The 143,379-nt window shown below is 38.0% G+C and overlaps 7 protein-coding genes, 3 long non-coding RNA genes and 1 pseudogene across 22 annotated transcripts in view; 6 read left to right on the forward strand and 5 right to left on the reverse strand.

Moving 5' to 3' along the window:
- The window catches only part of LOC111329034 (protein RRP5 homolog), a 41,438-nt gene extending 24,146 nt beyond the window's left edge, over nt 1-17,292 (forward strand). For both annotated transcript variants that reach the window (XM_088747604.1, XM_088747560.1), the window contains exons 31-49: nt 264-326; nt 958-1,081; nt 1,577-1,660; nt 1,768-1,870; nt 2,185-2,362; nt 3,268-3,327; nt 3,783-3,814; nt 4,013-4,124; nt 7,778-7,891; nt 8,656-8,870; nt 9,183-9,259; nt 9,808-9,855; nt 9,976-10,104; nt 10,905-10,973; nt 11,712-11,896; nt 12,960-13,128; nt 13,317-13,470; nt 14,260-14,425; nt 16,981-17,292. In XM_088747604.1, coding sequence (XP_088603730.1) covers nt 264-326; nt 958-1,081; nt 1,577-1,660; nt 1,768-1,870; nt 2,185-2,362; nt 3,268-3,327; nt 3,783-3,814; nt 4,013-4,124; nt 7,778-7,891; nt 8,656-8,870; nt 9,183-9,259; nt 9,808-9,855; nt 9,976-10,104; nt 10,905-10,973; nt 11,712-11,896; nt 12,960-13,128; nt 13,317-13,470; nt 14,260-14,425; nt 16,981-17,146 — 2,248 coding nt within the window. In that variant the 3' untranslated portion in view covers nt 17,147-17,292. The remainder of the gene's footprint in view (nt 1-263; nt 327-957; nt 1,082-1,576; nt 1,661-1,767; nt 1,871-2,184; nt 2,363-3,267; nt 3,328-3,782; nt 3,815-4,012; nt 4,125-7,777; nt 7,892-8,655; nt 8,871-9,182; nt 9,260-9,807; nt 9,856-9,975; nt 10,105-10,904; nt 10,974-11,711; nt 11,897-12,959; nt 13,129-13,316; nt 13,471-14,259; nt 14,426-16,980) is intronic.
- Nucleotides 17,293-21,127: 3,835 nt separating this feature from the next.
- LOC111329022 (uncharacterized) lies at nt 21,128-41,796 on the forward strand. Of its 6 annotated transcripts, XM_088747790.1 has the most exons (6): nt 32,107-32,266; nt 32,410-33,473; nt 37,157-37,230; nt 38,335-38,457; nt 39,189-39,339; nt 39,556-41,796. In XM_088747790.1, exons 1-5 carry the CDS (start codon nt 32,240-32,242, stop codon nt 39,299-39,301), a joined length of 1,401 nt encoding a protein of 466 aa, XP_088603916.1. In that variant the 5' UTR covers nt 32,107-32,239; the 3' UTR covers nt 39,302-39,339; nt 39,556-41,796. The 6 variants fall into 6 exon arrangements, with proteins under 6 accessions (XP_088604068.1, XP_088603981.1, XP_088604030.1 ...); XM_088747942.1 differs by lacking the exon at nt 32,107-32,266 and adding an exon at nt 21,128-21,306 and having other exon boundaries at nt 39,189-41,796; XM_088747855.1 differs by lacking the exon at nt 32,107-32,266 and adding an exon at nt 23,499-23,638 and having other exon boundaries at nt 39,189-41,796.
- Nucleotides 41,797-48,786: 6,990 nt separating this feature from the next.
- On the reverse strand, nt 48,787-66,723 carry LOC148741984 (uncharacterized). Of its 6 annotated transcripts, none has more exons than XR_015996486.1 (5): nt 66,651-66,723; nt 52,666-52,762; nt 51,747-51,862; nt 49,800-49,870; nt 48,787-49,305 (listed from the first exon to the last, which is right to left on the reverse strand). It is a non-coding gene; the product is annotated as an uncharacterized LOC148741984 (long non-coding RNA). The 6 variants fall into 6 exon arrangements; XR_015996466.1 differs by having other exon boundaries at nt 66,605-66,723; XR_015996510.1 differs by lacking the exon at nt 66,651-66,723 and adding an exon at nt 59,626-59,902.
- Nucleotides 60,039-66,609, forward strand: LOC111329045 (neurexin-4). The gene is made up of 4 exons (XM_088748621.1): nt 60,039-60,820; nt 61,180-61,430; nt 61,798-61,909; nt 63,932-66,609. The coding sequence occupies exons 1-4, from the start codon at nt 60,721-60,723 to the stop codon at nt 64,543-64,545; spliced, it is 1,077 nt and encodes a 358-aa protein (XP_088604747.1). The 5' UTR covers nt 60,039-60,720; the 3' UTR covers nt 64,546-66,609.
- Nucleotides 66,724-68,162: 1,439 nt separating the features above from the next.
- LOC148741985 (uncharacterized) lies at nt 68,163-69,415 on the reverse strand (annotated as a pseudogene).
- Nucleotides 69,056-70,582, reverse strand: LOC111329046 (neuromedin-U receptor 2-like). The gene has a single exon (XM_022933649.2). The coding sequence runs from the start codon at nt 70,525-70,527 to the stop codon at nt 69,583-69,585; it is 945 nt and encodes a 314-aa protein (XP_022789384.1). The 5' UTR covers nt 70,528-70,582; the 3' UTR covers nt 69,056-69,582.
- A 1,091-nt stretch (nt 70,583-71,673) lies between these two features.
- On the reverse strand, nt 71,674-95,494 carry LOC111329029 (attractin-like protein 1). Its single transcript, XM_022933625.2, has 29 exons — nt 95,254-95,494; nt 92,772-92,858; nt 91,885-91,998; nt 90,377-90,514; nt 89,859-90,040; nt 88,722-88,784; nt 88,498-88,603; nt 87,539-87,638; nt 86,872-87,103; nt 86,186-86,366; nt 85,613-85,770; nt 84,980-85,064; nt 84,141-84,205; nt 83,365-83,490; nt 82,547-82,668; nt 82,389-82,449; nt 81,052-81,222; nt 80,216-80,407; nt 79,826-79,897; nt 78,884-78,949; nt 77,908-78,001; nt 77,713-77,777; nt 76,630-76,709; nt 75,843-75,918; nt 75,103-75,251; nt 74,828-74,886; nt 74,277-74,355; nt 73,810-73,902; nt 71,674-73,216 (listed from the first exon to the last, which is right to left on the reverse strand). Exons 1-29 carry the CDS (start codon nt 95,445-95,447, stop codon nt 72,980-72,982), a joined length of 3,447 nt encoding a protein of 1,148 aa, XP_022789360.1. The 5' UTR covers nt 95,448-95,494; the 3' UTR covers nt 71,674-72,979.
- A 355-nt stretch (nt 95,495-95,849) lies between these two features.
- Nucleotides 95,850-105,352, forward strand: LOC111329039 (carbohydrate sulfotransferase 11). 2 transcript variants are annotated; one of them, XM_088748162.1, is made up of 4 exons: nt 95,850-95,872; nt 101,722-101,904; nt 103,824-103,885; nt 104,533-105,352. In XM_088748162.1, the coding sequence occupies exons 2-4, from the start codon at nt 101,811-101,813 to the stop codon at nt 105,334-105,336; spliced, it is 960 nt and encodes a 319-aa protein (XP_088604288.1). In that variant the 5' UTR covers nt 95,850-95,872; nt 101,722-101,810; the 3' UTR covers nt 105,337-105,352. The 2 variants fall into 2 exon arrangements, with proteins under 2 accessions (XP_088604288.1, XP_022789372.1); XM_022933637.2 differs by lacking the exon at nt 95,850-95,872 and adding an exon at nt 95,879-96,095.
- A 9,382-nt stretch (nt 105,353-114,734) lies between these two features.
- Nucleotides 114,735-125,775, forward strand: LOC111329040 (hephaestin-like protein). Its single transcript, XM_022933639.2, has 13 exons — nt 114,735-115,333; nt 115,575-115,892; nt 116,355-116,673; nt 117,005-117,200; nt 118,585-118,822; nt 119,540-119,710; nt 120,005-120,211; nt 120,913-121,162; nt 121,887-122,126; nt 123,269-123,494; nt 124,025-124,345; nt 124,935-125,100; nt 125,440-125,775. Exons 1-13 carry the CDS (start codon nt 114,847-114,849, stop codon nt 125,544-125,546), a joined length of 3,246 nt encoding a protein of 1,081 aa, XP_022789374.1. The 5' UTR covers nt 114,735-114,846; the 3' UTR covers nt 125,547-125,775.
- Nucleotides 125,776-127,401: 1,626 nt separating this feature from the next.
- On the forward strand, nt 127,402-132,726 carry LOC148741986 (uncharacterized). Its single transcript, XR_015996646.1, has 2 exons — nt 127,402-128,745; nt 129,477-132,726. It is a non-coding gene; the product is annotated as an uncharacterized LOC148741986 (long non-coding RNA).
- Nucleotides 132,727-138,953: 6,227 nt separating this feature from the next.
- LOC148741987 (uncharacterized) lies at nt 138,954-141,250 on the reverse strand. The gene is made up of 2 exons (XR_015996668.1): nt 140,934-141,250; nt 138,954-139,422 (listed from the first exon to the last, which is right to left on the reverse strand). It is a non-coding gene; the product is annotated as an uncharacterized LOC148741987 (long non-coding RNA).
- Nucleotides 141,251-143,379: the final 2,129 nt, after the last annotated feature.

Consider the following 143,379-nt stretch of genomic DNA (forward strand, 5'->3'; position numbering starts at 1 on the left):
ACCGTCGTAAAAACCACTGTAGGGCCGATTTTTTTTCCACCCTCATTGTCCATTGAAAACTGCTCTATACATCAGTGGTTTATGATAAACAGTCAGCCTGTTTCAGAGATTAAACAAACTTGCATTAAGTTGTGCATGGTAAAATTTTGACTGAAAATATAATTATTGTGGCTTTCAAAATCAGTACGTGGTTCTTTGAAAAGTATTCGATGTAGGTGTGGTACTGGTTATTGATTTTTATGTCATATTTTTCATTGTTATAGGTACTTGCCAATAACGCACACCAACTTCACTAAAGCTGTAGCCGAGCTAACATTGAAACCAAGGTAACATAGCACATGGTACTGAAACAGAATATTTCGTTGTCGTTGAACAAGTGAACGTTATTGACGCTGTTTGGTGCTTTACGATTTGTTAAATGTGGCCTCAAGCTTTGTTTTAAAAACTTGAACACCTCGTTTTTGGGGAAAAAAGTAAGTCCATAGAAAGAAAGTGTCTAATACATTAAAACTTTAATTTCGCGCTCATCGACTAAGGTGTCTGTATTACAGTGCATGTATGACAGATTGTAACCACTCTCAGTGAGTCTTTTTTTAGCGTCAGTTAGGAACAATTAAACGAACAATCTAAATTAACATGTCAGGTTACAAATCCAAACTGGCAGGAGGCCGAAGAGTTGGTGTTTACCGAGCGCAGCTATGCAGTTGAACTCGGTAATACCGAGAACAAATCAACTGAAATTCGTTTCTAGTTTTTCTTTTCCTCTCGCCCTCGGAGCAAAAGAGAGAGAGAGAGAGCTTGTTTCCTCTTACTCTTGCCCTGCTTACGGGAAGGAGAGAGATCCTGGCAACGAGAATGCTAGACTATTGTTCAAACCACACGAAACTGCAGTAGTTTTATTTTTTGTTTACGCCTCATCATCAATCTTTGTGTTGTTGTTTCCCCTACTTTTGAAAGTGAGTTATCAGAAGTCAGTAGTGACCGGCAGAGTGCTTCAAGTGAAAATAATGAAGGGGGAGGAGCTGACAAGAAACTTGAGGACTACCAAGTTGGGGAAGACGTAAATTGCTTTGTGAAGTCGGTACGCGACGCATTAGTTGTCTTAGTGTAATTAGCTGTATCTGCTGTATCTCTTTAGTCATTACTTCTTTACCAATCCATGCAACAGAGTTATGCGGGTGAGACCCTCGTATTCTGAGAACTTCGTTTCAGATTAATTCCAATTAGAGAGTCGAATTAATCTTGGATTACTTTGGATTTGCTTTACTTCGCTACACGATTGGTCCGGAAAAATCGCGCCACTTTTTCCACCCATGAGATTCAAAACCAATCGCGATTTGTCCCAAGCATTTTCCGCGCTTTAAGTACTTTGCTTGTTTTTGTTTGTTTGTTTGTTTGTTTTTTAAGGGGGGAGGGGTTCTTATAGACTCCTTGTAACATTTTCCATTTCTCCGATAGACTGTTTGTGATTTGTGGTTTGGGTTTTACGATACGCGTTTTGAGAGTGAATTGATCCCATAATGGCGTATTCATTGGTTACAATAAATGTTCTTAAATACCTACTGTTGATCAATAGGCCACAGATTATTGCGTTTGGATGATGCTGAGTCCATCTGTAAACGGGAGAGTTGGGCTTCTACACGCCTCGTCTGATGTAGAGGTATGGGCTAGTCACTCAGTAATACACTGTCCGAAAGTATGAAGGATTTTCTTGTTTACAGCCGTAGCTTCTGTTAAATGTCATTGTGCAACTTCATTTATTTTCAGGTGTTAAAGTCTCTTAAAACTCATTTCAAACCTGGAGATGGATACAGATGTGTGGTGTTGAGCGTGGACCAAGAAAAAAAATGCCTGGATCTGTCACTCAGTGGTGAGAAGTTTTCACTTGTGAGTCGTCTTGAGAATCTGCCATCGCGACCGGCTTTGGTTGATATGTTGGAATATCCTAATGCCATGAAATAGTTCTGCGATCTTTTGTACTTTGGGAGAAGGGAGAAATGTTTGAACGTGTCTTTATTGTCAAATGGATCAAATTTTACAAAGTTAGACTAAAGAAACGAGACGATGAAAATGTGCTAGCCCCCAAAAATCAGTTCATACGAATGTTTGGTCTTGGAGTCGTCATTAAAATTTAGCAGAGGGGTTAATTTAACGTTTCAAAACTATGTCATTGTACTTTTTCAGCGGAATCTAAAATTGAGGCCACCCAAGTGTTAACAGGCCAGGTTACCAAGATTTTTCCCGATCAAGGACTCCTCGTCCGGCTTCCTATGTCCAAATATGGTGTGGTCGGTCTGACAGACCTCAAAGACAATTATGATGAAAATCCTTTGGAAAGCTTCAAAACCATGCAGCTTGTTAGGTAAGTCATTGCCTTTATCTTTCATGACACACTTGGAATTGGTGGTTTTCAAGCTATGTGCTTGCGATGGAATTATGGTGGCTCAACGTTTACGTTTTTGACACTTTTTCCACTGGTTTTTTTAACTCTTTGTTGGGTGGATGTGTACGCAATCCTTCATTTTTTTCATGAAGAACTACATTCTGTTAAAAAAAAAAAGTCCGCTTTTTGCTCAACAATTTGTGATGATTTTTTTTTTTGGCTTAAAAGGTTTCGTAAGGCATACAACAGCCTGTTAGAAACACCTCTTCAATTAAGCTTTGAGTTCGTCTAAGAAACTTGTTGAGAAGACTAACTTCAGTTGGTGCCAAAATGAATTGCTTCGTCGCCCCTCCCCCCTCCCTCTTCCCCCTCCCCTTCCCCTCCCCCTCCCTCTCCCCTCCCCCTCCCCCTCCCTCTCCCCTCCCTCTCCCCCTCCTTCTCCCTCCCCCTCCTTCTCCCTCTCCCCCTCCCCCTCCCTCTCCCCCTCCCCCTCCCTCTCCCCCTCCCCCTCCCTCTCCCCCTCCCTTCCTCCTCACCGCATACCAGCAACTGCAATGAGGTTTTTAGTTAACAAGTTATATGTAAGTGGACAGGCATTGTTCTCAGTGGGGGGTGGGGAGAGGGAACTAGGATGGAGACGTCCAGGAAGAGACTCCATTTGTAGTGCAGTTAAAAAGGCCATTTCCGAATTACTCTTGGCCTCTTTTTCAAGACGAGGCCTGGTGCTCAACCATTCTTGTGGAAACGAGTTTAATTTGCATGTGAATGAAAACTTATCATATGAAAGGATGAGCACCAGGACTCGTTTGAAAATGAGGCCAAGGGTAATTCGGAAATGGGCTATTAGGTTTTCATCTGTGATCAAGACTTGCCTCAATATATAGGTGTTTTGTCCTGTCAACGAAAGGCAAAGACCAATTTGATCTGTCACTCAGACCTTCAAGGTGAGAACAAAGACGCCTCTTGTCACAAGTAAAGATATTCTACCGATTTGTTTCTCTGATTAGATATAGTCATTATCCAAGGGCTACATTTTGGTGTTGTATAGTGGCGACTGCGGTCTAATGAAATGGTTTGGAATCCAGCAGTACAACTGAAAAAGGTCCTTGAAGGAGGAGAGCTTGATTCACCCTGATAACTGGAAACTGGTCTCGAGAAACAACTCATATATATAACTCCGTACAACTTCAACTCTATGAATCTGGTTTTCAATCAAACGAATTCCCTTGGTGGATATTTTCCCTTTCTTCTCCTAACATTTCTACTCATTAGTGTATTGATATTGTAGGGAAAACTCACTTATTGGTTACCCCGGAAGTAAAAGAGTTAAAACAGTTGGGTCGACTGGACCTCTTAACTAAATATTTGTGTTATTTTTTCTTATCTTATCCGGTGTTAGGACACAAGCAGTGGCAACAAAAAACGAGGGAGGTAACTGCATTCTTTCTGTTTGTTTACTTTTATTTTCGTTATTTGTCGGAGGAATTTCAATGATACATTATCAAAGGTATTTCCAGAGCTTTATTTTTAGTTCTGAATTGCTATGTCCGAAATTATCGTTCGTTGGTAAACAAGACTGTAATATACGGCTTATTTCATCTGATTTGTTTTTTCGGGTTCTCTTAACAGTTACAAGTGTTAACGAGGAGGATCGCGAGATCAAAAGCATAAGTGACCTTAAGGAAGGGGACATCATCCGGGGCTTTGTCAAGAGTTGTTCTGATGTTGGTGTCTTTGTCAGGTAACATATCATCCACTGATTGGCTGAGTGGAAGGGCCGAACGAGGAAATATTGGGCGCAAGGTCGTGACGTGCGGACCGAATGCAAAAGAGAATCTTTGCAGCGTGCGAGATACTAATTCTAAAAGTGTATGAAATTAATAATCGATTAAAAAACGAATTCCACTTTCATAAATGGCAGCCAGATTAATATTCTTTTGTTTAAATTTAAATTAGCCCTACTGGCCTTGTTCTCCAGTACAAATTTCAAAAGAAAATCATTATCTCAAGCGAGGCCAGAAGGGCTAACTTAAATTTAAACAAAAGAATATTTATACGGCAGCCATTTATGAAAGTGGTCTATAGTGTGCGAGATACAAACGAAACAATCGATCAATAGGGAATGAAAACAGTGCGCTCGCTACTAACTGAACAGTCGATCAGAAGAGAATTCTAATAGTGCACGAGATACGTACGAAAGTATCTCTTACTAACCAAACAATCCATCAAAGGAGAATCCTTTCAGTGTGCGAGATACTAGCGAAACAATCGATCAGAAGAGAATTCTAACTACGCAAGATACTAATGTCACTTTCTAAACCGGGATCGATATTATGTATTTATTGACTGAGTGGGAGGGCCGCACGGTCCGTGCGGCATGAGCGAGAGCCAACTAGTTTCCCCGTCTGGCCCGACCTAACTCGGTCAAAACGCAAGAGAGAATTTTAATAGTGCGCGAGATACTAGCGTAAAATCGATCAATAGAGAATTCTAATGGTGCCCAAGATACTAGCGTAACAATCGATCTCGAAAGAATTTTAATAACACGCGAGATACTAGCGTAACAATCCATCAGTAGAGAATTCTAATAGTGCGCGAAATACAAGCGTAACAATCGATCAAGAGAGAATTCTGATAGTGCGCGAGATACTAGCGTAACAATCGATCAAGAGAGAATTCTAATAGTGCGCGAGATACAAGCGTAACAATCGATCAAGACAGAATTCTGATAGTGCGCGAGATACAAGCGTAACAATCGATCAAGAGAGAATTCTGATAGTGCGCGAGATACTAGCGTAACAATCGATCAAAAGAGAATTCTGATAGTGAGCGAGATACTAGCGTAACAATCGATCAAGAGAGAATTCTAATAGTGCGCGAGATACTAGCGTAACAATCGATCAAAAGAGAATTCTGATAGTGAGCGAGATACTAGCGTAACAATCGATCAAGAGAGAATTCTGATAGTGCGCGAGATACTAACGTAACAATCGATCAAGAGAGAATTCTGATAGTGCGCGAGATACTAGCGTAACAATCGATCAAGAGAGAATTCTGATAGTGAGCGAGATACTAGCGTAACAATCGATCAAGAGAGAATTCTAATAGTGCGCGAGATACAAGCGTAACAATCGATCAAGAGAGAATTCTGATAGTGCGCGAGATACTAGCGTAACAATCGATCAAGAGAGAATTCTGATAGTGCGCGAGATACTAGCGTAACAATCGATCAAGAGAGAATTCTGATAGTGAGCGAGATACTAGCATAACAATCGATCAAGAGAGAATTCTAATAGTGCGCGAGATACAAGCGTAACAATCGATCAAGAGAGAATTCTGATAGTGCGCGAGATACTAGCGTAACAATCGATCAAGAGAGAATTCTGATAGTGCGCGAGATACAAGCGTAACAATCGATCAAAAGAGAATTCTGATAGTGAGCGAGATACTAGCGTAACAATCGATCAAGAGAGAATTCTGATAGTGAGCGAGATACTAACGTAACAATCGATCAAGAGATAATTCTGATAGTGCGCGAGATACAAGCGTAACAATCTATCAAAAGAGAATTCTGATAGTGAGCGAGATACTAGCGTAACAATCGATCAAGAGAGAATTCTGATAGTGAGCGAGATACTAACGTAACAATCGATCAAGAGATAATTCTGATAGTGCGCGAGATACTAGCGTAACAATCGATCAAAACAGAATTCTAATAGTGCGCGAGATACTAGCGTAACAATCGATCAAAAGAGAATTCTGATAGTGAGCGAGATACTAACGTAACAATCGATCAAGAGAGAATTCTGATAGTGCGCGAGATACTAGCGTAACAATCGATCAAGAGAGAATTCTGATAGTGCGCGAGATACTAGCGTAACAATCGATCAAGAGAGAAGTCTGATAGTGCGTGAGATACTAGCGTAACAATCGATCAAGAGAGAATTCTAATAGTGCGCGAGATACAAGCGTAACAATCGATCAAGAGAGAATTCTGATAGTGCGTGAGATACTAGCGTAACAATCGATCAAGAGAGAATTCTGATAGTGCGCGAGATACTAGCGTAACAATCGATCAAGAGAGAATTCTGATAGTGCGTGAGATACTAGCGTAACAATCGATCAAAAGAGAATTCTAATAGTGCGTGAGATACTAACGTAACAATTGATCAAGAGAGAATTCTAATAGTACGCGGGATTCTAGCGTAACAATTGATGAAGAGAGAATTCTGATAGTGAGCGAGATACTAACGTAACAATTGATCAAGAGAGTATTTTAATAGTACGCGAGATTCTAGCGTAACAATCTATCAAGAGAGACTTCTGATAGCGCGCGAGATACTAACGTAACAATTGACCAAGAGAGTATTTTAATAGTACGCGAGATTCTAGCGTAACAATCTATCAAGAGAGAATTCTGATAGCGCGCGAGATACTAGCGTAACGATCCATCAATAGAGAATTGTAATAGTGTGCGAGATACTAGCGTAACGATCCATCAATAGAGAATTCTAATAGTGTGCGAGATACTAACGTAACAATTGATCAAGAGAGTATTTTAATAGTACGTGAGATTCTAGCGTAACAATCGATCAAGAGAGAAATCTGATAGTGAGCGAGATACTAGCGTAACAATCGATCAAGAGAGAATTCTGATAGTGAGCGAGATACTAGCGTAACTGTCGGGGAATAAGTTAGTTGCTCATTAAGAATAAGTCAAATATTAATTGTAACAGGAATTAGTTAAATGATTACGTGATAGATTGCATCAATTCTCAGTAAATTGAACTTAGTGCACAGTTTATCAGCGGATGTACTTTGCATGCGCTAATTGAACCAAATAAGGAAGGGATCATGTGAATTAGGCTTGATATATCGTACGATAGTTATATTACTGTAAGCTGTGCATGTGATAGATTATAGTACTGTATTGTGTTAGACAGCAAAAAACCGAAGTACACGTACACTGTAATCAGATCGATAGTAGAACCCTTGAGAGGTAGAAGAATAAACTCCGTGTTAAAATAGAACGTAGAAAGTGTGATAGATACAGTCCTCAGTTAAACCAGCGAGCGGAACAAAATTCCGCGACAGTAACAATCGATCAAAAGAGAATTCTGATAGTGAGCGAGATACTAGCATAACAATCGATCAAAAGAGAATTCTAATAGTGCGCGAGATACTAGCGTACCAATCGATCAAGAGAGAACTCTGATAGTGCGCGAGATACTAGCGTAATAATGGATCGAAAGAGAATCCTAAAAGTACGCGAGATACTAGCGTAGCGATCGATCAAGAGAGAATTCTAATAGTGCGCGAGATACTAGCTTAACAATCAATCAAGAGAGAATTCTGAGAAGGAGAGCGTAACCGGTCATTCAATTTCTCTTGCAGTCTGGCCCATCACATTGTTGGCAGGGTACAAATAAAGAATTTATCCCAATATTATGTGAAGAACTGGAAACCTCTGTTCCCTAAAGGAAAGTTGGTCAAAGGGAAAGTTTTAAGGTAATTGGTTTCAAAGTTAGGGACGTGTGGTGATACAGTTTCACGCTGTAAAACCATTTGAGGGCGGCTATCGCTTAATTTGCCTCAAGAGGTTCGGGTCGCCAAGCAAGGTATGACTTTTGGGGTCCTGAGTTTAACCCTTTACACCATCTCATCAATATCCATTTTCTCCACACTGTTCTCTTTACGTTTCCTTTGGCACTGACGATGAGAATTTGTTTAACAGTCAAGAGCTTCGTAACTGAGATAGCTATCATTTCCTTTATTCTCGTGAACTTAGTTTCTGATTCAGTGATGTTACTAAACCGTAGCATCTAATTTCTCCTTACAACATCACCCTGAGTTAAACATCAAGGTCAGGAAAATAAAGGAAATAATCAATAACCAAAGAGGCTCTTGTTTGCTTAACAAATTCTCCTTGTCAGCACTTTAGGATATGTATAGAGAACAGTATGGAGAATATGCATACTGATGTTAGGGTGTGAAGGGGCTAGAAGGAAAAATTCAATGCAAGTCAAACGTAATGGTTAAACTGTTGAATAAGGGATGCATCTTGAACAGAGTGCGTCTCCGAATCGTAAGCCTCTTACAAAGTGTTTACTTTGCAGTGCATGGTGGGATAGTATCAATTAAGAAACTAACATATGTATTAAAAAAGAAAAGCATTTCCGAAGCTGAATGCAAAACGTTTGTTGAGAAAATAAGGTTTTTGTTTGCGTGAGGATGAAAAACTGATTTTAATATAAACTATGATTTACTCTTAGTGTTGACCCGATTAAAGGACACCTGGAGTTGTCCTTAAAAGGGACAGATGTCGGTGGACCCGATCCAGCTCCAAAACCAAAGCGTTTGGATGAAAAAGAGAAACGAGACAAAGAAAAGAAAGAACGGAAAAGGAAGAGAAAGAAGGAGAAGGAGAGTAAAACAAAGGACGGATCAGATGATGAAGCAGAATTTGTATTAAAGAAACTCAAAGAAGGTAAAAAAAGGCGGGTAATGTCAAATCCGAGTCATTTAGTGAGGGACTGTTATGATACATAGCACAAACACTCTTATGAATCCCAAGATGTTTTTGTAGAGGACGTCTGGCCTCCAGACGAATGGCATACTAGAGAGTTGGGTCTATAAGTAAAGACAAGGGCCATTTTTTAGAGGCAAGGGCTTCTTGTCAGAGAAAAGAACCCCTTATTAGAGAGGAGAGCCTATTATGAGGGGAACATCAACGGTTTTGATGTTACTCCACTCCGGCGATCGAAATGCGCGTTATTACTATATGATTCGCATCTCACAGATTCCGATCACGAGGACAGCCCTGAAAGTGAGAGCGAAGAAGAAGGCGAGACATCTGGAAACACTTCAGATGAAGAGGTTAGACAGTTAACGGGTTATAAGCTTTGACGCAGTTGAAGCAGAGTTTCTCATCTTCTGTTCAGTCACCACAGGCTTTAGGTGGCTTTTTACATGAATTTAGGGGTAACGTCTGTGCATGCATGAAGGTTGGGATAACTAAGTGGAGTGTTTCCACACGAGTTACAAACAACCACACGAGCCAGTAACGCACAGTGTGTTAAAAGCATTTAACACTTAACATTTGGTAAAGCTCAAAACAGAATGCTAAATCGGTAGTTTACCCGTACTTGAATAAGCTTGGAGTTCGAAAAGTCTGGAGTTTTCCTTTTCCCAGCTTTTGTTTACTTTCACAGGTTTCTCCGAACGTTTCAATTTTCTTTCGCTTATTTTGCGAGACAGCGTTTGTCTCCTATGTTTTTATTAAAAAATTTGCGCGGGAAATTGGCACGTGGCCGGCCAGATTTGATGTCTTTGCGCATGCCCAACGTTTGACCTTTGGGTTTACTGTATTCTTTTTGGAACGATATTTCATAATCAAAACGTTTCCCTTTATTTTGATATTTAAGGCTGACGATGCAAGTTCCCACAAACCAAATGGAGCACCTAGATTGGAGGTATTCGTTTTTCTTTATCTCTCCTTAAATTTGTATCTGTGATATTCCTTAACTGCTCTGCAACCCATCCTAGTCGCAGATTGGGTGTTTTTTTTATTGAAATATTTGTTCCTATTGCAGATTTCGAGTGGATTTGACTGGAACGAGGACGGGAATTATGGAGGAAGGACACAAAAGAGACAACATGAGAATAATGACAATGACGATGACGATGAAAGCAGTGAGAGTGAAACTGAAGCCAGTGGACAGGTGTGTGGAGTGAAGGTCATTCATTATAATGCTACAATTATCTTCAAGATATAGAGGTTTTGGTTAGTTATTGACCCAAGTAAGCCAGATTCTTCCACTGTGTTTTTTTCGCATCACGAAGCGTACTTTTATGCGTCAACTTCATGAAAAATTGTGATTTCCACACCCAGTTTATTTGTCTGCTAAGACAGTGATGCTAACGATAGCTAAAATATAGTTTAGTTCTAATGGTTGTTTCATCAGATGCCCTCTTCTCTTTTGCCTTAGCTAGTAATCTCACTTTACCAGTATCGGGATTATGACTCACACACAATCCTCGTTTTACTGTTTGTACAATAACTCTAAGTCCTACATAATTGCGCATAGACGGAACGTGTACACGACAGAGTATCATAAAATGTGGTTGTAAGTGACCTATCTTGACTGTCATACTATGTAGAGGGAAGCTGTGTATGGTTATTGTCGTCCTATGACTGTTCCCTGTATTACCTACTGAAAGGGCATTCAAAGTGCTCCAACCTCGAAACGGTCTGGAGTGCACAACGATTACAATCACTCTAACGTGGGACAAAAATGGCTTTAGTGTAAGAGGGTTTTATTTTCACAATTCAAGTAGGGGTACATCGAGCGTAAGTAAGGTGAAATAAATTCCTCTTCTGGACAGTTCATTCGTTGCATATCTGTATCGTTTGTGACTGGAAAAGCTTATGGTCAAAAGTTCACGAACAGCACATAATTTCGCCTGTGATCAGACTTATCTCATCAGTGAGGTAATGTTTTCGATATTTTCGCGCCTACAGGTTGCTCGTAAGAAGAGTAAAAGACAGAAGAGAGCAGCAAAGAAAGCCGAAGAGGAGTTTTTATACAAGGTAATCCTGTTTCTCTAGCAAATTGCGAATGAGTCCTTTTTGTAATGGAATGTAAGAAGGCTGTGAGTAGAGCAAAGTTTCATTTCCAAGTACTCACCAGTACAGGCTAAACTCTGAAATCGAAGGCCACCTCAGTCTTCACTTAGCTTTATGAAATAGTTCTTATGGATTGTCGAGTCCATCAGGGAGACTTACACTTGATACGGGGTTTGAGAGGTCTCAAGTCAAGCTCAGAACTAAAATGAATTGACCAGGGCATAATGATCTTCAGACTTGTTGGTCTTCGCTAGTATATGCATTTGTAATGTAGATGAGCTGGATTAGTTTTCGAGTGGTCGTGCACATGTGAACCTTTACGTTGACCCCTTATGACGTCGTTGTCGTGTTGAACTTTTCGTTGGGTGCAAGTTGTGATGGTAACTTTGGTTTTAGTATACGGTTACTTTCGCCCTATAGTTTGATCGTCCATTGTTAAATCATTTTTACGAAAGTCAGATTGCTCCATCGAAAAGTTTAGATCGCTCTAAAGAGAAGTTAGTTCGCTCCAAACAAAAGTGACCTCTAAATCCAGCTGTCTGTGTCTTGTTAACATTTTTATAGAGTGATCTGACTTTCGTTTGAACGATCTAAGCGGGAGCAATCTGACTGTGGGGCGGTTATTTTTCACTCAATCTAAATTACACTTTCCTATGCAGTATATCTTATAAAATCTCTCACTCTTTCTCTAATTTTCGGCAGACAGAACAATCGCTTTTAGATCAGGATCGCTTGCCAGAGACTGCCGAGGACTTCGATCGCGCCGTTTTATCATCACCCAATAACTCAGTAGTGTGGCTGCAGTACATGGCGTATCACCTTCATACCACAGACATCGACAAGGCACGAACGGTGGCCGAAAGAGCACTGAAAACTATATCATTCAGGTAATACATCTATACCATACAGCACTGCATAATGTAAGCAAAAAAATGAATGTGTGGCTTTTTAGTCACTAGAAGCTGTAAATCTCTCTCTTTCTTACGTTCGGTACAGACACGTACCCATTTGATTCCCGGAAGAGATTAACATGTAAATTGTTTTCACGATATCGGTAGACTATCCTGCTAAAAGGTGATGAGAATCATCACCACATCATCATCATCATCAATCTTTATTTGCCTTTTTTCCCCTATTTTATTAACAATTTATCTATAGTTCAGTGAGGTCTAGAAACCACCAGGCTTATAGTTGAGGCCACTTCGTACGTAACAATATACTACAAGCGTGCGGCTTTGTCATTTCAGTAGTTATTTTATTAAAAACTCTAGCAGAATAAACTAATACAATGAATATATGAAGTTCATATATTTTGAACTGCGGTATTAGATACGTATGATGCACGATCCTCGCAGTAGAGAGCGCTATTTATGCAATAGCGAAAATCAGACCTGAAGAAAACCAGGCCTGTACGGGATTCGAACCACTGACCTCTGCGATACTAGTGCAGCGCTCTACCAATTGAGCTAACAAGCCTTGTTAGCTCAATTGGCTTGTTAGTATCTGATTTATCATCACGGGTTTATTACGAATCAACTTAACGGCCTGCTCCCAGTTGGCTTGTTAGCTCAATTGGTAGAGCGCTGCACTAGTATCGCAGAGTTCAGTGGTTCGAATCCCGTACAGGCCTGGTTTTTTTTTTCAGGTCTGATTTTCGCTATTGCATAAATAGCGCTCTCTACTGCGAGGATCGTGCATCATAAGTAAGAATAAACTAAGGTATCAGCTGGAGAATGTTATCTTGTCTTTAATCCTGTTTATCTTCTGCATCCTCAGCTATCTCTGTACCCTCCTGGTGTGTTTTGCCTTTTTGTGTTCCACTATCTTACCTGACTAATATTTTTGTAGTCTACAAGGAACTGAGCGTAATTTTGTACGGCGCAAAAATGGCCCAAGGCTAAAGGACTTGTGGGTCAGTCTAAATTTCGCTTTCGTCTGTTTCACTTTTAGGGAAGAGCAAGAGAAGCTTAACGTTTGGGTGGCCCTAATGAACTTAGAAAACCTCTACGGCACGCAGGAGTCCTTAGTAAGGGTGTTTGAGCGAGCCCTACAACAAAATGAGCCTAAGAAAGTGTTCTTTCAACTTACTGGTATCTACTCAAGAACGGATAAAACTGAGGTGAGAGTTGGAAAGAGATGCGAGAACAGTATATGGTCATAATAATGAATGATAAAAACAACAGCAACAAAACAACTGCAGTTTTTAGCAAGCAGTAATCGTTAAAAATACATTTCATAGTAGCACTAAACACGGTTGGATCTCAGTGTCGCATTTTTATTAACAGTCCCAATGACTCCTTCTTTCAGTTGGCCGAGCAGTTATACCATACGATGGCAAAGCGGTTCAGTCAAAGTAAAAAGGTGTGGGTCGGCTTCAGTCTGTTTTACATGAAGCAGGGAAAGCTTGACTTAGGCAGGAAATTGTTGCAAAGAAGTCTTAAAAGTCTGCCGAAGAGAAAACGTAAGTCCGTCAATTTTGATTTTAAGATGTTTTGGTTTAAATATAGTTTGGTTTTGTTAGCGGGAAGGAAGGAAGGATGTTGCATTTTTTCGTCATAGGATGAGTTAGCTTTATACCCAAAGGAGTTATGCAATGTTTTGAGTCATTTTTGGAAGTGCGAAACTACCTTCAAGACGAAGGAGACTGTTAAAAAAATATACGAAGACAGGGAGAAAAAAAAACTCCGAAGAGGAAACAGAGCAGTTTGTTGAAGCATTTACGATGAATTCCTTTTTAAAAGAAAAGAAATTAGCTAACCTTTGAAAAATTCACGTGTCTTGAACCTCCCTCTAACGGCCGGCCCTCTACAATGGAAACTTTTCTCTTTACTTTAGGTGGCCGTTGTAGTGAGGTTTGACTTTGATAAGGTTCTAAATATCTTAGGCTTGTGTGAATCGGAATATCTATGGTACTTTGAATTAAATCTGTCATTTATTGGCAAAATACGGATTATGTTGCAACATCTTGACTTTTGGACCAGAAAGGAACCCCGGTACCTTGTAGATCGGTCACCCAAAGGCGCAAGAACACCCAGAGATTATTAAATAGAAATATTGGAAGCTATTGAAAAGTTTGGTAAAAAGAATTGAAAAGTTGACACTGGCTAAAAATGTATTGTTCTGGACGTTTCGGCGACTACTGTTGCCCCTAAAGCTATTAAAAGTTTTGACGGATTTACCACTCGGCAGATGTTTTTTGTTACCGTAAGGTTTTTTCACTGTTTCTCTTTCCTACCTCTGTTCACTACAGATATAGAAACTATAGTCCAATTCGCCCTGCACGAATTCAAATATGGCGAACCACAGCGAGGGCAGACAATGTTCGAGAGCATTTTGACCAACTATCCAAAAAGGAGCGACTTGTGGTCCGTGTATCTGGACATGATGATCAAACAAGGAGACGTTGAACCTGTTAGGTAAGAAAGAGAACGTCATTTCTTATATGTTATGATTGACGAATTTGTAGTTGTGCTGCAGCGCGTACTCTGGGACAATATTGGAATTGCGGCTTTAGATGAAAAGCACGCCTCGTTCATTTCTTTTACTCTTAAGATTAGCGGTAATTCCCCTTACCGTCTTCTAGACAATTCTTCTGATGTTAGTTCCGAGAATTTATCATTTGATCAACTAATAATCCCCCTAACTGATATTTTTTTCCCTTATTCTCATCACTTGTTTGCTTGATATTGTATCGATGTTGTAAGGAGAAATTATCTTTTGGTCACTCATGGGAGTTAAAAGGGTTAACCACATATGAAATTGTTATTTGTACCCAGATAATTATCACAGTAATATCATAGGTGACAAATTACTCCTTAATTTTGGCGCGAAATTTCAGCGTTAATTTTTAATTTCACACGTGAAATTAAAAAATTGCCATGGTAACATCTCTTGTATCTCGATCAGAGCCAAGATGGCGTCGAGATTTAAGACGGTGACCCTTGAAGAAGTTACGAAATTAAAAGAAGCGGCCGAAAATTATTAACAGGCACGAATTCGAAAGGTATATTTTGTGAAGAAACTCAAAAAACTACGAACTTTAACAATAATGTATGCTTTAATGTATGCTCGGTTTTTGATAGAATAAACCAGTAAAAATAATTACGGTTGTGAACGTAATTTGTCACCCACGATATTAAAAGGCAATCAAATGGTTTTCTCATGAAATTAGGAAGTAATTTCATTTGCGTTTTTTCAAAGTTCTGATAATTTCCCTCGCGCAACAATGAACATTTTCAGTTTGTCCTTTCTCTCCTCATAATTGTTGCGCTGGCGTAAAATTTTCATGTGATATTGTTGGACGCTGTTCGTATGTATAGGAGCGTATTTCGATAGGGTCTCGAGAGGAAAAATACGAAGTAATCTCAACAACTAATCAGAAAGGAGGTATCGCAACGAATCAATGAGAACTAAAAGAAAAAAACGTGGAAACATGCCTGAAGCGCGGGAAAATGAGAGTGATCAAGTCGTGATTGGATTTAGTTTTGAATCTCATTGGTTGAGAAAGTGGCGTGAATTTTCTTGACCAATCATGGAATGAAAGTAAAAGCAAGATTTATTTCGACACTCAAAAATTGATCTGTTGTAGGAGATACGCAAGCCTAGGGCGGCCCGTTTCTTGAAATTTACGGTAACTTCACTAGATTTGAAGCCATATTTTGAAATGATCTAAATCTAAGGATAAGTAGTGTGGCTCGTTACTCTTATCCTTATATTACTTCTTTTTCGTTTTTGATTTCCATATTGTTTGAAATTCAAGACTATTTTACTTAGTAATATCTCCCTCATAGGTGTCGACATAGTTATTTAAAACCCGCTTTATGGGACCGGTAATTACCACGACTTCAGAGAAACGGCGGAGTTTATTCGGGAGAAAGGCATTTACTCTCATAGAGCCCCTCTCCGACCAGGCACCGGTTGTTTGAAGGATAAACCTATATCCGGTGGATAGTGCAGTGCGTTTTTTTGACTGTTCTCCGCTGTATAGCGATTTACCCGTTAGTTAGCGTTATCCGCCCTTAGAACAACCAGGGCCAGGAGAATAAATGGGTATTAGTAGTTGCAGTTAATAATTATTCGCCGAAGGCGAGGTGAATATCGTCGAATAATCCCCGAGATGAAGTCGAGGGGATTATTCGACAATATTCACCGAACCTAAGGCGAATAATTGTTTTAGTATAATTTCAGAGCTGAAAAACAGAGAAATTTCTAAAATCATGGCATTTTAGTAACATTTATTAACATTTTATTTTAACATTTTATATAAACCGCATGGAGCGGTTTATATAGCGTCATATAAGGGACCGCTCGACCAATCAGATTGCTGGAAACTCTTTGCTCTGCTCTGAAATTATACTAATACCCTTTAATGAATTCGCAATAATGAAACCGGGGGGAGCTTCGTCAGCAAGGAGGTGATAAGCTTGGGAGACTCCCTTCTCTCGGGCTGGATCGTTTGTGATATATTCAATTTCTTTCACTATTTTGGGGAAGGTTAGTACACTCTTTTATAACATAACCACAGTAAAGCGTGCGCCCTGATTGGTCAATTCAGCGTCCACCATTTGCCCATTGGTGTACGCTGCTGACGTGAGCAAATGCCAAGACTAGTTTTCCCCACGCGCTTGTCTTTTCTGGTCACGTGAGATTTGTTAAATAAAAGAAAACTCTTTTGCTACAATGTATCAATGTTATGTTATAAAACAAATGGTAAACGGTACAGTGTACACTATTGAGTTATGGATGCACTTAAAGCTAGAGTCGCTCTCGGCTCTCGCTTCCCGCGACTCTTATGCTTCTTTCCTGCTTAGTAACCTCCCGCGTGCATCCATAGCTCAATAGTGTGCGCTGTGGTGTTTACCATTTGTTAAATGTACGCTCTTGAATGACGGTTACACCGATTTTTAAAACTGAGTAACCGCATGTTTTCTTTTATGACGTGGTATTTATTTATTTGTTTTTATTGTTCAAGGCAAATATTCGAAAGAGTTATCCACATCAATATGTCCTCTAAAAAGATGAAGCTCTTCTTCAAACGGTATCTGGACTTTGAGCGGAAGTACGGCGACGCATTCAGCATAGAAAATGTCAAGACTCAAGCAATGGCGTATGTTGAATCGAAGGCGGCCCTGAGTTAAAGATACTGTTTAGTCCGCGAAATTCTAAAGGTTGCTTTGAGGTTCTGGCTTGATGGCACAAACAGCAGTCTGGGCGAATTGAAAGGAGTCTTTGGAGTCGCTAGAGCCCGCGATTGAAATCAGAGATGTTCCCAACTGACATAACATTTTCTGGAGAAATATTTTGTAACGACAATCTCGTCTTTTTTCACTGTTGTCTGACAACACAACAAAAGAACTCTTTTGATAGGGATTTATTCGATTAGAAAGAAAAGCTATGGAGAACAACTCAAACCACGCGGAAAAACTTTTTTTTTTTTATTAATTTTCTCAACGCAGAAGGTTTACTTGTGAGACTAAATTGTATGCACTCGAACCTTGGCCCTTGAACTCTCCATTGTATTGAATTTAATATTTTTAATCTTATGAACGCAAAGAGCGAGGGCGTTGCATAGGAAAATTTTGCTCTTGAAAAAGGAAGGAGTTGAAAGTTCTGTGAGAGGGTTTTTGTTTTGGTAAAACTTCTTGCTTAAGTTTCGCAGCTTTTTATCTTTGATGTTAATTGGTGCAAAGTGATGTCTCTGCCAATTCTCGTTTTTGGTATATCTCTTTGTTTTCTTTTCTCACAACTTAGTTATTCTGGCTTGAAAATTCAAAATGCCTTACTAATGCGGAAGAAATAAACAGTTTAAAAATTTGGTGTGGACTATTTTTCACACGCAAGTTTGTGTTTCATGACAGTTAACAACGAATAAATTCTGCTTTAAGATAATCAAGAAACCTAACCTCTGTTGTTGTTCTTTTTTATTCTCTCGCTTATCCGTTCATTTATTTGTTTGTTTTTTTACTTTTAGAAGAAAAACAACGCATACAATATTTATTCCACATACAGTACACTATGCAGTAAATGGTTTGAACCCGGGGGTAACATGTGAAGGTGTAGTCTGATCGTCCGGGTGAGTGTAGTCCTGAGAAGGACTGTTGTCGGTGGCAGTGACTGACGTTTCGACAACCTGTGCGGAAGTCATCATCAGAGTCAAGTGAGTGATTGTTGTCAGTAGAATGTTCTTATTCCAGTTCGTGTGAAATGATCGGTTGGTTTTGCCGTGATGTTATTGGCTGTAAGACTCAAGTGACGTAAGTCGTTCGTGATTGGTCTGTTTCGGTCTGTCGGTAAAGCTAGGTTGTTCTTTTTCGGTCGTTTGTGATGTTTATGTCGTGAATGAGTCGTTTGTATGGGGCGGGTAGTTGTTGACATCTGTTTAGGGGAGTCTGTTCTAAGTTAGTAAACCAGCTTTCCAGAGTCAGTCGTTGAAAATAGTCAGTGTTGTAGGTTAGGCATTGCGCAGAGTCCCAGTCAATGTTGTGGTTGGTAAGTCGATGGTGTTCAGCAATGTGATTGCTGACATCACCTTTCCTCGTCGCCCGTCTGTGTTCAGTCAGTCTTGTTGTGAGGTTTCTGCCAGTCTCACCGATGTAGGAGGCTTGGCAGTCGGAACAATTGATCTTATAAATCGTTCCCTGTCTGTTCCTCGGTTCGTCTTTGTCTTTAACGTTGGTTAGTAACTGACGTAGTGTGGTGATGGGTTTGTGGGCGACGCGGATATTGAAGGGTAGTAAGATGCGCGAGATGTTTTCAGACATACCTTTTATGTACGGTATGGTTGCTGTAGTCGTAGGGGTTGCGGTGTCGTTTGTTTCGGTAGTGGTAGGGGGTCGGTGAGTGTTTCGTCGGATGAAGTCGTTGTTGTAGTTGTTCTTCGTAAAAACACGGTGAAGGTATTTGTTCTCGTCGGATAAGCTGTCTGTCGAGTCACATACTAGTTGTGCGCGTCGTGTTAGAGTTCTGATAGTTGTGGCTTTGTGTGATGTAGGGTTGTAGGATGACTCGTCTAGTAATCTGTCGGTGTGTGTCGGTTTCCTGTAAACTGTCGTTCGTAATGAGTTGTCGTTGTGGCTTACCAGGCAGTCTAGAAAAGGAAGTTTGCCATTTTCCTCGACTTCTCTGGTAAACTGTATGTCAGTGTTTTGTTCGTTAAGGTGGTTGTGGAATGCGTCAATTTCGTCGTGTCGAACGGCGGTGAATGTGTCGTCAACGTAACGTAACCAAAGCGGTATCGTTTGTCGGCAAGTCGAAAGGGCGCGTTCCTCGATGTTCTGCATCACAATTTCTGCTATAACAACAGAAACTGGAGACCCCATGGCAGTGCCGTGTAACTGTTTGTAGTGTTTACCGTTGTACTGAAAGTAAGTAGACGTTAGGCAAATGTTTAGCAAGTCCATGATGTCGTCTGTCGGTAGCGGTAGTGGTTCGGTAGATTTTCGGATTGCAGTCTCAGTGCATTGTAATGCTAATTGAAGTGGAATACTTGTGAACAGTGATTTCACATCAAATGACACTAGTTTGTAGTCGTCAGGTATCTGAACAACAATCACTCACTTGACTCTGATGATGACTTCCGCACAGGTTGTCGAAACGTCAGTCACTGCCACCGACAACAGTCCTTCTCAGGACTACACTCACCCGGACGATCAGACTACACCTTCACACAGTACACTATATTACCATATTTACAGAACAATGCCTACACTGTTTTCAATTCTGTGGCTTTATTATTATAAGTATCTCGATAAATCTATCAATTAATTGCAAAAATCTACTGCGAAACTGTTGCTGATGCACTTTTATACAATTAACGGGAATGTATTGAAATGAGCCATTGAATTATCGGCCATGACATGACGTCCATAAGCTTTTAGGGTGATATTCTACAAATGTGAGTTGCGTACGATTCTCGTGACTATGTTACTTTGAAAATCTCGCATTTACTTTTATTGTTTCTCGAAAAAGTTCGAATCAACCGAACCCTGTGTCAAAACCACTGTTTCGTCCCCAGACCACCTCTATATATTTACTACTCCTCAGGAAGAAATAAAAAGGGGCGCAGCTCGTATAGGACGATAGAGATGCAATTCTGTTTTCTGATTATTTTTGTCTTTCTAAAGCGGGAAAAAGGATCTAGGTTGCTTCCTAGCATGTAAAAGGTTTAGAATAGGTGTAACTGTGCTTCAATCAGCTCACCTTTGACCTTTGACCCCTGAGAGTGATAAGCATCTAATTTCTCTAACAGTTCTTGTGGTGAAGGCAGTGTAACGAGCGCTATGACAACGGACAACTACATTGGATCAAGCAGAAACCAAAGAACTGAATTTAATGCCAAGATCATCAACCTATATACACAGTTATAATTATTCTATCACAGAGGTGATAGGGGTATTTGATAATGCACAATATAATATGCACGATAATTCGTCACAGCGGGTAGATGTTGGATTTTGCGCGCTCTCGCTTGAACTTCCCTCGTGCTGATAGCAAAACGAAACTCTGGAGTGATCGTCCTCATATGTCACAGGAAAAGGAGATGCGTGAATTAACTAATTTATCCGAAGAGTTTTTTTTTTTTTTTTTTTTTTTTTTTTTTTTTTTTTTAGTTCACCCAAAGCCACTTAGTGCAATTCATGGCGGTTTACCGATATAAAGTTGACGAGTTAAAAAAATAAGAAATACAGACACCTTTTCTTCCTTTTGGATGGGCTAATTCTTTGCTCACTGCTGTGGTCTAAATCTCCGATCTTTATATTTCCACGTTTCCCTTTCCTGCGTTCAATATCTCTTTTTCCCATGATCGCGTCACTTCCTTTTTTTCTCCCATATTCCTCATCCCCGGGTCTAGGTTCAGTATTGAAGTCCAACACTGATTCTCGCACATGTGTGAGTCCAGGCAATGTTTGAATCTTAATTCAGTTTTTAAAAACCAAGCTAAAGGGATCAGAAAAGAGATAATAAACCTAATTATACCGCACCTATTCTCTCGTCTCCAGACTCGAGCTCTACGCTACGATCGTTCGAGGAGTAAAGACAATTGATGTACTCTTAAATGATTTGAATTTAGATTTTTGATTCCGCTGATACTACTTAGTGCTGGCGCCTTTAGGAGTGTCATTCAGAAATCGTCGAAAATCGTTTGACAGCGTCATTGATTAACTTTGAACGGATCGATTGAAATTTTCTTTTCCTTTCCCATTTTGCCGCACGGAGCAAAATCACGCGCCTGATTTTTCACAAAGATTGACTGAGAGAATGGTAACTTTAGCAAGTTAAAGGGAAAGGAAGCAAAGAGGTGAGTAACGTACGTAAAAGACCGCAGTGACGTGTGTTGCGTCGCATGGTTTGATTTTGCCTGATGGCGCCGTTTAATTAAAAGCAACGTATTTTTTTGTCAACTGCTGCTCTAATATCGTCTTTTTTCAAGCGTTTTTTCGCGAAATGTATTTTTATTGAATTTTTCAAAGTATTTTCTTGGGTTAATTAGTGAGGTTCACACCTGTATGGCTGTTGGGTGGTGTGACGTGGGCGATTTTTGTTTTGAGGGAGTGGTGAGTGGGGAAGTTGGCGAATTTTCTCTTTCATAGAAATAAAACACTGCCTGGTTATTACAGTGTAGAAGGGTAGTTTTTATGTCCTTACAAGTCATGATTTGGACCATTTAGGTTCATAATTCACAAACCGAACAGACAGTTTAACAAGTGAAAAACTTTTTTGGTAGCAGTTAAAAGCCTTTTGTAGATATAAACCAAAAAATATGAATAATTCTCTTCACTTCAAGAAAGTTTAACTATTTTTGATGTATTTTTTACCATCTGAGATCAAAACGGTCTTCATACCAAGTGCAAAACTACATTTTAAGTACAATAGGAGTCAGAATTAAAGTACTTTTTAGCTCTTATTAACCGAGCAGGAGGTCTGTATGGGAGAATCTTGACCGAGGTTGCCAGTACAGACCGAATGCAGTGAGGTCTGTACCAGCGACCAAAATCAAAATTCTCCCATACAGACCAACCTAGCTTGGTTAGTAAGATGTTTATTATATGGCTGTGTCTAAAAAGCAACGGAACATAGATTATTCTTTATAACTCTTTTCTCTAGACTTGTCTTAGATGTCGGTCTAGATGGGAAAATCTAGACCGCTTTCAATATTGATTTCAGCCAATCAAATTCGTGAATTTGGTAGTTTTATTTTATTTATTTTTTATTTTATTAGCTTTGCCATGAAGAATACAAAAAAAAAAAGAAAAAAAAACTGAAGATATACAAACCTAGTAATAAGAACGTAACAATACACTAATAGTAACTTTAAAATTTGGGAAGGGACACCGCAACAGCTGAAGCCAATTACTACGGACCCAGAAAATAAAAGTATTTAAAAGTATATAAATAATATATAACTGCAGACAGTACTGTTTCAGCCTTTTGGGCCTCATCAGTGCAGTGCTGATGCTAGGATGGGGGAGAACTTATATGGATCCCCAAATGATCCTACACTTGTGGTATCGTCTAAGCCATGCCAGAGTGCTCAAACTAGAAGAGCCTAGTGAGCTATACACAATGCTAGCAGTAAATAATATATAAAGTATATATAAATATATAAAGTATATAAAAGTAGCTATTTAAATCACACGCAGCAGCTAATTTCTTGGTCTAAAAACCTGGCTGTGTTACATTTCAAACAAATGCTTTTGAAGCTCCTTGGAGAATCCGGGTCATAGTTTATTGCTCGCCCACGAGTAATAACCGTAAAGAACAGAGTTAAAGTTTCCAATGGTAACATTATCTAGGTCAAGGTCTACTAATAAGCAGGTTCCAGATTCTAGTGGTTCTAATGAAAAAAGATTCCTGAAAGGTAGAAGCCCTGCATTTTTTTAGGCACAAAGGATTGAGAGCTCATTATGGATATATGGGTCCTATGCGCGCATTCGCGCACGCAGGGAGCAACGGATGGATCTAAGTGAATCATATACGTAGCCTTGTAAAAGTAAACTAGATCTAGAAACACGTACCAGTAGCACACAGGAAGTAGGTTTACAGACAGTCTTTCTTTGCAAGAGATAATTATTTGTTGAAAAAGGCAAGCAAAGAATGAATTTGGTGGCAAGTCTTTGGATACTTTCCAGTTTAGAAAATTAATTAGTTCAATGCTTTGGGGCGCCCAGGCCTGGGTTGCATAGCCAAGATGAGCACGAACTAGCCCAGGGTATAATGTACGCCTTACAGAGGTACTGTGAATAAACCTAGAGTTCCTCCTAACGAAACCTAACAACTTGTTCGCGCGTGAAGCTTGGTGAGAGACTTGGGTGTGCCAAGTCAAGGCACAATCCAAGGAGACGCCAAGGTCACGCTCTACTTCACAGACTTACGCTTCCTTGTAATGGTCTGAAGCTTGCATTTCTTATCATTGAAGGCAAGGCCAGAGGCAGCGGACCATGAAGACAGATTATCCAGATCTTGTTGGAGAGAGGAACCATCATCCTCAGATATCACTGCCATGTATACTTTAGTGTCATCTGCAAACATTGCAACTTTGCTATTGAGGATAGAATCTGGAAGTTTGTTCACGTATAACAGGAAGAGAGCAGGTCCGAGTATTGAACCCTGTGGGACTCCAGATGTGACAGGTAGGTCACGTGATGTCGTGCCTAGCACGGTGACACATTGGTGCCTGCCACAGAGATACGCACGAAACCACGTGAACACATTCCCTCCGAAACCAGCATCCCACAGTTTTTCCATAAGGAGGTCATGTCCAACCTTATCAAAGGCTTTGGACATGTCCAAATACACACAATCAACTTGACCAGCTCTATCAAGTCCTTGTGAGACACAGCCACAGGTATTTTTTTATGGTATTCTTTGGAGCAGATATTTTTGTGTTTTATCTGGAAAATCATTCATTCACTTGCCTGTAGTCGATATCACAAAGGTTCACTTTTCCTGAGACTCCTTAATTTTCACCTCACACATATCTAAGGCACTTTTCAGTTTTTCTTTCAATGCCAGCTGTGTGAGTCACCCTTGACAAGATCAATCAAAGATAGAAAAATCAAGTAGTAAGGGCTCGGGTTTGAATATCATGTCTTTTTGTCTTAGCCTTGGTTCTTTTAACATCAAAGTGATTTTTAACAGTAGATTTCTAGATCAGGAGGTCTGAAAAACACCTTAAAAAATACTTTTAACACTGCTGAGAAACTCCATAAATTGTGGTGCAAACTATTTATTAATTTATTTATTTATTAAAAAATATTTATAAGAGGGAGCCCAGCTCGCCATAGCGGTTTTCAGTGAGGCCCTCAAAATTAACAATTATGTATAAAATAAGTAATCACTTAATTAATAAATAAAAGTTCACGGTGGAAATTATAAAATATCTAAAATATGACATGAACAGAAAATAATAAAATTGATTTGCAAGGGATGACACACTAAAGGAACTTATTAAGATTCAAAATATTTAAGCAATGAACTTTTAAAAGCATCATAGGGTAGACATCTCCTATCTTCTGGAAGGGAATTCCAGTCCGTCAATGCACTATTAAAGGATCTGAGTAGACCCCAGTTCGTGTTTGTTCTAATAGATCTAATAGTTTCCTTGGAGCGAGTGTTATGGCTGTGATAGTCTGTGCCTCGAGTAATGACATACTGTTTCTTTCTCTGTCATTTATAAGTTTATGCATAAAAAGAGACCGTTGCATTGATCTTTTTGATGATAGATTGATACAGTTCATATCTAGAAGTGCTTGAGTTGAAGAGGAAAATGTCACTCGCTCTCGCTATTGATTTTGTAGACTCAGATGAAGTGATTCCTCAGTATTTCATTCTACATCCTGTACTAGGTATAAAAACCACACAGTGAGGTGAATAAGTATGCATGCACTCTAAGAAAACTGTACTGTTTTTCAATCATTGGATCAAATATGATGGTCTTTTAGCTCTTGAATGAGCTCAGTGACCTATATTTTCAGTGCATAATTTGGGTTTACTAATTATATCCCCTTTAATTGGAGAATGAGATACAATGAAAAATATGAAGTTCATATATTTTGTACTGCGGTATTAAGATACATATGATGCACGATCTTCGCAGTAGATAGCGCTATTTAAGCAAAAGCGAAAATCAGACCTGAAAAAAATCAGGCCTGTACGGGATTCGAACCACTGACCTCTGCAGTACTAGTGCAGCGCTCTACCAATTGAGCTAACAAGCCAACTGGGAGTAGGCCATTAAGTTGATTCGTAATAAACCCATGAAAGTGATAAATGAGATACAATGAATTATATGAAGTTCATATATTTTGTACTGCGGTATTAAGATACATATGATGCACGATCCTCGCAGTAGATAGCGCTATTTAAGCAATAGCGAAAATCAGGCCTGTACGGGATTCGAACCACTGACCTCTGTGATACTAGTGTAGCGCTCTACCAATTGAGCTAACAATTGGAGAAATTAAAAAAAATTATTGAAGGGAAAAAAAAAAAGCTAAAAGTGTGCCTGAAGCCCGTTTCTTGTTGATGCAAACTGTGACCTTGAAAGCAATGACTTGGGGAATTTTTTGGGTTAATGTTGTTTATAATTGCTTAATTTTTCCACAAATTATATACCAAATTGTTCCATGTGCTCAAGACTTTCTACCCAGTCAAGTTTTCTTCAAGTGTTACTTTAAAAACTTTTACATCCAGCCACTGGAAAATGTACCATGAACCACTGAAATGATGCTTGTGATTAATTTTGTGTCAGTACAAACAGGTGTAAATAGGGTAAGAATGGCCCATCATATCTCTTAAACAAGCACAGTCAACCTATCTTTTTTATTGTATTTTTCAAAACAGACATTGGTAGGGAGCATTTATGGAAAGTTTATAAAAAAATTTTCAATGTTTTTTTTCCTGAGGAATCACATTGAAGGAGCACTCGTCTGTTGGATCTGTTTATTTGTGGAGAAAAAAGCAACTAAACAAAGTAGTGCAGTCTTAAGTTTTATGCATTATGTGTTTTATTTTGCAAGTATTGAAGGCATTTTGTCTATCTTTATTATATGTAAAATCAAAAGGTATTATTTTATACTTGATCATGCACAGGTGATCATAACTTAACATTTCTCAGTGAAAAGGGTAAAAGTAAATGGCATGCAATACAGTCATATTGCTTTATCCTAATGTTCTAACGGACAACCAACATATTCAGATGCTTGGGCAATCTGATCCCCGGAAAAGCCGAAGCCATAAAAAGGTTGATGTCAAATGTAAAATATATTGCAAAAGGGTTAAAATGTTAGCCTAACAGCTAGCCTGAAGTATTTCACAGTAGATTGAATTGCTAAGATGAATGGCACAGCAAACAGATTAACTCTAGCAAGAAGAAAGATTTCCATGGCGCAATGAGAATGTGTACACATCACTCTATATAGGCTGTGGTTATCATTTGAGAAATCTGACTGACAATCATAGCAAACACATTTCTCACTTACTTTGCAAAAATTAAATAGTGCTCTGAAGCCAGTGCATGGACCATAGATCAAAAAGTTGACACATACACACATCTTTCTCAGAAAAGCGAGCTATAGTCACTTCAGTCTGCAGTTTTATCTTGAAACAAATTTAAGTCTATTGAGAATCCTTTGAGACATGAAAGAAAACAGGACTGGAAGGAATCTAAATTTGATTTTATCAAAATTCAAGTTGAAGCCATGAAATTTTTATATTTTCTGTGGTAAAGCAAGAACTTATCAGGGAATGTAATGCTTAATTTGCAGCTAGCATCATTATTTTTATAACTTTACTGATTACATTAAAATTCTTATAAGATTTTACTTGTGCTGTAAATAGAAGGTGAAATAAAAATTGTGATTCTTTTAGTCTAATTTGGTGCAAGTTGAGCTTTTCTCATTCTGTGATTTATGCAGATAACAGTTAATGGCTAAGAGTAACTGACAGAGCAATAAATAACCACAATTATATCTGCATTAACATGTACAACCATCTTACAGACTAAAGTAACTTATTGAACAAGAGATGACAATTATTGAATAAAAAATGGAAGCTATAAAAGTGGTTGATAACAAAATTAAGGCAGTTAGAGTAGAATGATCTTTAACTTGCATTAGATCAACAGGCATTCAATAAGGCATACAATTAGGCATGCAGTGAGACATGCAATAAGACAAGAAAAATGGGTGCAAGTGTCCCTTGCTTGTGATAATGCTTAATTTAAAGTCTTTTCATAATTTATTGTTATTATTTTTTACTGAAATAATAAAGTTAATTTTAAAAATGCTCAAGTTTCTCAGCTGTGAGGCAGCTTTTTCATAAGGCAATTATATGTTAATTCAAAGTTCAAAGAACAAAAGAATTGCAGCCACTGTTATGGCTGCTGTCAAATTTTTTTTATTCAATTACCAGCTGTTCTCAGAAGAAAAAAAAAATTGGTTTATCATAATACTGACTAACAACATGCCCAAATCCTGCAGTTCTTTAGTATCTCCCTTCACCTTTACTTTGTTTTTGAAATACATGTAGAGGTTAAACATCTACCTGTGTACACTATGATTAACATTTTCTTATATTGATTTTTATCCATCAATAACACCGTTATAGTTTGGATTTCCTAATAACCTTTCCCATAGACAATGCCAGCAGTCCAGAAAATATTCATAAGTTTTGGTGCTTTTTATGATTACAGCTGAGGATAAAGATAGCAACTTGAAGGTTACTTAAATGGTTAAAGTCATAATAGATATTCAAATGGGACAAGATTTTGAGAGATCTCCAAATCTGAACTGGCAGTGCAGTGTTCATTGATATTCCTGTTGAGTGGCATACTTTTACAGCACTAGATGAAAAGCAGCATTTTTTTGTTCTTTCTTTGGAAAAAAAAAAAATAGCTGCAAAGCTTGCATTGCAACCAACTGAAAAAAGTGAGTAACTTCAGGAGACATGAGACATATTAATTGATAACAGCGATGAAAAGAGTGGCTGATAGTAAAGGTAGTTTAAGTACATATCATGTTGTTCTTTACAACTTACTTTTATGATTAGATAAACCGGCAATAAGTTGTATGAGAGTCCCAACAAAATGCTAACAATATGCACTGTATTCACCATTAGACGTTGCATGCCATTTAAGTCCAACTGCTTGATAAATTTATGGAATGTTTAAGAGTTTTTCTTTAATGGTGTCACTAAGGGTTCTGATGGATGGAGGCAAGCATTTGACAGATAGCCTGTTTCCTTAAGCATTTATGGAGATCTCCAAAGGACAGCTAAATGCTCTCATCAGTTTGACTGAGAAGTGCTTACTTGCCTGCACAGTCTCAAATTTAGAAGATAATCACAAAAAGATACTAAATTTAATCTCTGTCAAGTCTCTACCATGTTTTATTCTATGATAATCATAGTGTTTAACATTTATTTAAATGTTAAACACATATCAACTTTTGAAATTATTAGTTCACCTAGACAGTTCAGGGCCACAGATACCAGTACACAGCTTATCTATCATCACTATGTTACTTGAGAAAATGTAGGAGCACCTATATTTCACTTTACAAGTAAAGATGCAGACATTGTAGTTTAAAATAACAATCACTGGACTGAAGACATCTGAGACACAAATTTTTTATGAAACATGCCTGTAAAGCTAAAGAAAAAGTCAACAAGCTGCCACAGATGTTTGGTTGTTATTGTGCAAAAATACATCAAAGGAAAGGTCAGATGTTATCCCTTTTGAGGCTGCTCCATGAATAAACAATGAAATAAGCTGTGAGGATAGGAGAATTGTACAAACTTGCGAGAGTTGAGCTTACTTTACAAAACTTCCTTTAATTTACTCTGATGCATTTTTTTTGGCCCACGATTGTGGCATCTTGCTTTTGTTAACAATTCCCATCCAAATTCACCCTCTTTTATACTTGGCACAAATTGTAAATGACACCTAGGGCTTAAACGAGGCTTCTGAAACTCAGCTTAAATCCAGGAGAGTTTTTGAGAATTGATAATTGAGGATTGAGGATTGAGGACAAAGGATGAAGTTTCGAGGGACCTAAAACATACATTATGAGCAGTGCTTTACTTGAAAATTGCAACTTGCTGGGATTCTGATTCTCACGTTTGGAAAGGTAGACATTTCTTTTTCCATGCTTTTTACAATATTTCAAATATTTCTATTTGTTACTTTATTTTTATTATTATTTTTTCTTGGGGGGGGGGGGATAATTGCATTAAATCTAGTAACACTACAGTGATTCTTTTCAGCCTTTAGGCTGCTGTTTCCAGAAGGATATCCAGTTTAAACTTCAAAGATCAAAAGAATGGCACTCACTGTTACAGCTGCAATTTTTATTTTATTCTATTTACAGTGTTAGAAAAAAATATTTAGTCTACAACATTGATTGACCACACTTCCAAACACTGCAGTTCTTTATTGTCTGACCTATCAGCTTGACTTTTTTTTCTTGTAAATGAGTTTGGAGATCTACTCATACACAGGGGTTTCATTAGGGGCCAGGCACTGGGGTAATTGACCGGTTTTGAGGGAGATTTTGCCCACCTGGTTCGACGATCTGGAGTAAAGCTTATCAGTTCAAAAAGTTTTGCCTGCCTGTGAAAACCAGTTGCCCTCCTGCTGAAAACGTTAATGAAACCCCTGCATTAACAGCTTATTTTTATGGTTAAATTTCACCTGTTATTGTTTCAATTTCTTTATCACTTCCCATAAACAAAGCCTGGCTGTCCAAAAATATTTTGTGTGTGGGAAATTTTAATTATTTTTGGTATTTTGGAGTCAGACTTTAACATAGGTCAGCAGGATGTGGGCGAAGCCTTAAAGTGTATTCTCCATGAAGGAATGGTATTAATAGCATAAGTCACTCAGAAAGATCATTTTATTTGAAATAGATACAAATAGTACCAGCCTATTTATAATCCCCCTTTCTATCTACATGATTTGTTGGTAATGCTGAGTCTAAGATGGCCTTAAAAGCTTCTAAAATACTCTGGTTTGTGTTATACTCTATCTCCTAAAAAAAAAAAAAAAAAAAACAGACAACCCCTAAATTTCCAACTTTTTAACTCAAGCTAATCACCACCACCACAGTTGATTTTAAAAGAAATCTGAGGATTTTTAAAAGAAATATCAGGGCATATAGGGAGACTTTATAGGCAAACTTATCTATCAAGATGTCTCTGATCCAAAGTTTGATCTTGGAACTTGAGACTAATGCTTTGTGCTGATATTAAGTTGTCAGTAACTTGAAGTAACTCTGATAGGCCAAGTTGTGGGAAGTTTTCAATAGGTAAATTAGTAAAATGTTTTTGCTTATATGCTACAGTAGTTCTTATAGTGTTGTTTCAACACTGAACTTTATTAATATGAATTGAGCAAAATGCCATCTAAGCTTCAATAAGGATTGTAGAAACACTGGTCTGATTGAGACAGTCACAGAGATCATATTTCCATTTTAATGTCTTCATTATAGAAAATATGAGAAAGGCGAGTAGGGGCCTTGATGTACAAATTGTTGTTCTGTAAAGAAGTGTTATGAAGCTGTTCTTTGGTGGCTGGTCATACGTGTAGTTCTCAGTGAGGAAACTCAGCATAAAGATAAACTAAGCTCATTAGGAAAGCTGATAATTTATCAACAAGGATCTTTCTTGAGAAAGTTCAAAATAACTAAACAAAATTATTTTGTGTACAGTAAATGTGGTTTGTACTAGCACAGGACAAAAAAAACGTAGTTAAGGCGAGCAAGTAACTTTGAATTTATCTCATTTTTTTTAAAAATTATGTTCATCTTCTGGTAATTGTTGACATTACGGTAGGATTAGGCTCAGTATGAGAAATTTAATGATTTATTATTTCCTTATTGCTGTCAAGTTTGAAAATCAGATTTTAAGAAAAACAAACACCTACCATGGTATTGACTATTTTTGAAAGGATAAAATGTGTGGATTTATTGAGACCTAACGATCTCAAGGAAAGTATAACTGGAATATAGAATTTGAAATTTATGTTTTTTCAGATTCTGAGATTTCATTAAAATCTCTTTAAGTGTATATTAGCCACTTGAGTTACTTATAATATGCTGTCTCATACTGTCAGTTCATTGATTCAATGTAAGACTCAAATGTCTTTCCCAACTCGTCTAACTTCTGTGAGGCAATATTTATCAAATATCTGGTACCTAATTTTTGAGGCCCCTCTTACAGTTACTTGTTCTGGATTTCAACTTAAAAACGTTTCCAAATTATTCAGGCTTAAGTCCTCATCTGAAACAGGAACTGACATTACCAGTATTGGCTTGAATTCTTTTGGAGAAATTCAACCATCCTTGGATCAATGAGAAATAGAGTTATTACATGAATGATTGGTATGACGATATTTGTGGTTTTCTGTTCTTGAGTAAGTTATTAAAACCTGTTTAAAAAATACATTAATCTATAATCTAATCATTAATCTATATTGAATCATGAAGAGAAAAATTTTGTATTGCCTTCTTTGTATTTTAGCACTTCTGCAACAAGGCCAAAAAATATATGCAACTGTAATGAAAAATATTGAATTAGAATCCTGTGAGATTGTAGCAGTTTCTTGACAAGCGTGCATGTAGTATATCAAGATCTCTAGGAGTGTAAAATTCTTGTCTTTCTTGATAAAAACGGAAGTCGTTGGTTTGTTTACATCCGTGAACGTGACTGAGGTATCGTACTTTTTCGCTGAGTGATGGTGACGTCATGATCGTTGTGTGAAAAGGGCTCTGATTGGTCAAAGAACAGGGCTCGGAGCAATGTCGTCACCTCTTGGAAGCAGCTATATTTGACTCGTGACGTTAATACAAACCAGAATTTTCAGGATTTGTCAGCTGATCTCTCTTATTTCGTTTGTAAGGTGTAAAGTATACACGTGGGCAAAATATTGTAATCTCTGCTATCGCAACTGTAGAAATCGAAAGTAAAAACTCTGACTCTAAATAAACGAGGGGAAATTTTTCGAGTGTTTTGTCCTGTAACCGTGACAATTGCCTCTAGTGGGCGGGGTGTTATGGCCAAGGTGAGCGATTTGATTGGTCGGTGATTTCCTGTTTGACAAGTCAGGTCTCGTGATGTAGATACCCGTGGCCTCAATGAAAACAATAACAAAGAAGAAAATTTGCTGTGCGGGAAAAGCAATCTTGACTGTTTCTACTTGAAATCGTACTGTTTATCTCAGTGAGCCATAGAAGTACATGCAGCAAGGAGTAGATTTTACTCCAGTACGTTCGTTTATGATAAAAAATTATGTTGAAATCATAATCTACACTTAACTTAAGCCATTTTACTAAGTTCTGCTCCTTTCTCGAGCTGGATTTGTTTTATAAGTTACATAACGAATTTTTCCAAAATGGTTGTTTTTTAGCTTCCATTGGACGTGGAGAGTTCGTGCGAGGAAAGTTTTGGCGTGTTTTCTCCATTCGAGGAAGATGAATTCGAAAGCTTAAGGACAAGCTTTTGGGGAGAGTCGAATGGAGGTGGAGGACGAAGCGGCTGGGACAACGTTCATGCATTACCTTCTTCTCCGTTTAGCGGGCTCGGAGGAGATTTTGAGATGGAACTGGAATTTTTTCGAAGTGATGTAAACGAGGAATGTAAAGTTGCTGGGCCTACTTTGGCCGAACTAAACGATCACCGTTCCCTATCTCCTCTGATAAATCCTGAAATGGAGCGCCTCCATCGCTTAGCCACTCGCACTGAGGGCGATTCTTCTCCAACCTGGGATTGCAAAACTCGAAAGCCACAGGGCTACATCGCTTTAGAGCTCACGTCGGATAAGGATGAAAGAAGGGTATCTCAAGCTAAACAGGAACCTGTTCTTTTATTTTGTGAATATAACGACAGATTTGAGAAATCTACTTTAGTTCCTAAAGATGCGGAGAAGAAACGTCCGAGCAAACCAACATGGACTACGACCCAAGATACAGCTTCTCTACACTGCAATAATGAAGCCGAGAAATCAGTGTCTGCAAACAATCAGAATTCATCACAGACAGTCGTATTGCCAGAGAAAAAGTTGGGCACTGAAGGAAATAATCAAATGTCTAAGTTAGTTTCAGCGGAAATGAAAGCTCAATTATATACAGGGGGAACGAATATGCGCGAGGATGTGAAAATTGAAGCCGATCGGGACTCGATCGAAGCCGATCCGGGCAGTCCTGCTTTAGAATACGATTCCGCTGATGAAGACATGGATAGTGACGAAGATTTTGATGTGGAGAGCCATTCCCATGGTACAGGTTTAGCTAGAAATCGGAAAGGTCGTAGGGGAGACCAAGATGACCTTTCTCCGAATCCAAAAAAGTTGCTAGAAATCAGTCGAGAGCTGGATCGCTTAAACAAAGTTATAGGTGACTTGAAGCCGATACATCAGTTGCCACAGAACGCTCGGAACAAGTCAAGAAAGGAGAAAAACAAGTTAGCATCAAGGTAACGTATTTTTCATTTTTGCCTAGAGCCAAAGGAAAATCAGCATAAGCTAACTCGTTGAATTTTGTTCGCTGGTAAATGTACTCTGTACAAGCATTAGTACGTACAATTAATACGTTTCAATGCAAATCGTCTCTGTTAAACTTGCTGCTTCGATGTACACAAGGATCCTTGAGTTTGGATGGACTTAGTTTTGTTGCCTTTTTTTCCTTCCTTGAGTCGGTGTTGCTTTATGTTACAAATTTGCAAGACAACATTTCTCAACAACATTTCTTAATTAAGTGTCTTACAAGGAAATGATCTACTCTGAGGTCAGCTGCGCGGAAGTTGTGGATTATAGAAGAATGTCGAAATCGACTTTTTGGTTTTGGGTTGTTTTTACTCTGGGATGAGAAAAATATTCTGCGGACTATTCATACCCCGTGATTGGACTTCGATCTGTGAATTTCCATACCTTGGAACTTATTTTGTCTCCTATTGTGAGACAGGGGTTAAAATTTTTCACCATTTCAAAGTTTCTTATTTTATAACAGGATTTACATGTCCATCTGTGGGGTGAAATCCTACTGGTATTTATATACTTAGCACAGATTTGTTGGAAGTGTTTTCAAGAGAGAATAGTTCTTGCCAATAACAATCAAACATTTCCATATGTGATTATGTACATGGAATATTTCGTCAGGCTTCGTGAGCAATGTATGAAATCTCCTTGACTTTCTTTAAAAAGCAGCATTTTGCTGTTGGAAGATTGGAATTCGTTTAAGTGCCTGAACCTTATGATCCCTTTCATAGAATTAGTACAATGTAATGAAAAATTCAGATATGTGATTCAAAGTTGAGGATTTACAATATTAAAAAATATAAAACAAGATACTCATTTATTCACTGTTATTTGCTGCAAATTAAATGCAGCAAATAACAACTATGCCCCTTAACTCTGCACAAGTTAAGGTAAAAAAAAATCATTGCTGAAATTTTTCAAAGTGAAACACTTTTGTTAACTTGATATTAGGCTGAATTTTCAAAGTTGTGATATTAAAAATATTATACCTTGATTGTAAACAAAATGTGTTATTGTTGTGGTCATGTCACAAAGTTCCTTAGAAAACTGGCCCATATCATATCAATGTCATGTGAGAATTTCAAGTAATGGAATTTGGTTTATATTTTTACAATATTCAGTTTGGCTGAAAGATATATTTAGACTGGCTGGTGAAAAAGATTGAGGCTGAAATTTAAAACCATCTGATGCTTTGTTTAATGCAGATTATCCCTGCAATGAAGAAAGACGAATTTCATCTATGCTTCACTGGAGTTCAAATTAGGATGCTGTGGCCATCTACTAAAATGATATTATTTTGGTTTGCTTTTACACTTAGACTGACCTTACTGTACTCAATATTTTTTCTTTAGTGCAAACTATGAAAAACATTAAGGTATTTATAGCTCCTTGAACATTCTCACCCAAAAGTCTGGTGGCCACCCACATTTGATAAACAGCCAGCCATGATTATCATCAACACTTGAAATGCTGGGGTAACTATACTTCATGCTGTATTAAGTTTGATAGCCAATCAAATTATTTATCTCTAGTCTTCAGTTTACTTGGTAATGCATGTACATGATGTACAATGTAACAAACCAGGAATACATAACATCAACCATGACTGCTGCTTTAAATTCTTTCTGGGGACTCCCTGCAACAATTCAGAAAACTATATGTAACAATACCAACTTGGATAACATTTATAGTGCTTTTTAAGACTGGAAATGGATTTTATTTTCTTTCTCTTTTGGAATGATTCTTCTAAAACAGTGAAGAGATAGTGCCACATGTCCAAACACCTTTTGCAGGAGCCTGTTCTTTGTGTTATCTCTTTTCTTTATTTAAGGGTAGCCACACTCTGTCCTAAATTAAGTTCACCACATTTTCATTTTACTTTTTTAATTAATTTCCACATATTTCAAAGACCAAGTGTTACCAGGGGGTTGTAAACAGTTGTTTTCAAAACTGTGGTTTCTGGTTGAATTGTTTATGATTTTGACAGGTTATTAGAAAAATTCACTAGACAGATTTTCCAACTGTTTGCCAGCTGAAATCATAGTAAAGGAAACATCGTTGTGAAATAAGTTTTTCCACTTGTCTGCCAGCTGAAATAATAAGAAAGAAACATTTTCATAAATTTTATCATGAACTTTGATCTGGGATGTTTTGATTTTTCTCCTTTGCTTGTTTTTTGAAACACTCCAAATCTTTGCTCTTATAATGTATATCATAGTAATTGTCTGTCACACCTGTAGATCCCAAGAAGTTGATTGTTAGAAGTTAATTTACAACATATTTAGGCAAACGTTATGGACAAAATAGTTACTAAGGAAACTGATAAATTGAGAGATTCTATGTATGGTAAATGTTTCTGGTACGCACAAAAGCTTTGTCCCACACCACTTGACATAATTTGAAAAAACAGCATGTCTTAGTTCAATGAATTCACAATTGGAGTAAATTCCTGTGAACATTGCGTATAATATCTACTGTTAGTAGCATCAACAACTTAGACCACCAAATAAGTGAAAAACTGTTGGGCCACAGTAATACCCTTATTTGTCCATCACACAAGATGCATTCTGATCCAGTGAAACTTTGATAAAAGAGCATAGTAATGAATTGACAAGAATCATTATGAGTATTATTATTATTAGATTAGTAACCTCTATTTCAATTGGGTAACTCCTTCAGTTTTAGTAGAAGATGAAAAACTGCTTTCCTTAGAGACCCTACGTAAATGATAAACTAAATTGAATAGAAACAATACTTATAATTAAGGAAAATTGAAAATAGCTGTAAAATGTTATGTAAAGGGAAAAAAATTAAATTACAAGAAAAATAAAAAAATTCTTAAAAACTAAATCTGATTGAAAATTACACAGCCATGATAAAAAAAGGCCTGTTTCATATGTTCTAACTTTATAGATGGAAGTCTTAGTTTACTAACTGCTCTTTGTTGTTCTGGGCAATACATCCTTGTTATAATTAAAGTAAGTGCATAAAGAACTGTGGACAACAGTTACCCAAGCATTTCTTAACTAGGTTGTGTACATGGCTCTCTCTATCATTATCATTATTATTACTATTATTATTATCTGATTACTTTTGCTATCATTAATTTTGCCATTACATTATTATTTTGACTATTGTCATTACTCAAAGGCTGGGTAGACATTCCCTTAAATGGGCTTAGTTTGTCTGATTAATTTGATTGAGGTACATTATTCTGCATTTGTCGCTTTTCATTTTGTTTTTTGTATACAATGTTGTATCTATAGCTGGCAAAAGATATGAAAGAATCAGTAATAAACATTTAGCTGCTTGATTGTTTATTTTACTGAGTTTATGGGTAATTAAATATGTGTTATTCACTGTGGCATTTAAAGTAATTTCACATGAAAATCTACCACATGTAAGTTAAAAGTGTTGTTTTAATGTTGACAGTCTCAACATGAAACTATATCCTCAACTTTTGAGAATGAAGCTTTACAGGACTGTGTTAACTTATATTTGAGTGGTCCAATTCCATTTACTTTTATAAGGGCCCATTGCTTTCAGTTGTTGTTAGCTTCATAGATATGGGTGCACAACATCAAAAAATAACCACACTGTAATGTACCTTTGCATTTTTTAGGGCTTGCAGATTGAAGAAGAAAGCTCAGCATGAAGCAAATAAAGTCAAGCTTCAGGGTCTGGAAATGGAACAACGTGAGTATAAAGTGGTCTCTTTCCTCAATAGATGACTGATATTAAACAAACTTTGCTATCAAGCATTTGAACTATCCAGTGGTTAAGTAAGAATTACACTTATCTTCAACACCTTTTCTTGATTTGTAACCATGATCAAGAAGTTGATTTGAACATGGTTGTCTGTCTGTTTCAGAAGTGACTTATCTGAAGACATGATTTATTTTTCGCAAAAAAAAATATCTCTTTGCCCAGTTCTTGTGGTCCATTAGCCCTTTGACTGTAAATTTCTCATCAAAACTAGTGGAGAGAATTTGGTGTTACATGGTTATTAAGTTGACATTCCCTGGCAGATTACCTTTTTCTTATCTGATCACCTGCTTTTGGCTAATACATGTACAGGTCTATATTAATTGTTTGATCAGCTGTCACTAGTACTGTAGGAATTCAAGGGTTTGTTGAATTCATCCTAGCTAGTGTGCATGTCTGGGAATGATGACACATAGGTATCGCTAGGTAGCAAACGTTCTTAGGTACATAGCTGCAGATATTAGTTGTAACAAGTTTTGTGAATTGTAATTCACTGCTCTTTGTAATCTGAGCGGATCAGTGAACATTCTGCTTGATCCATAAAAGTTTCACTAGCTTTACAGAATTTTAAGGTAGGTGGGTAAAAGGTATATACATGGTAGATGAGGCAACTCTTGTTAGATTTAGTGGATGTCCAGCAAGGCTGTGGACAGGATTGTCACTCAGGTATCTCTGAAATCTCCTAAGCTATCATTTACATGAAGAGTTTAGGGATTTCAGGAAACTTGAATGTCATTTTTTCAGACGTGGAGAAGGAAAAGCCATATATGTGTGTTAAGAAACCTTCTGTGTCTATGAGTGTAATCACAACACAAGTGATCACAACATAGCATACCCCCGAAGATCTCCTGTTGGATGCATTTTACACTGCCTGTACTGCCTGTCACTGACAAGCAGCAGTGTTTAGTGTTATGAAGTAATCTTGCCACTTATATGGGAAACTCTGCATGTATGCATGTTTTTCCTGTGGTGAAGTATTTGGAACTGAAGGAATTGTTGAATGTTATGTGAAAGGTTGTGTTCTTGTTTCTCTAGAGCGCCTGACAGACATCATTCATAAGGTGAAGAAAGAAATCATAGTCAAAGGCAGTCCTCAGCCTTTGGATCCAAAGCCAAACTTAAGTATACAGATTGAAAGTCTTATCAAGGGTACATTTGGTGAGTTTTAGGTGTCAATGTCACATTTTGAAAGTCTAAGACAAGTTGTGGTATGGGAGCATCAAATTGCATCAACAGCTGCAGAGTAGTTTTATCAGTGTTTACCTTTCTTTCATATTGGGCCAGAAAGAGTTTCCTATTATGTACAAAATAGGGAAACCTTTTTGTCTTTCATTTTTCACAGGTTCCAGGGGAGGGAACCCTAGAACCTCACACAAGAGGGCACAAAGATTTTCAAAGGCACATCCTCCTCTTATTTCATAGCAGAAGTTACTGCATTCCTCATGCATACTAGTGGCTCGGTTACATTTTTAATCTTGTGATCTGTTCTTTGGATCACACTTCACAAAGTAATGCATGGTATAATTTTTTTTTTGGGGGGGGGGGGGAGGCTTTTGTAGGCATCGTCATGAATGGTTCAGACACCCACCACACTGCTAAGATTGCTAAACATTTTGTTGTGTCAGCAAAGTACTTAATGGAAATTTAGGAAAATTTTATGTGGGGATGTAGACTTGGCTTGGTGTGTAAGCTGCATTTTAATGCTCGACCACCTCCCTTTTTAAAAATTATTTCCCTTCTGGATATTTGTTTTACTTGCACACAGTGCATTTAAAAGAAAACCTACCTTAAAGTATGTAATATCTGGAAAAAAAAAGTGTATCAGTTAAAAATTTTTGTTCTATTTTAGTACATCATAACTCATGGCAGGCTCTTTTTTCTAAATCTAGGGAGCCAAGTGGTTGCTGGTCATACTTCAGATTTTGTGTATTCTGTTCTGAAGGCCACAGCAAGGGACAACCCAGCACTTGGAAAACTGGAGGACCTTTCCCTGTGTTTCTGAAGAACTGATCTGGGGGATCAGGGATCCATGATCCAAGGGTGAATGGTGAACTGTCTGTTGTTGATAAGTAGTAACAGATGTGTTTTTTAAAACTTGAAAGATATTTACATTGGTGAATTACTACAGCTCAAAACAAATATCAGGACTCATTATTATTATTATTGTTATTGATTAGCAGCCTTGGATAACACTTACCTTTCCAAGTGGTTTGTGCATCAGTGTAAGAATGTTAATGATGCTTTCATTTTCTTTAGATGATATAAAACCCAGAAAATGCCCTCAGTTGAAGTCTTGAAAACTTAATGGCGAAAAACAAGCTTTAAAAAGAAAGCATTCTCCTGATTCTTTACTTTTTAAAATATTATACAAAGTGATAAAAGTTTCTGTTGTATAATTGAAGTATTTTACTTTAGATTTATTCTAGACATCTGAACCCCTGAGTTATTTATGAATTAGCCTTTGTGGTGAACTAGAGGTACATATACATGTATTGAATCAAACTAAACAATGTGTGGGCATGGGAAACTTTGCATTTGTGGGACTCAGGTTTCAGTTTTCTGGTTTGTTTGCATCGATTCATTGGCACAAAGGATGAGATCATTGTTTTGATTGTTGGAAAATGATTGTTAAGTGCCCTATTGAATATTTGTACATGTAATGTGCTGATTTTTGCATGGTTGGGTTTGAGATTGAAATGGTTCAAATTTTACATGTACAGAATCTGGAGGACTGTGCAACTGTCCAAAAGACCATTTTTCAGAACAATCATGATAAGCAGTAATTGGTAACTTCTAGTAAAGCTGGAATGCATCCTTATTTAGCCTAACTTGAAATGATTTAACAATGTATGTTCCATCCCTGGGTGTGATGGTATTACTAGGTAAATGTGTAACTTACAGATGTTTAGATGTGTTGGAATTGTTTTTCAAGGCCACTTGCTAATTACATATTGATCACAAGTGGTATTGTGAAAGGTAGTTCATGTACAATTAGTTGTGCGCAGATCACTCAAAATGGTCGTAGGTTAATCTAAATGAACAGTTATTAAGAAGTAGTTCAAATTGATAACAGCAATTTCCATAATGTGAGGTATAAGAATTGAAGAAAATTGTTTTAGTCAGTGTTACACGTAAGTTAATAAATGGGTAATAATTAGAACTGCTCCTCTTGACTCTTAATTGCATTTTTGGGTCATGCAACAGTTCATCAACTTAATTGTTAAAGGAGAGTTGGCATTGTATAATGCCAATTTCTCTCAACTTATATGCAACAACATGTCTGGCAACCAGAAATGAGAATTACCAGTGAATTCTTGGGAGTGGAAAGGTTCAGGACTCAAGAAGTGTGTTGCATTAGCTCATCCCAATGCAGGTTTTATCAGCATGGCCTCTGTGTATGAACTACAAAAATTTCGGTGCATGATTTATTGATATTTTATTCATACACTTGCTAAAATAATAACTGAGTACCATTTTATTGCATGAATACAAGTGCTTTGCAGCTTTAGCATGATATTTTATATATGGTATTTGGTATTTAACGTTCTTTTTAAGTAGATTCACTGCTTCTTATAGGAGCTGTTAAGACCAGAAAGTCTTGTGATATAAGGGATAGTAGTTGATTAGGGATATTATTTATAACATTGGGTGACAAAGAGGGGTGATCCTATCTGAGTGAATTTGGGTGCACACCTTTTGTGGTTAGAAGTTTCAAAATGTAATTTAGAAGGCCATTGATGGTTTCTTCCTTGTCTGTCCCACAGTAAACTCCAGTTTACTGTGGGACAGACATTGAAGGACATCTTTTCTTCCATTGTAAATAAAATTGGAGTAGAGGAAAGGATCCAAACTTTGTGTTTCTTAAAAAGTTTGTTAAGGATTGTGGAATTCTATATGCTAAATGGTTGCCCTGTTTGTGTTTACATCTAGGGGTTTTTTCCACGGTAGTTATAATGTCTGTGGGCAGATTAGTGTCATAATTTTAATTCTAAGAGTGCAGTGGTGTGTTCTATTCTAAAATAATACCATTCCAAATTAACACCATGCCTTTGGTATCACTGGAAAACATTTAGTTCTCGAGTATTTGTGTTTTTTGTTGAGGGCCACGGGACACTAATATTTCCTTTTGTATTCGGCATGCACTGTTCTTTTAAAACATCCTGAATTTCATAATCAATTGAAAATGTAAACTCCTTGGAAAGTCCAAAGTATTCTATTTGTAACATAAGAGGAGCAGTTATCTTTATCATATTGTAACATAGATTTATGTATATAGGCTATTTTGTTATCTGTATAGTGTAAATAAACTGAGGGTTATCGGAACAGCATTTTATAACTTGTAACATAGATTTACTGGAATCCTCATGAGGGATTCAGCAGATTGTATTTTCATATTATTACGTTTCTTGGGAATTAATTTATCTGCAGGAGGGTGAACTTGATAAGTTATACATCTAATTATTTGATTTCTCAAAGCAATAAAGTAAACTGGACGAGGTTGTTTCGTTTCCATTTGTTTTTTTGCTTGTCGACGTGTGTGATTTCATTTTTCACTTTGTACGCAATCAACTGTCCCTTGAATAGACAGCTGTAAAGAAAGGACAACTGTCTGCAACTGATCGATCCCTGTATGTCACGCATCGTAACTATCTGCCGCACGACTTTGGTCAATTGCGTAAACAGTAAGTCGATGCTGCGATGATTCTTCCTCAGTTTCCTGGAAAATTTGAGTATAAGCCGTCGATTTCTTAAAGAACTTAAAGACGGAGAGCAGTAACAAATTTAAATTACCTGTATTAGTTCAGTCATGATATTGAGGTGCTACTTTTTCACATAGGTTATCAGTTTGATAATCGGGAAGATTTCCCCACTACACTTCATCTCTCCAAGTTCAGCTTGGTGCCATGGAGTTTAATAAAAAATATTTAAACGAAAAGCCTTTGATTGCGTGTGTATCATAAAAAAGGATAAACTTTCAAGAACAATCTTAACCTACCTAAGCTTTTTGTCTTTCTAAACATTTCCCGTCGATGACGTCGTAGGTACGGTGGCCCAGAAGGGTCAACGCAAACAAAAAATATGCTGCAGAAAATAAAAAATATACTGCATCAAATAAAAAATCTAAACGCAAAGAAAAAAAGTACGTAGCAAATAAAAAAATGCACCTCGAGCAAAAATACTGCAGCAAATAAAATATGCAACGCAAACAAAAAAAAAAAAAGAAAAGGCAAACAAAATAAATTGGAACGCAACGCCAAGGAAGACTGGGTAATAGTTCTTAGTTTCCCGCCAACACTCGTTTCATCCTTTGCTTGTTCGCCTTTCCGAAACCATGTTCTGTAGCGAACTTATGACAGTACTGGTACCATGCTGCTCCTTTAAAAAATCGATGATAACTCTATTTTCATACCCTTGATGAAAGTAATTTTCTTTAATCCTACGCTGAGCGCTTTCGTCCATAACCAAAAGCGAGTTCCAGTTCATGCTGTTTTGGCGGGAAACTAAGAACTATTACCCAGTCTTCCTTGGCGTTGCGTTCCAACTTTTTTTGTTTGCGTTTTCTTTTTTTTGTTTGCGTTGCATATTTTATTTGCTGCAGTAGTTTTTGTTTGCGTTGCATTTTTTTTATTTGCTGCGGTACTTTTTTTCTTTGCGTTATGATTTTTTTTATTTGCTGCAGTATATTTTTATTTGCTCCAGTATATTTTTATTTGCTCCAGTATATTTTTTTTATTCGCTGCAGTATATTTTTTATTTGCTACAGTATATTTTTTATTTGCTGCAGTATATTTTTTATTCGCTGCAGTATATTTTTTGTTTGCGATGAGCCTTCTGGGCCACCGTACGATATATTTTAAAGACTGGTGAGGAGCGGGGATAGTCGATCGGCTGGAATCACAGGATATTTGTTAGGCATGCAGTGATTTCCATGATATGTGATCGATTTAATGCTACGTTGCACGTGAGCGTGGAAATTAACGTTTTATCTCGTTAGCCTTCAAACAGAAACTTAAGAATTGTTGCCCTGGGTTCGATAAATGCTCATGCTTTCCGAATGACACACAAAGAACTAACAAGGAAACGGCAAAATGTCTCATGCAAACTTTCTGTTTCATACACCTCTTATATACAAATATACAAATACGGACGAGATATCGTATCAGTTCTTTTACAAGGCTTAGAAAGAGAACAAAATGCGTTCTACGCAGAATTGCCCAGAAACGATGAAAGTCTGTTTCTTCCCACTTTGCGTGTCATGTGTTTTTAATTATATGTTGCACGAACTGTAAAAGAACCATACTCTATACTGAGTAAACCCAACCTGATCTGCATCATTTTAAAATAATTTAGACTTATAATTAGAAAAAATTCGGATAACACTCAAGTTATTATCAAATAGTGCGACGGTTAAGAAGTTCGCTCGCCAAACGATCGGCCTGAGTTCAAACCCGGGTTTGAATTTATACTCAAAGAGCCTCCCTTTTGAAATAGAACATGAAGACCCCAAAACATGAAGACCCCGAACCACCTGAAAAGATTTTGAACTATTTACATTTATTGTTTCTCTTAGACTTCACATATTTATCGTAGATTATTAGCACTACAAATTAGTTATTCTATATCTCCCAGCGTTAGCCCAGCTGTTTGGGAGTACAAGTTCCAAGTTCCAAGTTTAAATGTGAGGAGAATAATTACATGGTCAGTTGGCATAGTGGATATGAACCTCGTTTGATAACCTGTTGTACCAGGTTCGATCCCACGCAGAAAAGGCTAATTATATTACCCTTTTTTGTTTGATCTCTTTTCTCTTTCTCTCTCTCTGTCTCTGAGAAATACTGCTAAAGATTATTTCAATTATTTTTCTTGGAATTTAAGAGCCTGTTCCAGCCTCAACTGTGTATCTAACTTTTCCATGTGTACCGATCGCTTAACCTATTTATCCCGCGATCATAAGAAAATGAAGTAAAATGCACACTGTTTTCAGCGCCATCAACATGCCAAGAATATTAACATGTAAATGAACTATTCTTGCGGCTTTCTTTCTGGTTTGCCAGCTACTAAAAATGTGCCACAAATGCCGACATTTTTGTTATGTAATCGTCAGTGATTGGATGTTGTTTTCTAATCCATATTCATGTCGAATCGTAAAATTCAATGTATACTAAGTTAGTCGTCGATGTGTAAGGACGTGCGCGATGAGCTCTGCATACGAGCTGGTTTGAACTTGGAAGACGTACGAAGAGATGTTCATGACATGGAAGAAAGTGTATACTCTACTTCGACAAAGGTAAATACAGAACTGCTTTTGCCAAATAGAAGAGTTAAGCTACAGAATTTTACCGTCGCTGGTCAACACTTGCGCGAGTTGTCAGCTTTGGGCGTCGGTCGCCAAAGACAAGAAACAGAACACTTATGCAATGAAGTTAAGGTTTTCTAGCGAGTCCATGACCAGAATATAAAATGTAAAAATGCAGAAACAATTAGACCATCTTGTCTAGAAAACTTCGAACACGTTTTGAGTCTTTTACTTGGCTTCGTGCATTTCAACTTTCCACGTGTGGAGTTTATAAATTGGGGCACTAACCAGCCAAAATAAATATCTGTAACCTGTTTTTAGTTCGCACATGAACTCATACACTGCCAATTTTATCATATCTGTATTTTATATAATTATAGACTAATTAGTTTAGGCAGGTCCACATCAGCTGTAAAGTTGCGCAAATTTTAACCTGCGTTATCAAATAAAGTTATGTATGTATGTATGTACGTATGAATGTATGTGTGTATGTGTGTGTATGTATGTTTGTATGTATGTATGTATGTATGTATGTATGTATGTATGTATGTAATTAGAGAATTATACGAGGCTCGTCAGTTAACCAAGATTTAGCTCGTTGCTTATCAGTTGAATTTTTATGTTTGTGTTTTAGGAAGCCATCCTGTAAGAAAAGGAAAGGGATTGTGGACTATTAATTAAGTGGACAAGTGGAACCATTGGAACGCTGGAATGAAGAAAAGATTCAACAAAGATAAGAACTTTACATTAGTAAATAATTGTAGTAAAATGATGACTGAACTAATGTAAAAATTTATTCATGAACTTCACTCATGGTTAACGTACCAGATCAGATATGTGAATTATCTGCATGCGCTGAAAATACCAGAGTCAGTAGATTCGACAGACGACATAGTTCAGTGAGGTACGCGTTGTTTTGCAGACCAACATGCAATTTTAGCGTGAATCAATCAGATTCCTTTTAAGTCAACTACTTCTTTACACAAAAGAATAAAAGAGTTATCGATTGGAATCTGTGACTGAGGTTTCTCGGTCCTCATCCATGAATGAAGTTTATTCAAATAAATTTCTGCGTTGGAATGATTTTTAGTTTTAATTAACCGAGCAGGAGGTCTGTATGGGAGAATCTTGACCGAGGTCGCCAGTACAGACCGAACGCAGTGAGGTCTGTACTAGCGACCGAGGTCAAGATTCTCTCATACAGACCGACCTAGCTCGGTTAATAAGATGTTTATTATATGGCTGTGTCTTATATGCCAATTTTTTATATTCTTTGTACCTTTTTTCTAGATGCCGGTCTAGATGGGAAAATCTAGACCGCTTTCAATATTGGTTTCGGCCAATCAAATTCGTGAATTCGGTAGTTCCCAGTCCTTGTGAGACACAGCCATATAATAAGGTCGCTTATTAAACCAAAACAAAGACGAATTTGAGATTTTTACATTTGGCCAATTTCTCGGTCTAAATCTTCTTAAATGCAAAGCAGTCAGTACCTCAAGTCACCATAGCTTATAGTTAAAACATTTTGTGGCCACAAAGAATGTTTAAGGTGGAACTACAAGTTAATAAAGAATAGAACTTCTGTTCCGAAGGAAATCTTCAGTTTTTTTTGAGAAAAGCATATATTGGTTAAAAAACTGAAAAGTGTCGCAATAATTGGAGAAGTCACTTCGCTGTAATAATTCTATGATTATTAAAAAAAATTATTTATTTGGTTTTCTGATAGTGTTCATTTGATCAAAATAGGGAAATTATTAGCCACTTACGACTGATTTTGCACAATTTTCATATCGTGCAATTTAGAGTGCCACCTTAATTTGCATCTATTTGCTCTGGCCATAAAGTTGGTAAATAATAACCGACAAGAGAAGAATGGCCCTTTTTGTTTTTGTTTTTTTATTTGGCTTATTTTATGCGGAAGATAAAAACGCTTTCAAGAAGAACGGCTACATAAAACTTTCTTACAAACAATTCGACTTGCGTCAAGAGAACACTCGTTTAACTGTTGACACTACTGAAACGAACATACTCCTGATTGCTACTTCGATGACGATACATTTGATATAGGACACTTAACGGGCCCCCCCTCACCCCCCCCCCCCCACTCCAGGATTCTGCAACTAACTGTTTATCATTCACAAAGCCATAACGTCGATATGACACTGTTTACTGTTGTAGACTGACTGAACATGAAGGTAACAAAAAGGTCATGATGCCAGCAATCGTATTGCTGTGTACGACCCACTTGCAAACTTTAATGTTTACTCTGCTAAATGGGTGACTTTCGTCCCTGCTTCCAACGACTGACTTATTGTAGCTGTTTTATCAGCATAGAACAAACTTGTTTCAACAAATGTAGACAAAATATAGGCACCTTACAAACAACTTGGCTTGACGTTAACGTAACCAATGAACAGAACAGAACACGACGACGTAGCTGTAGCGACTGATCAAAACTGACCAATCACAACCTACGAACGATTCTTACATCTTTGACACAGCTTATAATATAACAGCTAAAACGAACCAATCAGTTTGCACAAACTAAGACTTAACGTTCGATTAGCAACGTACTACAGAACAGGGAGCACATCAAACACCGCACTCTTTGACGCTAACTAAACATGAGCTGGACTGTTACATCAATTCGCACTGGTTTTCAAAACGTGAATCAATAATAACAAACATGTTTAGTGCCAATGTTCTCTTGCCGGTGTTAGCTAATTATAAACCAGTGTCTGGTTCGGAAGAAATTACGATGCTACGATTAAATCGAGTGCAGCCAGTTGCACATTTTAGTTTTGATGTCCAAAAATTAATAAATCATTAGTCTGGACCAATGGAATTCGGCAGAAAATACTCGGCCTTAATTACCTTACTATAACAATTTAAACTATCATTTTAACAAAATTTGAGTTTACATATATTTTCACGTAAACTAGCAAAAATATAGAAACAACGGACAAAAATCAGGACAGAAAAGTAATTGGTTGGGATTTTTAATGAACCATTTTGTTTTTTATTTAAAGTTCTATATTCTAGTTTCAAAGGAAATGGTTTTGGCTCTTTTTTTTTTTTTCCGACCAGACACAGTTTCATCGTAATTTGTTATTAACTTAGAGAAGAAAAATATCATTTTCCGTCGACTTTTCTTGTAATACAGGACTTAAATGACTCGCGCGAAAACCTTTTTTCAAGTAAAGAAAGCTTTGTCAGAAAAAGTAAATTTGAACCCCCAAAATGTTTCTCTTTAAAGTAAAATCGAGCCAGGCAACTGAATTGTAAAAATTTTGCTAAAAAAGAAACATCCCACTTCTGACTCCTGTCTTTGATCAGACTTCAAAGAAAGAGAATGAAAAAGTCAATGAAATAACGACCTGTTTAGACAATTTCATCTTGTACAAAAACCTGTGCAGGGACATGGAGCCAAGCAATTTAATTGTTATTGTTGCTGAGAAAAAACCTCGCAGCTTGCTCGTGTCTGACAAATTTATATAACAGCATAAGACATGAAGTCAAGCAATTCAATTGTTATCGTTAATACAGGAACCGCTTTGAAGTGAAACCGTCTGAGTTCGTTTTTGTCAATTTTGACATAAACATTTTAACAAATTTTCCACGCTGAAGTTTTATTAGTCCTGTGTTACAAACAGACGGTGGCAGCAGAAAATGGTTATTTCTCTTTCAGAAGCAACATGAAAAGATAGCTCGGAGAGTTGAGATTAAATTGGAAAAAACAAAAGAGAAAATGTGAGAACAGAAAGTGTATTTTGGGCCTTAAATTTTTTTCGGAGGGGCTTTATCTTTTCATGTTGTTTAAACATTTCCTCGTACAACAAATGAAAACTTGGAAAAATTTGAACTCTAACCCTGAATTTTGGCATTTTTCATCTCAAATTTTTTTGCACGAGGTAGTGTTTATATATTCTTGGCGGGAAAATTTCAAACAAAACCTCTTTAATTTTTTTGCCGAAAAAGTTCTCAGGGGAAACTCTGTGCAAACTGGTCCAAATTTTCTCGCCAAAAGCCTTGGTATATAGACGAAAAGTTTTTCCTGGCAATTACTTAATTAAAATAAAAAACTTATTGAAAAGCAAAACTATTGTTTTATATTGAAATGCTTTACTAGAGACAATAAAGATTACAAAGAAAACTAAATACTTGAACGAGTCTATTATAAAACAAATACACAAGACAAAATAACTTTTATTGGCAATAAAACAAGTTTAATAACATGAAGCATTGGTGAAATAAATTTTACTTTGAAAAATTTAAAAAAAAAACCGGCGCATGTGTATTATTAAGCACCGTATTTTTCTAAGTCTTTTGGCGGGAAAATTCCCCACATTTGAACAGATGTTACTTACAGAATCAGTAAGGAAAATTGACGCATGCGTTCTAAAACGCCCGTATTTATTCTAAGTTTTTTGGCGGGAAAATTAAACAGGTTTAAACAGATGTTCTGGAAAACTAACAATTCGCCGAAAAAAAAAAAGAACTGATTCTAAAACGAATCTATGCGTTCATTACGGTGGCCAATTTACCATTTCAACTTTGTTGATATATCCAAATTATATGCGTTCATTGCCTATCTTCGAATTACTAGAGAGATTGGGTGCAAAAACTGTCCTTACTTGCCGAAGTACCTTCTATCTCGAATTGAAACTTCAACGTTGTTTCCTTTGATTTGATTGCTTCTCCTTCTTACCCTGAAGAAAAAAATAAATTAAAAAAAAGAAAGAAAGAACAAGTGCAGCCGTAATCTACAGCATGTCCGCATGAAATTCAGTAAGACACGGTGTGGCATTTACATTCGTTAGAGAACTGACTCACAGGCAATTGGTAGAACTGAGAATTTGGCACAGAAAATAAACACTTACAGCTCCCATTAAAATAAAAAAGAGAGAGAGAGAATTGAAGGCTAACACACAAGTATTACGCGATGACTTCTTCATGTAACACATCTTGTGAATAAACTGTCCTTTATGAATAAAAATACTAAAATGCGAATAATTTCTTTTCCCAAGCGTGCTCTGATTTCTCTCAATCTAATAAGAAACTTCGATAACATTGTCTTCCGTTGGCTGGTAAATTTTGACATCTTGCGTTTCTGAATTTTCTCGGGCACATGACGCTTCCAAAACAATCTTTACAACAGCTACGATAATTTTTGTTTAAGATTAAAGTGATCAACTCAACTCACCTCTCCGTCCTGTTTGATCTCTGTCCTTGTCCATTCCAAGCTTCAAAAGTTTCATCTATTTTTACTTCTACCTGAAGATGTTAGGAATTTATTAAAACTAACATTCCAACTGATTCACGCTATGCTAATTTAACTAATAGTAAAATTTGCCATCTTTGCTGGAAAAAAGTGACGGCGGGGGTTTGTTCTTAGCCTCTGGTAGCGATGAACTTCTCTACTATTTATGAGCCCTGCAACTTTCCGTACTCCCGCTTCGGTAGATAATTAAAGCACTCTGTATCAATTGTGGATAAACCACTGGGACTAAACAAATTCCCCCACATCAGAGAATTATTGAAGTGTTCAGCTTTAAATATTAATTTGAGCACCATAATAAGGAACCCCTTATTGGTTATCTTACAGAGTTTCATTCAGCTATGGTTGTTCCGATCAATAACATTGATCTATCATAGCAAAAAAAATGACAGAAGTTTGTATGGTAAGGGGAACGTGATACAAACTCAGTCCCAGAAACATTGTTGAATGTCAACAATTGCTCATCGTTTTTTCTTCTTTAATTCGAGTCGTTATCTTCTTAATTGTCCAGTCCTTTTTCTCATAATGAGCCGACTAACTTTGTATTGCAATGGTCGTTGAAATGGTCACTGATCTTAATTTCGGTCGCCACTATGAAGGAAGACATATTCTAACTATTATCGTAACCGATAGCTACTTCTGGTACGAAATGCAAGCTTAAGAACTGACTAACTAACTTAGCCTGTGGATAACACTATACGTTTTGTTATAATTAATCCGATGGAGAGCGTTATCCGCCCATTATACAACTGGGCCCTAAACATAGGCGTACGGGCACCTTTGGACTTGGGGGGGGGGGGGGGGCGGTGACTCCCTTGCCCGAAAAAAACACGCAATGCCCGAAAGGGTAAGGGTTGAAATCGGGATGCAAACGGAGACGTTCACCATTTTCCCATCTAATGAAACTGCTATCATTGAAAGCTGTCAATACCTGGTAGTTATCAGCTGGGTGACATCAGCTCGTATTATGTGATACTTTAATACTGAGATTTACGGATAGAATCGATCGAATAGAATAAACGAATTACTTAATGGAATTTGTGTAGTTTTTACCTTTCGCCTTGTTGACCTTGACGGCCGCTTGACCTTTAGTCACCTAAATTTTTCACGTCTTCTTGAACCATTCAAGTCCACGGACTTCACAATGAATCGAACGAACTTCAATGAGGAAACCTAAACCTTCATGTGAACTCGTCAAAATGTTTTCCCGTTCTCCGCGAAATTGGCGCGAAAATTAGGCACGAACTACAGTAGATGTTACCGAAACAATACACTTTACATTTTACAAGATACTGTTCAAATTACGAAATCTCTGAAGACACCACTTTTGGGCATCTAATCACCTGAAAAGTAATCAACTAGAAACTTTATTCACGACTTTTGGAAATCACGCCAACGGCATTATTTTATAATGTTTTCTCCCAAATGTTATTGCCCGAATAAAGAGCGTTTTGCCCGAAAAAGTACATAATTTCCGCAGATGGGGGGGCTGCAGCCCCCCCGCCCCCCCCCCCGGCTCGTACGCCTATGGCCCTGGAGTATAAGGGGTTGATAACTTAAAATCAGAGAACTATTCTTCCCTCTCGCGCAATATGTCTCATATTTTGTATCACACCATTACAAATTGCTGTTAGGAAGGTTGTAAATGGTTAATTTCATGCTATACATGGACTGCCAAAAGACTTTTCTACATTTTACGTGTACATACTCTCCGCAGAATTTATTAATATAAAATTGTTCGAATACAAATCGTTAAGTGTGTTTGTCAAAGTTTCGGTGGCCCTTAAATGAAACTATGAAGCAATTTTTCCTTACTGAACTTCAGAACAATGAATAGAACATAGCATAAGTTTATGATAAATTTTCATGTACCTTGTAGAAAGAACCAAAGCTAAACCAGCCAACAACTTCTTCTTTGACGTGTCCATCACTATTAGCATCTCGTGAGCGATCTTTTGCAGTGGATCTCTTCAAGGCTTTGTGCATTCCTTAATCCAAAAACATTCACAGAAAGAGTTCCATCTAACCCCATACATTAATTATATTATTCCATTTCATAAAGATCAAATATAGAGGTTTCTTTGCAACACTCAATGCATAATTAATGTATGGGGTTCTATGGAACTCTTGCTACATTCACCTCAACAATAACGACGATTTCCAAGACAAACCAGGCAAACTTTGTCGGATATTCAACCAGAGTAACTACGGAGAAAGACGTAAACGTTCAGTACCGTTCATTTGCTCTTTGCACGTGCAAACCTGAATATTGAATTTGAAAGTTAATTTTTAATTCAAATAAGGGACAAGATGCCCACTTCTTCAAAATTTTTAAAAAGGTTTTACATATACAAAATCAAATTTGAAAAAAAAGCACGTTTATTGTACACAAAATATTGCATGAAATGATTGACCGAGTCATAGAAACGTAAAACGAATTTGTTGGTATCCTTGGCCGACTAAACAATGATCAAAGCCCATCTTCCCTCCGTGACGTCATATCAAACTTCGGAAAAACGGTCGTGACAACAAATAATAATCTCGATACTGTTAAAATTTCTCCTTATTTATAAATAACTCCACAACATTGAACTGTACGGTAAATAACATTAGAGCAAAACTCAATGGTCAGTAATCTACATCACCGCCGAGTTTTTGATTCGTCACGCAACACGCTTCTTGAGTAAGTGAGCGTGTTGCGTGATAAGACACAACTACAAAGAACAGTAAAAATAAACGAAAACATATATTCAGACTGTGTTAAAAAGCTAATTTATATGTATGCATGTACCTGTCAGCAACATTCATCAGTGCCAGTAGAAAACGTTGATAATTTTCATCCTCTCATCCTCCACAATGTCCCATAGCTTTCATGTAACCAAGAATCACTGACAACAAACCAGTATAATTTGCAATTCAGTAAATTAAAATAACAACAAAGAAACATGGTTCTAAAACAAATCTCTAACCATTTTTACTCATTCTGAGAAGAATAAAAGATCCAAATTCCAAAGGAGGAGTTCTCAAGTCAAAAATACAAAATCTAAGAAGACAAGTGAAATTTCCAGAACTGGGCTGTAGTGCTTCTGGCAACCCAAAGTAAATATGATTTGTTTACATTTTTGAAAAAAATTTCCATTGAGTGCCAATAATGATCAAAGATGCATTCATTTCACTACAATAAGTTCTTTGATTAACCAAGTCAGATGTAAAATTTACACCAAACATGCCTTAACCCTTTAAACTCTAATGTGAAGTTGGAAGAGGTTTACTTGTTTCTTTTTTTAGACTGGGTGAGGACAAGGAAGTGGGAATTAACTCTACTGCTACTACTACTAACCATACTACTAACCCTACTACTAATCCTAACCCTAAACTGAATCAGTATGCATACTCCCCATACTGTTCCTTACACATTTCTTAAGATGTTGACAGGGAGAATTTGTTTTTAACAATCAAGAACTTCATCAATTAGTAGGTGATCATTTCCTTTATTCTTGTGACCTTCCTATGTGATTCAGGGACGATATTGTAAGGAGAAATTAGAGGCTAGTCACGTCTTAGGGGTCAAATGATTAATCACACATGACACCGGGCTCGACAATAACAGTAGCCTCAGACTAGTAGAAATTCAGCTTTGGCTAGTGGTTTTTTATTTCTACTAGCCAGTTTGGCTAGTAAACAAACATTGTCATAACATCTAAGGTGTCAATAGCCACTTGGCTAGTAAGTTGAAAAGTTAATGTCGAGCCCTGCATGATGAGTGATTAACAAAATGGGAGGACCACAAAGGTGGAGTCTGATTTGTTGATCACAAGTATGATTACAGACAGAATTGGATGACACCAAGTCCTGTTTCAAATTAATCAAAACTATGAGTAAATTGAGAAAGAAACTAGACATCACTAGACATCAGTTATACACTTTTACAAGAAAACAACAGTTAATTCAGCAGAATGCCTGACAATAGCATGTGCACGTGACAAACGACGTATTGTCCATTTACACAGGCATTCTGTGTCAACTGTCCTATTACACTGTCCACGACGCCTACACAGTACTATTAGTGCACGAATTAGGCTGGTGATAGCCAATCATGTTCTAAGAATTTTGTTGTATTATCCATTAGTCATGTTAAATATCTTATAGGTAAGGTGAAGGGTAGTCTCCTTCACTGCTGTTCTCTGAGGGTTGCCTCTCTGAGGCAAGCCCTCTCACTAATGCCATCCTTGCTCTCTTCTGATTTAAATTTCCAGCAGTTGTAGCTCAGTTGTTAGACCATCCTACCAAAGAATTAGAACTAAGTGGAATTTTAATCCTCCCAGAAGACTCAGACCCTATTTTTTGTTTTTAATTTTTTTTGCAAGCAACAAAGGGGTTTAAAACATCAATTCCTTTCTTGACTGATGCTGAATTTCAATACCCCATTTCTGAGTTCTCGTGGTTCAGGGATCTGGGGCCCATTTATTGAAAGTTCCAGTACTTTAACAGAGGCCTGTAAAGCTATTCTTTATCATTCAACTGAAGTAATAATGAGGCTATGTGCCAAGTCACACCCACCCGTAGAAAGAATAAAGGCCATGGTAGTGAAAATGAGCAAAGATTTCTCAAAATTTGATGTTGGGGAGTAAAAAGTTTTTAGGTGAAGGCAGCAAAGGAAAGAAAAAAAGCAGCACTATTCAATAGATGCAAGAAAGCTGTGACAATGAAGCTAACAAAACAGCCACTTATGCCAAAGACCACAGAAAGCTGTTGAAGGAGGAATTATAAACAAGTGAGGGCAAATTGCTAGACCCTAAAACTTTGAAAGCTTGGCCATATATCTTCTGTAACACTCTTACTGATCTCACTTAGCCTCCATAAGCAGCCTTACCGCAGTTGTTTTGATGTCACTGACCACCATTACTTTTTTCTTTGCTGGTTTGTAGTGAGGGCTATGAATAATAACACTTTGTTGCTCATAAGCTTGTCTGTTCACATAACTTGGCAATTTGGTTTTTTTCAACTGAGTTGATGTAAATTGGCCACTGTAAAATAAATTGATATGCCCCTAAATAAAAAGTTTGTCTTCTACGTTTGGTGTACTCTGTTAATTGTCAACTAAGATATGAAGAAAGGTAGGGAGTGCTGAAGGATCAAACTACAGGTGAAAAAACAAATCATCAAGTTATGAGAACACACAAGCTTATCAGGGACAGGGTGTTTTACTAATATAAAAGCAAATTCTAGTTTACGAGGAAATCTATAGCAGTCAGTAAAGAGAAATTGTGGCTTGAGAGTTAAAGGGCGGGAGATCTTTAAAACCTTTTAACTCCTATGAGTGACCAAGACAGAATTTCTCCCTATAATATCAATACAATTTCAAGCAGACAACATCCTCGGAGACCCAGGGGCTGAGTGGATTTCAAGTTAGGGCATGAAGAGCCCCTGGGGACATTGTCTTACAAGACTAGTTCCAAACGGTCGCAGTCGTTCTGCCATCTGATTGGTGCCAGAACATCTTTGTGTTTTTCTGCCCAATCAGAGTGAAGTGTGCTTTAGAGTCCTTTCGTGTGTTTTAACACGGATATATACTAGTAGCCCAGTTGCTCGCCATGTTTGTTTAGACCGTGCGACAGAGTTTTGCTTGAGGTGAAAAGTTTCAGTCTCGGCACACAACGTAAGAGAAATCGATCAGATTGTCCGCGAAAATCTTACCGGAAATTATACTGAATACTTTCGCAGGTATCACTAGAGAACGTGTTTTAAAGTTTGCGAGGTTTGTACACCACACGATGGTTGCAGTCATTGATATGTCGCTTTAAACGTTAAACTAGATTAAAGCTTAAATCTTTCTAGATTTTTTGCATAATTTGCTGTGACTGAAACTTTGCCAATCCCGTGAAGTTATTTGGTTCTGTCCTCGTGTACCGGTTCACAAGAGCCAATACAAAAGACCAAACAATACACAATAGCTAACCGATACCTCCGAAACAAAGAAAGAACAATGGTAATTCCGTAAATGGTTTGAACCCGGGGGTAACATGTGAAGGTGTAGTCTGATCGTCCGGGTGAGTGTAGTCCTGAGAAGGACTGTTGTCGGTGGCAGTGACTGACGTTTCGACAACCTGTGCGGAAGTCATCATCAGAGTCAAGTGAGTGATTGTTGTCAGTAGAATGTTCTTATTCCAGTTCGTGTGAAATGATCGGTTGGTTTTGCCGTGATGTTATTGGCTGTAAGACTCAAGTGACGTAAGTCGTTCGTGATTGGTCTGTTTCGGTCTGTCGGTAAAGCTAGGTTGTTCTTTTTCGGTCGTTTGTGATGTTTATGTCGTGAATGAGTCGTTTGTATGGGGCGGGTAGTTGTTGACATCTGTTTAGGGGAGTCTGTTCTAACTAACTGCATCTGCCCCATTGGATTGCCTTCAATAAGATGCTTTAAAGGTATTGTCACATTAATTTCTCTGTTACCGAACACACGATGGGATTTACACGAAAAGAAACGTTTAAATACATCGGTGTAGGAAAAGACATTTTCCATTGCGGTTTATAGGTTAATTTAAATAAATCAAATAATATTTGAAGCGTTAATGATATGCATGTAAAGAGACGACTTCGCTTATAAGCTGCAATAGCCCATTTCCGAATTACCTTGGCCTCACTTTCAAAACGAGTCTTGGTGCTTATCCTTTCATATGATTATAAGTTTCCATTCACATGCAAATTAAACTCATTTCCTCAAGAATAGTTGAGCACCAGGCCTCGTTTAAAAAAAGAGGCCAAGGGTAATTCGGAAAGGGGGTATTCGTGAAATGATTGCTTTGAAGAAGCCTGAAAAATAATTGGTTTCCAACGCTATTAAGGAAACACGGGTTTGACTGCTGACGAAACTTAACCGGCTACAGTCTAACCGAAATCCTCTGCTAGCCAAGTCTTGCAGCGAAGTAAAGACGCTTGACCCAACAGTTAAAACCGGCCCTTATTTCATAGATTCTGATTGTGAAGGAGGACTGATACCGTTTAATGTTACCTGTAACATGACTGACAAGGATGGTCTTGGCGTGACAGTAATAGTTCACAACAGCGAGATTGAAACAAAGGTGGACAAATGTAAAAATCGAGACTGTTGCTCACGTGACATTCTCTATACAGGAGCGAGCTTTCCTCAACTAGAGAGTCTTACCAAGGCCTCCTTGTTCTGTGAACAGTTCATCAAGTACAAATGCCATGCTTCAAAGATATTCTCTCCAAAAAACATATCTTCAATCAAATTTTTCGCCTGGTGGATGTCACGTGACTCTATCAAAATGACATATTGGGATGGAGCAGCAGCTGACAGGAGAATGTGTGCATGTGGGATAAAAGGCACCTCGACGCCGCTAAGTGCCATAGTTTCACTCCTGGTACCATGTAATGACTCTGAGTGGGTTGCTAAATGAATTTATTCCGATAATTAAGACTTGAATTACACGATAACTCAACTACTGATCGAGCACGTGGAACACTCTCTGGCACACTCGCTAACACTCCAACAACGCGCATGTTCACTCATTTGCATAAATGCATCTCATTATAGGGGAGTAACCATATGATGGACTATCATCCCATCCAGGGGGGAGGGAGAGTACAAATATTTCGTCGCTTAGGCTGTATGTGCGACTGGCCTGACTCAGACTTGTTCTTAATTCTATTACGTGCATCTCTATGAACAGTTCTGGTAAATGTTTTTTAATGGGAACTTTAGAAAAAATTTTCGTATTAAATTGTCTAATTAAGTTGTGAACTTATCATTAATTTTTAACTATCAATATTCTTATTTATTTATTAATTTACTTCTATTTTTTCTTTTTAAATTTATTTTTTGGTCATTCTGGGAATTCCGGGTATCCCGGGTAATCCAGCTATTCCAGATATTCCAAGTATTCCGGTTCCGGTTCCAGATTCTATATTTTCCAACTGCCACTTTTTAGATCGGTTTTTCGGTTTTTGTGCCAAAAAACGTCGGTTCATCGGATTTGTTGTTCATTGCGTTTTGTAGATTATCCGTTTTCAGCATTTTGTTTTCAGTTTTCGTCAAAAATTTTGACGGGCACTCGGATTTGATATGCGATGTGTTTTTTTCGGATTTTCATATTGGGTTTCTGGTTTCTCTTCGATCTGAGCAGAAGTCATACGCCTCTGCTGATCTCGAATAGCCGCGAAACCGATGTTGATCCACTTGTAACCACAGTTTCAGATCGATTGAGATTTAGACAACTGAGATGTGTAAATCTATCAATTTAGACGGTTTTGCATGCGGATTTTGGTTTTGATCGGGTTTTTTTTTTTTTGCGGTTTTGCGGTTTCTATTGGACCCTTAAATAAGCGAAAATATGTTTCTACTCGGAACTTTGAATGTTAAACATGCCAGCAACTCAGTTAATAGCGCGTTGGAATCTGTGACGAGACTCATGTACGACATGCCAAGAATTGGCAATATCCCCTTAGTGGCCTGTTATGAAAATTTTAGTAATCAACATCGTTTCTGTCTTTAAATGAAATAAAATAAACTTAAGGTTATTGAAACGTAAAATGTATTGGTCTCTGATGCTTTGAATACTAATACAGTTGTAAATCGCGAATTAAACCAGAACATTGAAAAAATGAAATCTACGTTTGTATCTACGTTTGTAGCTCAGTTTAACTCCCGGCAGTGATCGCTATTCAAAGCTTTTCTTAATATTTCAACTTATATTCTGGAATCAATAGGTAAAGAATAATTTAAGGAAAAAAAATACATTTCAGCATCAGAGATGCTGAATGTAACACTAAGTTATTAGCGTTAGCCAAGAAAAAATATGTTAGAGAAAATGGGAATTTAAACTTGAGATTCAAAGAGTTAAATACTCCCATCATGGACGTTGTTTTGCGTTAATTATAAGGAGAATACTCATTTCTGGGCCCACTTTAATTGCGCCCACTAATATCATTTATTCACCTGAAATAAGTGCGAATAGTCGATCAGTTATCGAAAGTTTAAAAATTGACAAAAGAAAACGGACTTCAATCATTGTTTGAAAATGGCAGAGCTTTGTCTGTTATGTGAAGTTTGATGAACATTTTTAAGTGTGTACACCTGTCGTAGTTTTATGAGGTTTAGTTAGTTTATTGCTTTTTACTCCGTTGTAATCGACTTTTCTTGCATCTTTATTTCGATGAATGTCTCCACTATATAACTTTGAGCTCGATATCGTGACTGCAGTTTCTTTTCTCTGCTTTTTATCTGTAGTTGTACTTCCATCTTGCCATGGTTGTTCTGGTAAGTGTCTATTTTTTTTTTCTTTGCGTTATTCTTAAAGCAACTTTGTGACAAAAGTTCCTAGCTTTTTCAGGTCCTCCAAATAGATATCAACTGAAGTTCCTTTACACTTTTAGCGGATCTCCACCCACTAGTAGAAAAGTTTTATCGGACATTTGCAATGGCGTGTGATTACGACGACCTAAAATAAAATTTGAAGGACCTGATTACTGGGTAACGAGAGACTTAAAGTTTCTTCCGTGAAAATTCGGGAAAGCCTACAGAATAGGCGTGGTGTTTTATGTCTTACGTGTTTCAGGCGAGCGGAGGCAATGTGAGACGCGGGAGATGAAACACGCGCGGGAAGAGGGACGCAAAAAAGGTACATCTTCAAATTCAAAAGGCGAGAGGGGCCGTTCGTGTCTCATTCCTAAAAAAAATTATAAAAAAAGCACACAAAAAAAATAGAATTTTGCTATTAGATGCTCTGCTAACCTGGGTAAAATTAGTTCCTTTTCGAAATTGGTCATATTTCAAACTTCAATGTTCGTGCCATATGTCCTGGTCTTCATGATGGGGAAAAGCATAAATTCCGAAAGCATCATGTTAGTTACGGTGAAAATGGTGGTCACAATTTGTTTATCACCTGCTTCTTTCAATTAGTTGAAGAGTCTAATAAAAAGATGCAAAACAGTTGGAGAGTCGAGCTTTCCTGCGCAACAAACAGTTGCTTTTCCTAGCTTTGTCAATGACACCTTACACAAATTTGAGATCAATGGGAAAACGTCACTTTTCAAGATTACCTGAGACTGCGATATTCAGGACATTCAGTCAGGAGGCATTTGTGAAAGAAATCCACCCCCCCCTCCCCCTTGAGTTATCATTCGTTTTGCCTTGTTGAGGGAGGTTTTCGATTCATTTTAGGACCAGAATATTTTGGTAATTTTCTCATGTGCTTACTTAGTTCGTGGAACGGAGTAACCTGTTTCACGATCGGAGGATATTGGCGTCATGCGATACAAGACGTGTTTGTTATTTTTTTGAATGCGAACTTGCACTCAATAAAAATTATAATCACATGGATTGTTTCGATCGCGGGAGGCCGTTTTCTTTTGGAAAGGAAATTTACGGCGGCGAAGCAAAATTGTCAGCCGTCTTAAAAGTGATAATCGTGTTCCAGCATTCCTACCACTCGTCAAACACTCCGTTTTGGAAAGTTCTAGTCAGGTGCTCGACAGGAAATTAGAACCAGGAATTCATTGATAATTTACCGAGGCGACGTAACGCATGTCTTCTCTTATTTGAGTAGCATCAAAATTGAAACCTATGAATTAGTTCGGATCATGAGAAGATGAATACCAAAGCGGTTAAGTGTGGGCGTGTATACAACTGTCCATAACCCAGTGGCATATGGTTAAAAAAATTAAACTTCTCTAGAAGAGGTTTGCGGGGCTTCACCAAAACAATAAAAGTAGTCCGCCAAGCTGTTATAATTAGTGGAAGTCATTATTTGTGCAAAAAGAAAGCTGAAACCTTCATTTACGTTGGCGCTTTCCAGTTGTGACTGATTCAACCTTAGAGAATATTGAAATGGCGTCTTTGTATAAATTTGACCTAGAGACGCCGTTAATCGTCTCTGATTTTGTCATTTTCTCCTTAATCGTGTTCCCCTTTTGTGGAGGCTGCACAGGTAGGGAAAAACCATTGGAAGCAATGCCATATTAGCAATTTTGTTTATTAAGTAATGGTTTCTTTCGCTTATTTCACTCGTCGTCGAGAAATCCTTACGAAGTTTGATTTTTTTTAATTGGCTCGTCTTTTTTTTTCGTTCGTATACTCTAAGCTAAAAATTGAGAGTTATAGTTCATGCCTATGCCGTATTTTAAATCTACAAATAATACATCCTGCAGATGTTCATTGTTGACTGTTTGAGAGAAAAGAAAAAATAACGGCTGATACAGACGTTTCGTCAAATGGTTTAAAAAACCTTGGTTGTAAGTTTTCCTTAATTTTCTTCTTTTTTGTTCTTTATTTTTTGTTTTTTTGCAGCTGACGAGTGTCGCATCATCCTGTTTGAGGAACCGATAGCAAATAGGGCAATTAAGGGGCATGTGATTAGGAGTAGTGAGGTCCTCAGTGAGGGGAGCTGTCGCACGATGTGTTATATGGAGCCTAACTGTGTCTCCATAAATGTTAAACCTTTAGACGGAGGAAAGTACAACTGTGAGTTGAATAACGCCACGGTTGATAAAAGTGAACTAACCTTTCAAGAAGTGGATGCTTACTACCTGGCGATTGAGGTTAATGCTTCTCTTAAACTTAAAGTTATGTTTGGAATGAGAAGAATTCAAAGTCGAACACTTGCTCAGCGCTTTACAATTTTAGACTAGCATTTTTATTTGTTGCTTCATCGTCTCCACCTTGATCTGAATCTGGCCTCACACCTACACTTCTTGTTCGATACTGTACATTAATAATAGTTTTTGTTCTTTTAGGAAGAAACCCAACCTTATACATGTATAAGCCGGGCCATTAGCATTATTGTAATTCGACGTAGTTTATCATGCTTCCTTGTAAATATTTATTCTAGTGTGGTAAATATAAATAATTTAGAAAGATGTTCTCTCCTTTCTTGATCAGTGCGTTGTTTTTGTTTCTTTTGAATAGAATCCCTGTAGTAGCAGCCCTTGTGTCAATAACGGAACTTGCCAAGTTGGTTTCACCAGCAAAGGGTTTCGATGTGTATGTGTTCCTGGATATGCTGGAGCAAATTGCGGTGGTACTGTAAAAATTTTGTAATTTTGAAAATCTAGTTGTCCCTGATCCGTGATCAATATATATTCTCGAAACAGATGAAAATTTTGTTGATGGACACAAAAAGTCATCTACCTATAAGTTCTCAGAGCTAAAACCACGAAGAAAGTTGTTTTAACCTCCATAGGTACTTGAAATCAAACTGAAAATGCTAAGCATGTTAAATAGAATCGGCTGGCGTTTGTCACTGACGCGTGGCTATATATTTGCTTTAATAACCAAGCTTGAGGTCAAGATGGTTGTATATTAACCGTGTTCTTTTTCTGTATTTTTATGGACCGAGACGAAGTCGATCGAGGCCATAACAATGCAAAAAAAAAACGAGGCTAATATCAAGCCATCTTGACTGAAGAAGTTCGGTTCATAAAAGATTTACTATATTGCAAAAAGATTTCGCTTTGTTGAGAATTAAGAATGACTTGTTTACTTCGAGAGCCGGGAATGAAACCCGGATGTGTTTGTAGCACATCAAACTCACGAGAGTCGTTTCCGTTCTACTATTTTGACTATCTTCTGCCGCTTTTTGCGTTTCCATCGCCGAAATTGTCCAAGAATTACGAACGTAGTTCTAGTTGTATTTTTTTCTAGCGCGGGATCAATGCGGGAAATTCCGGGCAGGCAAGATGGGCCCATATATCTTGCTCGGGCAGCCAATGAGAACAAAGGATTCGTCTCATCTTGCCCACGGCCGCTGCGAGCGATGTAATAACGTGACTTAATCGTGATTTATCTGTGAGATAAAAGATAATATCTCATTACAAATGCGAGATAGTTACTGAATCGATCACTCCGTCGTCCATGTAAAAAGAAACTTCTCACGCTAAGGAATAAAGGCTAATAGTTTCTAAAAAAACTGTTTGAGGCTGCGTCGGTGGGGGTAACGAAATAATTTGAATATATCAACAAAGTTGAAATGGTAAATTGGCCACCGTTACGATTATAATAGCTGACGTTTCGAGCGTTAGCCCTTCGTCGGAGCGAATAAAGGAATTGTGGGTTGTGTATGCTTTTAAAGGCAGAAAAAGGAGCTACGTGATTGGTGGGAACGTGGCAACGAGAAAAACACGAATAAATTAGTGGAATGAAAAGCGTTCGTTGATACCTGTGGGATTTAGACTGCCGGTTTGAAAGATGAGCTTTTGTTGAAGAGTTTTCCGGCTTTCCGTGCTACCTAAGTGTAAGGAAAGACCGCAGATGGCCATGTGTTGCTTAGAATGGTTAGGTAAATTAAAATGTCCAGGGACTGGTTTCGATGTGTCCTTGTCATTCCCCTCCACGTCGCGAAGGTGTTTTCGGAATCGGTCACCTCGTCTTCTGCCTGTTTCGCCGATGTAAATCTTTTTGCAATAAGTGCAAGTTATGCAATAGATTACATTGGCGGAGGTGCACTTGAAGTGATCGGTGATCTTAATTGATCATTTGGGTCCCAATATTTTCTCAGTGTTGTGAATGAAAGGGCACGTTTTGCATCGTGCACGAGCGCATTTAAAAGTGTCTGGTTGGTCATTAGTCTGAAAAAAACTTCTGGCCAAAAAATTTCCTATGTTTTTGTCGCGTTTGAATGAAATGAGCGGAGGCTGCGAAAAGATAGAATCGTTTTGAACTAATTTAAAGTTTTTAAGAATGATGGATTTAACTCAGTGGTTGTGAGGGTCAAACGTGAGAGTGAATGGAATGCGGTCGGAATCTTCCTTTTGTGACGTTTCTAGTGCTGATGTCGATCAATAAGTTGGGCGCGGTGGTAACCCGCTTGAACGACAGAATCGGGGTAAACACGTTTATCGAAAAACTGGCACATCGACTCTGATTTGTGGTGGAAATCAGAGTCATCACTACATAAAAGACGAAGTCTTAGAAACTGAGAAAAAGGAATGGAATTCTTAACGTGAGATGGATGCGAAGACGAATACAACGAGTAATTATGCTAGTCTGTAGGTTTGTAATACGCACTAGTACATAAACCGTAAGGTCTTCCTTCTTTTCACAGTATTATCAAGATCTTGCAGTGACTTAAAGAAGCTGGATCCTAAAGCGAAAAGCGGAATCTGTCTGATAGATCCTGATGGTGAAGGAAGATTGTTGCCTTTCCTTGTCATGTGTGACATGAGTAACAAAGACGGAGTTGGTGTGACTGTCATAAGTCACGACAGCGAAAACAGGACATTGGTGGACAATAATAATCCCCCAGGAGACTACTCGCGAAATATATATTACAAAGACGCGAACATTTCTCAACTGGTGAGTCTCGTCAGCGTTTCCCAGTCTTGCGAGCAGTTCATTAAGTACGAGTGCCTTGGTTCTACCTTGAAAGATGGTTTTTGGGTTTCATGTGATTCTGAGAAAATGACTTACTGGAGTGGGGCAGCACCTGAAAGTCACATGTGCGCATGCGGAATGAACAAATCATGTGAAAAATCATCAGTCAACTGTAACTGTCATGTAAATGACCTCAAATGGCGGGAAGATTGTGGTTTTCTTACTAACAAGACACATCTGCCAGTTAAGAAGCTGAAGTTTGGGGATACAGATGTTGACGCAAAAGGAAATGAGGAGAAGGGTTACCACACCTTGGGAAAGTTTAAGTGTTATGGAATCGCCTGATTGCATGAAACAACAGAATCTTTAACCAATACTAACAGTCGGATCCAGTGGAAAACGTAATTAAGATAAAAATAGCGAGGTATTGTTAGTGATGCTTTTGAAAGGTTTATTTAACGATTCTTTTTTACTAATTTCGTGTGGCAAAACCTCATGAGGAGTCTCACAATGATAATTTGATGATGAAAAAAATAACATACGTTACCCTTTTCAGTTCTTTTTAATTCATTTATTTATCGGCAATATCTAACCAGGCTGGCCTAATTCTACCGCAAGCTGGTTTGAATGGTAGCCAGTATAGTCAATGTAAATACGACAAATGTATCGCTTAACTGTCAAGAGATTGTAAACTTCGAGTGCCAATGTGAAAGTTCTAAACGGTAATTGCGATTAATTCTATTTAGACTAACTACGCTGTGATTTAACCGTTGATGCTTGTTATTTGTTAAGGGTAATAATTGACTTATTAACTCGTCTACGAGTGTAACTGAACTTATCTTGATAATTTGTTAATAACCGGCTTCAAATATGGTAGAAGTGCAGTGTTTTTTTGTGCGTGCTCCACCTCACAACTAAAACTCAACTCAAGTTAGTGCTATTGAATATATTTCTTCTCGTATGTAAATACGCAGTGCTGTTGGTTTTTCGAAAAAATTCTAGCAGTTACTCTTATTACAGTTTTTAGATCTAGTGCACTAGGCTCTATTAGTACTTTAACAACCGTAGATTAAAGTTAAAATTATTGGTGAGGACGACACGCAATTTGGCAACGTTTTTGAAGAGTTCATGACTTAATCATGATTAATCTGACTTAATCATGATTGCAATCTCTAGTGTGACTACAACCACCGTATGGGTCAATTTGATGATGTTAGTGAAATCTTAAACCTAAAAATAGATCTCCTGGAACCAAAAAGTGAATACCAAAGGAAACCTGATGGAGAAAGAACTCAGAACATCAACCTGTCTCACAGTGACAACTGACAGGAATCCTTAAAACTTAATTCTGAGGCTGTACCTTGTTGAAGCTAGGGGTGGATCCAGGAATTTTCAATAGGGGGGGGGGGGGGGGGGTCCAAACTTTGGTTCATAAAGGACTGTTGGACTCTTTTGAGGCAAATTACTTCTCCCCCACACCCCCTCCCACCAATCGCGGTTGCAAGTTATAATTCCTTGGCCGCTTACCGTTTACTTGGATTCATTAATTTAAAAAATCAGCCAGTTAAAAAGTGATATATGATCCTGCTGATGTAAGAATTTCAATCTCAAAGTTGTAAGCGTCCGGTCTGATGGGGGGATCCGAACCCCCCACTGGATCTGCCACTGGAAGCATAATGTGCCACAGGACACTAAGAGAAGGAAGTGACGTATTGTGTAATCTTTTTGGGTTTAGAGATAGTTGAACTAGTTAGGAAGTCAGGTCTTTGCTGTACTTTTCTTTCAAAGTGCCCTAATTGTCAGTTCTGGAATTAGAATATCTTTATACTGGGTAATACAGGACTTAGCAAGTTCAATGCAGGTGCTGCATGCGACCATTATAGCCCTAACATGTAATTATGCCTCATGGATGCTTCAACATTATGGTCACCCCACAATTAAGGATGACGCCATGTAACAAAGTAACAAATTGGGCGTTTTCAACAAACAATAACTTGAACACGTTCAATTGCATATCCCAAATTTGGCAGAGAAAAAAATTAATGGAATCTTCCTTCTGAATCACTAAGGTCAAACTTTGCAAAAATGTACATTTTGAGAATGAAATAAAAAACTCAAATTAATGGCCTATATATTTGACTATATATTTGACAAGAAACATGAAAATCATCACCAGGTGACTACAGTAAATTACTAACATGATGGGTGGAAGATAATAGAGCTTAAGAGTGTCTAGTATCTAATTCCTCTTTACAATATCACCTCTAAATCCCTCATTATTAGGCCACAAGAATAAAAAAAAAAATGATCGCCAACTAAAGCAGCTCTTCACTGTTAGACAAACTCTCCTTGTCAGTAACTTAATTGAAGGAGGTGGTGTGGACGAGTGGTTAGGGTGCTGGACTTGTAATCCGGTGTCCCGCGTTCAAGTCCTCCACCCTGCCACTCACTGGATTTGTTCTCAGTCGCCCCTAGTTCAACTCCTCGGCTGTGCTCTGTACATAGCCCACTGGTCTGCTTCCCGCCAGTGGGGATTTTTAAGCACTTAGTTAGCTTACCTTGGGGCTGAAGAGCCCCTAAGGGGGAGCTTCAATTTACGTATTTATTAATTTATTTAATTAGGAAACTGATGCATATTGATGGGGTGAAAAGGGTGTTAATGTATATATTTTCATTCTGAGTTCAAGCATGTTCATATCATAAGCACGTCAACGTTACATAAAAACAATAAAGTTAATGATTCATCATTAAAAATGCTCTGTCCCTGATTTCAGAAATTGTTCACTCTACTGTAGATGGCTGCTGAAACCCTAATAAAGCTCTACAAGCAGTCGCGAAACACAAGTTCAAATAAGAGAGATCAGAAGTCCACCTTCACGGTGTGTTTTCAAGGACGAGAAACAATTCAGTAATCTACGCATATCAAGAGGCAGCGTTTAATTCTTTAGGTTTTTCCTTAGAACTAATTTTTATAATTTTTTTTTTTTAAGTCAAGCTTACCTATGTGATCTAACGAGTAACTTCTCTTGGATGTTGTCCTCATACTGGGACTAACCCTGATGATTCCAAAGTGATACAGAGAAGCGTTTTCCGGCGTATACTAACATTTCCTGCCATCAAGTATCCTCAAGAAATTTATAATGAACTGAAGATACCAATAATATTTAGAAATGATACACTTGTACGCGAAACAACCGTGAAAAAGTAGGTCTTCATCCAGTATCCATCGTTTCCGTCACCAAGCTGTCACCAAGTTGAATTTTCGTTCGTCCCCAGTTTCTTTGTGCCACGTGTGCCCGACAGGAGCCTGCGAGATGTCCAACTTTACACGGAAGAAATACGGGATCACCGCATCCTTTAGGCCGAAACCATCCCGTAACATGGTGAAGTATTGTCAATGGCATTTCAACTCATATGATGCACGGGGACCTCTTTCAAAGATGCTCTTTCATTTAGAGCTGTATTCTAAGATGTATCAAAGACCTATGAAAAAGGGGTTCGGTTCGCAGCTTTTCACTCTCAAAGTTATCTTTCTTGGGATCAACTCCCCGTTGGCGTAATGGTCGCCTGCCCAAACTAATAATGTACAGTTTTTGCAAAAGGATGTTTGATATTTAATTACTTTTTCCCTTCCATAACAATCCAAACTGTATTTACATCTCCTCAGGCAAAATAGTAATGAACAAATACTAATTAAGAATCGGTTTACTTTCAGCGTGCGTATATCGATCGAGGTAAAGATGCACGCAATAAATTTGGAGAGCACTAGATAAGAGAATCGTTAGAGTTGCTCTCGGTTGTGCCTCAAGCAACTCTTACAACATGAGAACTCCCGAATTTCCCGAGTAGATCCATACCTCGACATACGCGTACTCTTGGCTAAAACCATGAACAAATTCTTTTCTATAGCGCGAGACGAATCGTATACATCTACCCATCCTGTGTTCTAAGCATTCAAGCAGTACTGCAGTACTAAGAGTAGTTCACACTCATTAAAAAACAATAAACGATGGTTTTCTTTTTAAGAAAACGTTCGTTCGTTATCATGGTTTTAGTATTCGTTTCGCCGTTACAAACGTTAGGCTAATTAATCGATCACTAATAAAGATTTTAAGTGATTCCGCTGTCCTCGTCATAAAACACACCATTGATTTGCCGTATTTCTTTTTAATTGTTGCGGAATAAGTGAGCTGCCTCTGGTACTTTAAAGAGCTAGATACTATTTTCCATTTTTAAGCCCTTGTTTAAACTCAGAGGAATAACGACTTTAAAATTATTGCACTAACAAGGCATGGAACTCGATAGTTGGAATATTAAAACGATGATGGCGACAGCTGGGCTACTTCCGCACGGAGGACACCTAACGACTCCATCATTTTTTTTCTTGTGGCGTTCCCAGGCACATCACAAAACCAAGAAACATTAGCACAAGTATCAGTTGAAGTGCTCTTCCTCTGGATTTTACAGCGTTAGATTCAACACACGATTCATGCTTTTTTCTCCAAAGGAAGATAGCCATTTTAGTGTATGCAATCGTTATTAACACAAGAAAACCTGAAATGAAATAAAATATAACCAATATTCTTTGACTAGGACTTTCTTCAGTGACAATACAGATCTGGAAAACGTTAGTTGAGTTGGAATCATCGGCAATATTGATTGTTAAAAAACCAAATTAATACTTCGTTGAAAAACCGCGGCGATGCCCAAACACTGGAATATCCCCAAACGACCAAACACCAACAGAAAAGCTTGGGTTTACGGCGAAGACACTGAAATTATTTTGGGATGCTCTGGTGCCTGTCGAATGGAATGACCGCGAATATCCTTCGAAAAAACAACAGTGGAGACAGCATAAAGAACAGTGTTTTTTAAAGGGAAGACTTCGAACTAGTACACGACAGACTTCAGTTACATTAGCAATGACTCCAAAGATCACGAGTCTCAAAAGAGAGAATTTAAGGAAAGGCGGAGAACCCAGATTAGATGAGACATAGTTGAATTCAAAGACTGAATTTGTAGTTAAACTGAATAGAGACATGCACTGTACATTATTTACTGGATAGGCTAAAAATACACTCTTCTTTAACTTTATGTCAACGCCCCTATGTTTCAGACAAGCATTATTTGACACGGACAGAAGATGAAACACTAAGCCAATCATATCCAAGTAAATAGCTTCAGTATTAAAATAACAATATAGAAGACTCCCCATGAGATATTAGTTGATCCTGCCGTTGTTCTTGCCAGCATATTATCATGACTTGTGTAAATAAAGGGTTATTAAGATGAAATCGTTGTGTGAGCTCATTTTTAATCTTGATTTTCAATCCGTCAGTCCGTCATTCCATGACTGAAGAACTTTCTGCCGAGAGCTGGAAACTATTTTCCATTTTTAAGCCCTTGTTTAAACTCAGAGGAATAATGACTATAAAGTATTGGATTGATAAGGGAACTCGACAGTTGGAAAATAAAAACAGTAGTGGCGACAGCTGCGTTATCCTGGATCACACCTAACGACTCCATCAGTTTTTTTAACTGTGATGGTCCCAGGCAAATCAGAAATCCAAGGACCATTAGCACAAGCATCTGAAGTGCTCTTCTTCTAGAATTTACGGCGGCTTGATTCAACACGCGATTTCGACTTTTTCTCCAAAGAAAGAGAGCAATTTTAATGTAGGCAATAGTAATTAACACTAGAGGCACCAGAAAACCCAATATGAAATAAAATATAATCAATATTCTTTTACTAGAACTTTCTTTTGTGGCAACACAGATCTGAAAAACGTAACTGGTTGAGTTGGAAAAATGAGTAAGATTGATTGTTAAAGTACCAATTCCATCGTTGAAAAACTGCGGCAATGCGCAAACAGTGGAATATCCCCAAACGACAAAAATCCAAAGGAAAAGCTTGGGTTTACGGCGAAGACGTTTAAATGGTTTTGTGATGCTTTGGTACCTGTCGAATGCAATCACCACTAAACTTGTAAACACAGCAGTATAGACTGCACGAAGACACGTGTATGCGACTTTACAGGACAGCTCTGACCTGGTCTTTACCGGAAAGTATTTTGCGGCTAGATACCCTGGTATAACAATTAGGCGATAGATCAGATCCGTGATCGATAAGTGAAAGAGCATGAAGTTGGATAGGTGTTTTTTAAATCGACGACCTCGAACAAGTACGCTACAGACTTTTACATTAGCGATGACTCCAAGAACCACGAGTGCCAATAGAGAGAAGGAAATGAGAAGAAACCAGAAAACACGAGAAAGCGTTGAATTGAAAGACTGGATTTGTAGCTCAAGAATAGAGGAGTTGGCCATAATTCACTGGATAGGCTGAACACTCGGCATTAACTTAAAGTCAACCGACGACCTCGCACATGTTTCAGGCGAACATGTTACTTGACAGAGCAACAGAATATGAGGAGCTTAACCAACCAATCACATCTTCGGAGTGGATAGTTCATTAAAATAAATATTCAAAAGACTTCCGATCCTGCTGGTGTCCTTCCTTCCCCAAATTATAATCATGACTTGTGTAAATGAAAGGTCATTTAATTAAATTAATTAGGCTAGGTCTTTTTTTTTTTTGCTATCATGATGTTCAATGAACAACTTTATTAAGGACTGCGTTCGGTTTGAAAATTAATTTTGTAAATTTATCTTTTTTTTTAAAACAAATCGGATTAGATTTTTAAATTCAAACGAATAAAAGAACAAATCAAATTATTCAATGCAACTGAAACTCTAATTTAAAATTGACAGCTGCATTGGCCCATCTGTGGGTCCTAATGGATCGATTACTTGATGCTGATCAAAAACATCATTAGGATATTTAATGGGCTGTGAACATCATTCTACATGGTGCCTCGTAAGCAAAAACAACAGACAAAAACAATAACAACGACGAAAACAAAGTACGGTCGTTTCGCTGCTCAGAAACACGTCTGATTTAAGTTTTCACCAAGAGGTCAGTCGCACCTAAGTGTAGTTGCCGAGGGGATGGTCTGTTATTCGGGCGCTTTATCAAATCGAGCGAGTTAGCTTTCAGTAGAAACTCGCAATCGGTTATCGTTCAACCTTGGATACATGGAATTGGAGGAACAAAGAGGGAAGAAGGAGGGAAATTCTTACCCGTGCCTGGATCGAGACGAGAAATTCCTTTTCTCACATTCTTTAGACGATTACTGGAGGAGGTTGAGCATGATATCACGCCAAAACCGAATTCAGTGACTGTGTTGTTGTGAATTTTTTAAAAAATCCGAAAAATGGGGCACTTCCCTTTGAGTTTTCAAAAGTGATACGACACGGACGAGGAGCTTGGAAACTTGGCATATTCTGAACACATGAGAAATGCAACATCCGCTGCACATATTGCTTTTATCATGTCAACTTCACACACTACTTTCGATTGAATACTCTCGACCAATCAGATTTTTTTTTCATATAAATCCGATGTATATTAAAACCATTTGCTAGCGTTTATTTCAGAATATAAAATTATAGTGTTGAACATATTAAGTACAAAATTGAAAAGCATATGACAAGTTCGTCAGAAATTAAATAATACATCTTATTATAAACCCGGTAGTAAACTCAAAATGAAGAGGGCGAATGAAGATTACTCGATTGAGTATTGTTCATAATAATAATAATAATAATAATAATAATAATAATAATAATAATAATAATAATGATAATGATAATGATAATGATGATGATAATAATAATAACAATAATAATAATAATAATAATAATAATAATAATAATAATAATAATAATAGTAATCAGGGGCGTAGCCAGCTTCTCGATTTCTTGTGGGGATGTTCCCTAAGGAAGTTTCATTTTTGTTTAAAACTTCGCAAAAGTCAAATATAAAAGTCAAGCGGACGGAAAATTTAGGCCAGTGCTATATCCCTAATAATGGTAAAGACAATAATCTCACCGTTTCCAAGATAATATTGTTATTGGTAAGTAAAGTGTGTAAATGAAATAGCATCTACACTGTCAGAACACGACGCTTTAATAAACAGCCGAAATCTTAAAGCAAATCATTCGACAGAGTACGTCATTTAGAGGTTACAATTTGAATGATTTAACCTACATTATGCTTGGTTTAGGCAGTTATCACGTTCTTAAGGATCTCACAGACGAGAATCAAACGTGAACCCTTTATCTATATTGTATGTCCTTAACTTTTGTTTTGGAATGGTTCTATGATTTATTGTTTGAATAACAAGCCCTGAGAAGTAATTTCTTGGGTACCTTGTGCGTAAAACTGGTAACCTACATGGCAGACAATGTCTACTGTGATCTCTAGCTTCACATCTCTAGCTTCAGAGGGCTGTTGTCATACGCGCCAATGTCGTAAGGGAATCAATTAACGACCTGACCAGGCTCATCTCTAGTAACTTAGAAATAATTATAAACTGATCTATATTGGCGTGTATTTATGCAACCTCACTTTGAGATTCCGTAAAAAATACAGTAGTCATTTCTGATGACCCTAGGAAAAAAATTCATTGATGTACAATAAGCCCCTAATCAAAGCCAGCTGCCTCTGAGACCTTTACGATTCGGTTAATTAGGAACACGAGGACAAGATTGCTAAGTTTAAAAACCACAGCTTCTAAATTTCAGGGACTGTTTTCAGAAGACACCGACAAGCCCATCATGCTAGGGCAATTTTTTTTTTTTCGGCTGTGCGGTTTTTACAAGGGATTCGAAATAGAGCAGATCATGATTCATGATTCGGCGTACGACCACCACATCTTTACATACAACAGGTCCTGACCATACTAGATCTCTTAACAATTGTTCCACGTATCGTAGGAAAGTTAGGACCTTGGGTAGTCACTTGCCCACGCGTGATCAGTGCGGTTGCACAGCACACACCCATTTGACCAACAGGAGTGAAGCCATTTTCTGATCCCGGTAATCTCATCATGAACACTCCCACGTCAGCTTCGTGATTTTCCGTTGGTTGGATAGCGATAGCCGACAGTGGTTTCTGTACCAAAAATAAAAACATAATAATTTGAGAACAAGGCGAAAAGAGGCGGCAGTCAGTTTGAGAGTTCACCAAGCAAGCGGCTTTAGCTAGCGGAGACGTCTGATAAGTGTAAGAATGCATCGCGCTCAGGAAATAGTCAGGTAATACCTTTGGAAGTGCCTGTGCCAGTTACGACGGAATAACACTTAAAAACACTAAGATGTTGATATAAAGCGCGGTTTCAGTTGAGTGCAGTGAACAGTTGACGAAAAGAAGCAAACCGAAGCAATAAGGATTCGAAGGTAATATTGGAACAAAAAGAGGGAAGAACCAAATTAAGATTGTGTATTTGAGCTCGCATCTGATTGGTAGAGTAAATGGTGCAACTTTTCAATTTAAATTAAGGTTGAAGTGAAATAAACCAAAACAATTTTGAACTGTTTTAGCGACATCCCACCATTAGCCTAAGTGACATCTGTCTCCACGACAAACGCTTTCAATCTCGAAAACACAGGAAAAATTACTTCTTCTAAATTGCCAGGTTATTGGGGCAATAACCCTCAGCAACGGTTCACAAACAGAAAAACACAGAGCTTACTTATGAAACCTACCTTCTTTGTTTCTAGTTGCCCTGCCTCTGAGAGAGCCAAACTCACTTTCGCAAATGGTCGGCTGGCCATTAGTTTCATTTCTTCATGACGATGCTGCAAGTAAAGAAATGCGTTCGTCAGTTACCTGATTAGAATTAAACTACCTGTGGTCAGAGAAGACTATGAAAAAGTAGTGATCTCGCTCAACTTCGCAAGTGCAACGACAAACCTTGGTACGACAGGTAAGGATCGGACCTTTATTTTCTCCACGAGTGGCAAAACCATTGGTTTTAAATTGTTTTCTCTTGCTACAGAACCTTCTTGCATAAAGAGATCCCGATAAATTTGGAAATAAATTTAAGATTTATTGAAAGAACTGGATGGTGATCGTGTAAAGCAAAGAGTATTACACCATACAAAAATTAGTAGCATTATTTTTAAAAAAAATCATACACTTTCAAGAGCACGCGCGCCGGAAAGTTTCTTACCCGAGCCATAACATAGTTTGAATATCTGACTTTGATCTTCCACGCAAGGGCAACCACGAACAGAAGGGAAAAGAAACACCTGCAATAATAGAGGAAAATGACCACCTCAAAAAAAAATCCAATTCTTAAATATGATAAATTGACAAAAGGGAAAAAGATAAACAATGTCTTGAGGAAATTTTAAGTAATAGTTGTCAAACTAATAAGGGGCTAACTCCGAAACGACGATTTCTCCCCTCAAGCTACTAAACATTTCCTTGAAATTCAGTAACAAGAATTTAGTGTTAGATCAAGTAACAACATCTTCCTGATAACTTTGAGTATTCTCATCACCTGTTTGCTGGATAATGTATGGATATTATAGGGAGAAGTTAGAAGCTAATCACTTCTGGGAGTTAAATGGTTAAAAGTACACCAGATGACCTTCAAGCCTGGGGTGATCTAAACGATAATACAATATTACACAACCGCCACGATGATACAACAAGAACAACAAAAAATAAGAATCGCTCTGTCTCCCAAAACCAAGCGCTAGAGAGAGTTATACTTACGCGAAAAACGTAATAAAGAAGTTGAGAATCAGGAACTTAGGACTCTGGATGAACGAAATCTAGAAAATATTTTTCCAAAAATATGACATTAGTTCGTCAGTTTATACAGTGGCAGATAAAGAAAATATGGGGGAGATAGAGTGTGTGTGTGTGTGTGTGTGTGTTGTATTAAGGGGACAAAAAGGTAAAACAACAATCCCTAGTAACTCTGACACACGGAGCCTAAATGTGGATCTCCTTAAAAAGTTCATCCAAGTGAGTTAAGCAAGACCTACCTCAAGGGTGATGAAACCTTTAATGTCATATATGTGAACTTTAAAGGTGAATTTGTCCCTGCCGCCAAACGGAAAGGCGCCATATGAGAAAGTTTGATCGTAGGAGCCTATTTTGCGAGAGTGCGCCAGTGTTTCTTCTTTTCGAACGTCTGTGAGGGAAAGAAAGCACTCTTCATAAGTCGAACTTAGCTAAGACATCGATAAGCTTAGAAAGCTTAGAAATGCAAACAAACAAAGAAACACAACTGAAAACGATAACAACAAACATAGGATCAGTCTTACTGAAGAGAAAGCAAGAAAGGTTTTTTTTAATTAAAATGTTGATAGCATCGAGATAATCTTTAACGACTTCAGTAATTTAACTTAGAGCGAAATGATTCTTTTTGGCGGCGAGGTCACTCAGCCTGAGGGCGACGTGACTTGCGGAGAAATATCGAGAGGAGGGCGTGACCTATGTTCGTCTAAAAATAATAATACCTTTATTTACTACCTTTGGCGATAAGAATTACGGTAATATTATAGTAAAAAAATTCAAAATTCAAAATTCAAAAGTTGCAGACTATTTTCCTATTCTTAGTGTCGAAAAAAACAGAGATGGCTCCACGCTGTTGCCGAAAAACTCAGTCCATCGTAGAAGCCTAAACATTGATACTCTCCCTTACTAGTATGGTACTAAAGAATGCATTGAATGTTTGACTTTAACCCGTGTGCTAGCATTAGGAGATTATCAATCACCTCACCTGAGCTGAACGACAAATTCATTAAAGCAGATTTGCCCTCTTTGACTCTCACACTAATTTCCACATCAATGTCGTCCTGTAAGGAAGTCAACTGCTGTTTTAAAAAACTCCAAACATATCAAACCAGTAACGCTAGTAATTAACTTAGTTACTTAGTTAACTTAGATTGAATCTAATCTTTTAACGGTTGAGAAGTTAAAGAAACCATCAATTTGAAATTTATTTTGCTTAGATAATGACCCCCGCTACGCATCCCTATACACTTTGCTTTTCCCACTTTAAGAATAATTAGCCGAACAAAAAAACAGTTGGATAATAACTTATTAGACGTTTTGGAGTGTAGTATTACTTATTATTTTTACTCGTCGTTTGTATTTTGACTCGCCCTGCGCGCTAGTCAAAATATGGCACAACTCATTAAAACACTCGGCGATATTACACACCGAAATGTCTATTTAACAATTATTCCACGAGCGCGCGTTGGATATGAATGTCCTCCACTGGGGTGGGATGGGTGGGTTATTGTCTTGTGTTTCATACACGAGCCCCACTTAAAGACATTAAACTTAGATTACTATTACTTGATAGTTTTTTTTTGGGAGAAAAACTGTTTAGTATTTATAGGAGTTTCAAAAGGGTTTAGGAGTCTCCTAATAATATGGGAATGGTTCGAGAGCGGCGATGCAATAAATTATCCATAGATTCATAATTTCATCCCTCTTGAGTTTTACAGATCAAATGTTTTGAGGAACCGAAGTGTAAGTACCAACTGCACAGATCAGCTTACCTTGGTAGGAATGTTGAGGAAGCTTATTCTTGTCTTGTTGGACACATTGAACGTGTATTCAAAATTACTGTTGAGTTTATCTACCAAAACAAAGCAGTGGTGTTACCACTGTGCGCACTTAGGCACCAGAGAGTTTACAAGTTTATGAGGGGAATACCTCAGCTTCAGTCTGGATAAGAGGGAACTTCGATTGAATTTGACGGGAGAGGTGTTGAACAAAATCTTTTTTGACGCCACCTTTTTCGGTGTAAATTTCTCGGCCTCTTCAAAGTCTTCCTGCGCTTTTACATTCCAGTGAGGCAGGCTTACACTGCACGCAAGATGGACTGTATTAAATACTCCCAGTAAAACAAAAATGATCTTTCTCTCACACGACACAGACTCATTACTATTAAAAAATTGTGTTCTTGGTTTCTTTTGTTTTTGACTCGTCAAGCAGTCGTTGCTTCTGCCTTTGAACTGAGACAAGGCTATAAACACAAATAGATTTCAATAAATAGACACTTAGACAATAAATAGAGAAATAGACACTTCCATCGCTGTGTTATGATGCAAAAATATCTATTAGGAAAAATTGATTTTAAATTTGACATCAGACGCAATAGTAGTTTTCATTCTCATCTAACTCGCAGAAGCAATGATTTACATCTTCCTCGCGTGCGTACCAATTGGGGCAAGCAAACTTTCATTTATCAAGCCTCTAAGGACTGGAACAACTTAGACAATTACATTAAAAACAGCAAATCATTGTCCCTCTTTAAGGCAAAGCTTAAAAGTTTGTAACTAATGCGCTATCTCATTGTAGAGTTATTTTAAAATTAATTTAATATTGTAATATCAATTTTTTCCCTAGGTAATTTTATTTTATTATTTGCAGGGCTCCCTGGATAAATATCCTCATCATTATCATTATTTATTATTATTGTTATTACTATTGTTATTATTATTATTATTATTATTATTATTATTATTATTATTATTATTATTATTATTATTATTATTATATAGATTTGTCAAGCATGACCGCTACGTAGGCAAAGGATTCAAAAGCAATCTTTCTACGGTAACATTAAAACAACTCACTGTAACAGTGACCACCATTTGTCGCGTTACCAACGATCACTGTGGAAGTACCTCTTTCGTCACATCTGTAAAAGAGTAAACCAAATTTCAATCTTTCAATTCCAAGACTGATGCCGAGAAATGCCTTGAAAAATTGCTTCGTTATGAAGTAATTCAAGCGGAAAGAAACATTTCAAAAGCCCCGACTGAACTTACCTCTCGCAGTTATCCCCAGTCACCCAGCGGTCAAAGCAATCACAGACCCCAGTCTTAGCGTCACATGTGTCCGCATGACCGTTACATTGACAAGCTGAAGACAAGATGAACAAGTCAATCAAGCTTTTTTCACTACCGTGTCGCCTGAAACTTTTGCGGACAAGAGTTTTTGCCGATTTGCAGATTGTTCTCGATCCACAAAAATAAGTTCCAGAAAAACAAAAATTTCGTCCAATTCTTGTTATCTTCCGTCACATAAAAACACCGCATGCGCATCAAGTGTTGAGGTTAAGTAGCGTCCTCCCCGAGTGTGACGTAGGACAGGGTATCACCATATGTTTTCCCTGATATGTCAAACACCGGTGTCTCGAACATTTGAGGTTCGTTCCCTGGCTTGTATTTGGGTTAGGATGTCATTAAAGGCTGATAGTTTCGAAAGAAACTGTTTGGGGCTGCGTCGGTGGGAGTAACGAAATAATTTGGATATATCAACAAAGTTGAAATGGTAAATTGGCCACCGTAATGATTACAAAAGCTGACGTTTCGAGCGTTAGCCCTTCGTCGGAGCGAATGTCGAAGGCGAATGTTCGCTCCGACGAAGGGCTAACGCTCGAAACGTCAGCTTTTGTAATCATTACGGTGGCGAATTTACCATTTCAACTTTGTTGATATATCCAAATTATTAGGATGTCATTACATTAATGAGTGTCTAGTTTAAAACTCTGATACCTCTTCGTTCCCTCAGTATGTCGAAGTTAGGTGCGGGTAGCTGAGTCGGGGTAGCACTATATTCTCACCCTGATATCCCACACCTCACTGCGTCCCATTTTCGCCGTTCTTTCTCGAGAAGTTTGGAATAACGGATCTTAAACTACACGTAGATGCATTATGAGATAGTTATTTATCTTAACCTCTCTCGATCGTCTTCTAGTATTACTATTACTAGCCACAATGAACTAAGGACAGTTGACTGTACCTTCACATTTTCCACCATTCTTGGCATCACCGAAATAACCAGCCGCACACACCTCACAGTGAGGCCCTGAAAAACAGTAAAGCAACGACAGTTTAAGTTGCACAATATATAGAAAATAATACATCTTGTGATGCAAAGTTAAAGGAAACCAAAAACCTTAAGACTGATAATGCAGAGTAACTAAAAAAAGGGAAAGAACAAACCAAAGGGGGAATTGTTAAAAACGAACTTAAGCTATGCGGGTTCCGTTTTTTACGACACACAATCCATGACCAAGCTCCAGGACAACGCTACTTTTGCTTCGCTATGCTCTGTGATTGGTCGAGCTCTTCAACCAATCAGACGCGACTGCCTACAAACGAAAGCAATTGGTCTTTCGCATTTTCCCGTACATAAGACTGGTTGCATACATTTTTTTGTGAGTTCTCAAATGGCGCCCTGTGAAATGAAACGTTGGTTGGGAACGACTTTAGTGATCAATTTGATATGCTTGAGCGACATGCTCTAGAAAAGCAACACAACAGTCTGAACTGATGCGTAAACAGTTTGACAATGGGATTAACAGTCTACCGCAACTGACAACAGCCCTAAGTTTCTCCCTGTCTTCAGTAGATATATCTTATTAACCATGCGCGAGGGCCGTACTGGGAGAATATCGGCCCGAAGTCTTGACAGTACGGACCGAGCGCAGCGAGGTCCGTACAAAAAACACCGAGGGCCAATATTCTTCCAGTACGGTCCCGAGCAAGCTTGGTTAATAAGAGATTTATTATACGACTGAAGTTCAAAGGGACACTAGTGCGGTATCATTTGGGACCATTCGGGACAGTGCCCGGTCCAATACTTAGAGAATATTGACCGACAATAGAGCATTTTGATTGGTTGATTTTAGTTATTGGCCCTCTGACTGCCCGAGTCGTGTAATAAATAGTTTTAACTCACCGTCCGTCTGATGATCGCACTTTTTACAGATGTTCTTATTGATGCATTTGCTATGTCCATTACACTGGCAATCTGTCAAAGAACACAAAAGGGCAGTTGTTTAGGAAGGAATGGATTCATAAGCTTATGACTGAGAGAGGAGAACAACATTTTCGATTCAAATATAACCCGTGCTCCTCAACGCAACACGCCATCATTAAGCATCTAATTTTTCCTTACAATATCATTCCTGAATCATACATTACGGTAACGAGAATAAAAGAGATGATCACCAACGCAAAAAGCTCTGGATTGTTAAAGAAATTTTTCGAGTCAGCACTTTAGGAAATGTATCGAGAACAGTATGGAGAATATGCAAAACTGATGTAAGGGATTAAAAATTAAATCTACCTGGACACTCCATAAAGTACCAGCGATTTGCCAAACACTGGTTCGATGAAGAGTTTGTTGGTTTTGTGAAAGGGCCATCATCTCCTCCGTCCATACACTGCCCCAAACCAGTCTCTGATCCATCATCGCACCAGCCACAACCAGGTAGGGTATGGCAGTCAGCGCAGGTCTTCATGCCAGAACAGCGTACAGCTGTACATGTATATAAGGAAACACAAATGCAGCAAAGGATGACAAAAGCAAAAAAGACTTCATGCTGAAGAAAAAAGTTTGCGATCAAGGATCTCAAGAAGAAGGCACTAAAAATTACCAAATAACATAATGTAGTTTTAAATGTGGCCATCTGAAATTTAGGAAAAGTTAAAATTTAGCTAAGGCTGGTCAGTGCTGTCTTTACGTTGATAGGACTTTGACGAAATACTGCGCCCCTTTGTTTTGTTTGTTTACTATTTGCTTGCATTTTTAAGTCTTCCAAAAGGGCCCTGTTTCACCGGTCATAAAATTTAAAACTTTTCTCAAAACTTTGTTGCTTCTTTACCAGGTAGAAAAGTAAACCAAGATAAAGGCAAGTCAACAGTACCATACAGTCACCACAAACATATCGCCACTAAAAAGAACTTTTCATTTTGCATTCTCCCATTTTGCCAATGATGAGAACTTTAATCTATCCAGCACTAGGTATGGTTAAGTTTAACTTGTTGTATTGCTACAAAATTTCACCTAATTTTGATACAAATTGCTTAATAATGTCACAAAATTTGATTCTATACTTCACTTGAAACTGCTTACAAATTATTTTTAGTAGACCCTACATACAACTGTAAGTGCATACTAACTTGAACACGTTTCTTGGACCCAGCCACGGCACTGGCCAAAAGGGAAATTCACGGTGTAGGCATTGCTATCCATACAGAGCTTCTGTGACTCACACCACATACAACTTAGTGTGGATGTGCATTCTTCGCAAGACGTCACTTTGTGGCATGACTTCTCTTTACAATTAGAACCTGAGAGGAAATATTTTTGCACGTCCACTGCCCTGTATATGATAATCTTAGGTGCAATAAAAGGGGAGGGAAGGGGAGGGGAGGGGGAATGGGAGAGGAGAAAAATACAGGTGAAATGTCTCCTGAATTGAATAGCAGCATGAATGTGAGTAACAACTGTGTGGAACAGTATGAGCCAATTATGGTCCTCTGTGTTTTTCCCAGTCCATGGCTACATGTTCATGTGAAAACCTCGTTAGCATAATAATCTTGTTCCCATGTTATGTGAAAGCGCATTTCAAGAGCAAAAGGCTGAACAATTGGGTAACTGGGTCCTGTTTCCTTGTTACAGATACAGATCTCCCTGAATGGAGCCTCTACCTGATCAAACAGCCTTGTCTTACACTAGTTGCCCTTCCTCCAATGGTTTATTATTCACTAAAATTCTGTTACCCTGTTTGGAATTCATTGAAAATTATTTAAACCTACACGCAACAATAAACTATAGAGAAATAGATAGAAAAATGGATAGAGAGACAAATAGATAAATGAATAAAGGGAGTGAGTTTCTAAAGAAACTGTGGTGCTGTGTCGGTGGGGGTAACAAAGTAATTTGGTTATATCAACTAAGTTGAAATTGTAAGTTGGCCACCATAAAGAGTTCAAAAGCTGACATTTCGAGAATTAGCCCTTTGTCAGAGCGAATGACGAAGGGCTAACGCTCGAAATGTTAGCTTTTTAACTCTTTATGGTGGCCAATTTAAAATTTCAACTTAGTTGATATAACCAGGTAAATAGATAGTTTACTGAAACATTCAAAGGTTGAATTTGATGAAATTTACAAAAATTTAAAGTTATATGCATATTAATTTTATAAAATACTAATTTCATGTAATAAGACCCTAATTCTCTTCCCTTTGAACAAATTTCCCCACTCAGCTAATCTGGGAATTTAAGTTCCATCTCAATACTTTAATTAAGTTACTGTACTGGCACTTGAGACCTCCCTATCACTGTGGAATTTCCTATGACCCTCCTTGGGGTGGAAGCAGGATTTTAAATCAATCTTTATCTTTGGTAAACACAAGACTTTCATATCAGTGAAGAGAATTATTGCAAACAAGAAAACCATGCAAAAAATCAAATGCAAGATTAAGAAATAGACACAAGGACTAAATATTACAAACCTTCACATTTGTTGTTTGTTGTTGGCTTTTTAGCACACTTAGCTAGAGAATCAATGGTTTCCTATTGAAAAGAGGAGAAGGCATTCAAGAGATTTAAAACAAGAAATTAAACCATCACAAAGGTATTGTTTCATTTTAAAGAATTACTAAGTACAAACCTGACCATCAGGACATTTCCCTTTCATGCATCTTGCAATATGTTCCTTGCAATATGAACACCCATGTACACTGGATGTACATCTACTACAACTGCCATTCATTGCTGAGCACTTTTCTTCCACTAAATTTGAACAAGAAAAAGTTAAATTCTCCACACATAATAATAATTAAACTGATCTGTGCAACAAAGTTCCTATGTACTCAACTTAATCATAATCCCCACCCTTTTCTTTCATATTATTACCCTGAACAAATTATCTCCTATCTGATTGGTCAATGACAAAGGATAAGATGGTAAATATTTTAGACATTTTGGTGAGAGGTATTGCTGAGCATTTTTACAAGTTCTGCCATACAAAATACAAACAACAGGCGAAAATACTCAGCGACACTACACACCAAAACATTAAGTTATTCGTTACCCAACTACTTTATTTAATCTTTATTTCTCATTAGGAGGAAAAAGCAAAGCAAATAAAGAAGTAGATTGTGAAAAGTATTCCATAATGCTTTTGCCAGATTAGCTTTAAACAATAGAAAATAACCAATAATTGTCCAAACAACCATACAATATCACAGGATATTTGTACTCAATCGATGCATCATTAGAAGTCTACTTAGACCCCTTGAATAATTAATAATTCATTGCACAATTTGCATATTGCACTCTACCAGAATTCAAAGTTTCAAGTTGATTATTAAAACTCTGAAATACTATGAAAACAACCGGGGATGCTCGGTCCTTTGTAATCAGTTATGTGAGAATACTTTGGTCAACCAGCCAAAGAACACCTTGCTATTTCAGTGAAGGAGTTACCTGTGATCATTGGCTGTGCACAACTCTCTGGCCCAACACATGAAGAGGTGGAGTCATTCCATATGCACTCAGATGAGTTAAAGTGCATTTGACAAGTTCCTTTATCCTTAATCAAATCACAAGGTCCTAAAAACAAAAAAATCATTACAAGGTCATCTCTAAGTCACTTAGAGTGGTGTCATAATGGTGAAGGTGATGTATGTAGAACCTATCAAAATCTGAAGCTGTTTCTGTTCCTAGAATTCTCTAGCCATTGATTGCCATTTGTTCTTATCTTCTGTTGGCAAATGAAGGTCAGATTCTTTTGTTTTCTTGAACCATGTCTTCAGATGTGGATGCCAATGGCTAATCAATAAATTCAAGTAAATGAGCCTTGCTATTCCATAACCATAACAGATCTGATACTGTAATGGATCCTAGTTTGCACAAGGACCATAAGTCTAAGGGTAAAAAAAACTTGTTCCAAACCTCAAAAGTAGAGGCCTTGAGTATGGAACACATGCATGTTAACGACTAGTCATACTTAAAATGAAGAAATTTAACTGTACGTCAAAAAAATTTACATGTTCCAGCGTACACTACACAGATGCTTTAGAAGCTGAACCTTACTGCACTATATGTAGGGCCTTAAATTAAGTCAAATGACAAGTTATTCATCAAAACTTCTTCTGTCATAAGTTCACTCACAGTTTTAATAAAAAATTGTGTTTTGTTATTGCTTACACTATTTTAAACTTGACTCTGCAGAACACTGGATGTGAATTAAACTTAACTACCTGAAGTGAATGACAAAATGTCGTTAAAAGCAACTCCTTGAAATCCTCCAAAGACATACATGGTTCTGTAATAAGATAGAAAAATATTATTATTTTTTTTTAAACAATGGTGTACAGCTAGAACAATATACTTTTTATAATATGGTAACTTTTCAGAATTATCGTGGTTCAATTAAAACTTTTTCCTTGTTTTTGGGTCAAATAATGTCTGCTAATGGCCGTGAATGAACAAAATAAAATTGAAAATAAAAACCTAAGTACAAGATTCAGCTACCAAATCAACAAGTGATCACATAACACAAAAAACCAATTGAGTGATGTGATTATCCAAAACTCCATTATTTAACATCATACATAAACACCATTTCCCACTGCCCAAAGGTCATCACCATTATTTTATTCTATGCAATCCTGTTATACCGCCTCCCTGTTAGGTCAATGGATAGAGAGCTGGACTGTTGTGCGGGAGGTCGAGGGTTTGAGCCCCGGCCGGACCAACACTCAAGGTCTTAAAATAATTGAGAAGAATTTGCTACCTTTCTATAACATCAAGAAATGGTTAGATATTCTAGTCTTCTCGGATAGGGATGAATAAATGGAGCTCCCGTCTCCTGCAGGGTTGGGGTAGGAGACGTTAATTTCCCACACACGAGATTACTGTGTGATGGATGTCCTTTCCTGGGGTGGGATGGGTGGGAAGGTGAGATCGATAGACTGAAGCGGCTGCCAGAGGCGCCTGATATGCTGACGTCTGTTCTCAACCTTACACTGCACCTGTAATTCAGCCTCTGGGCTGCAAGTGGTCAGATATAAACTATATTACTATATTACTATTATACCTGTTGACTTGCACAGCAGTGTGTCCATATCGTCCAGCAGATTTTAAAAGTCCTAAATTAGGCATCCTCTTCCACTCATCACAGGCTGGAAATATTATACAGTATCAATGTCATAGGCTGAATATTGTGTGAGAAACTTGATTAATTAATGCCTAGAACCTACCTACAAGTAAGTCCTGCAGAGTACAATATACATAATTTTACATGAAGAATTCAGAATTTGCACACATTTTTTGTACAAAATTCAACACCTTTCCATTAAAAATAGTTTTTTTATATTCCTGGTTAAACATTTATGAGCTAAATTGTGTGGCCTGCAGAGAAAAATAAATTGAAAAACACCCTGATTAATAACTAAAGACATTGTAGGACAGCATAATCTATATGAAATTCAGCAACCCTATGAAGACCCCGTCCAGCAATAAAATGTTTTTCAGCTTGCAAATAGAAATCCCAAAATTCTTCCCCTTATTTCTCATTGCTTCATAGATACTTTCCAGATATTTTAGGTCAATTTGGCAGCAAACATCCACTTTCCTTTTCAGTAATTCAAGACCCATTACAAACCTTGATAGACTTGAAAGAGACAATAAGACAAAAGTTCACCTGGTACAAATAATTGACTCAACTTACTTAAACTGTATGCAACAAAGTCCATGGAAAAGCATGGCAAGTCAGACTGCTTTTGTGATGTGCCATTGTGCGAACTACCACCAAACACAAGCATCCGGTCACCCAGTAAAACAGCAGAGTGCAGAAAGCGAGGAACACCACTGTTCTTAAGAGCTTTCCTACAATAGGATTTTGAAATAGTAAAATAAGAAGCAAATTAACTCTTTGACCACTAGGAGTGAGTAGCATCCAATTTCGCGTAACAATATCAATGCTGAATCAAAGATTTAGATCAGGGGAATTACAGGAAATGATCACCAACCTTGCTAAGAAGCTTTGATTGTTAAAGAAATTCTCTTAAAATGTATAGAGAAGAGTTTGGAGAATAAGGATACTGATAATTATTCAGGTGTGAAGGGGTAATTTGTGCCTTTCAATATGGAGTACCTATAAAGGGTTCAGTGGTATATCAATCACTCTACTGAGTTCTCCCATAAAATATTAGTGAATTCTCAAGGGAAAGAAATGATTAAGACTAACCCAATAGGTACATGGCACATGATTCTGTTATACCTCGTGCAGAAATTAACATACCATGTCCTTGCTTTTGGATCATAAGACGTCAGTGCAGTTGAGAGCTCATCAGACTTAACAGTTGAGGCAATTCCACCATAAATGTAGATTAACTTCTGTACTGGATCATAAACACTGCTGTGTCCAAATGATGGTGCAATTATGTCTGAGGGAATTGAATATATCCTCCATTTTCCAGTCTCTGTAAATATAATTTAATTAAAAGAAAAGTAACATGTTGGGAATAACTTACACTATTTTTGTGATTATGTTAGAATTATTACAACTTATAAATACAAATATTGATCCAACAAGATTGTGTGCTTGCTATACATAATGGGTTTCACTTTTGCCCCCAGGTCCTTAGTTTGCATAATGTCCCCGTAACTGACACAAACTGGAAATCCATTGAGCCATACATCTTAAAGCAGGGGAACAAGCAATTTTCTCACATTAAATTAACACAAGAAGCCAAAGAATTCACTATATTTTCTAGGTATGCTGTACTGTGTTAAATCATTATAATTTCTATACTGAAGAACACCTTGATGGTTAAAAAAAGGGCTAACTTCCAAGTAAACACAAAAAGTGAATTTGAGTTGTGATATCTAGTTATTGTAATAATAGAAAATTTTCCTTTTTATTTTCTCCAAACAAAAAGTAACTAAAATCTTAATGCTGCATGGGCAAAATTGAAAGTATTTTACCTAGGTCATATTCTTGAACTCTGTCTGTATAGCCTCTACTGGGTCCAAAACCAAACAGAACAATCATTGTGGAGTCAACCAGAGTAGCTGTGTGCCCAGCAACATAGAGAGGAGAATCACCATCAAGTCCCCTAGTTTTTACCAAGTCCCACTCTAGTTTTTCAGTATCGAAAGACCATAGTTGATTGGTTGCTTTTTTTTCTATTCTACCACCAAATATATACAGGGTTGACTGTGAAAACAAAAATAATAATAAGAACATCATCATAACTGTAAATTAGAAACTCAAAGTGCATGTACTAACCGAGAGACATAATAGTTTTCTTTTTTTTTTTAAATGGTCACTCTTTCAAATAAATGATAAAAGAATGAATGAATAAATGAACGAGAGAAAAAATAAATGATCAGACAAACAAACATTAAAAAAGTATGAAAATGACTGACTGACTGACTGAAAACTGAACAAGCATTAAGCAAAACACACCTAAACTAAATAATTGTTGCAACAAGTCAATAAACCATCAGCCTATGCAAAAAGCCAACAAACAACTTAGGAGGGAAATACTTGGGAGAGAAGGGGAGATGATAAGAAGAAAAATAAATGAGGATGAGACACTAATTATTAATTACCAACAATCATTAACTGATCACAAATGGCTGCACTTACATTATAAGCAATCATTGAGTGACCATAACGCCTTGATGGACCTTTGCTTGAATTGACAGCAGGTGATATTACTTCCCAACTGTCACTTGGAATATGATATCTGGAGAATGTAAATATTGGTCAGGATAATGCTATTTATTTAATCACTTTCACCAGAGTGTGGTGAGGGTCGCACAACAGAGCGAGGCTCCAAATTAAGTGCGCCCAATATCCCACCCATCCCACCCCAGGGGAGGACATCCATCACACAGTAATCTCGTGTGTGGGAAATTAACGTCTCCTACCCCAACCCTGCAGGAGATGGGACCTCCATTTATTCGTCCCCATCCGAGAAGACTAGAATATCTAACCATTTCTTGATGTTATAGAAAGGTAGCAAATTCTTCTCAATTATTTTAAGACCCTGAGTGTTGGTCTGGCCAGGGCTCGAACCCTCGACCTCCTGCACAACAGTCCAGCGCTCTATCCATCGAGCTAACATTCAGCTTTACCTAAAGAGAATGCAGAGACTTATTTCTTGATCTCATTTTTTGAATAGCTCCATTAGTGCCATCTTGAAGTACACTGTATATTTTCATTTCTACCCTCCTCCCTCTTAATGTTCTCCTTTTCAGAAAGTAACCAGTAAAATTTACCGCATGTAATACTTCTTGCTACCACCTAAAAATGCTTAGAATTCTTGAAACTTCAACAGGTAGAAGGATTGCTCTACCAGTCTGAAAATTTCTTTTAACCAGTTGTCCTTAAAATAAGGGAGAACATTACTCTTTAATGTCTACTAATGTTGACTCAACAGATCAAGACCCATCTTGTAATAATTAATTCTTTCTCCTTTTCCATAATTGATACTACTAACAACTATTTCACTGCTACCTTCGTGAGATCTCAGCCATCCTTTAGCTTCTTGATCTTGGTATGACAACATGACTTATCAGTATTAGCAAAAATAAATACTCTACCTGACGAGGTTCTCAAATGGCTCTGAGTTTAACGAATAGCCCCCAAAGACCCACATGTAATCACCCAGTATAGCAGAAGCATGAGATGCTCGGCCTTGAATTAGGTCTGTAAATCAAATGCAGAAAAGTCAATTAGACAAAACTTAAAGCAAACAAGTGTAAAGTTGTTTAATTCCTATCCACCAAGCAGGCTTCTCTATGTTTGAAAACACTTCGAAACCTACCTTGGCCCCTTGAGGAATGGTGTATCCAGTGCCCTTTGTCTCCTGTTATATTGCAAGAGGCACCTGTATGATCAGTAAGATATAATCAAGTTAATTTGTTCCCCAAGTTTACAAAATAGGTGCTAGGTTAAGTGGAAGGCAGATAAAGTAGAGCTGTCATTTTATGACAGGCTTGATGGGAAAAAGTCCACCCTTGAACCCCCTTAGAGTGGTTTTCTCCCAACAACATCACCCCTGCATCACACATTAAGGTCACAACATAAAAAGAAATCATCATCAACTAGAGAAGCCCTTGATTGTTGAACAAATTCTCTCTGTCAGCACCTTAGAAAATGTGCGGAGAACAGTATGGAGAATATGCATACTGATGTTAGGGTGTAAAGGGCTTACTGCATATTCTGCATGGTAAAGTCTTCTAGCCAAATGGCTCATAACTGCTGGTGTTTGTCTCCCATTTCTGCACAAGGCATTTGAGAGGATGTCTTGTCTTTCTCAATGAGAAAATATTGGTGTGCCTGTGGCAGATCTCCCAGTTCCCCTAATTGTTCATTTTACTGTTACAGTAGTTCCCATTTGTACCCCTGGGTAGTGACACTGGCACTGCAATAATCATTAGGCTACTGCCTTTCTCAATATTCTGTGCAAACTGAAAAAATGTGACTCTTAAATACAAACTGTGAAGTGTCATGAATCTGCATAGTCTACACAGCATGCATAACTCAATGCACATCCGACAAAATGACACTTTTGGAAAATCTTAGCTTTACCCCTGATACATTTCCATCAAGGTTACATGCAGTACATTGCAACAATTTAGAAACCAGAAGACCTTTTTCTTCTTTTTGGTTTTGTTTGTTCTGTTTTACCATGCACAGCATTCAAAATAATTCTATTCCAATTTTAACAGATAGCCCCACAGAAAGTTGCCAACTTGTAAACAGTTGGTAAAGAGAAAGAATGTGGACCAATTGTGCAACTGAATGTCTTTGATCTCCAATAAATAGCCAAAATTCCTAGATGGCAGGGCCAATTTAGGAGAGAATAATACAGATAAATTGTGGAAAAATTACACAGGTGGCTGAAATGTTGAACAGATGGCAGAAAGGGAGGTACAGTATAACAAATATTACACCTTACCAGTGAATCCTGAGTCACAGACACACAGCCTTGTGCTGTTATCACAATATCCATTCATGCACTCACTAATACAGGTCTGAATATTACAACTTGAACCAGTCCATCCTGCATCACAGACACACAGGTCATTTTTATCACAGTGACCATGGAAATTGCATCTTGCTGAACAATCTTTGGTGATACTGAAAAGGGAAAATAAAATGAGAAAAATGATGACATCTCAAACATACTGGCAAATCTATACAACTCTTACGTGAGTAACCAGGCAGAAGAGAAAGAGGACAGCTACTGTCCCCCATCACTTGTGAAACAAAGAAAAACTGAAGGGAAAAAGAGTGGGGTAACCTAGCAGCACCCCCATACTCCACTTCTAGCTCAGTCTACTTAGCTTAAAGAGCAAGTGCACACCCCATGCAGAGCTACTACTGACTGAGTACGTGAGTACTGACTGAGTATGTGACACGTGCAGTTCAGACAGTTATACTCCTATTAAATAATGCAGCAACACCAAAGCTTACCTATATCTAATCCTGAGTCCATTCTCGACATAGTATTTATCACTGTAAAAGTAGAGAAAGGCCGCCCCTGATTTGGCTTCAAACTTCAGCACAGGACCATCAGAATATCTGTCTTTCGATGCATCTCTAATGACCCCACTGTGTAATGATATAAATAATATGCTGAACACCTTCAACAAATATACCCACACAAAAGGTCAGTTTTGAAAGCTCTTTGTTGGCAAGAATTATGAAATACCAGTAATTAATTACAGCCTAAATAATCGTGAAGAGCGTGGGTGCATTTTAAGATTTTTAGGTGCAAGTGATGTCATGAAAGTTCTCAACCTTACAATATAGTCAAGTTGATAACTATGATTGAACTTCCACATTGTGCAGATACACGTACATGTACGATGCTTAGATTTGTCATTTTGTCATATACACAATAGGGAATTTCAATAAATTTTTCTAATAAATGACCATTGATTATGTAACACAGTATAGGGGGCTGTACTGCAAGGCACAACCCAAACACAAGAGCCTGCTCACAGGCTAAACAGACAGTGGCGAGTGGTCTTAAAGGCAGTTAGAAAATATTGAACCATGGACAGAGAGACATGGCTTACTGTAATACTGAACAAAATTTAGCCATTGTTTAACAAAACCATGTTCCATAAGCCATCTTCAATTTAGCTGAACTTTTAATCTGAACATTTATTTTTGTGAGCAGTGTCAAGAGGGTCAAAAGCTAGTACTGGAAGGAAATTAATTTAATTAAACCAACCCCCTTGTAGAGAATTCTGAAGGCACTGCTTCAATAAAAGTGCTGTTTGAGTAAGACCTCAACTAGCCTTAAAACTCTACGAAAAGGCAAAAATTAAACTTCAGCTTGAGCATAGTCAATAGCTTACAAAGCCATGCACACAATACAGTAACATTTTGACCACTAAAAATTTATGTCAAACAGATTAATCAGATGTTGAGTTGTGCTAAAGATCACTGTGTAACAGACAACTTACTCTCCATCTACTGCCATAAGGGAGATGAGTTTTGTTCACGATCCTGATCAAGAACTTTCTTAAGTATGCATATTAATTAGGGACCTTAAGCAGTCAGGATGGCAACCCTGAGGAAGACATTGATCAAAAAATGAATTTATATTTTTAGTTAGAATTTCACAAATGGCTGGATGTTTTTACCATCTCTCACAGCACCACATCTCAACTCCTGCTTAACATATGAGTTCCAAATGGAAACTTAAACGATAATGCCATAATGATTGCGGTTTCCGTTCTTGAACCACAAAAATTTTGTTGATTTCATGTTCTTGTTTTGCAGAGGACAGCTGAGAAATCTACAAAGTTTTAAAATGCAAGTGCTAAACTATTGTTCTGCTCATAAAATCTTTTGCTTTGTCATGTCCCTGTTACCATTGTCATTGTAGTTTGCTTAAGGTCCCAATTATATCAGCCACCTACTACTAACAGTAGTTAGAACTCTAAGTTACATGTAGCACCATTCAATACCTTATAACCGCTATTAAAGGACTTTCAACAGACTTTCCATCATAAATATACAAATTATCCCAAATGCACTCTGTTGAAACTTCTTCAAAATTCAAATGAATAGTGCTATTTGGCCTGCAAAATAATGTAGAAGATAAAAAAATTTATTACCAAACACTTTTGTTAAAAATTTAATGAATAGTGCTATTTGGCCCGCAAAATAATGTAGAAGATAAAAAAAAATTATTACCAAACACATTTATTGCAAAACACAGCCAAAACAAATCTTGTACAGGCACACATCAACAGTGCAAATAAAAACAATTCCAACATTGTTATGGGAGTGTTAACAACACATTGCAATATTGTAGGAAAATTCATTACTTGACGAGGGAATTCTGCATTAAGTCGGGCATGAAAACTGATATCACATGAATATCGGTTTTCAAGTGCAATTTAACGCAGAATTCATGATTCAAATGACGAATTTTCCTTGAATTGCATAATTCAATAAAAATGAGCAAAAAAAGAAAACAGTATTACTTATAGTTATTATGTATACATAGAGGCGAAACAATATCACTTAGCCTCATTTTCAACTCGAAATTCCACGTTGAATACTTCGCTTCGTTAACCAATCAGAATGCAAGATTTTATTTAAATAGTTGATGCTCCCCCACCCCTCAACAATATTCAGCTTTGCAAGAGTAGAAACATGTCTCAATGAGATGGAAATTATATTTCACTGTGCACAAGGAACTACTATAATTACTAATCGAAAATAAATATATGAATGCAAGCTAAGTGCAAATAAAAATCTTGATGCTTTGTAAATAAATTGACTTTTTGAATGTATGTACAGAACACAATGCCAAAGGAAAAGAAAAATCTAAAACAAACAAACTTACTTTTTGGATTCTATTAGCCATGAGCATTTTGATGCACTAGCATATTTACCATCTCCATCCGTAATTATTCCACTATCTTGGTCCAGTCTAAAATTAAGACATCAATACTTTATTATTATTAAATTGCCAGATCAAGCACCATAGGTCCTGATCAGGTAGCTCAGAGGTGATTTCCCAAGTAATGGTTCAAATTTTCCCTTTCTTAGAAAAACTTCAAAACCAGTGTAACATATTTTCTGATATGTATAAAAGCAATCCCTGAAGTAATAAACCCTACATATTTTCTGATTTGTAGACCACAGTGGAACCTCCAAACAAACACGATCTTGAGGACAGAGAAAACAAGTTACCGTAATTTCCAGCTGTTTACCCACACGGCCAATTACCCGCATGGCTGATTACCTGCACTGGCTGATTATTGCATACAGCGAAAAAAAGAGTCAACAGATTACCGGTGAGAGGTGGAAATGCAGGTAGGTGAGAATTTTCTTCAATTCAACCGCAAGTAGATTTCAAAATTGTCACATAACCCACACCTCCCTATTTCCCACAGTGGCGTGTGTTTAAGGCCAAATCAACAGATTACCCGCGGGTAAACAGCTGGAAATTATGGTATTGATGAGAGAGAGCTGTTAGGAGTAAGGGGGGTGTAACATAACATCTGTATTTTTTGAGGGACATGTTTTAAAAATTCTATTTAACAAATAGATTCCAAGTTTCCATCCACCTCTTCTGTAATACTGGTAGATCATAGATGATGTCAACAAGTGGTAAGAACAAAAAAAGTGGTACAGTGGGGTGGGGGGGGGGCACCCAAATGTCACCGACATTCTTACCACATTTTGACATCTTCTACAACCTATTACTGTAACATATACAAAGAATTTCTCTCTTTTACCCCATAAAAAAGCAAAATGGAATCTATTATATCATAAAGGAATAAAGACAGTCAAAGTTAAAATCAGACTTGTTTGAATTTGGACCACAATATATGTGGTAAATGTCTCCTTTATATAACAATGACAGGTAATATATGAAAGTTCCAGATTCAAAAGGAATCTTGCTATTTTGTCCACCAAATTCTATAAAGATTTGTATTACTTTTCACTGCCCCAAAGAAAAAGAAACCTATTCCCACTAACAAGAATTTACGAACATCACAAAGCCAGGCCATCTTAAAACAAGCAGATGTCAAGCCAGTTTGGTTAATTATCAACTAAGTTGAAGTTGTATATTAGCCACTGTACAGAGTTAAAATGCTGATGTTTTGAGCAGTAGCCCTTCACCAGAGTGAATAGAGGAATTGTAGGTTGTGTATGTGTTTATAATAAATTATGTAGAAAGTGGAGCTACATGTACACTATCAGTGGGAACATGGTGACGAGAAAATCAAGAATAAGTTAGTAGAATGAAAAGCGTTTGTTGATACCAATGGGGTTAAGAGTGCTGATTTAAAAGATAAACTTTTGCTCAAGAGTTTTGTGGCTCTCTGCGCTACCTTAATGTAAGGAAAGACTGCAGATTGCCATATGCTACTTAAAATGACTGGGTAGATTAAAGTGTCTAGCAACTGGTTTTGATGCGTCGTTGTCATTCCTTTCTACATTGCAAAGGTGTTCTTGAAATTGGTCACCTAGTTGTCTTCCTGTTTTGCCCATGTATATCTTTTTGCAACAAGTGCAAGATATGTAATAGATGACATTGGTGGAGGTACACGTGAAGTGATCAGTGATCTTAACGGTGTCAATGCAAGTTTTTGCCATCAAATCGTATTGACACACAGCTGTTTTTGTTAGCCCATCTGAAATCAGGATTTCTTTGTTTGAGATAACCTCCACTAAAATCCAAGCTTGAGAATATTTCATCTTAAATTCAAAGTTCTTAGCCTCCGATTTGCTCGTTTATTGCCATCAAATCGTATTGACACACAGCTATTTTTGTCAGCCTGTCCGAAATCAGGATTTCTTTTTGAGAAAACCTCCACGGAAAATCCAAGCTTGAGAATATTTCATATTAAATTCAAAGTTCTCAGCCTCCGATTTGCTCTCCTAAGTTCTTAAATGAATACGAGTGCTCTGAAAAATTCGTGAGAAAATGTTATTAACACTGTACTACGTTTCGACAAAATGTTACCATAAAAAAGGTTGTGACGACCTGCCTTTTTTCTGACTTAGTGGGAGGTGTGAATCAAGAATTGTAAAGATGCTCGAAAGATTAGTTCCTTAGATTTAAAACTCAAGAGAATTCAACTCAGCACAGTTAACAATATATATACAATTAGACCAAAATGGCACTTTCCTCGATCGAGGCGACAGACTTTTTTATCAGCAACGGCAACATAGATTTTCCAACACGAAGCGTTGCACATGTAGAATAATACTTAAATATAAACAATTTTGAAGTGATAAATTCTAGGTAATAAATTTCGAAAATGAAAGTAATATAAAGGACAAACAACTCCATAACATAGCATGATTCTTACCTAAGGCGACAAAACTGGCAAAGATTTCCCCACCATCCTGGATTGCAAATACACATACCCGCTGTACAGTAGCCATTTTTACAGTCCTTATTATTGCTACACTGGTTTGAAAGCGAAACTAAACATCCTAATACCACAAAAAGAACAAAACTGAACGTCAACATAGACCTTCGTATGCAAGTCAAAACAAACATGGCGGACTCATCTTCAAGTTCACCTGATAGTTCACGGAACAAAAAATGCAGATCAGAGCCAGCGATAAGAGGTGCTGACTTGCGTGCGTGAGAGACCCTCGCGACTCCTCGCACGTGATTCACGAACTGTGAGGCTCCCGCGCAAATGCTGATGTGGTCAGACATACAAAAAAGGTTTGATCTTTGGACGGACTTAACCACCTGCCCCATCCCTGCTTCGCTTGGGAGAGCTGTCTTTTGCCAAAAACCTCCTCCCCCACCGCTACAGCTTCACTACTAGTCTACTTCACAGCCGTTCTTAGAAATGTCACGCAACGCTCCCCTCCTTTTAGCGCAAGCTTGAAACAACAGTAGTAACAGCTGTCATTTGGTTGACATGCAGTTGAACGGACATCTGCCAGTCATTTCACTTGTGGGAAGTAAAGGTGAGGGCGCTGTGCTCCACAACACTACGTAAGGCTTTTTCAATTCATTGATTATCAATGAGTGATTAGCATACTTACTGACTTGTACTTCGAAAGTGCGTTGGACTAAAAGAGGATGTAGAATTCGGACTGCCGTCGTTCCTTTCAAAACGTCAACTCAAGGCGTAAAAAACGATCCGTAGCGAAAAATTTCGCAAGTTTTGGACTCAAGGCTATCAAAAAGGTGAGCTTCAGCTTGATTTCCTTCGCTTTACTTTTTTATTTGCATTCATCATCTAATCACACCGTCAACGTTGACAAATCACTTGAACAACTGTCAACGAACGGTCTTCTCTGTAAGGCCTTATAAATCCCAGCGGTTTGCCGGCTTGATTTCCTTCGCTCTACTTTTTTATTTGTATTCCATATCCAATCGCACTGTTACCGTTTAGAAATCACTTGAACAATTGTCGTCTACGAACGGTCCGCTTCTTCTAGCGGTTTGCCAGACATTTTAAAAATGATCCTCTTGTATTATACCTACTTTCATGAAAGGCTTTTCTAACTCAAGAGTTCATCATTCAAATCATCTTGTGCATTTGAAGTATCTGGTTGCGTGAATCACCCGCGGTTACCGATCCGAAGGCTTCTGTTTACAGTAATGTAGGAAGCTTCTAGAGCACATAGATTTATGACGATTGACTGACAGTTAATGTAATGACTTCATACCGTGGTTTTCTCTTCGCAGTGAGTCAGTATATCGGAATTATATCGGAAAGGATTTCAGCGGCGAACTGCAAGGAAACGATACAATTTAGAGCTAAACTACAGAATAAAGGGTTACGTTAAATGTAGACCTAAGAATTATGCGCACATAGATTATTCCGCAGTCGTTCTTTCATCCACTACCAAGCCAAACGAGCCATTAACTTAACGCTTATATTCATTATTCCTCGTTCTTTTATTCGCTACCGAGCCAAACGAGTCACTAGATATATGCCTCCTTCAAAAGTGGCCTTGTTTGTGTAGTTGCTTCAAATTCAGTCCATTTGACTGAAGAAATGATTAGAAAATCAAATGATGTGGATTTCGTAAACTTCAAGTCACGTCATGCCGCACAGTCGATTCTCAGTGATCACGTAAACTAGTCACATTTTAATTTTTATTTGTCAGTGAAAATACATTGAAAATGTTCGTTAGTTAGCTTTCAAATTATTCTTTTCAAGAGAAATATCTTTAAAGATATCGTTTTAGGAGACAGATGTTTTTGTGGTGTACCACAAAACTAAATATACACATATGGCATAGCTGTGGATATATTTGTAAACTGACTAGCGATGTTTTTTCCGCGTTTTGCCAAGCCTTTGAAAGAAACTTCTCTAGTTTCTCTTTAGAGCATGTCAATCCTTTTTAAAGCAGTTATTTGTTGCCGACAACAAGCTCTGCAATTGCAATTAACTCTTGAATTTTTTTTTTTTCAGCTAAGTTAAGATCAAATTGCTTCGGTACTGATTTTTGCAAGTTTATGTTATTAGTTTTGCATTGAAGAAATACAGAACTTATAAATCGTTTTTCAAAAAATTGTACTCGAGACAAAACCAAATTCATTTAACGAACAAATGATTAGAACTTATCATTTGAAATTAAATTCAATAAAGTTAACCTCTAGCCTTTTTCATAATGGGATGATTCGTTAATCTGATCTCTCAGAAATTGAACCGTTTAACTTAAATCCTTGACCAAGATACTAATATATCGTAAAGACCCGAGGTATGTTCAAAGAGGACACGTACGTACGAGACAGCGTAATTAATTCGCATTAGAACAATTCCGTGGATTTTTTTAAGCCTGTTAAAGTATTTTGTGAAATTGATTGATTTGGTCCGGACCCTCAGAAATACTTGAAACTAACTCTGCACCCCTTCAGTATAAGGACCATTGATAAGAGATGTTTTTTAAACTCGACATATACAATCAATTGTAAACACGGCCTCCGAAAAAACGTGCATTATTTTTGCAACCTCTTCAGAGGAGGCTCAAGGTCGGTGAACTTCGAGCTGTGCATCCATCTCTCTTGCGAGGACAGCAAGGTAATTAAATACCATTCAGTCTCGGGATGGTTTTTTATTCTGACCTTCAGATTTTCTAGAATCTTCGCTATAAATCTAGCTAGATCAGTTTCTATAAATATTGCACAATGCTGTATTTAGCATCAAGGCCTCATCTGGCCGTCCAATTTTCTTAAAATAAAAGATTATGGCCTAATCGACTTAACCTGGCGTCGCATTGAGAATGTTTTCTGAGAGACTTTTTTGGCCGCGCTGTTTCTTTGGTTCGAACTTTATATTAACTGTACACTTTGGCACGAGGTAGAAAGTCTTGATAATTAGGCTGTTTGGAACGTGTTTAGTGTCAGAGTGAAATTTTTCCCTCGCACCACAAGTTCAAAATAAACGGTTTACACACTGCTGCTTGTGTTGCAGAAAAAAAAACTTGACATGGTAAGACAAGCTTGAATTTAAAAAATGTCGTCTGGAGCTATCAAATTTGTATCGCTATAATATCTCTTTGAATGATATTCAATAAAGAGCTTATCCAGAAAAGCCTGATATATCACATTCATTTCGTCTAACTAATTCCATTTGTTGATTGAATAGTTGCCTTGCTCGGAAAAGATTATAAAACCATGAATAATAATCTCTTTTTTTAAAAAAAAAAAAAAAAAAAAACCTCATCCCACCCATAAAAACTGAACTTCAAAAGCCGGACAATGTTTCAAAGACTTTCCAATCGATAGTCTCTCCTATGAAAAGTGTTTTCCCTATCACAAGTCTTGAAGAGATTCAGGTAGAGTACAGGGCGTGGGTTGATAGGGAGGGTTAGGGTTTCAAAGGGGGGGGGGGGAGTTAGAGACCGTGTTCTCCTTATTCTGTCTCTCTGAGAGCCCAAAAGAGCAAGAGTTTGATCCTATCTCGAGAAAGACTGAATACAAAAACGTCCATTTTCTTCTTACCTGGTAGATATTCAAAAGAAAAAAAATGTTTCACAGTTGTGTAGCTAAGGTGAGCCTCTGTTGTCACACATCTATCTTTCATCTCAAAACAAAAAAACAAGTAAAAAAGTTCGCCCTACACCTAACACTGTCCACCAAGTCTGGGTTGAACTGCCCCTTATATCAGATATAACGATAACGATTTTGGCGACCAGTTTGACGATGACGAAGATTTTTTCGGACTGTTTTCTGGCCAGAAAGTCCAGAGACATCTCACAGTATCACAGCTCACTCAAGACAAAGAAAAAATTTAGCGACGACCCTCTTTTATGATCTTAATCCAAAATGAGCAACTGACCAACCCGCTAATATGATCGAGGCGTTCTCACTTTAAAAAAGAAATAAAAATAAACGTCTTCTCTAAAACTGTTCCGAAGGTCAACCTTCCGGAAGCAATAGTATTAGGGACCTGAAGCGAACCACGATCGGCGACGGCAACGAGGACGCGGCAAAACAAAACAAAAGATCTAACGGGCAGAACATTAGCCAGCACGTGCGTTTTAAAACTTTGTACATTTCTTAGCCGTCCTTTGCAAAACAACGACGTGAAATCGCCAAAATTTGCGTCGTCTGAGAGCGGAAACCGCGACGGCAAATTATTGTAATTTCCATTTGGAACACAACGCTGCTAATATACATTTTATGCTGAAGTTGAGGTGTGGCGCCGTTAGAGACGGTAATCACATGCAGCCATTTTCGAAATTCTAATTAAAGTAGAAATTCATTTTTTAATATCGACGTCTTCCTTGGCGTTGCCGTTCTGACTGCTTAAGGTCCCTATTGTTAAACGATAAGGGACGGCAGGGAACCGTAATCCATTTACGGTTAGCAATCTTAGACAGGTGTTAAGCGAACCACGATCGGCGGCGGCAACGAGGACGCGGCAAAACAAAACAAAAGATCTAATGGGCAGAACATTAGCCAGCACGTGCGTTTTAAAACTTTGTACATTTCTTAGCCGTCCTTTGCAAAACAGCGACGTGAAATCGCCAAAATTTGCGTCGTCTGAGAGCGGAAACCGCGACGGCAAATTATTGTAATTTCCATTTGGAACACAAGCTGCTAATATACATTTTATGCTGAAGTTGAGGTGTGGCGCCGTTAGAGACGGTAATCACATGCAGCCATTTTCGAAATTCTAAGTAAAGTAGAAATTCATTTTTTTAATATCGACGTCTTCTTTGGCGTTGCCGTTCTGACTGCTTAAGGTCCCTATTCTTAAACGATAAGGGACGGCAGGGAACCGTAATCCATTTACGGTTAGAAATCTTAGACAGGTGTTAATCCAGCTTTATCCCAGCACCCTATAGTTATCTTGAAAGGCACGGATTTATCTTGGGTGCACCATTGAATACTGGCCAAACTTAGGTGTGCATTTGTGCACGAATATTTATACTCCTGCGGTTTTCAACAGAATTGGTGTTAGGTAACCTATGGAGCTTTAATTCACTCAAGTTTATGAATAAGCTCTCGTATGTCTGCCGGAAGTTGTATTTTGTGTCGTTTCGTCCAGTTTCGTGTTAGTCTTTTTCAAGGTAATTCAGTGGTTATATCAACTAAGTTGAAATTATAAATTGGCCACCGTAACGAATAAAAAAGCTGACGTTTCGAGCGTTACTGAGCCCTTCGTCAGAGCGAATGACGAAGGGCCAACGCTCGAAACGTCAGCTTCTTTATTCGTTACGGTGGCCAATTTACAATTTCAACTTAGTTGATATAACCAAATTACCTTGTTACCCCCACCGACGCAGCACCACAGTTTCTTTAGAAACTTTCATCCTTTATTCATTAGTCTTTTTCAGGTTTACGGTATAAACACACGTTAGTTTGAGCACTCTGCCGTGACCTAGATGATACCACAAATGTGGAATCATTTGGGATGCCAAAATGGCTTTAACTCCATTCTAGAGTTAGCACTGCACTTATGAGGCCCAGAAGGCTAAAACGGTACTGTCTGTAGTTAGTTAAACACATACACACACACACTCACACACACACACATAACTTTTTCTGTGACTTTGAGTTTCACGCTTACGCGATCATCAGACAGGTTTAAGCGGGAAACTCAGAGCTAGTCACAGAAAAAGTTGTCTTATTAATTAGTTTATGATCAATCTTCAGATACACCACGCTCTACGAACGCATCGAGCACTCTACCGCAAGGATAGACTCTAACCAAGTTTTCTATATAAAGAAAACGACTTTAAATATTTATTTATTTACACTTTTAGCTCTTGTCGCCTCTTAATTTGTAAACCATACGTCAGGGAGGAATGAGGGAAAATATAGTCACCCACCAATCTTGATGAGGTGTAGGCACCATTCAGAGCACCGATGGCCCCTCCTCTCTCTCCCCCCCCCCCCCCCCCCCGTAGTGTGGATTGATGTTTTTTTCTGGAGATGGGCCTGTTGAATCATGCATTATCTTATCCCAATAGGGAATGATATTTTACGGCAAAGCGTTGTGTATTCGAAAACCAAATACTTCTTGCAGTAACCAAGTCTGAAAACGGGTATGGATTTTGGAGGCCAAGAATTAACGAAAACAGATGTGGGAAATAACATGTTTTGGTCTGAATGAGAGTCAGGATTTGGAAATCTGGGAGGGACACCCCCTCCAAGACTTCTAAGGATGACTCCTTGGAGCAATGAACGACTGTTTTCCCCTGACGTTTCGTATCCGGCTTGCGGCGATCGGCGCGGCCCTTACTTGCGACCGGAAATAGCGATGATTTTTCATATTAAGACCTGCAAGTAAAGTGACATCCATTTATCTTAGATTGTAGAGGTTCAGTTTTTGTGCCATTTTGTCCCTCAGGGAACTGAAGCCCGTTTGCTCTTTGTTTTGAAATCTTGTCTGGGAGCTCAAGTTCCATAGAGCGCCGGATTCGATTACATGCAACCAGGATGATCCGTAGAAGGGTTTTTACATCGATGGCGATTTTGGGCGGCATCTCTATTATCTGGCTCTTTATTGCAACAGAGAGACCGAGATTTAAAGGTAAGACGATAGAAAGCTCTTCCTATATTAGCTCAGCAGAGACGTCCCTGCGGCGCTCTGTCGAAGCTATTGTTGCGACCGTATTTTGTAATAAATACGTTTCTTGAACTCTCAGTAATATTTTTGTTTGAACGGAAAGTTTCATTCTTGTTCTCGCATGTTTTCTCAACACGATTCAAATCATGTTAGATTTTTTCCTTCAGAAAATTTCTTTGGTCAGGTTGATTTTTTTTTATGAGTGAAATCACTCACGATTTCTATTCCACCGCTTTCCGTTTAGTCACACAACGTTTGTAAGTAGTCATGTAATTTTTCATCCTTTATTCATTAGTCTTTTTCAGGTTTACGGTATACACACACGTTAGTTTGAGCACTCTGGCGTGACCTAGATGATACCACAAATGTGGAATCATTTAGGTTTCTTATTTTATTTGTGAATAACTATGGTTTTGCAGCAACTGCGATCGCAGCCGTGTAATTTGAAATGAAATTGGCGAGCTGAAACAAGTGATATGGCTATCATAATTATCTCAACCCTTTCACTGCAGAGATGAAGATCAATCCTATAAGTACGAGCTACCTACTACACATTTCTTACTACTGCAGCTATAAAATTGGGTGCTGAATCAAACCCCATCCATTCAGTTAGTTGATATTTTTCGTTTTTTTACACATTTCTTCGGGAAGATATAGTGATATGTTTGGGAGAATTTCCTTTTTGGTCACTCCTGTGAAGAAAAGGCTTAGCAAGGCGTACTTCACCCTGTTGCACTAGGCATTTCAGTCATAACAAATGTTTGTAAGCCTTTTGTTCATATTCCGCGCTTCTAAGATTCTTCATTTTTAAGCAGGAAATACATGCCAATACCCAAACTGTTCATGCGCCTCAAGTTGTTCGCGAAACCTTTTACGATCCAATTATAACGTCTTATGTTGGCCGAAACTAATCTGTATCTGACCTACTAAAATATACTTGAAAATAAACGACGACGTTTTACTTCAGCAGGGATTTAGGACAATTCAATCGCCAGTATCAGAACTAAGTTTGTTGCACTATGTTACACCACATCTCATTTACACAGTGTCCCACCCTAGCTAGCTACAAGAGAGAAGAAATAGACGCACACTAATATGGAAAGGAATTTGTAGAAAATCCGCTCACAGTAGTTTGAGGGGGGCGAAAATTATCTTCTGAGTATTTGATCTAAGAACAGACCGTACTCAAATTCGCTTACAAAAATTTTCAAGATCAACTTAGTTTTTGTTCTTGAAAGGAACAAGGTATAAAATGTAGCGGTAAACATAGCTGTCAAATACCCCGTTTTGACGCAAAAAATGTTCCATTTTTTGTTGTTTTTCACTCTTGTCAAATGTAAGGGAGGGGAATTGAGAGATGATCAGCAAAACTTTGTGACTTCACGGTTGGACTTAACTTAAAGCTTTCAGTAAGTCCCTTTGGAATCTAACAAATGCTCCTTAAGTTAATGACTGCTCGTCAATAGTTCAATTCAAAAGTCCAAAAAAGTACTTAATCGTGTCTCGGATATACCTGTAGCGTGAATGACGTCCAACATGGTTTAGGACCGTAAAATTCCATAAAAGTTTTTTTGTCTTGTCTCGGTGTTGAATGAGCTGTGTTCTTTATTGTTCTTAGCAAGACATTCAACTCATACGACACCTCTCCGCTCAGAAGTACTGATTGTGGGAATTGGGAATTTTGTTTTGTTGTGTGTGTGTGTGCGTGCCGATTTCTATTTAATAGCACGGCGGACGGATTACGCGAAGGCACAGGAATCCATGGGGTTGAACTGTAATAGAAATGATTGGCCTTCCATTCACAATGGTTGCTGTTCCTTCGTCATATCTATCAACATCCATAATAAAACATGTATGAGCATTTCAGTTTTTTTTTTCCGCAGGTCTCGCCTTACAAGAATCCTCACATAACACATCAGGACCAGGGCAGTTAACAGAAGCAGAGGTCAGTAAAGGGAAGAACAAGTTAAGAACAGCATAAAGCTACTTTAAATCAAAATTTACCCTAAGATTCATTTCTCGATTTCTCGAAAAGCCCTCCCTCGGCCTCGATATCTCCCTGTCGAGACCAAGTTTCAGAGGAGACGTCCTCTGCTATGGATGGGTTATATTGAAAAGTTCGACTTAGACTTCGAGCTCAAATCTACACTCAGCGTTTATTTTTTCAGTCATGTTAATTGTCTGGAAATAATGACTAAGCATATAACAAGTGACACTATGTCAGTCCTAAGACAGTTCATAAGAGTTTATACCAAAAGCATTCGTCTTGAAAGTGAGCTTGGTAATATGCTTTTCCCAGAGTCAATCGCAGGTGCTTCTCTGTACAACAACTTTCAAAGTATTGTTGAAGTTATAAGGAACTGTAGAGTTCTTAAGCTTTTTGGTTGCTCCAGAAAACTTGCACCACTTTCTTTAACAATCACTCGCGTACTCTCGTTAACGTTCTTTAGACATTCACGAGACATTCACTTGAATTCCAATTGGCTCCTGATTATATTTTCTTCTGTGACATCTAGTAGTTGGGATCACTGACTTCAGTTTTGGCTTTCACTCGGGTCAAACGAAAAACGCACTAACCCTCTGTACTTTCAGTCCGTTCATTTTATGGCATCTAGACAAGAAGAGAGAAAACGTCAAGTTATGGCCTACTGTAAAAAGGCAAAAGCAAGAGTACTGGGGGCTAAGGACCTGAATCATTTCATTGTGGATAGAAAACATCGAGTGGTGTACTGTTACATTCCTAAAGTTGCGTGCAGCAGATGGAAAAAAATCATGGCGGAGCTGGTTGGGTTGAGTGGCAAATCTGTACACAAACAAAGATTTGACCTTCTCAGCTATCACTCCAAGGCTGATATACGTTATATTTTGCAGAACTACTACAAGTTTCTCTTCGTTCGCGAGCCTTTTGAGCGACTCTTGTCAGCATATAGAAACAAATTTACTAATAAAACTGATATCTACAAAAAGCACGTGCACAAAATCAAGCAATCTGTCAGAGTAAGACTGGGCACTAATGAAACATCTTCAGCGCATAGCGGAGAAATTAAGTTCCACCATTTCATATCATACGTAATCAATGTCCACTCAAAAAGGGGCAAACTCGACGAACATTGGAATCATTACGATAACCTCTGTCATCCGTGCAAGATAAACTTTGATTTTATCGGACAATACGAGACATTAACAGAGGATGCTCCATTTGTGTTACATGATGCGGGTGTAGATCGTTTAGTATCATTTCCTCCTGTTCGCTACACATCAACTAGGGATAACTTAGGGCATTATTATTCCAAGATTCCGAGAGAAGACATTTTGCGCCTCAAGAAACTTTACCGAGGCGACCTTGAAATGTTCGGATACAGCGCTAGAAACTCTCTAGGAAGTATAATAAAGTAAAAAGTTTCTGACCAAATTAATGTGATGTTACAATTGACCTCTATGCTTGGACTTTACAAAGATCTGTACAACACCGAGCACATAACTGACCTAAATTAACTAGCAAACTAACCAAGCTTATCGCGCTGTTTTAACTAGCGGGAGCCGGAGTTTGGGGGTATGACGGGGAAGATGCGTTTTCTTGAACATTTGTTCCGCTATCCCCACGTGTTCCCTCAGATCTTGTCCTACTTCCCATGCAGCGTGAAATGATATACCACAGAACGCGTAGAGGAACTGGTTTGGGGGTTTTGAGCTACTTTTCTACGTCTTTTTATTCGAAGGGAAAACTACTAACATACACAAACTGAGTAAAAACGTTTGCTTCCACTCACTTCTACTTGGTTTCACCGTATCCCCCACCCCACCTCTGGTTACGTTAGGGTGTTTTTCTTCAATATTCTGTTTTGCCTTGAGAACCATCTGATGTTTTAAAAAAACTTAATGGAAATACTCTGCCTTGATGACGGAAACTCGTTCAGGACAAATGAAGCTTAATTATCACCAAAGGCCAATTAACACTCATTTCTAATAGCTAACAGAACAATAGTGAAATGGTTCGAAAGGCTGTTTTTGAATGGAGTGGTTAAATTGTACTGATTGGAATTGACCTGCGTTCTGTGTTCGTCCATTGTCCCAGTTTGCTCTGAAAATAATTTCCTCGTTAAAACGTCAATACCCTAAATGACTTGTTGAAGCGGTCCACATCTAATTTGTGTTAAAGTACTTGGCAACTGCGTCATTTGTCCTGTCATCGATTAAATTCTTCCACAAGGAGAACACATTGTCGAGTTTAAAGCAAAAAAGACAGCTCAGTACTTGGACTATAACAAAATGTTGTTGTACTTTTCAATGAGTTTTCTCGCTTTGGGTTGCACGCTTGTAAGACCTGTTACCCCAGCTACTCGTGGTTATTATGTAGCAGCCGTAGAAAGAAATTGGGACTATGCACCCGGTGGAAAAAACAAGATCAAAGGAGTCCCGCTAAAGAACGACAATTTCAGGTAATACTGTACTAGTATTGCACGCATTTACAGCACTCTCACGGAATGAAATTGAGGCATGTTACTTAACTTAGAAGACGAAAAAAAAAATATATATATATATATATATTAACTTTTATCAAAGCTTGTATCTTTAGTTTTCTCACCAGGGAATTTTGAGTATCTCTGGTTATCAACATTTAAATGACGACCAATTTTTTAGCGTCGCGACTTGATTGAGTCACAGTTTCATAATACGTCCCACCGTCTTTAAAAAGTTAAGTTGGCGTGCAAATCTTCAAGGCTTGCAGTAATACAGCCGGGAGGAAGAAGGCAGGGAACCCGCTACTCAGATTAAATGGATTTGTGCATAAAATTCTATCAAACCTTTTTCCATATAGATTTTGACTATGAGGTTCTAAACCGAAAGGGACTTGCACCCGTAAACTGGTCAAGGTCTGTAATTGAGTTAGATTTTATAGACAAGCTGTATTTCACTAATTGTCACTTGAAAAAAGTACTAAGGTGTAAAGTATTTCGGTCTCAAAATGGCAAAGGAGCACTCACCCCAGGAAACTGTTAAATGCCTTGGAAAGGCGTATACTGTATAGTAAGGATTGGGTAGTATTTTCCACACTGTGAACTGAACTTTCGGCGTTACAAAACTTTTAATGATGACCTCAGGAGCAAGTGTCTTTATTGAGGAAAGGAACAATTGGTGCAGTGTTTCAAAGAGCTTTCTGTGTCACAGTTCACGATGTTAGATTGTACTCCAGAGGGCATTCTTTGTCATTCTAACACTTAAGAGGAAGGCCTAAAAAAATACACCGCCAAAAGTTTCTTAAAAATCCTCTTAGATTTCAAAGTAGCTCGAGATGTTTTCGTTTGATTCTTTGACGGATCGTGATTTCCACAATTTTTCATTTGTTACCTTGAAATTGGTCTAAAAGAAAAACTGCCCAAGGATTTGTGATCATCTTTTTAATCGTTAGGGTTACCATAGGATACTATGGCTTCTCACAAGAGAGTCTTGAGAGAATATCAATTGTTAGTATAATTTCAGAGCTGAGCGAAGAGTTTCCAGCAATCTGATTGGTCGAGTGGTTCCTTATATGACGCTATATAAACCGCTATGTAAACCGTGGTTCAAAACACAAGGGAATACAAAAATTTGTAATATAAAATAAAAAAAAGTCGAGTTACTTTTCATGAAAAACGATGATTGCAAATATTCTGGAATGCAAACAAGAGAAGGACACAAAAGAGCATAAAGCATACACAGATGCTCTCTTTATGACACTCGATACGTGGTAAAAATTCCGACGCCTGCAGACTGATTTAAAACTTCATTGTATCAGTCTGATATCAGAATAAGTTTGAAAATTAACGGTGCCCTTGCAGTGACAATGTTGCTATATTCCGCGCGCTAGGTTTTGTCCCCTCTTGGATTTATCTGCCAAGAGAAGCTAGCTCTACGACTCGAGAGTGTTACATTACGGCTGTAGAGAGAAACTGGGACTACGCACCCAATGGGCGGAACAAGATCAAGGGAATTCCACTCGGAAGCGAAAGGTTAAATTATCTCATGGAGTAGAACAACTATGATATACAAGGACCTTCCTTGTAGACTGACATCACATTTGTGATTTGCGTGAGATTCGTTCAACGGGTCACATGGAAAGAAATCCGCCATACTAGCTTACAGCTGCTTTATCCACAACTGAAGTATCCGCCACATGAAGATACAAGCATTCCGCTTTGATTCAAAAAGTTACACCAAGCTAGAACTTTCACCATATGGTTGACTAAAAATTCACTTTTATGTAAGTGAAGGTAAATTATTTTACGGCTCAGTTGTTTTTCGATTTGGAGCACATAACCGTAGGGTGTACGTCAAAACAGCTAATCTTTTATTTTTTTTCTTTGTAATCGAGTTTTGATGCATGAAAGAAAGTGATACGCCAGAAGGATGGTACGCGTATTCTTTCAGAGAGTTACGAAGAAACATTAAGAACTTTAATCATCATTTAAAACTTACGGCTTCCTCTCGTTTTCAAGAAATTGAAATCTAAAGAATCTTTAAAACAACCAGTGACAGGCAACTTGATTAGCTGCTTGCTTGTTTCTCGGTTTGGAACACTCGCTGGGTGTGCGTCATAACAGCGAAGGTATTACTATTTTTTCTTTGTAATCGAGTTTTGATGCTTGAAGAAAGTGTTGTTTAAGAATCTGTTAAGTCCTTTGCGCTATAGGTTAAACTCCTGGTGCACTGTTCCGGAAAACGTTCTAAATAGACTTTAAAACCGTTGCATGACTTCGCCCCTTGTAGCCTTCAGCGTTAATCAAATATATATTCGAAGAGCTGAACTCGTATTTTTTGTACAGCTAGACCTTCTTTGAGATCGATCGACTTTAGTCACGAAAGACACAGAGGACTAATGTTTATCAAAATGAAGTCCTGATCGCAAATATCAAGTTTAAGCCATTTCAAGGGATATTGTGTTGTTTTCTTAGGCAAAACATTTAAATAAAAAAAATGTTTATGTCAAGGGAAACCTCAAAAAACGCTTGGACGTAACTCATGCCATCTGAAGCAATCATTCCCCCCAGAAAGAGTACATTAAACATAGTAGCTTCAAGTTAAAAACAACGACAACAACATCATGATATGAACTATGGGAGCTACACTGTCTCAGTTTGCATTGGTCAGAGGAGTCACGAGTGTTCTGCCTAAACTGCCATAGGCAAGACTCTAGCATCGCTAAATATGCACGTCTTCCTTAATAATGTTTAACAAGAAAGAAGTAATTCATGGTTGAAACAGATGAAGATTGAGATGGTGGAACTTTATTTTTATTAGACCTTTAAACTTCATAAGTTGTACTGACATCTACTTAATTATTATTAATCAATTGACATCTAATTAATTATTATTAATCTAATCTACACGTTTTACAAGATATCAACATTAATCGGTTGTCAAGCAAACTTTCATGTTCATGAAGACCGTTCACGCCCGCAAATAGCAGGAGCTAGTCGGGGCGGGCGAGAATTAGAGGTACAGCAGTGGTGATAGATTACTGATAAAGCTTAAACGTAATTTAATAACATTTCTAGAAAAAGACAGCCACTTAAAACTCGTATATAGAACTGCATCACTAAACAAAAGAAAATAGAAACATTATAGAATGTAGAATATAAATTATAAAGCGGTTTATAAGTGGTAATTTTTTTGAAGTAGAAGGGGCGATTCAACATAGTAATCCTCAGGCTCTAAGAACGAAAATAACATGTCCTTGAAGAGTTTTTTGAAGCTCTCTTCGGGAATTGACAAAGAGTATCGCTAATGGAGTTCCAAAGTTTAGCTCCGAAGCTAGCAAAAGAGCCCTGGTTTTGATTCAATCTCGATTGATTAATATAAAAATTGCCGGAAAAAGAGAACCTCGTATGACGATTATGTTTTTCAGTAGCTTTAATGAAAAGATTACTAATGTTGGTAGGAACAGTTAGACATGAGACGTCAAACATAATTGAGGAAACTGATTTAACGTATAACATATTTATGGGCAGGACTTTTGAGAAAATAAATAAAGGCAACGCATGTGCTCTGGGTTCAGAAAAATATATCAGCAGAAGAACACGTTTTTGTAGGACGAGGATTTTTTGCAAATGGGATTTAGCAGCTTGGCCCCAAACAGCCACGCCATAGGATAGGTAAGGGAGGATCAAAGAGCGATAAATAGTTAATAGAGTGGTTAAAGGTACGAGATGCCGAAGGCGGGCAATAATTCCAATTATTCTACTTATTTTTAGTGCCACATTGTCAATGTGAAATTTCCAACTCAAACGACTATCCAATCAGACACCTAGATATTTTATATATATGATCCTTACATTCAAGAGAGGGAAAAGAATGATTACTATTGCCAAACATTTGAATATTGACCGTAAGGTCCAGTTTACGTTGATAAGGACGAAAAATGATAAAGTTAGATTTTTTAGCATTTAAAGTAAGCTTATTTGCATTGAACAATTCGCTATTGACCGTTTCCTCATGGGTCTTGAGATTTTTATCGGCATACAGCAAATTTTGGTCATCTGCAAAAAGTTAAAACAAAAATTTCGAAGTAGAGTGATGAAAATCATTAATATGAATTAAGAATAACAAAGGGCCAAGAACAGAGCCTTGAGGGACACTACATGAGATCTTATTAATGTTGGATAGATTACAATCTAATACAGTCACTTGTGTACGACCAAAACCAGTCATTAATGATGCCCTGATACCATAATGATCAAGTTTTTTTTAGTAAGATTGAATGGTTAACGGTATCAAAGGCTTTTTTTAGATCTAAGAAGATGCCGCAAGTAAATAATTTTAAGTCCATATTATTTTGTATGATATTAACAATGTCAATAACAGCGTGTTGAGTCGAGTGCTTTTCACGAAAACCATACTGGAATTTAAATAAGATATCGTTTTTGTCAAGAAAGGTTTTAAGTTGATGGTACATCAATTTTTGAAATATTCTATTAAAAATAGTTAAAAGCGAAATAGGCCGATAATTCCCAGGTTCAGTTACATCGTCACTTTTGTAGACAGGATTAACAGTCGCTTGCTTTAATTTGGATGGATAGGCACCTTCTTGCACAGAGATCATATTAAAAATATTAGATAGAGGGCCAGAGATAATATGTTTATCACCAGATAAAATATGGATTGGACAAAAGTACGTAAGGACCGTAGGTTTTGTTCCGAGGAATAGACAATATTTCTCGTTCAATATCTACTGGAGAGACTGCATCAAAAAAGAAGGAATTAGGATTATTATTGGGTGACAAGTACTCTGTCAGTAAAACTACAAGAAGAGGGTGGTACACGCGACGCTAATTTTTCGCCAACAGAAGAAAATTCTCATTAAAAGTGTTTGAAATCTCAAGAGGATCAGTTGTTATACTGTTATCATTAAGGCATTTTATCGATGAGATAACCTGAGATTTTTTTCTTGTTGGCATTGATAAGGCTATTTATACCCTCCAGGTGCTCTTTATGTTATTAAGATTGCCAGCAAAGAATGCGTGATAATAGTTCTTTTTACTCAACCTAATAAAAATGAGACCGGAAATTTTGTTTCGATAGAGTTTATATTGTGAGTAACCCCTTGTTTGAAAAAGAGAATTTTTCATTTTGATGGATTTTTTAGGTCACTGGTTATCCACGGCTTAGAAAATTTCTTAAGCTTACGTTTTGAAAGGGTTTTCAAAGGAGCATGTTTCTCGACAAGACTTGACAGAGTGCTATAGAAATTAGAAAAAGCATTGTCGACAGCGTACTGGTCAGCAAAATTGTTTTGGTGTGAGAGTACCTCCGAGAGTTCACAGTTAAACCTATTAGCGGAGAAACCAGAAAAATCTCTGCGCTTTAGCTTTCTCGCCATTGGTACCTTAAAGAAAGAGTGGGAGATACAAAACTGGGAAAAATTATCACTGACATCAGAGACAATATTGCCGCATCGACTTTGTTAGTCAGAATATTATCAATTAAGGTGGCAGAGTTGTTATGCACGCGTGTTAGTTTATCAATAGTAGGTGTAAAAGAATAGCTTTGCAGAGAGAGAAAAAATTCCTGGGCATAACGGGAGCTTTCAGCGTGAAGGAGGTTAATGTTGAAGTCGCCCATAATATAAACTAATTTATTCGAAGCTATTAGTTTCTCTAGAGTTTCGTCAAAATATTCTTGGACTAAAGAATAAAGAGACGGTCAAACTGAAATGTAATTCGCACAGAAAACCTGACACAACGTATACTGTTAAATAAATTTAAACTTACAAATTACACTAAAGAAATTACCTTACAGAAACTAGCGAACATAAACTTAACTTATGGGGTAACCCACCAGCCCAATTGATCTCTCATTTTATCTAGATCACATTTAAATGATAGGTAACCCGCTTAAGTCTGCCTGTTTGGATCTCGGGGTTGTAAGATTCTATGTAAACGCAACCGCGGCTAGGCAGGTACCTCCATGTGAACAGGCCCTTAGATTTGTTTCGATGCTGGGGGAATTTGTTAATGGCAACCAAGAAAAAGCAGAACTGCCGAAGCGAGTAAACCAAAATTTAAAAACTAGAGAACAATCCAACTTGGGGCCAAGTTGTATAATGTAGTTTAAATGTCCTAAGAGTTACGAAATGCTAATTCATTAATGAAGAAAAAAGAGTGTAAAATACGGCTGAATAGATGAGAACTAAATAATTTACACGGAGTAGTTAAAGTTACCTTGATAGATGACGAAGCGACAAGAATAAAAAGCATTTATCTTTTATTATAGTTTATGTTCGTGGCTGCGAAAGTTAAGAAATTTGCGACCCAGCCTCTTAACCGAAATTTGACCCCTTCTCACGACATGCTTTCAAATTAACTTTCTATAAAGTTAACAGAACCGTATCATGAACCTCTGTGTTTCGCTAACGATAAAAATAAAGGATTAAAGAGCTTCATGCGTGAAAATATGCTGTTTAACAAACAGCATTAGTGGAAATATCAAATCATTAGCACTATTAGCAACACTAGATAAAATTGTAGGCATACCGCCGCCGTTTTATCAATCTTGCAAACAAATAACATTTGCTAGTTAGCCGTTGCCAGTGTTGTCGTAATGTTGCTATTTTGCACGTTAAGTTTTGTTGTCTCGTGGATTTATCTGCCAAGGGAGGTTAGCTCCACTGCTCGAGAGTATTACATTGCAGCTGTGGAAAGAAACTGGAACTATGCACCTGGCAAGCAGAACAACATCAAAGGAATTCCGCTTAGAAGCGACAGGTAATGCGAAATTCAATTATGGAGTAATAAATGTGAAATGTAAAAAAACGTTAGTACGTTATGGAATTAACTCTTGCGCACGTCAATTTGCCAACATTGATATTGTGGACTGTAGTCGATCTGAAAGCGCTAAGAGGTGTGTTTCGTGATCAAGAGAATTGAGGTTCCTGCACGCTGCTTATGACTTTAATCGTTTAAGTGTTTCAAGAAGAGTTTTTAGTTCTCGTGATACTTTTTGAGTTCAGAGATTAAAAAATGTCAACAGTCGGGGCTTGAAAGCCTATTCAGTTTTAAATTCCAGTTATTCATTTGTTCTTAAGCAGAATAATCTTTGGCAAATCTCAAATCATTTAAGGTGCCTTGCAAAGCTAGTTACAACCATATCGAACAAATTTACTCTAGTGAAGACTTAATTAGAGTGTCGAAGTCACTAATCACTCCTTGCCTTTAAATATTGCCGACTCTCAGACCAACCTGTTTAAGGATAATAATTATCCTCAAGGTACTAGGCTTTATACCTGTAAAAGACCCCCCCCCCCTTCTTCTCTGTTCGCGATATGATCGTTTTTCCACATCGTGCTCGCTGTAGAGACCTATTAAGGATCAGTTAAGTGTCCACTACATATTTCCTAACTATGCAACTACACATCTTTCTATAGACGACTCAAGAAACAAAACTATTGAAACATCAGCAGAATTTGCAGTGAGCAAAATAAAACTTATTATTAGTGAAGCGTAATGTTTTTGAAGTAACTGCAGTTTAAACTGATTATGAAAACGCAACCAGTCTTTGATGGGGTTTGGTTGCTAATAGTATTATCACGCAGACTAACATAATCTAACACACTGCTAGTTTTATTTTGCCTGCTTGCATGATCTGAATCCGTGCCAGGGAAAAACAGGAAAAGAAAAATAAATTTGTAAGTTAGTTAATTGTCGATGCGTGAAAGAAAGTGATGAGTAAGTCCTCATGACACGTAACGAATTTATTTTTGCGTATTTATATAGCTTATCATACGTACAAACCAGTTCCGATATGAAGAAAATTCCAAAGAATTAAAAATCTGTTTTTTCGAGATCAAAAGTGTTCTTATTTTTAAAGTGGTTCCGTAGACTGGTAACGAGTTTGCCGATGATGACGTAGAAAACTGTGAAAACCCTCTGTTGACACAAATAAATCTCTCACATCTCTTCTACTTTTGTATTTGTTAGCGTTAAAATACTCTAGAAATATGTCCGATAGAGATGTATACCTACCTTTAGAAAGCTCTGCCGAGGGTTGTGATACATCCTACTCTAATAGTAGAAAAGAAATTGACGTTGCGAGTACGGTTCAGCTCTACGAAAGAGAAGCGCTTGCATCATACGAAGATTTCAGCTGACTGGGACTAGGACGATTTCACGCCTGCGGTTCTCGGGTCAAGATTAGATCAAAGAATTCTCGTCACTGAATGTTTAGTTTGTTGCGTTTGTATTTTGCTTTCTGTTGCAAAATCTATGCTAAGAAGGATTGTTGTGTTCATTTCTGTCGCCTTAACATATTATTCCTTTGCACTAAATGCGGCCGAGGTTTCCTTGGCTCGAGTACAGACTGTGAGCAGACAGATAGCGAGCACATTACCTGGGTTTTTCATTGGAACAGCGCTTAGAGTGTTTCCCCCTTAAAATGCATAGCAACATGAACGAGCTTAGTGAACCAGACGAATTCTTCTTCTGCAGCCATGCAATACCTTTTACTCAGCGAGGAGTCAAGAGGCTGGCCACCGAGTACAAGAAGGTGCTGTATCGAGAGTTCACTGATAAAAACTTTTGTCAAGAGAAACCACATCCACCGCACCTTGGCTTTCTGGGTCCAGTCATCAAAGGAGAAGTAGGTGACACAATAAGGGTCCACTTTAAGAACATGGCTCGCAGGGCCTTCACCGTGCACCCTCATGGACTCTTTTACAGCAAGGCTGCTGAAGGATCCTTTTACGCTGACCACAGCAGTGACGAACAAAAGAGAGATGACAAAGTCCAGCCTAATCAGGAACATATATACAACTGGTTTATAAATGAACATCACGCTCCCACAGATTCAGACGAGGATTGTGTCACCAGAATGTACCACTCCCACGTGATTTCTCCGAAGGACACTAACACTGGATTAATAGGTATAGCGGTAAGGCTTCCCGGTAGAGAAAGCTAGCAGACTGAGTAACGAAACTGTGCATTCCATTGCTGTAACATCCCACGGATGTGAGAATTCCTTAATTGTTGAAAGTTAGTGGGGGGGAGTCCATTCCTCAATGGGTTTTTCGATGCCTGAAATAAAAAGGGGGGCAAGTTATGTTCCGCAAATTTACTGGCCATTTGCGAGAAAGTGAGGAGAATCTTGTTAATTGGCTTTAACAGGGCCATTGTTGATTTGCAAGCGAGGTGCTTTAATGGAAAACAGTGCTCAAAGGAAAAACGTAGACCATGAATTTGTCCTCCTTTTCACCGAGATGAACGAGAATGAGAGCTGGTTGTTGGATGACAATATTGACAGCGTTTCCGCTGATCCAGCGGCGACAAAAGCACTGAAAGCTGACCCAGAATTTCAAGCCAGCAACAAAATGGCGTCGATTAATGGTTACATCTATGGCAACTTGCCAGGACTGGACATGTGTCAAGGAGACAAGATCAGCTGGCATATGATTGGACTTGGAACGTGGAGCGATGTTCACAATCGTAAGAATAATATTACCATCCTTATACAGTGATTCTATTAGCACCACCGTCACTACCGCCAAATGCGGCAGTGACCTATTGACACTGAGCCTCATAAGGGGAGGGGACTGGTTTGCGAAGTCACCGAACTTCAAAAAAGCAGTCAAAAACAAGCGAGCTCAAATGTTGACCAAAACGGCGACTGGTACTGCTAAATGATTAATTGTTTGTTTAAAAGTTTGCTCTAACTCTGACAAGAATAACTGACTCTTGTAAAAGTACTTCTGTTGCATTGCTTTCCCATCACGAAGAACACAAAAACTAAACTGAAGTTAAGCATACGAATGTAACGTTTTCATTTTGCATGAGGTCTGATTGTCCGGATAACAACATGCTTTGCATAACCTTACATCTAAGCTGGATTATCTGGCTTTTGGATTCGCAATTTTTGAATATTAATTCAATAAATTTGTTCTCTTGCAGCCTCGTTCCATGGACACACCGTTATAATCAGTTCTCACCGTAGAGACACAGTCACGCTTCTTCCATCTACTTTTATTACAGCTTCCATGACAGCATTGAATCCGGGAACTTGGCTGCTAAATTGTATGAACAGCAAGTTCTTTGATAATGGGATGGCAGCGTTTTTTAATGTCAAAAACTGTAGTAAGAGAATGGACCCACCCAAAGTTAATGGTGGAAAGACAAGAATCTATTACATTGCAGCTGAAGAAGTGCTTTGGAGTTACGGGCCGTCTGGTCAAAATAATATTGATGGAATGTCATTAATCTCCCCTAAAAGGTATTCCTTTTATTATACGTGAAGGGATTTTTCGTTCATCGACAAGTTTGCACATGTACGTACCTTAGGTCAGTCTCAACATTGACTGTCTTAAGTGTCCAAACATAAGGCTTGACACTTGTTTTGAATCAGACAAGAAGTCTTGGAAATGTAATTCCTAAATTGTGCTCTAGGAGAAGTTTGCAATTTCTTAAAATTAGCTTTATCGGGGTTTCATGATTGAGGTTCATTTACAATCTTCATTACACAATGCAAACGGCATATTTCATAATTTTATGTCAAGTCACAGTCCGTTGCAATACTGATTTACTATTCGTCTGTTGTTTCACAGTGAATCATTCCAGTATTTCACTCGCTCTGGTAACAAAATAGGAGGGCAATACAAGAAAGCAGTGTACGTAGAGTATACAGATGATACTTTTAGTAGCAAAAAGAATGGATCAGCTGATGAAGAGCATTTAGGATTCCTTGGTCCTGTGATCCGTGCTGAAGTTGGCGACGAAATCAAGGTTGTTTTCAAAAACAAGGTCAGTATTGCTTGAGATATGAGGTACTTTTATTGAGGTTAATTTTCGGTAAGGCTTCTCTGTAATTGCGATAACCGTTGTTGGTTCTTTTAACAAAAGCCATCCATTACGCAGCTCAGAGACAGGTCTACTTGTTTTTAGAATTTCAGTGAAAATTGTTATCTAGTCAGCAGGCGCCTAGCGTCCTCTACGCATATACGCACGTGCGTACTTGAAGTGACCAGAAAAATTTGAAAACAATGTTGTGTTTGCGTCAAGTTTGCTCAAAATAAGGGCAAGACGCTCTGTTCTTTGCTTGTATTCACACAACTATTTCAAACAAGAAATAAAGAACGCAATATTTTTCGCTCATTTTACTTAGGTTTCTAGATCATATCACGGTACTTGTGCGTACTTGAAAAAATGACCACGCTACGCGCCTGGTCAGTAACACGGGTGGAACATTAAATTCTGTTAACTAATGATCAGACTACGAGGACATCAACAGTAGTTAGTCAGATGGTAAAATTACTTGTCAGACCTTCGGAGCTAAAAGCGGGTTAAACAGTGGAAGTAGATGTATAAGCTCTTAAGCATGAACCTTACCACTAAAATCTTGTACGGAGATAGCGATCTTTCTTTGTTGACAATTACAAGACTACTAGACAGTCGTCAACATTAGCGTGCAAAGCCGACCTTGAACGATAAAGTTTGGAAAGTGCAACCATTTTTATTTTTATCGCTACGTCTGTACCAAACAAGGGATGTATTTACTTATCAGGTGGGCATGTGCTTGTAGCTATTTCCGAATGTAAGACTTCTAAAAAGTGCAAAATTTTGTTTCGTAGAGATACTTTTGCTTAAACTAACTAGGTGTTTAAGGAGGCTGTAAGTGACAAATTACATTTTTCACTCTCCTATTGCCCGGTCTTAAGTGATACATAAGATGTAGGTTTAAGTGTAAAGCAATTATCAAACGAATGTCGAAAGTAAATACAAGTAAAGATTACTTTGCATTGTCTTGCTCAACTGCACTCTGTAATTAGGCACCACCCTTTCAACCCACCAGATGCAAACTAGGTAAACTAAACAAGACTCGATTACCTTCCTTCTCCCTCAAGTATTCGCTCTGAAGAAGGACAAACGCTCGAAAAGTCAGCTTTGAAACTCCTTACGGTGGCCAATTTACAGTATCAATTCAACTCCTACCGACGCAGCACCACAGTTTCTTTAGAAACTTACCCCCTTTATTCTTCTTCAAGTAGTTTGCTTATTTTATAGTTTGAATCTTCATTGGCTCCTTGCAATTATGACTTTGAGAAAAAAAAAACATTTTTTTTTTAAAAACATCAATTCGTCTCAAACTGAACCTCGGTGGTACTAAACTTACACTCTATTTCTGCAGGCAAGTCGAAATTATACTGTACACCCCTTAGGTGTACTTTACGACAAAGCTAGCGAAGGATCTCAGTACCATGACGGTACATCCGGGAATGAAACTGCTGATAATGCGATAGCTCCAAATGGAACATACCTTTACACATGGAAAGTGCCTAGCTCTGTAGCACCAACAGAGAATGACCCTGCGTGTCTTACATGGATGTATTACTCAAATGTTGACTCGACCAAGGACATACATAGTGGTACATAGAGTTTAGACCTATATTACAGAAAAAAAAGTTTTAAGAAATGAATTTTATAGTCCATCCTGTGACTTTGTGAAATTAAAGCAAGGTTATTCTTCGGAAGCAGCATCTGGTAAATCTGGGTGTAAATTCAAGGAAATTAAATGCATAGTGACGTCCATTTTGCTTCAGTTAGTTGTACTCATTTCTGAATTACACTTGATGTAAAATGGTGACTATGTTCGCGGAGCACTTTTTGTGCAAGCCCCAAAAGCCATGTCATCTGGTTTTTCGAGCAATTTATAGTGTTATGCTAGAGCTGCCCTCTACGAGAGAGACGCTGTACTGGTAAAATGGTACGGTTTGCATGGGTAAGCAATCACCGAAGATATAGGAATTATAAAAAAGAACAGTAATGGTCAGAAATAACAATATTTACACGGATGGTATATGACGAAATTTAACTAAACGTGTATCACTGCGGTGTAACCTTTCATCAAAGGTGAAGGAAAAAGCTGAGTGGTACAACGTAAACTTTTTAACTGTACTTTGGGCTTTGTAATTTTTCAATTGAAACAAATATTGTGAAGGTAAAACTTTTCTATCACAACAATTTTAGTTTCAAAACGTACCTTCCTTGCTGAGGGAAATTAGAGTTTTAGCGATAATTTAATAATATTAAGCTTAAATTATCTTGATATATCAAGGTTAAAATGTATTTTATAATGTTTACAGGGCTAGTTGGACCTCTTCTTATTTGCAAAAATGGAACTTTAAGCCAAAATGGCAAACAGCGAAACATCAATCGCGAGTTCTTCCTCCGGTTTGCCTTGACAGACGAAGGACAGTCTTGGTACTTGGCTGAAAACAAGTATCTTGCAGAAAATGGATCGGCCATCGACGAAAGTTAGTATTTACAACAACAGTTTAAAGTTTCTCCTCCCTTCCCTTCCCAGATTTGGCATTGTTCAAATGAGTTTTGAGGAAAATTTATTCCAGTATGTGTTACTAATAATCGTGTGAAGGGGAAGAACACCGTCTCAAGTTTGGGAGGTCAAATGAATTATTTTCTTGTTCCCTAGTGTCTTAATGTTTCCATGCAAAAGTCAACATGATATCTAAGCGTAAGCATAGATAACCGAATAATTCCAGTTGCTATACTAGTCAGCGCATTTTTTTTATTTACTCCTTCACTCTAAGATGACTCCAGCTTCAAAAAGAGTAACCAGATGAGAAATATCAATGGATACATGTTCGGAAATTTACCTGGTCTGCGCATGTGCATAGGCGATAATGTGTCTTGGCATTTCATGGGCGGTCCTGCAAGTCAAATGCACTCAGTCTACTTCTATGGAAATACATTTACTAAAAATGGGAATAGCCATGACACGCTGGGAATGATGGAAGGTAAGTAAAGTTTAGATGCCCGGAAAAAAAAAAAAAGGCGATACAGGGAATCGCTCGGAAACGCCAGCGTTTTTGCTCACAGCACGCGGAAAAACACGCCTTTGTTTTTAACCTTTCGTGGTTGTCGAAGTGTCGCCTCCTAGTTTTTAAATCTACCTACCAATAGAAGCAGAAAAGCGTGCCCTATGACAGCAATGTCAGACTGTCTAACTGGCCGGATAATCGGGCGCAACAAATCGTTGGGAAGGTAAAGATGGGGATGGGGGGAGAGGGGGTGCCGTAACGGAAAAACAAGCGAGCTAGTTAAGTTCTATTATCATAAAATAATTAACTGATCACGGTACAACATATTAAAGCGGTGCATTCTTGAAAATGTCCCTAAAGAGAATCGCCGGCGACTGAATGACAACATCACGACGACAATGACTGAAACAACAAAACCAAGGAAAATGAAAAACCAGCCAAGCCTGTGTCTTAAGCCACACTGGCTTCATATCATATATCTTCAGTTTCAGAAGTAACACTGTTTACTGTACCCCGGAATGAGTTTTCTCATCTTCCAGCACCGTTCTAGTGTCTAGTGTCTCATTCTCAGCTCCAATCGTGGTATAGAACTACTTCCATCACATTCAAGTATTGAAACGTTCCTGGTTTTCATATCCGACATAAATCACTAAAATTAGTTCACTCTATCCCATCAGGATCATTGGACAGCGTACAAATGACCCCAGAAAACCCGGGTGTGTGGAAACTAATTTGTCGCACGAACAGCAATCTTCAAGGAGGAATGGTTGCTAGGTATGCCGTTTTAGAGGATTGTGGGAATTCGTCTGCAACTAAGGCAGTGAGAGGACAGATGAGGGTGTATCATATCGCTGCAGTCGAAGAAACATGGGATTACGCCCCATCTGGAAAAGATTTGATTGAAGGAGTTGATCTCAGGGACAGCGAGTGAGTACATGAGCATATCACGGGGTAGTTTACGACAATTGTTTAAAGATAAGCCTTTCCCGTCCGGCAAAATTTTCATAACTGATGTCATGTGCGTGAAAACAGTTTGAAAATAGATGTATCGGAAAGACTCAATGAAACGAAGGGAATCGTTTGAAGTGATGAAAAGTTAGTGTTAACTAAATCGTATCAAAATAGATTAAGAATTTGGCACGTACTCGCAGTCTTTTCTGATACGTTTTCTAAATTCAAAGAGTTGGAAAGTGTTGTTTAAACAATAAATTTACTGAAAAAAAACGCTGATTCACAGAGGCAGTATGGAAGATGAACTAATTAACTTTTAAACATTCTTTTACCGTTCTTCAAGGAACGACGTGTACCTGTGTACAGCTCTGTCTCTTCCGAAGATTTTTTCCTGAGTTCCACCCTGACCTTAACCTTTTTACATACCACTTTTTAACCGAAAAGTGATGCTTTTCATACACCTCATGATTAAAAATGAAATAAATGCTTTATAAAAATCAGAACGAGTTTTGCCCTTTCCCCATAGACACTTCCAAGTATGATGATGGTAAATTTTCCTTCATCTTTCCTACACATCAGTTACAAGACCCTTTTTATTCATCTTAGCTTTTCAAAGGTACTCCTTTAGGCAGATCATATCTGTATAGTATTTCCATGGGTCTTAGGAGTCTCAGATCTTGCTCTTTTCGGTTCTCTTAAGGTTCGCTCCTCGTTACACAATACCGGGTCCACATTTCATCGGCCGTAAATACAAGAAGGCAATCTACAGACAGTACACTGACGCCTCATTCACCAAACAGAAACCAAGAACGGAGGAGGAAGAACATTTGGGTATTATGGGACCAATGATAAAGGCTGAAGTAGGAGATACAATTGAGGTTGTGTTTAAGAACTTGGCAACAAGACCGTATTCGATACATCCTCACGGAATATTGTACAGGTATATTTTAGCTTTTGATCCCCATCCTTTTACCTCCTTTTTAAGTTATGAGAGGCCCATGTAATTCATGTAATGCGATCGTCTCGCCCGAAATGCGTTTCGCCCGATCTCAAAGTCGTATCGCCCGCAAAAAAGTCAAAAGTTAGTTAGCTCGAAGTTTTATTAACGCAAATTACAGAGTAATTCCTATATTTCCTTCCTCAATATACTTTCAGAGGTGATCTTTGATTAACAACTTACAATACCAATATATATACGATGTTAACATGCAGCATAAAATCGGAGATCGGCATTCGTAAATCAGACTGCATATCATTGTTCGTGCAAAGCCAAATGAAATGTGTCACGCAAGTTCCTTTGCATGATGTGGAATGTTTTATCAGTATTTCGAAGAAAATGTATTATTATCGTTATTAGCCTTGGGGCTTGAACGATGATCAAAATACTTTTTATAATGACTTGCTTTTTACTCGACGATTGGAATTTCTCATTTTTCTTTTACACCGGAGACATAATGTAACATGTTAGTGCGTTTTCCTTTTCTAGTCTCAATTCTAGCTTTGACACAGAGTAAATAAACCGTCGTTTCCCCGTTTCTCAACTGTCTCTCATTTGATCAACACCATATATGGGCAAAGCGACATTCAAGCATAAGTTCAGCTGCAATTCCGATCTTTTGCTGGTAAAACTACTTCAATAACAAAATCAAACTACGTGACGTAATCAGAGGCGTATCCAGGAATTCTGAAAAAGGGGCGGTTATACACCTCAGTAACTTTCAACAGCATTGCTGTGGAAAGGGAGTGCCGTTCGCTCGAGCTTTAAGGGGGGAGGGGGGGGGGGGTCCGTGGTGTTCCCCCCTTAAATTTATTTCCGATTTTTCTCTCTAGAATGCCATTTCCAGTATTCCTGAGACTTGAAAAGCTTTACGAAGGCACGACATAAGATACTTCTCAGCCAGTAAATCAAAAATGATAATGCATGATTAAAAGGGACAAAAGTATCAACAATAGCAATTTGCTTCCGTTAATCAAACGATGTAGCCTGAAAGAGTCGTCTTTAATGACCCTTTAAAAATTAAGTGGTTCGTTTTGATATTGAACGACGGTTAAACTTCTAAACCATATTTCGTAACCACTCAGCAAGCAGGACGAGGGTTCATCCTATAAGGACAACACAACGGTGACAGATATCGCAGACAATGCTATTGCTCCTGGAAAACTTTATAACTACAAATGGAAAGTGTCCGAAAGATCGGGGCCTGGGCCTGCAGACACGGCATGCGTGACATGGGCGTACTTTTCTGATGTGGATGCAGTCAAGGACACTAACACTGGGTTGGTAGGACCGCTGATAATTTGTAGGAAGGTAGGTGTGACACCAAACGATCGTTGTTCGCAAATGAGGAGTTTTTGATCGACTAGCGTCACCCTCTTAGTCAATCCGAGAAACAAATTATGAAAACTGATGGCAACTTGGTTATTTTGAATTTTACTTGAGGCAGCTTGCTTATTTTTGTTTGTTTTCGTTTGTTTTATCGACTGTTGTGACAACCTTGGCCCCAGCGTTAACACTTTCACATCAGCTTCAGTCTCTGATAACACTATCAACACGGACCCCCTTATTTTTGAAAAAAATCTTGCAAGCTTTTAGCTAGTACAGATACTTATGAGAAAGTATGTTTTGGAAACCGAAACTGGACAAAGAGTGGTCGGCTTATAGGCTAGCTTCGAAATTCTACAGTTTTTTGTCTGCTAATATTTTTCCCGATATCTTGATACGGCATAGGTATCCATAGGTACCTAGTCTAATCGATGCATTATGCTGTTAATGCAAGATTTCTAGTCTCAGCAGGTCCATACAATTTTACAAATAACTCCCCTTTACTATTTGTACAGGGAACTTTGGATAAAAATGGCAAAAGAATTGACGTTGATCGTGAGTTTTCACTGATGTTTGTTACGATTGACGAGAACAGTAACTGGTACATCGATGAAAATATCAAATATCTAACTGAAGTTCCAGGACCCTTAGACGAACTCAAAGCGAATTTTGAATTTTGGGAAAGCAACCTAAAAGCCGCCATAAACGGGTACTTGTTTGGAAACGCTCCGGCACCGACAATGTACAGCGGGGAGAAAGTTGTCTGGTATCTCCTACAAGTTGGCGGTTTTACTGAAATGCATACAGTGCATTTTCACGGCCAGAGCATTTTGCATGTGAGTATGGTGAAAAAAAAAGTGATTTTTGTCCATTTCCAAGCGCCAAATGGAACATTCTGCAAACACCTCAGTTGATTTTGGCGTCTCTTTGTAGCGGGCGGTGAGAAACAGAAATGACATTCCAAATTCACATCACGACAAGGGCAACTGCTAAACTTAAAGTGCGTTCGAACCGCCGAAATGACTTCTTTACAACACCCAGTTAATCCCTTAATGACGAACGCAGAAGAAAAATACATGCTTGACATCTTGTTCAGACAGAAGACCAGAGACAGCTTTTTTTCCCAAAAGAGTTCTTCATTCGTCTTCAGTTGAATGATCAACTCGTTTAGTTTGGTTGACAACTTTCTTCTGATCATCAGTTTCAGAATTCTGTTACTGATTCATTTGATCATACTTCGTATCTCTATGTTAAGGGAAGCATTTCTTCAAATTACAAGTGTCACAACACAATCCTACATCTACAAATTCCTTCCTTTATACAACGGTCCTATCCCTCAGGCCCCACAGAGGCCGTTGTGAAGAGGTTTGACTGCATAAGCCAATATAAGAGTGGTAAACTTATTCCATTGCACGTATTTTGCAGAAATCGCTAACTTATCATCGGGGCGACGTCTACGACCTGCTACCAGAAACGTTTGCCACTGTTGAAATGATTCCTGACGCTGTCGGGACTTGGATGGTTCACTGTCATGTGAATATTCACATAACTGGTGGAATGCAGACGCTATTTACTGTCTTAGAACCAACAAGTGAGTTACTGAAGTGCTGCGAGAATATTTTTTTTTGGTAGCAACATTTACCTCACCTAATCATTTTCCTTCGTGGCTGAGAATAAGTGAGGTTTAAGAGTAGGACTTAAAGCTTGCCCCCCCCCCAATCCCCCCATCCCTCCCATCGTTTCCCCTGCTGCATTAAGCTTCCTGTAGCCATAGTTAATAGAGGGGATATGAAAACAGAGAGGAGGGAGTGATCCAAAGGTCCCGAGTTTATTAACACGTGGGGACTTAGATTAAAAAAAAAAAAAAAAAAAAAAAAAGAGGAAAATGAAATCCCGCCGATCTAACGCGACTGCTATTTTCTTTTTTCAGGTGCCCCAACCAAGAAGCTGCCCCCGCCTTCTGCCGGCGCTTCAAGAATTATTACTTCCCTCACGCTGTTGTCAATCATGATTGCGCACACATTTTTTGTTTTGTAGAATATCTCTTCTCACGAGTTGTACATTTACGAAGAAAAAGAGGAGAAATCTCAATTTAGTTTTACAAGTCTCACAGCTTTCACACATGTAGTCTTGACTTTCGGTGAAGCTTTCTTTTATCACTCGAAAATTCTCAGTCCTATGATGGTGGGAGAGAATTTGGCTTGAACAATGTATCCAAGATCTTGAGGATACTTACATGTACGGTCAATAAATTACCATTTACTAACCTTGTAGACGAACTGAATTTCATCTGTAACCATTTTTTGTTTCAGCTGCCGGTTTGGTCTGTGTAACTTATTTCCGAATAAGCTTCACTCAGATCAACTGTCAACACATGCCTGCTTTTGACATGATCCTTTACAAAACACAATCACAAATTTTCAACTTGCAAATTAAAGATCAGTTATGATTAGCAGGTATGCTAGTACATGTATTCGTCAGAAAATTACAAACTAAGGACTCCATCAACCCTTTTACTACCAGAAATAACCAACAAGTAAACAACAACAATGGACTATCAGGCAGAAAAGAGATATGAAGAAAGAAAAACAGCAACAAGAGGATGTCAAATGATGCACTTCCAAATTGCTAGAAGTAACATCATAAGAAAAGGAGGATAAACAATAGGCTCCGTCTCCTCCACCTTCTCTCTACTTGTCAGCAGGGGACTTTAAAGAACCCACGCACTTCTTGCAAAGACTAGGGAACGTAGCTTCAGGTGTTGTGGTCTGGTCTTATTGCTGTTTATAAAGGCCCCCATTCAAACCACCAGCTTTAAGCTGAACTAGACCAGCCTGTCAAATTATCGCAAATAAATACATACCTATGTACTTATCAGTGAGCTATGCGCACCTGCCTAGAAAAGTAGGAGCCACTTCGGAAGCATTTATGGAGATTTCTGGATTCTAAATTGAAATTGGTGAATTCATGTCGTTCCTTTTTTTTTTTTTTTTTTTTTTTCTGTTTCTGTAAAAGTTTTGTACATACAACATAAAACTTTTTAAATCACTTTTCATACAATAACAAAACCAAATACAGTTTTTGCGCACGGTAAATCAGGCCTTTTAGGTTAAGTTAAACGTGAGACAAATACTTCACACCGCCGGGGCTTATACCAGTTAACGTTTCCGAACCATGAAGCGACTAAGCGTATTTTAACTTCTTTGAATGGGATACTTTATCGCGGGTTGCTTAAATAGAGGATATTACATGGCCGCGCGGAGATACGAAATTTCTCTTCTCGTGGAACAGCATCACTGGCGTGACTGAAGTGAATGTTGATGGCGTTCAAGATGAAACTGCCGAATTGGCAGATACGCCGAAGAGGGATTAGTAAAGGATTCTTACCGGGAGGTGGAACTATAGAAGCTTAGTGTAGCTGTACTCAGGCAGGTGGTTTGTCTGTCTGAGTTTCACCTGTGGGGTAAAGCTCTCACTGGAGAAGAAATTTCTGAGTCGTCAAAACTCTGTTCTAGGGAGCGCGGAAATGTAAAGAAATGGTCTGATTTTTGGCAAAGACAAGTCTCAGTAGGAGGTGCCTTCCTAGCCCAACTCTCCTCGTGGCAACAGTGAGGAAATAATGGAGGAGAACCTAGTGGTCTCAGAGAACAGACCGTTTCCCCTCAATGTAAATCTTTCAAATATACAAAAAGGGGACAAAAAATCCTACCAAGTTGCTTGAATGTGATACTCAGAATGTAGTGTCGAGGCCTTTGAATTCGATGTCAACAAAATCGCTAAAGTTAAGTTAAACGCTTAAGTTAAACGCGGGAGAACTATCAACTTAAAACGCTCCCTGAGTTTGGATTTAATGACGATTTTACGGAACCTTTCCCAATAAGAATGAAACAAACATCATTTCAAATGGGTGAAAAGGTCATTGCCAGCAGTGCAAAATCATAAGTTGTCGGGTAACCACACAAATGCTGTGGTTCATTGACATTTTGCATCTGACGTACTTATTCTCAATTAGAGAGTATTGTCTTGTAGCTCAGGAAGCCTTAAGGTATGCTTCATGCAAATGATTAGCTAAAAAAGGATCGTGAATCCCTCACTGCATGACAACTGCACTTGTCGCCTTAAAGAACTCGATCTCTCAAATAGAATATTAGATCTGACTTACAGAGGGGGAAAGCCATTAAAAAAAATTCAAAGCATGAACGGCCGCAATTTCAGAAATGGACGCAAATACGATAGAGAAATGGAGCAAGCATTCATTTTGATTTACCACAACATTAAGAGGTTACAAGATGGGCGGGTGCACGAACGTGCTACCAGTCGTGGGTCATTCGTTGTAGATCAAATAGACTTATCGCCTACTTTGCGGGGACTGCGAACCACGGCAAACCCTTTGAATGGACCGGCTGAGGGTGTCCTTCGACGAAACACGAATCACGAGTCCAACACTCGTCCTAAAGACAGTACTCCATTATCTCAACAGCGAAAAGTTTCCTTTGCCGATGATTACCCCTCGAAAGACCGGACAGCGAGAAAGGGTCATACCCGGACATAGATCGATTACTGAAACGTCATCTTTGAGTCAAGCAGCAAAAACAATGACGAATTATAAACGAAGGAAACGGTGCACAGGATTGCAAACAATTTGATCGCATAAATGATTCAGTTTATAAATTGTTTTCTCGTGGTGAACAGAAGATAAAGCAGTTGTTTTAAAGTAAGTTCTCAATGTTTAAGCTTCTTGGAGATTTCTGAGCTGGAAGAAACATAAGCAAGGTGGTTATTTAGAGGCAGGGATTATATGGCTGCACAAAACAAGCATTCGCGTCACTCTGTTTACATAAAAATGACGAAATACATTTAATGAGCGGTTTGACTCCAACGAGCTTAATCCTAAAATTGCGTGCATTCCGACGCTAAAAATGAGTACTATGCTTCCTGTTCATATAATTTAGAACATCATCTCCCACACTGAATTAAACAGTTTGTTTTAATACTTGTTCAAATTCGAGAATACTAGAAGTTGAATTAACGGGGAGACACTACCTTAGCTTTTCGTGCGCAAAAAATAGTATCATTACGTCACGTTTAATGACGTCATTGGCAAGTGGAAAGATATCCTATCGGATCATGTTTTTAAGTCTTAACATGTGCCATTGATATCAAACATGACGAAGCAGAGTATAAGAGGGGTAAGTTTCTAAAGAAACTGCGGTGCTGCGTCGGTGGGGGTAACAAGGTAATTTGGTAATATCAACTAAGTTGAAATTGTAAATTGGCCACCGTAAAGAGTAAAAAGCTGACGTTTCGAGCGTTAACCCTTCGTCAGAGCGAATGCAGTATAAGGCACTATAAGGCCTAATACCTCAACCACGGGCGTTCATGAATATTAATTGCCAAGACTGAAGTGGAACGTGTTATAGCGTGACGGCAGAAACCGTTTAAACTTAATTGATTTCGATTTCTCTGTTCTCATTACAAAAAGATGAAACACGGAGGGTCGTGGGTTCAAGTCCCATCTGGGGCTCGGAATTTTTCATTACAAAAAGGAAAAAGAAAAGCAACGAAAAACATTAGAAATTTATGAGATACATTTATGCGAAAAATGTAGGTGGGAGATGCCCGTAAGCCAAAAACATCACAAGAACCGTGCGACAAAACAAAGCCTTAGAATAATCAACTCGCCGATTCCAACAAATTAAATTGTTAATTGACGTAAGCTTACAGCTGCATTGTTTGATATGACATGAAGGTTTATAGTTTGGTTCATTGTATGCCGCAGTAAAGTAACCCGTCGTATTACAAACCAGCTGCACGTTCACCTCGTGAAAAGTGAGCCAAAAATATAAACTTAACGTTATGAAAGATCATAAAAATTCCAACAAAATGTCCAATGGCCATTCTAGAAGACATCATAATTACCACAAACAGATGGATAACGCTTTCACTCTTATTTTCCACAACATCAAGAGACTACAAGATGATCGATTATGCAACAGTGCTCCTAACATCGCCCAGCCTCAGTATGACCAGTATGAGTCGATAAATCCAGCTATGACCTTGAAGGTGCCTTTCTCACCGCCGAAGAGATGTATGTCTGATTCTTCACTGAAACTTGCCGCGGGAGACACACAGGGCCTCTTGGAAAGTCGCGCTAAATCTCGGTCTTTCAATGGTATCGAAACTAGTCCAATGCAGAGGAGAAAAGTCAGATTTGCTGACGACCATGTCATGAAAGACGGACGGGTTGACCGACAAAGAACATCTTTAACTAAAAGAGCGTGTTCAGATCTACCGCCACGTATTGTTGTCACAAAAGAGGTTGATAGCAAATATTAGCAGATACGCATGCAAAATTTTGGAAGATAATCGTGACTACAGGTGGTTTTTTGTGCGCAGAGGAAGAATGCTGAGATGAGTTTGGACGAATTAAAACTACTCTAGGCGAAGTGCAATGGCGTAATCCTTTTGGGAAAGAAGAGTCTACGGGTGACTGTTCGCACAGTGCAAACGCGTTATGTCCATGTATGAGTAAGGTGTATTAAGTTTTTTGAAACTTAAAAATGTGTCAAGTCACTTACTCATTCAGAAATTGCTTTATTTCTTAAATTGTTTACTGAAGAGGCTTGAAAAGAGCTTTCAGAGTTTTGACATTCCTCCCTCATAGATCCCATTCTTGCTTTCGACATTCTTTCTTTGTGGAGACATCGTCATTTTGAGGGCCATATTTAGGTGTTAATCCGTTAGTCACGAGTATCAGTCTCACCGTTTTCATCTTAAAAAACGACTTAAGCGCCATGAATCTCATAGCTCATTAATTTAGTTTAGATTAAGAATGAAGTGATCAAGGGATCAGTTAATTGAACTCTGGATTTGTTTAAATTCATGTCAAGTAAAAACTAGGACGTTTGAGTATCACGTAAGTTTCCACTGCAGTGTTTAAACTGTAATAATCCTTTCCAGACTAGCTTGATGATTGTAGACTTTTCTATAATGATTTCTATTCTTTTACCCTGTAGCATAAAAATGTACATTTGCATAGATATTAGATTGTGTTTGGTAGTTTGGTGATTAAAAGCCCCCCAAGGTAAGAAAAAAGCGCCTTAATAAACTTGATAAATTGCTGCGAGCTGTGATGAAAAGAAGGGAGTACCTTTCCTTGCCAAGCATATATTGGAAGTTAGGCCATTACTCAATAAATTCTTCATATGAAGAAAATTGAATACGAGCAGAAACAAGCAAGTAAACAAATAAGCGCACGAGAATCCAAATAGACAAACAAACTTAAAAAATTGAGCTTATCAAGTATGGTTGCCACGATGAAAATTTAAGTTATGGAATGCAAAGAGGAAGTCAGCGCAGCCTACTGAGGCCTAACGTCTTCCAAGTAATCGTGACCACAACTTTGAACAAACCATCGAAACGTTACGTTCAGTTGGATCGCTCCACTAACCTTATTATCCTCTATTTAAAAACTAATTATGCTAGTTGGAATCTGGCTTTACTGCAAGTAAACCCAAGTGCTTTTTGGCACACATATTCGTGCATGGACTGAGGTTAGAATCTACTGCTGACACGACCTACTCAAAGTTGCAAAATCCAATTTTCTATATCTGTATCGTTATTTACGGAATATGCTGAAGTAAAACTAATCTAGTAGTGAGCCAGCGGAGGCAAAGTAAAATCGATGAAAATAGGTTATGGTCTTAGAAAGAGAAGGAGACTGATTCTAATATCACAAAGTTTCATCAACGTTCAGACGTCGAAAGGCAAAAGTAAAATTCGGCAAATTGGTCAAATCACAAAAATCTTGACTAAGCATCACGCTCTTAAAAGAAAGACAAGCAAGTACGTGCTTGAGATCGTGCAGTTGATAGATAAAAAATGGTTAGCTCTTTCACTTCGTCATTGCTGTTTTCGGCAGTGGACTTTACACATCATATTCACTTTCACCAGGGATTTCTTTTGAAGTTATCGAACAATCAATAACTTGAGGAAGACTTTTTTTCGATAATATTGTTTCGTGACTAGATATAGCCTAATTTAATCTTCCGGTTGGTACGCGCTTCTGATTGGGGGAGAGAAAATGCGGTAATTGGTTTCACGTAAATAATACTGATTTATCGGTCTACTTTTATCGCTGTCGTACGTGATGTATTAGTAAAAACAAACAGGTCATCGTGCGAAACATATTGGCACTACTTGAGAATGGGAAAATAACAGCGATAGTCGCGATGAAAGACTACAAGCGAACTGGAAACATGAACAACAATTCATCCCGAAGAAGACGCAACTATGATAAAGATATGGATCAAGCGTTCACTCTTATATTCCACAACATCAAAAGGCTACAGGATGGTCATTTGTGTACCAGTGATCCCACCCTCCTATTAACGAATGTTGGGAAAAGGAATATTATCGTCACGGAAAAGCCTGAAGAAAAGCCGCAGAGGCGTATGAGAAAACGAAGCAGATCAGAGACCTTCTTAGCATTTGTCCAAGAGAAAACGTCCACTAATGAGTCTCTCGAATCACAAACCGAAGAAAACTCATCACAAAGACGAAAAGTTAGATTTGCTGTCGATTGTGAACACCACAGAAAGGTTCCCTTATCCAGAACCGTATCTGAACCCCAGAAACTTCATTTGAGCCCAAAAAGGACGGTAGATGATTAGAGACTGATCACAGGGTCACTAGACAACACAAGTATAAGCGACAAAATATTACGCAAGATCTGCATAGTAAAGCGTATAGAAAGTGAATCAGCGTTATTGATTCTCAGTGGAGATTAACATGAAGCGTTTGACATTATTTTGATCAAGTTGGGAACGAAATTATGGAATAGGAAAGTTGTCTAGCTATTTCCATTTTGTGGAAATGTTTTGTTGGGGTTATTGTAATTACTTGGTACGCGATAGCGAAATCTACCACGAGAGTAAATTTTAACTTACTCCTGACTTTTTGTTTTACTCGATTACTACACCTAGCATGAAAATTAAAAAAAAAGAACGCTCAAAGCTAAGAGGAGCAACAGATAGACATTGTTTAGTGTGAATTAAGCTGCGTAACATTAAAATGAATTATCCATCCTTATCAATTAGGAGTTCATAAACAACTCTGATTGTATATATTTAAGAGGCATAAAGGTTATGTGTGGAAGCTTTTTAATTTCACTGATAATTGTTTCTATGATATATTGAAATAAAACGTAAAAAATGAGCATATTCGTGATGATTCTACATGTTCAACTTACGAAGAAGGTGTTGACGAAGGAGGGTAACTCACTAATTGCATTCAAGGCAACCCCGGGCTAACCCGAGACTGTCAAAAAATTGATGCTAAACAGGCCTTCTACACTGAGCGCTTGACCTCAGTGGTTGGCTCAACGTTTACCTCGAAGATTTACCTTTTATTCAGAATGTTGATAACATAACAATGATATTAATAATGCCCATTAAAAAGAGTTGTGCCTATAGTCTGAGCGAACCGTAGAGGATAGAAGTTAGTGTAAATACTTCCTGACTTGTTAAAGTTTGCCCAAACGTTTGGAATGACCTTGAGCTCACTATTTATAGCTGAGCTTTGTCCTTAGTAATTATCGGATAAGTCGTGCGCTGAGTCAGTAAAATAGCCAGATGTTGCTAATGCCTTCAAATAATCTAGGCGACGACGTTATCTGAACGAGATAAGGAGAAAGCCAATGTGGAAAGCCTCTCAGTAGCTCCTTTTTCTTGACATTTTAGTCCTTACATTTATCAGTTCTGCATCCTAATTGAATGTGCCACATTCGAACACTATAATTAGCAAGTCACGTAATTTTTGTCTGACACTGATATTTAGTCCAACATATTTAACCCCATAGCTAGGACAGGCTGTAGGTCTACATGATTTAAGGCATGCTGCATGGTTCGTGTTCGTTTAAATGTGTAATCGAGACGAGCTATTAAAAAAGTTGGTTGAGTTACAAAAAAAAAACCTCGTGTTGAAAAAATAAAAGTTTCTATTTTCCTCATTAAGTAACCCCAAAGATCACTGTTTATTCAAACTGCCCATTTAGATTATTACGCAGGATAAAAAAGTGTAGCAAGTGAATCAAAGTAAATATATTCCGGTCTCCTCTTATTCCACGAATGAAAACGATATTTTTTTTTAGATGTTCCGCTGTTCTTCCCTTCGCTTACAAAATATCAATCGGTATGTAGATTGTCAACAATGAATAATCATGAATTTTTCCCCGGGTTGCCAAAGTTTTCCGAACTCTGTGGATTAAAGCATGGCAGTAAAAGCCGTCAGCCAACACAACGTACCAAAGAAGTGTGAAATATGAATTGAGCTGAAAGTGTTTAGACTTCCGTTTAACACTTGAACAAAGTGCAAGTGCCGGATTAGTACAATAAACGCGGAAAACGAACCGATCCACACTTTCTGTAACCCATTCTTTCTAGCCCTTAAAGCCAACTCAAATTCGACACACCTAGGGCGAAAAACAATAATTGTATTCCATCAAAGAGAAAACTCTCAAACAATAGCCCTTATCTTCACAAGTAGGATTTCAGAGGTGTCATAGCCAAAATGTCTTTTTGAGCGAAGATCCTTTGCAATCTAGATCTGAGGAGTGTCTAATGAGTCCCTTTTTGATTTGTAACATTGCATAAATAGGAATTTAAGTTGTACGAGATCGAGTATTTCCATTGCAGCGAGAGCAATACAGATGAAACGATTTGGGAAAAGATTTTAAGAATAGATTTAGTGTCAAGACAATTAAATGATGCGCTAGCAACATTTTCGGGTTTAAGCCCCTCCCCCCCCCTCTGGCACCTTTACACTGCTTGCTATCGAGCTGCTTTGGTTGGGGACGATCGGTATGAAGCTAAGCGGTGGATTAGTCTTTATCTCTGATAAACTGCATGATTCCTTTCGATTTTTTTCGAATCTCCAGCTAAACAAACTACTCCTGGCTGGCGCCTGGAATGCTTAAGTCCAATCTTGTGGCTAGTTGCTTACGTCACGACTGCCAGGCGTTTCCTGCTTTGATCAGATTTGCATCAAGTACTCATGATGAAATGACAGAAGTTGACCTCTTTCCCGCAATAATTTAGATGCAGCGCACGTTCTGGCACTCACAAAAAACAAAGAAAGCAATTTTTCTACTTCAAAGAAGTCGAGTACTTACACTTGAAAGGAGAGTTCATGCTCGTAATCGATACGAATGTAGCGTGCCAATTTCTCGCTCGCTCGTGTAAGGGAAGGCAACATCAACGATATCTACTTAGGTTCTTAAGAAGGAAATTCTATTTAAGTTTAATCAAAGCAAAGGGAAGGTTTTTCACGCAAAGTTGGAGTATTGACACTACAGTAGTTGCTGGCTTAAAAAACAAATACTTAGGAAGAACTTCATTGACCTCACATGACGAAAGGAATGTTCATATATAACTTTGAAGTAGAGGTCAATTACGATTAATTCAAAAAAGAATAGAAGTCTCACTTAAACATTATGGCTCCTGAGCAATATGACTTGCCGGTTTCGTGAGAAATTAGGATACTATTACCATTTTGATCATGCCTGACAAGAAGTAAATTGGATGATGATATGGTTGATTGAGAAAAATATTAATTCAAATTAATTTATAGTATGCATGAGGCAGTTTGAGAGTAATAACTTGCGATTGTAGTTGATTGAAAACATTTCAATTAACGATTACAGACAAATCGCCATCTCTTTCCATAGAGATGTTTCGAAAACTGCACCACATAATGCTCAAACTTATTACACTCAGTGCGTGGCGCTATTATTCGCCTTTTGGTGAGACACAATCGATGGTGAACTTTCGGGGATGACCTCAATCATTCGGGTATTACGGTGGTTGGTATTGACAAAACGGTCACAAAAATGCTCACTAAGCTTGAAATAACTGTCCGCTATTGTTCACTGGTTACACTAACGTAACTGGGAGGCAAGTTGACATCGGTTTCTTAGTTGCTCAGCTCTTCCGCTCAGGCTAAATAGTAAAAATGGACGAGGGGAGAAAGAAACAAAATCGTCCAGGTTCAAGAAAAGCTAAAAGGAAAGACCAACAAGGGTCTCGTAACACCTACGAGAAAGACATGAACAAGTTTTTCACCATAATTTATCACAACATATACCGGCTTCACGATGAAAAGATTTCATCTATCAGAGGAAGTAGCAGTGAACCTCGGCATTTACAGTTGTACGGAACCTCAGAAAGGCCTTTTATGCAGAGTGACGCACATTTGCCAACTGAACACAGATTTGCCGGAACGAATTCTGATTTCACACTGGAGTCATCACACTCGGAATATTTCAGCAGTCCGACATCATGTAATAAAAGGGTGGTCTTTTCTGACACACTCGCAGAGGAGCTAAAGTTTCCTGATTTGGCGTAGGATTAAGTTTCAAAGAGGAAAGAGCTAAAAGCCAACTAATTTATGTGTAAGTAGTGAACGCTAAGCGTCAGTTTCAGCACGCGCTTGTGTCCTTATTTCACATGATCTCTTGTTGTTGTTAGTTAATCAAACGAAGCAACTTGATCAGTAATCATGACTTTTCTCGCCACAACAAATTGTAATAATTTCGCTGAGTCATAATAGTAATTGATCTCATAGTATATACACAAGGAATGAATATTGTCGTAATTGTATTGTGACCCATTCAAGATGTTTGATTAATAATTTCAGTTCATTTCATTTCATCTCAATCACTGATTTCCTAATCATATCTCAACGAGTTGTCATAACTTAGCACCCAATTCAGTCAACCATAGCATCGTAACTTACAAAACATTCCCGGCTCTACTTTCTACGTGTCCGTAACTTAATAAACGAGTTCGGTGACCGTATTTTTCCCCCTAAAGCACAACTAGCAATAACAAGGTACACTGTATGTATTTATGCAAAGTTTCACAAACATTCTTATGAACACTTCGGAGCCACGCACTTTTTTAGATGATTCAAGTTGGGTCTGAATCTTATGAAAAAAGTTCAACTTTGACTGAAAGCTGAATACTGCTATGTCGAGTGCAATTTTTTGTTGTATAAAACAGGAGGAGCGTCAGACTCATTTGTAAGTAATAGGCGCGAGTGTTTCTTATAGGCTATATGATAGTTGTTATGGTCAACTGGGTAATTTGTCATGATGATCACAACATATCGAAAAATGGTTGGACATTTTTCTGTTCCTTGGTTGAGAGTATTTTTGTTTAAGAAATGAAAACCAGGAATTTATGAACAGGACTGCTTATCTGTAGTTTTACCTTTGTCTAGCTTTTAATATCGACGCCATTAGGTTACACAGTAACCTAGTTCCTAAACCAATGTCTGTCCTTTCAAACGAAGTTGTTTCAAAGACAGATAGCTTCGTTACTTATTCAAAGTTAAGTCTTGCTTTCATTCTATACTTTCATAACGTACATGTATGTATTGCTTATCCCCGAAAATAAATCATGGCATCCATGTATCTTAATTATCTATCTGATATCTTTTAATACTGATTTTTTAATATCTCTGAACATTTTTTGCATTTTGTGTTACGATAGTTGCTACATGGATAACTTGTGCGATACTGCAAAACAGTCTACATTGACTTTCACTTCTGGTTTTGTTTTACGTACTGTGATCTGTTTGCTTCGTTACTTTCCTAATGAACAGGTATAGATATAAACACTGAGACCTGTTTTAGCTTCATACGTCATTGATCGGTCAGGTGATCTGAATTGGGTAAACAGTGGCGGCTATAATAAAGTTATCCAGAGGAGTGTAAATATGGTTCAAAATTGTTGCATTTATAACTGATACAATATTCCAGAAATTCGGATCTGTCTTTTTAGAAAGTACTCTGAAGATCCTCAGTATCCATGCCATAATTGTTCCACACAAGTAGCAAAAATTTGTTAGTTTTAACTATTTTTAAGATTTAAAAATCTTAATGAATAGATGTTCATAAAAAAATTATAGTCTCGTCTCAGTTTTCTCTTTCTTTACGAGATATTAAAATTTCAGGATCAAAAGAGATCCAAATAGACCCAAGAATATCATCGGCCACCAAAATCTACTTAAAAAATTTCGAAGACGATGATTTTATGTTTAATTGTAGAAAGCAGACCGAGAAGATTGAAAGATGACGCCTGTCCATCAATATTTTTATGGTCAACAAGAAGCTATTTCAAAAATGAATAGTGTTTCGTTTACGGCAAGTTAATTAAATGGGTATCAGCTGTATCCCACTCTTTTTTACCACAGTCTTTTCAGTGCGGGTTTGGTTTTAGCAACGCTGCGCCCTAAAACAAGATGTCAATGGGACAGCTTATCGCTGATTACGCTCATTTACTGAAAAGTTTTTTTGCCCATCAATAACTCGGTTTTTCTGGAACCTTCCATGCTCAAATCAGTCCCCTGTTTTTCATAATGAATTCATAAGAAATTCCGCATCCAGTTCGATCCATATAACTTATTCAAGAAGGAAAGTTTTTTGTTGACCAACACAACCATGCCGGGCTCCCGTTTAAACGTTTTGTACCTCAAAACATTTCAGTAGACACAACAAAACAATAGATACTTGTCCAATTAGCACGACAATAACAAGGAGCGACTCAAACTGCAGCAGTCGATAACAAGACATCCTACTGTTAGAAGTATGCATTTAGTCTACTCATAGTCAAATAGCCTGCAAAGTTGAAACGAGATGAAATGAAGGTCTAAATCCTTTGTAACGAAAACCAATGTACTGAAAACCCCACCTTAAGGGAAGAAAGAGCTGTAAAAAAACGACAAGAGTAAGCCACACATCGCTTTCAGAGAGTTGTCGACGGACAGTCACGGTCTTTTTTGAAAATCGTAATTTTGCTTCTAAGTGTCGTAAAGCTGACTGACTGACTGACTGACTGACTGGGTTGGATTCAAGCCGTTATAACGATTCATTACTCGATGGCCGATATTTTGAACAAGGAGATGCTAAATGTACATATAAATTTACCCAAAAAATACATCGTAACCAGATTTTTCAATGGGCGAAAAGTTTTTAGCGCACCTCGCCAAGTTTTCTTCTTTTGGTATCCATTATTCACGCACCGTGATCACGATCTTATGCTCCCACACTGTAATTATAATATTCTTCTAAGTTTCTCTGTCGACCATAATTATAAAACTGATTAACATCAAGATAGTCATCAAGATGGGATTAAATACGGTAACCGTGAAGAAAAAAGGTGCCACATGAAAAAAATTACCTTCCCCAAATAAGAAACATTGACAGTGAACTTCTGATTAATAGCATTCCACCAGAGTGGAATTCTGGTAGCGAGGTTACTGAACAATGCAGTTCAGCGTCAGCGATCACAGGAATCGCCAAAGCGGGGAGTATAGACGTATTTAGGGTGTTTGAGAGCAATAAACATGCCTCGCTTACGTAAGGTCACGAGAAGCAAGACTTACTGATATCGGATGGTTCTTTAGTTTCTTCACTTTAAAGAGAAAGAGATGAAAAAGTCAAGAAGTGCAAGCCAGCTGAAAGTGAGGGACAGCACGAGATACGCAAGGGACATGGAACGTTCATTCGCTGTTATTTACCATAATCTAAAACGTATACAGGATGACAGACCACCTCAGGCAGAGCCTCGTAGAAGGCACAGCGTACCTGCAATGCCCAATCTGACTTCATTGCAAAAACTAGACGAGACAACGCCCGAACAAAGGAGTAACGAGTTCAAGGAAACAGCAGAGTTTCCGAATCGAAAGAAAAGACGAGTTAGCTTCTCCACTTTTAGCCAAACCATTCCAATAAGCTGTAGTTCAAGACCTGCAGAACAAGTGCAGGATTTAACTGAAACGGATAGTCGCGATAAAGCTTCAACACGTAAAGAGTCATTCTAGGAAGGGGAGGCTTCCTTCTGTCGCAACGTATCTAGATAAGACAAAGAAAAGACGGCTTAGTACATTTTAAGTCTTCGTAATTTGTTTACAATCCTTTGTCCACAATGGAGACGGATTACCCAAGGCATTAGTTTGCTCTTATAATGGGCCGCGACGGAGTGACAAGAAATCTATAATGCAAAACGATAGATGAAAGGTTATTTCGCTGGGAAACGAAAAGGATGCTGATTGCAAATGGAAAATCTAACAAAATATCCATGCGTAATTTTTATTCCGACTAAACACCAAACGAGGTTAAAGTAATTCAGAACTAATTGCCTATCGAGTTGAGAGCCGACGAACCGTGGCCACAAAAGGAGCGTTAGACGGAATGGTGTTTTTTTTGTAATGCATGTTGCAGTCTTGTTTTGACTTCGAAGACTGTAAGACTTGCATGTCAGCCTGCAGCAGATACCGAGAATGTCTCGTTCACTGAGTAACACTTAGTAAGGTGAAAAAAAAAGAGACCATGTGGAAATTCTAATGTGTTCGTCATTGATAATGAGGTGTTTAAATCAAGTGAAGTTTTTTTTTCTCAAGGATATATGTAAATTTTTGTATACCCGAAGGTGGTTATTAACACAACAGTACTTAATAGAAAGACCTAAATATACACAAACTGGGACTAAGTCAATTTTGTCATTCGTTCAAATAGGCTAATTGCTCTAACTCCATACGAATTTGAATTTCCAAATTGAATGAAACAAAGAAATCAATCTGACGAATTCCATAAAATTGTACTTATATTAGTGTTCCTCCATTCATGGTGGTCGGTGGCGGAAAAGGTTTCGTTCAGGTAAGATTAGTATCTTTTTTAAGATATTAACTGAAGGGCACATCAAAAATTCACATTCAGCAGTAATAGACGATCTTAACGGGGTGATGAATAGCTTTTTTCGCTGACAGTTAAAATTTTTGCCCTGATTTTACAGCTAACGGGTGATTTCTTTTCGTCGCAGTAACCAGTAAAAAAATTACGGTTAACTTTATTTACGATTACTGGTTAAAATTTGTCAATTTTTACGCCCAACGGCTAAATTTTTTGCCCATTTACGGCGAACTATTCACCTCATTGAGACCCTCGTAGTAGTTTTGTGACAAGAAAATTTAAAAACATTCACTTGTTCTATACGAAATATCCTTGTTACTGTTCTAAATAATGTTACTAAATACGTTCGCTTACTTCAAGTAAGCGAACGTATTTACCTAAAGCTCATGGACTTTGCGAGACATTTGCGACCAGGCGTACCGATTTCAAGGTATTTTTATCTGACGAACTGCCACATCTGCTACCTGTCGACTACTAAGTTTATATAAAGCACGGCTCTCCGCTCTCTTTGCCGGAGACTTCCATTGTAATTTAAGTAGTAGTTGAAAGTAGAAGGTCAAGTTGTTCAAAACACGATAACCAGTTAGGATGTTCCTTCCGTTGGCTTCATCAACGTCCTACCTGGGAAAATCATACGTATGATTGCTTCAGGTCTATAATGTAGACGAGCTTACCTTGAAAATTAGAAGGAAAGCCTGACTCAAACGTCTATAGGTAACTTATAGCAAACGAAACTATATGAAAAATTTCAAGACTTCAAAAAACCCTTGTCATGTAGAATAATCTTCGCGACGGTATTTATGAAGAAAGATGAAAACCACCTTTGCCCAAAGGCGTGAATATTAAGCAATTACTGGATGAAGTTGAGCATGAGATAATGAATTATCAAAGTCGAGGTCTGAATTATCTGCCAATGCCAAAGGCCGAGACAGATAACACGGACACGAGGTTTGATAATCCATGATATCATGCGAAAACCGAATTTATTTTAAAAAATTAAAATTGTTTTATTATTATTTTTTAAACAATCCGCAAAAGACTGTCTTGGAGTTTTCTTAATTAGTAACTGTAATGTATGATAATTAGTATTATTTCATACTTGTTTAGATTTACATTTTTAAGTACTACCGTTCGTGTCTTTGGACGAACGATGTATTTTCACAGTCGTTTGCTTCGTACTTCACAGTGCAAATCTCAGTATGTATGAAATAAAAACATCATACCACGAGTAGGGCTTGAACGATTTTTATTCACTCGTTGCGATGCACAAAAAATCTCCCTTGTTCACTGCGCTCACTCGTTGGTTTTCTTTGATGCATCGCAAAACGTGAATAAAAGTCGTTGGTGTGCAGTTTGCATGGAATAATCTCTATTTAGTGGACTATCTAACGTCATTGTGGGCAACGTTCAGGAAATATTCACAAATTAGAATTTTCTTCGCGATGCATCGAAAAAACTCACTTGTTCATTGCACTCAATCGTTCTTTTTCCTGATGCATGGGAACTCGTGAAAAAAGAAATCGTTCGCGTGCACTTTCCATGGAATAATATTTAAGTAGACTATTTATCATCATTGTGGGCAACCAACAGGAAATAATCGCAAATTAGAATTTTCAAGATTAAAACTGAAAACTTCACGTGAGGGAAAAATTACTCGTCGTGGTCTTTATGTTAATACTGAGGAAAAATCAAAAAGCGTAAAAAATTTACTTGATGCAAAGAGTTGCATGTGAGACAATTCCTTTCAGCACTGATAAAACAATTCGATGAGGGCATTTTCCGTTTAACTGGAGAGAAATTGTGCGATCCATAGATTCTTCAGGTTTGAGCAGCCAAGCCGAATGAAGCTGATTTAAGAAGTCATTACTTTCGTCCGGCCGGCATCGGTTAATTACAACTAACACAGGTTAAATCAACAGTTTCGTGAAGTTTGGTTGATGAACTATGAGCAAAGCTGACATTTGCGGCAGCTCGAAATACCAGACTTATATTGAGAGATCGTTTACGATCATCGATCACAACCTAAAGCGACTTCAAGAACCTGATCCTACGACGACAGAAATGAAACACAGCCAACCCGAAACTTTTGGTTCGACTTGAGGAACTCGACAGCAGCGTGGAAGATACCTTTGTGGCAACGATACGGATTTTACAGAGGTACAAGGTTCTAAGTCTGAAAGAAGAAAAGTGAGCTTTTCAGATCAGATATTAAGTAATGAGAAGTCTCTGTGGAAAAAAAACCATGCTCTTTCTAGACGAAAACAACGTCTCGTAATTGGTTAAGTGTGTCCAAAATAAGTCCTTGAAGTCCCTTTGTCCTCTCTCTTTGCCGTAAGAACCGGTACGGACGTTCAACTTAACAGACACACAAAGCTACTCAATGACGAAGCGCCTAGAATCTTGGAAGCCATACTTTTTCAGCTCTGGATTTGGTCAACTCCATCATGATCCAATTTCACATTAATGAGCACACAACACGGAACATGAATAATAGTACGTTCAGCACGTCCATTATTTTATCATCTATTGGCTAAGTTATCAGTTTCTTTATATCCCCCCACTAACACCTGTGGACATTCAACCGGACAACCGCCGCATATAGCGCTATGACTGATCATCAGAATCTTGATTATGCGATACCGCTCTCATCGGCGCGCCGTCGCGTGTAAGGGACACAAACTATATTACGTAATAGCTTAATCTTGTCCAAGATAAGCCTCTGAAGTTGAAATGAAACTTACAGTACACAATGTTGACCTTGTTAGTTTGATTCCTTTGTCAGTAAACATCAAACCTTTGTTAACACAATGATTACTGGTTATCTTAAGTATTGTGGCATAAGTAATATTCAGAAAACGTTTACCTAAAGGACATTTGAAAATGCAGAATTTTTTCTTATCAGGACTGAGTAATTTGCAAGATGGAAACAGTTTTCCTCGTCAATTTCCTGTCGTAAACCGTACTTACCTTTCACCAATGCTGGATTCGCTTTGGTTTTATTTCACAAACCAATCTCGACTTGAGCATTCGCTTTTTCCGCGTTTCCCTACTTTCCGAGCAGTTTGCTTGCTTTTACTTTAAATTTTCACTAGCTTCTTGAGATAGATATTTTCAGTTGCT

The sequence above is a fragment of the Stylophora pistillata genome, chromosome 1, assembly GCF_964205215.1.
Source record: "Stylophora pistillata chromosome 1, jaStyPist1.2, whole genome shotgun sequence".
NCBI classification, from domain to species: Eukaryota; Metazoa; Cnidaria; class Anthozoa; order Scleractinia; family Pocilloporidae; genus Stylophora; species Stylophora pistillata.

Excerpts from the sequence above, each read along its gene's own strand:
- LOC111329022 (XM_022933597.2), top strand. The coding sequence starts at position 32,240 with ATGCAGCAAGGAGTAGATTTTACTCCA. Across the intron at positions 33,474-37,156 it reads AAAAACAAGTTAGCATCAAG|GGCTTGCAGATTGAAGAAGA; the intron begins GTAACGTATTTT and ends TGCATTTTTTAG. Across the intron at positions 38,458-39,188 it reads TCTTATCAAGGGTACATTTG|GGAGCCAAGTGGTTGCTGGT; the intron begins GTGAGTTTTAGG and ends TTCTAAATCTAG.
- LOC111329045 (XM_088748621.1), top strand. The coding sequence starts at position 60,721 with ATGGCGTCTTTGTATAAATTTGACCTAGAGACGCCGTTAATCGTCTCT. Across the intron at positions 61,431-61,797 it reads CTTACTACCTGGCGATTGAG|AATCCCTGTAGTAGCAGCCC; the intron begins GTTAATGCTTCT and ends TCTTTTGAATAG. Across the intron at positions 61,910-63,931 it reads TGCTGGAGCAAATTGCGGTG|TATTATCAAGATCTTGCAGT; the intron begins GTACTGTAAAAA and ends TTCTTTTCACAG.
- LOC111329046 (XM_022933649.2), bottom strand. The coding sequence starts at position 70,527 with ATGGCCAACTCCTCTATTCTTGAGCTACAAATCCAGTCTTTCAATTCA.
- LOC111329029 (XM_022933625.2), bottom strand. The coding sequence starts at position 95,447 with ATGTTTGTTTTGACTTGCATACGAAGGTCTATGTTGACGTTCAGTTTT. Across the intron at positions 87,104-87,538 it reads ACTCAATGATTGCTTATAAT|TCAACCCTGTATATATTTGG; the intron begins GTAAGTGCAGCC and ends TTGTTTTCACAG. Across the intron at positions 81,223-82,388 it reads AACAAACAACAAATGTGAAG|GTTCTAATTGTAAAGAGAAG; the intron begins GTTTGTAATATT and ends ATTTCCTCTCAG.
- LOC111329039 (XM_088748162.1), top strand. The coding sequence starts at position 101,811 with ATGATCCGTAGAAGGGTTTTTACATCGATGGCGATTTTGGGCGGCATC. Across the intron at positions 101,905-103,823 it reads AGAGAGACCGAGATTTAAAG|GTCTCGCCTTACAAGAATCC; the intron begins GTAAGACGATAG and ends TTTTTTCCGCAG. Across the intron at positions 103,886-104,532 it reads GGCAGTTAACAGAAGCAGAG|TCCGTTCATTTTATGGCATC; the intron begins GTCAGTAAAGGG and ends CTGTACTTTCAG.
- LOC111329040 (XM_022933639.2), top strand. The coding sequence starts at position 114,847 with ATGCATAGCAACATGAACGAGCTTAGTGAACCAGACGAATTCTTCTTC. Across the intron at positions 115,334-115,574 it reads CACTAACACTGGATTAATAG|GGCCATTGTTGATTTGCAAG; the intron begins GTATAGCGGTAA and ends TGGCTTTAACAG. Across the intron at positions 117,201-118,584 it reads AGGTTGTTTTCAAAAACAAG|GCAAGTCGAAATTATACTGT; the intron begins GTCAGTATTGCT and ends CTATTTCTGCAG.